The sequence below is a fragment of the Carcharhinus amblyrhynchos genome, chromosome 11 (genome assembly GCF_965287045.1).
Source record: "Carcharhinus amblyrhynchos chromosome 11, sCarAmb.v2.hapA, whole genome shotgun sequence".
Taxonomy (NCBI): domain Eukaryota; kingdom Metazoa; phylum Chordata; class Chondrichthyes; order Carcharhiniformes; family Carcharhinidae; genus Carcharhinus; species Carcharhinus amblyrhynchos.
The window spans coordinates 35,515,908-35,660,086 of NC_137334.1; the positions used below are offsets into that span (position 1 = coordinate 35,515,908).

At 42.0% G+C, this 144,179-nt stretch overlaps 1 protein-coding gene across 1 annotated transcript; it reads left to right on the forward strand.

Moving 5' to 3' along the window:
* Window positions 1–78,430: 78,430 nt before the first annotated feature.
* zswim2 (zinc finger, SWIM-type containing 2) lies at window positions 78,431–120,544 on the forward strand. The gene is made up of 10 exons (XM_080198849.1): window positions 78,431–78,520; window positions 82,287–82,470; window positions 84,980–85,056; window positions 87,082–87,122; window positions 90,700–90,919; window positions 95,484–95,732; window positions 100,671–100,755; window positions 102,010–102,137; window positions 102,716–102,875; window positions 118,730–120,544. Exons 2-10 carry the CDS (start codon window positions 82,321–82,323, stop codon window positions 119,546–119,548), a joined length of 1,929 nt encoding a protein of 642 aa, XP_080054975.1. The 5' UTR covers window positions 78,431–78,520; window positions 82,287–82,320; the 3' UTR covers window positions 119,549–120,544.
* Window positions 120,545–144,179: the final 23,635 nt, after the last annotated feature.

Below are 144,179 nucleotides of genomic sequence, written 5' to 3' on the forward strand. Positions count from 1 at the left end.
GATATGCTCTGTTCCCGTTCCAACTGAACCTGCCAATTTGTTGGCAAACTGTACCCTGCAGAGTTTGCTAAAATGTAACACAAAAAGATCTTATGCACAAGTGTGTTTCTTCACAAACATGAATCAAACCTTTTCTTAGGTTAGAAATGCCAGGTTCAAAAATTTCTTTTGGGTGCAAAAATTGGATGTTTTTGTCAAAGGAGTATCAGAGTTTCTGGAGGATAAGCCAGTTATGCCCCTTCTGAAAAGGAGGCCAAATTCTAATTGAACTATTTGTTGGCAGAAGATTCTGCCATCCCAGAGTAATTCATCGATTCATATAACAAAGGGGCAAAAGATGCCGCCCTGGAATGTCATTACAAATTTGCGCCTGAGTTTTCTTGGAAGTGAAGAAGAGAGGAATAGCCTTTCAAATAAGAAGCATTGAGTCCACACTTGACTGTCCACAGATTTTGCTTGAGATGTCAGTTTTGCCTGGGTAATTAGAAAAGTATTTTCATATATACAGGATGCAAAGAAAGCCTGACAAGGAAATCTTTTGCTTTCCGTCTGTATTTTTTGTTAATTATTCATTCATGGGATGTGGGCGTCGCTGGCTGGGAGTTTGTAGGGTCAACCATGTTGTAAGAGTCAACCACATTGCTGTGAGTCTGGAGTCACATATAGGCCAGACCAGGTAAGGACGGCTGATTTCCTTCCCTAGAGGACATTAGTGAACCTGATGGACTTTTACGACAATTGATAGTGATTTCATGGTCATCGGTAGACTTTTAAATTACGGATATTATGGAATTCAGGTTTCACCATCTGCCATGATGGGATTCAAATCCAGGTCTCCCGGAGTATTACCCTGAGTTCCTGGATTACTAGGCCAGTGACAATACCACTATGTCACTACCTCCCCTTAAATGTCACATAGAATCTGACATGGGATTCACCATAAGCATTCTCATTTCTATGTGCTTTTCAGAGATGGACCACGAGCAGAAGGAAGTGATAAGGATCCAGAGGATGAGGAAGGTTATGTCAAAGGGGAATAAGACCAACTGGAAGCTATCTTTCTGCTGAAGAGCACATTGTATCTTCAAGGATTATCAGGACAGATCATCTTAAAGAGGCAACGTTCCCATAAGCAGAGCTGAATCCCTGTTGCAAATAGATGTCCAAACACCCTCACAAATACATTTTTTTTAATGCTTTAAAGTGTATTTATTATTTTCACAAGTAGGCTTACATTCACAATGCAATGAAGTTACTGTGAAAATCCCTACAAACAACAGACATACATGGAGTACTGAAATTGATATTGTAAGGCAGTTTTTTTTTAACTATCGTAACTATCCCTGGTACAACTTTATGATGTTCTTAAACCCATCTGAAAACTAACGATGCACTGAAATGATACCGGAGGGTCAGGTACAACAGAGGGGCTTAACTGCATCACAGGTACTGAAGTAGCCCTCCCAAGGAGACCCTCCAACAGATTACAGGCTTGTAGGCAGCATATATATATATTGCCAACTGTATGATCTTGTATTTGTGGCTGTTAAGGGGAAAAGTCATCTGCTGTCATCAGGAGAAAGGTGTTATAACAGGTATTATGACAGTAGCCAAACCACGTATATTTTATTCTGGTTCTCAGGCTTCGCTGATGAGCTAGGGAATATTTCTATGTTAGACTGCAGATCTAAAGAGATGATACCCTGAACCAGAAGATACTTAGCATTATTTCATTCAAACAGTCTCCCCGAGGCCTGGAGGCTATTGACAAACGCATTCATGTTGGCCTCTTCATTAGAGGAAATGGATATAGAGATGTAAAAGAGGAATATCGCGGAATTAGAGAGGTTACAGTGCACACTTACTTGGATACTGACTAGTATAAGGAAAATGAAATATAAACAAAGCCTTAAAATTGGGACTGTTTTTGTTAGAACATAAAGGATTATGTGGGGTTTTGATAGAAGGATTTAAAATTAGGAGTTTTAAAGCAGAGAACTTAAGAAACATTTTTTACTTAGAGGATTATGACAGAGGATTCGAGAGTAAACAGTTGATTTTTTTTTGGCCATCCATTATACGCCCTGTCCCAATTTCCCTTCTATTGACTGCTAAAAAATGTTAATGTACAAAACAGTCACTTTTTCACCGATAATAAATCAGATCATCATTCAAGTAATGGCAATTATTCATTCTGTTTAAATATAAAGATATATCTATCTTTAGAAATTGTTGACAGGACGTTTACTGGGATGCCAGAAGGATGAGAGAATAGCCTTAACTGTTGCTTCTAGCTCTGGTACTCCTGAGAGGTTGGAATAGGTAACACTATTCTCCTGATAACAGAGAAGGTGATCTGATAAAGGTTTTCAGATGATGAACGCTTTCAATAGAGTAAAAAGAGGAAACTATTTCCTCTGGTGAGTAGATCCGTATCCCGAGATCATAGACTCAAAATCATTGGTAAAATATATGGAACGGGGACGAGAAGAATTTATTTCACTCAGAGTTGTTGGAATCTCAAATGCTTTACCTGAAAAGGTGATGGAAGCTGATGCCATAAATAACTCTAGGAGGGAGTTGGACAGATATTTGAGGATGAGGAAGTTATCAAGCCACAAAAAAAAGCAGGGATGTCTAAATATTATATTCATTCAATGATACAGCACGGTCATGATGACTGAAAGGACTCCCACTGTGTTGTGAGTTTCTGAAATTCTATGATTCTATCTTCAAGTGAGATCCTGCCGAAGATCTAATAATGGGTACTGTATGTATGGATTTTCAGAAGGATCTGATGCAGATGCCAGATGAAATGATATGGAAATGAAGACACCTAGCATTAAAGAAAATGCAGCTACATCATTAGAAGGACAGGGCTAAGAGACAGAGCAAAAATATGTGTAAATGAATATTTTTGAACTGGTATTTGGTAATGCTATGCCCTGGGGAACTGTGCTGTAATATCTCTTTGGCTTTGACTTATTTGAGAAATGTACAGATTATCCCATGAGGAATGATGATACACATTGATGCCAAAATTGGGGGCATTAGGGACTTTGGAAAAGAAAGAAGTAAACTGCAGAAAAAGATCAAGAGAGGTGACTGATGCTGTCTCAGCTAAAAAAATGTGAGATGGAATACTACGGGGATAAAAGCAATAAAGGGACGTGCATCTTAAATCACTGCACTTAGCAGAATGGAGACAAGCTCAAAGGCTGAAGTTTGTAGCAGTTCCATCTTCAAACTATTCAAGCAAGGCACACACAAAGAGGAAGTGTGACAGAGCAGCTCAACATCTCTGATTGATTTTCCAGATGGAATAAATCCCTGCTAGAAGAAACCAGACCCCAACCCGTCATCAGGTGCTGGTAGAAGGCAAGAAATCTAGTTTTCACGGCTTCTAATGTGGAAGAGATACCTCTTATAAATCAAATTGTGGAAGAAAGATGCAGCATAAACACAGCGAACAAACAGGTAACTCTGCAGGTTGGAATTTAGACCAACATACTAGCAACAGACTGTCCTCCTTATGTGAGCGACAGATCCCTGCAAGTGCCTTTGTATCACTGAATGAAAAATCCTCTCCACAGATTTTCCGTTTACTAAAACAAACATTAAGGAAGGTTGCTTGTTGAAAAAAAAATTAAAGTAGTATTGACTGCTTCTTTGTTCCTCATGTGAATTTTTGAATCCAATCTGGTGAGTTCAGTCGTGGAGGCCTCCTCCTTCTGAAGAGACAACGCTATTTAAGCCAATTGTTAATTTGGAAGTCACCTTGCTGATCCTTCCTCCACCATTGCAAGATAGAAACCATAGAAACCACAGAAAATTTACAGCTCAGAAACAGGCCTTTTGGCCCTTCTTGTCTGTGCTGAACCATTTTTTGCCTAGTCCCACTGACCTCAGATGTGTATTGTCTCCAGCCAGGACAGTTAGTGAGATTTTGCAAGCCCAGGCAAGTCGTTATGGGGATTACAGATAGTGCGACATGAACCCAAGATCCCAGTTGAGGCTGTCCTCATGTGTATGAAACTTGGCTATCAGTCTCTACTCAGTGACTCTGTGCTGTCATGTGTCGTGAAGACCGCCTTGGATAACGCTTACCCGATGATCAGAGGCTGAATGCCCGTGACCACTGAAGTGTTCCCCAACAGAAAGAGAACACTCTTGTCTGGTGATTGTCGAGCAGTGTTCATTCATCCGTTGTTGTAGTGGCTGCATGGTCTCCCCATGTACCATGCCTCAGGACATCTTTACTGCAGTGTATCAGGTAGACAACTTTGGCCGAGTTGCAAATGTATGTACCATGTACCTGGTGGATGGTGTTCTCATGTGAGATGATGGCATCTATGTCGACGATCCGGCACATCTTGCAGAGGTTGTGTGGTGTCAAAATGTCTCCTTTACTTTACGATGAAACAGAATATTCTGGAAATGAAGATGATGATATCATTCCAAATATCTTTGCTCAGTGACAGACCCAGGTAATCTGGTTACCATAAGGAAAGAAACTCAAACAGAAGTTTATTGAAATCTCAACTGATAGTTTCCGTTCATTTCCATAGTGCCACAGTAGTGAAACCTAGGGCCCGATTTTACCATTTTGATTCTAAGTACTGAATCTGGGAATGTTCCAAATCTGACTTGTAAATCTGTTCTCCAGTACCCCCATACTCACTCTGCCTGAAAAAAAAGCAGCAAGGCAGTGGGCAGGGCTTATCATGCCTGAAATGCTGCCCAACAGAGATCCATCTGGCCCCACCCTCCTCCAGAGAACGATTGGGCCTCCTTCCTCCTCCCCCCCATACCAGAGATCCATCTGGCCCCACCCTCCTCCCCACCCCCCCTTCCAGAGAACGATCGGGCCTCCTTCCTCCTCCCCCCCATACCAGAGATACATCTGACCTGCCTCCCTCCTCCCCTGCACTCCCCCCACCCCTGCCAAAGAACGATCTGGCCTGCCTCCTTCGTCCCCCACCACCACTGCCCCCAACCGCCCCCCCCCCCCACCTCCACATCACCACCAGAAATCCATCTGGCCCACATCCCTCCTCCTCCCCCCCCAACCAGAGAACGATCAGACCCATCAGTCTGTGTTAGAGAGCCACTGGGAGTTCTGAACTTACCTCTTCAGAAGCTGGAGCACCTAAACGGACTTTTGCCGAGCATGTCTGTTTCACACCAAGTCCGGACAGACGATGGTAAAGGGGGAAATGCCATTAAGTTTGGGTGCCCAGCCCATTAAGTTAAGGCTGCGGTCCCAATCACGTCCAATTTTGGGCCTTGATAAAGGGGGAATCGGCATGGGTGCAGGCACGGATTGCACTATTCACCTCATGCCCAACTTTGCCAAGCTTTTATGTCCAAAAATGGGCACAACGCAACAGTAAAATTGGGTCCATAGAGAGAGATAGAGTTATGTTTAGGCATCAGGAGTCTCACGTGCCACCTGGAGAACTGACAAGAGACCCACACTGCCTCTTTTTGAGCAGGTCTGCCCAACACAAGCCAATCAGGTGGTGAGGTTAACATTGGCCTTCCCCTGGAATCAGGACCCAGGGTTCGACATGCTGCCTACTGAGAAATGCCGGGCAAGTGGAGGCTAACAGGTTTTGTGCTCAGCAATGCCACCAGGGAGGCAGTGCCTGCTGCCAGATAGGCACTGAAGTCCAAGAATTGTGAAGCGACCAAGCTCGCAGATAAGTAACATTGGGGGACTGCTTTCATGGGGTAGGGGTCATAAGGAGAGGAGTGTAGTGCAGTATTGACAACAAAAGGTCTTCACGGCGATCCTGACAAGATGAGAGCTGTTGAAGCAACCAACCAACCAACTGACGTGAAGGTAAAGCAACAATATTCTGGATTCATGAAGCGTATACTAACATTTTTGTCCAATTTGTCATCAGACTATGAACCATTGTGCAAGCTCACTGCCAAGAAAGTGCTGCATTATTGGGGAACAAGCAGAATTCACTAAAATCAAGCAGCAAGTGACAACAAAGCCAGTGCTGAAGTACTATGGCGCCAATGGTGAAATCACCTTGCAGTGTAAAGCCAGCCAGTTAGGTCTTGGAGCAAACGCTATCTGAATGATGCTATGTTCGGGTCGAGAAAGAGTGCCTGACTGTTGTTTTTGCATTTTAGCATTTTCATCAGTATCTTCTTAGGGGAAACAAAGTAACAATGGTGTCAACCACAAGCCGTTTCAAAGCATGCTTCCCAAACTGTTACTACCTGTTCCTAAGGGTCTGTAAAGAATGATACATTGTTTACATCTGTATGTGTGTAAATGCCGGGATGGCATTTTGGAGTCAAACAGCACCAATAAAGGGATGCTACACACTGTCTCTGAAGGCTGGAATTATTATCTCCGTGCGTTTGTTGATCCAGATTAGGTGCACACATTTGATATTCTATCATAAGAACTGACAATAATTTAAATAACAGCACTGTAATGTAAATATTTAAAGAAAAACAGAAGTATTCAGTTTTCTGTATAATCCTTCAACTCAGGCTGTTCAATCAACAGCTGAGAAATAATAGATTTTAGACAAATCTTTACTTGAGATGGTTAATAAGTTGAAATTTATAATGTTACATGTTGTCTCATGGCTCCTGTAATTTATGGCTGCCATAGGGCCAATGAGGAACCAAATTCTAGGCTGTTGTTTTGTTATATATTGGCTTGTATTAAAACCCAGAGACAGATGTTCACTCTGATTTTTCTATTTTTGACCACCCATCCTGAAGATGATAACAGGATATGTAATTATACTTGGCGTTATGTCAGCTCCTTGGGGCCATATGGAATGCTTCAACAGGGGAGGATGTTACAACATTTGCCAAATGGATCACCTGTGGTGAAAAGGAAAGGAACCAATGGGTCATGCTGGTTTTTGAAGAACGTGGCCAAAACAAATGACTGTAAATCTTTCTTTCTTGTATTTCCAGGGATAGTATAACGTGTATGAGGCAAAAAATGCATATGCTCTTGTGATTCAAGGAGTTACCATTGTTCCAGAATCCAGTATTAACCTCCCAATATTATTATGGAAATTGAATAATGCCGTGGACTGACACTTTTTTCTTCTGCTTATGAATCTTGATGTTGGCATGGTGGCATAACATTCTTCTCCCTGATAGTAAGGGCCCAGGTGAGACTAGCTTAGGCAGTCTAAACTTAGATCCAACTGCAAATGACTGCATTGATTAGCAAAAGGATTAATAATCACAAGCAGGCTAGCTGATGTAGAAAGCAGGAATAAAGTAGTTAGTGCCACCCTCCAGTCCTGCCCATTACAGGAATCATAGCGGGTGGCATGGAAACTTTGGCAGACCGTTGAAAGATCCGTTGACCTCAGATGGGAATTTCTGGTCTTGGGGTGAGAGTGATGGGAAAAATCAGAGTTTTGTTCTGAGGCAGGACAGCATAAAACAAAGAAGCATAAATTTTAGTTTAAAATGAAAAAAAAACTATATCAGTCGTTACAACTATCTTAATTAACATTCAGAGCTGCTCCTGCATCATCGTAGTAATTTTCCTGGATGTTCAATAGACACTATACATATTTTTACCAAATATATATCAACCAAGAGGAAACTTTCCAGCCAACAACAATGATGACCTTCTACTTTTTCACTAGGTGGCACAATGGTTAGCAATGCTGCCTCACAGCATCAGGGACCCAGGTTCAATTTTGGCCCTAGTTAACAATCTGTATGGAGCTTGCATATTCTCCCCATGACTGCGTGGGTTCCCCCGGGTGCTCCAGTTTCCTCCCAAAGTCCAAAGATGTACAGGTTAGATTGACTGGTTCTGCTAAATTGCTCTTTAATGTCTAGCACGGTTAATGCATGGGGTTACAGGGATAGGGATTGGGTAAGATTGCTGTTGATGCAGGCTCAATGGGTCGAATGACCTCCTTCTGTATGTAGGGACTTTATGCCTGTCTGTGTGGAGTTTGCACATTCTCCCCGTGTCTGTATGGGTTTCGCCGGTTGCTCTGGTTTCCTCCCACAATCCAAAGATGTGTAGATTAGGTGGATTGGTCATGCTAAATTGCACTTTAATGTCCCAAGATGCATTGATGTGGCGTTGCCGGCGTTATCTTATATAATGTTGTCCTGTAATTGAGTTTGTGTCTATATATGCCCTGGTTGTGAACCAAACTCTTCACTCACCTGATGAGGTGGCAACACTCCAAAATCTCATGCTACTAAATAAACCTGTTGCATTTTAACCTGGTGTTGTGAGACTACTTACTGTGTCAAGATGTGTTGGTCAGAGAGATTAACCATGGTAAAATGTGTGGGGTTACAGGGATAGGGTGGGCGAAAAGTGCCTGGGTAAGATACTCTGTCAGAGATTCGATGCAGACTCAGTGAGCCGAATGGCCTCCTTCTGTACTGTACGGATTCTAATTGCTAATTGTAGACATTGCAGAGGGAATTGATTTGATTTGATTTATCATTGTCACACAATAGTATACAGTGAAAAGTATTGTTCCTTCTGCACTATACAGACAAAGCATACTGTCCGTACATAGAGAAGAAAAGGAGAGAGTGGAGAATGTAGTGTTACAGTCATAGCTAGGGTGTAGAGAAAGATCAACCTAATACAAGGTAGGTCCATTCAAAAATCTGATCTCATCAGGGAAGAAGCTATTTTTGAGCCAGTTGGTACATGATTTCAGATTTTTGTATCTTTTTCCGATGGAGGAAGGTGGAAGAGAGTATGTCCAGGGTGCATGGAGTCCTTGATTACACTGGCCGATTTTCTGAAGTATAGGCAGTCTCAGTAAATGGGAGGCTGGTTTGAATAATGGACTGAGCTTCATTCACGACTCTTTGTAGTTTTTCATGGCCTTGGACAGAACAGGAGCCATACCAAACTGTGATACAACAGAAAGAATGTTTTCTATGGTTCATCTGTAGAAGTTGGTGAATGTTGTAGCAGTCATGCCAAATTTCCTTAACCTCCTGAAGAAGTAGGGGCATTGGTGGGCTTTCTTAACTATAATGTCTGCATGGAGGGATCAGGACAGGTTGTTGCTAATCTGGACATCTAAAAACTTGAAGCTCCCAACCATTTCCACTTCATCCCCATTGACGTAGACAGGGACATGTCCTCCACTATGATTCCTGAAGTCGATGATTATCTCCTTCATTTTGTTAATATTGAGAGATTATTGTCATCACACCAGCTCCTCAGATTCTCTATCGCTTTCCTGTACCATGGTACTGTACTATGGTATATAAGCCACTGGACAAATTTGGATAACTTTGCATGGAGGAAGGATCATGGTTTTTGGGCAAATGTGAGCAAAGAAATCTCCTGTTGCTATGTCATTCCCTCTGCTAATGAGTTCATACTCCTCCATGTTGAACACCACTTGGAAGAGCACTGAGGGTAACAAGAGCACAGAATGGTCACTGAGTGAGGAACATCAACATCAATCGCCAAGAGTGAAGTGGTAGCTGCCCAAATGCTGAAGGACATAGGTGCCAGGCAAGGCTTATGGCAGCTGTTGAGAGAACTGGCATATAGAAATAGCTTGCTTAATCTCATCCTCACTAATCTGTAAGTGACAGATCCATCTGTCTTAACCAAGCCACTGCAGTTCTCCACCTCACCCTCCTGCTTTAGAATCCTTCTTAACATACACTTTGATCAATGTTATTGTCACCTCTCCTGACTTGCCTTTTATTTGACCTGGAGGTAATTTCCTTAGTTTTTTTTATGTCAAAGGTATTATACAAATGCATGTTTCTGAGTACTATGGCATGACAAGGTCTGTTCCTCGAACTAATTTAAGCAAGCACATTTGTTGAAAAACCTTTCACTCTTTCCTCCTGCTAAATTAAAGTCATTTCTATTCCATTTGCTTTGGTTGACACTATTGCTAATTTTATCAAGTTTTAAGCACACTTGCCGGTGGGAAATGGACATATAAATCATTAGCTTTCCCATGCGCAAAGCCACCTACATTTATTTCCGGAAATGTGCTCGGAAAGTTTCGCTTCCTTCCCTGTGAAAATCACCTAGCCCAATAGAATCCGTTCACTGTTCCTCACCCTACCAGTTTGTCATCAACACGAGAAAGTGTGAAACAGCCAAGCTAAATAATGTGACTGCCCATGTGAAAGTTATGTTCCCACTGGAGTGTCAGTTTCTAAAAGCTGTTTTCTGGCTTTTCTTTTTAAACATTTATCCTACCTGCTAGTGCGTTTCTGTCTGCACATGTGGAGATTCTGAATGAAAGACCAAGGGGGAAAGATCGCACATGGTTGAAAAAAGGATATAAGGATAGTAATGTGTGATTAACCTATGCATGTTTGTTCTGATGAATACAGCACAGAAGCTTTGTATTTTCTGTTCATTTACATGCTTGTAGTATGCATTAAGTGCTGAGTGCTATTGAATGGCTGCACACCTGAGTAGCAGGTGCAAGATTGTGAGAGGCTAACACAAGTCTACGCTAGTCCATGTGGCTTAAAGCCAGCTTGTAAATCTTATGGAGAAGCTGCATTTTAGCTAGAACTGATGTTAGAATTCATTGAACAAGTGAATTTGACCTCGAAGGCAAAAGAGCAGCACAGCTTGGCAGAGAGTAGGCTCCAAAATTCTCTCCATCATTGGAGGCCTCAGGCCAGCGGACAACTAGAATGGGAAAGATTCTCGATCCACAGGGAGGCTAGGAAATGTTAAAGGCAAACTTTATATGACAACGGAGCTAATAGGCATGAAAATCAATGTCAGTGTTTTGCCCCAAGAACCTGAACCAATTGGTAGAAATAATAGTAGGAGGGATTATTATGTAAAGGGTGAAAAGCTGCAGCATGCTACAGTGCAGAGGGACCTCGGGGTCCTTGTGCACGAATCGCAAAAACCCAGTCTGCAGGTGCAGCAGGTGATCAAGAAGGCGAATGGGATGTTGGCCTTTATCGCGAGGGGGATAGAATATAAAAGCAGGGAGGTCTTGCTGCAGCTGTACAGGGCACTGGTGTGGCCGCAACTGGAATACTGTATGCAGTTATGGTCCCCATATTTGCAAGAGGATATATTGGCCTTGGAGGGAGTACAGAGAAGGTTCACCAGGCTGATACCAGAGATGAGGGGTTAGCTTATGAAGAGAGATTGAATAGACTGGGTCTGTACTCTTTAGAGTTTAGAAGGCTGAGGGGGATCTTATAGAGACATATAAGATAATGAAGGGGATGGATAGGGTAGAGGTAGAGAGATTCTTCCCGCTTAGAAAGGACAGCAGGACTAGAGGGCACAGCCTCAAAAGAAGGGGGGGGGTGCAATTTAGAACAGAGTTGAGGAGGAACTTCTTCACTCAAAGGGTGGTGAATATCTGGAATTCTCTGCCCATTGAAGTGGTGGAGGCTACCTCGTTGAATATATTTAAGTCACGGGTAGATAGATTTCTGATAGACAAGGGAATTAAGGGTTATGGGGACCGAGCGGGAAAGTGGGACTGATTCACTTCAGATCAGCCATGATTTTATTGAATGGCGGGGCAGGCTCGAAGGGCTAGATGGCCTACTCCTGCTCCTATTTCTTATGTTCTTATGTTCTTAAGTGCTGCAAGAAGTTCAATGACATCACACGTGTGGGCAAGGTCGGCGAGTACATCTTCAAATGCACGACCTCCCCTCCAACTGCACCACTAGCCTTACATGCCACTCAATGCATCACACTGCACCCCTCAGTTACCAACAATCTCCATCAAAAACAACTCAAACAACATTCTTGGCATTACATCATCCTCATTTACTTAATACTACTGCAAGCCTCTCACCCACATCTCACAGCTTGCACACAGGGTTCTCTATTTAACCAGGTCAGCCACATCATCCAAACACATTGCATGACAATTACTGGATTACTTCCTCTCTTCCAGAACAGGGTGGCACACCTAAATTGTCCTTTAGTTTCGGGAATTAGCTAGGGTAAATGCATGGGGTTACAGGGATAGGGCCTGGCTGGGATTATGATCAGTGCAAATGCCCTCCTTCTGCACTGTAGGAGTCTATGATTCTATGATTCGAGAACAGAGGAAACAGCATCGAACCAACAGGGACAGGCACGATGCCATGCCTGTGCCCTGAAGGAGGAGATAGTGCTTGCTGTTATGAGAGTAGATATGACTAAGGTTGTGGCCAAAAGATCCGAAGAAGGCAGCATACTTGTACTTAATCTCCCTCTTCGTGTCTCATCTGCTGAAGTTATGTTTGCTGGAATTAGCTGGAATGTTGAGAATGAAACTGGCACTCCAACCATGAAATTGGTGTTAAACACTGACTGATGTTACAGATTGCCACCTCTACATGCCAGTGCTAAAATCTTCAAAATGATATCTGACATGCTCTACTCAGAAGTGTGAGTATGGTGCGCAGTACTGATGCACAAAACACAGGCATATAGTGAGGAGAAAAATGGGCACTAAGAGGTCAAGTTTTATGTCCTCATGGTTTAATTGTTACACATGGTTTAATCCCATTTCTATGACCAGTCCTTAAATTAAGACTTGCTGCGGAGAGTGGATTAGCACACTGATCTGTTGTCAAATGCATATATATGAAATGAGTTTAGGCAGTTTAATACAGTTAATATCAAGCTTATTTCCACTATTCTTCAATCATTGTTATGCTAGAAATATCATTCAGAAAACCTGAGGGACAGAAATACAAAATGTCAGATGGCTATGATATAAAATGGTTTACTAAAGTTGGCTCTAATACATGTTGCTTAAAAGAACAGAAAAAGCTTTCCTCTGCATCCAAAGTGTACACGATCAGGGGGTGCCTTGAATGGAGATCTTCCAATTTCTGAAGTCCCTCATCTTACCAGTTGTCCAATTGTTTGGTTTTGTGGATCTTTTCTGTTCTATGTGCTGTTAGCTGGATCTGGATATGGTCACTGAGATAGAGAAACTAAACTGAAGTAAGAAGCTGGTAGATGAAGGCAAAATGCTGTGGATGCCGAAACAAAAACAGAAAATGCTGGAAAATTTCAGTAGGTCTGACAGCATCTGTGTAGAGGGAATAGAGCCAATGTTTCGAGTCTGAATAACCATTCATCAGAGTAAGAAGTAGACAGCTTCTGGTTGCTGCAGACATTTAAACTCCTGTTCAGATACAGAAACGGATGTTATTTCAGTATATCTCTGAGATGTAAAACACAGAAGTGAACACAAAATTCATTGTTCTTTTTATTGTGCGTGTTGATAAGATCAAAAGAAATAATATAGACCACAAGATTTTACTTTGTGCAAAATTAGTTGTTTCCCAAATAATTTTGTTTAAAAGCTTTAAAACAATTCAGCATGTTTTCGCCCAGCCGAATTTTAATTTGGGTGACTATAACGGAAGATCTCAGGAAGCTTTATGGCCTAATGGTCCCAATATTCGTCAGAAACAGGATGAAAGTGTTAAAAGTGAATGGCTCTTTCTCTGAATGCAGTTTTATTGCCTGGCTGATTTCAGTTGTATTTGTAAGACTCTGAGATATATTTAATGACCAACTGACTGCTCACTCTGACTGATAAAATCTGCTTGATTCCCCATGAAGGCCCCAATTGATAAATATATAAACCTTTCCTCGTGGAACCAGGAGAAACATGGAAACAAAAAAGGTAGGAGCAGTAGGAGGCCATTTGGCTCTTCGAGCCTGGTCTGCCATTCATTACGATCATGGCTGATTACCCAACTCAATAGCCTAATCCTGCTTTTTCCCCATAACCTTTGATCCCATTCGCCCCAATGCTATATCTAGCTGCCTCTTGAATACATTAAACATTACTTCCCCTTCCTCTTTGAGTGTCACTGGAATTCATTAACTCCTCTCCTAATCTGGGCAGCATGGTAGCCCAATGAATAGCATTTCTTCTGGGTGCTCTGGTTTCCTCCTGCAGTCCAAAGATGCATGGGTTTTCTTTGTTCTTTCTTGTAATTTTCTTTATTCTTTCTTTTCCCCGGAAGTGTAGGGGCTTTATTTCAGCCAGGCAGCATGGTCAGTGCAGGCTTGGAGGGCCAAAGGACCTGTTCCTCTGCTGTAATTTTCTTTGTTCTTTGGATTAAGTCGATTGGCCATGCTAAATTTCCCTTTAGTGTCCCAAGATGTGTCGGTTAGATGGATTAGCCATGGTAAATATGTGGAGTTATAGGGGTAGGGTGGGGGAGAGGGTTTGGGTAAGATACTCTGTCAGACTCAAAAGGCTGAATGGCTTCCTCTGCATTCCCCAAATTTCCTGAGGGCTGGTGAGTTGTCTTCAGGCTATCTGATCTTTGCCAATTGACCAATTCCCTTTCTATACCTATTTTGAATGAGTGCATGACTTTGGCCACTAAAATCATTTGGGCCTGCTATGTGGAGACTCCCAGGCCTTCCAACTGGTGGTTCAGATCCCCATAATAAATTCAAAGACTCAATGGAAAATAGAGATTTCGATTATACCACTAGGTTATACTTATTCTGATATTAAATTGCTGGGATCAACCAATTCGACTAAACTGATACTGCATTGTCATTTGGCCTACTAAATTAAAAATGAAATACATGTATTTGGAGAAAGCTTCTGTTGCTATGGTTCCTGTTGCTGAACCCAGTGTTATCTGTCATGATGATGGGAAACTAATGATATTGTAATGGTGACACACAAGCCGAGTTCTCTTAGTTCCTTAGTTACAGAGCTACATTCAGTGCAACTTGTCTGTGCCTCCTCCGAGTTTTCTTTATCTAACCCTATTATCATTATCTTTCTAATCTCCTCATTCTCATGTACTTGACTAGCTTCTTCCTGAATACAGCTATACCATTTGCCTTAACTATTCCTTCTTATCGTGCATTCTACATTCTTATCGGTATTAGTTACTCCAGAATCCCCTATTGGGTTCATCAGTGGCTATTTCATATTTATGTCTTCAAATTTTGGACACTTCCAACATGTGGTATAACTTTCTTTGACTCAGCCCTATCTTAAACACCTCTATCCAAACACTCTCTAAGCCTCCTCTTTTCCAAAGAAGAGCCCTGGTCTAGTCAGTCTTTCCTGACAGGTATACTCTCTCAGCCCTGATGTCATCTTTGTTGATCTTTTTTGCCCCCAGTGCCTTCATATCCTTTTGCAAGTATCATAGACTCCCTCTATGTCAGGCTTCCAGATCTGATTCACTTTCTGTCTGTCTCCCAGCAGCTGCTCCAACTACAATGAACCACTTGTTTTATCAGTACTAGAGATTTAAAGTCTTGCACAGAGACTACAATATTGGGGCTCAGCAATTGAACAGCATGGCTGGCACTGGGCTGCAAAGAGAAGTTACACTGGTTAGCAGGCAGCATGAAGTCAATGTGTGCGTGCATTTGAAACCATGGATGTGCCTGTTTTGGGGGGGCTATCCAATTTAGTTCATTATGTCTTTACTCATTTAATCGATTTTCCCATATTGTTCTTTTCCTATTTCCTTTCCACTGTTAACTGGTTCTGTGGAGCACCACAATTAACATGATCAATCCCTCGTTATCCTGTATCTCACTTTATATTGTTTCTTTTTCTACCTTAAAATTAGTTATTTGCCTTGTTTCAACAGCCATTTCTAACTTGTTCAGCTGCCCTAGTCTTCCTTCCCTACCCCTTCTAAAGGTATTTCATCCTGCAGTGCTTAACTCTTCATTAAGCCATATTTCAGATTTCCCTATTGTACACAGCCCCTCACAGTTGTTGTCCCCACAGCTGGTAATGAGGCCTGCACTAGCACAGGCTCCCTACTTCAGATGATCCAGGTGTTTCCTGACAATTTTGCACGACACTTAGACCTTATAAGACACGGGTCCTGTTTTCTTCAGTTATGATCCCAGGGACCCAACTGAGACTATCCCTGAAGTTCCTCTTGTGGACTGAGTCACCAGTTTTGAAAGCTCTGTCTGTCCTCACAGAACCAAAGCTCTTCTGGGTCTTTTGGAGACTCCACGCTCCCTGCCAGGTTTGGGGACAGAAAGCTTAATCTTGTACGAAGCCTCCATCCCATTAATAATTCTGCTGGGGCAATTCCTGTTGTGTGAGGAGTAATCCTGTCGTTGAATAAAAATTGCATAAGTTTGGTCTCTATGGACACTGCATGTTCCTTCTGCATACTGAGCTTAAACATCTGCACGGCTCATTCTGCCAACCCATTGGTAGACGGTGTATACAGTCTTGGTTAGAGAATATGAGCCATGGCAAGGGAGTCAAAAACTGCCCTCCTCCACTCCCCAGCCTCCCTACATCCATGGGAATGGCCTGGTAGGCCCAGCATGCAAATGCATGTAGAATTGATGGGCCCTTTTTGGGGTCCATGTTCCTGATTATGGCCAAGATGCATTCAAAACGGTTGGAGTTACAATAGAGGTTGGATTGAGGGACATCGTCCCCAGCTGTTGGTGAAGCCAAATTTCCGGACAAAGATAGATTACTCCTCAGTGCATCGGCGTTAGCTATCCCAGTCCTGGGGGGTTATTCATAAGCCGCAAATAACAAGGTCCAACCCTGGATCCAGGTGGAGACAATATGGGATATTGCCTCGCCTTCTTTAAAAAGTCCCAGCAATGGTTCCTGATCAGTCACTATGAAAAAGATATATTGATGGAATTTTTAAACACCGAAACCAACTGCCAATTCCTCTTTCTTGACCTGGGAATACCTCCGCTTAGCATGAGAGTGTCCTAGATGCGTATGCAATAGGCTTCTCTGTCCCATCTCTCCAGCAACATGTCAGTACTGCCCCAATCCCATAAGGGGAGGCATCGGATGTCAAAATAAGGTCCTTTTTGGGATGAAAATTAGTCAATAAATTAGAGGATAAAAGTTGCTATTTAACTCTGTTGAAAGCCTCCAGTTGTGATGCCCCTCTCCCCAAGACGTCCTTTGATATTTTCATAGCAGGGCATGCTAAATTAGGAATAAACTTCAATAATTCACTAACTCCAGAAAGGATTTCAATTCCATGGGACTTTTTGGAGTTGGAGCCTCCTTAATAGCCCTCACATTGTCTTCCACTATTTTGTGGAAGTAGACAAGTAGGGTGATGCGGCGGCGCGGGCTCGTTGGGCCGAAGGGCCTGTTTCCCGTGCTGGGTTGTTCTTTGTTCTTTGTTTTTATAAAGGCCCTTGCCATCCACATGATAGCCCAAATGGGTCACAGTATTTGCTTGGAAGACACATTTATTCTTCCCTTTTCAGGTGTATCTCGACATTTGGAAAGTGCCATAAGACCTCTTGTAGGTTCGCTAGCTGTTCGCATTCCAAAGTTTCTATGACCAAGATATCACCTAGGTACACTACCACCTAAGGTAACCCTCAGAGTTTGCTCTTCATGACCTGTTGAAAAATGGCACATGCCGATGAGACCCCAAAGGGCAGGTGAGTGTACACGTATAGGTCTTTGAGGGTATTAATTGTTATGTTCTTTTGGCAAGGCTCGTCCAATTCAAGTTGGAGATATGCATAGCTCATGTTCAATTTTGAAAATATTTAGCCCCCAGTTAACCATGTTTTCAATCTGGAACATAGGGTATTGTCAAGCTTAGAAACCCTATTGACCATAAGCTTATAGTCTCTACAATGTAGGACCAACTTACCTGGCTTGAGGACAGGAACAACAGGTACGGCCCACTCTGCGAGCTGTATGGGTGTTACTATGCCCAGCTTTTCCAGCCATTCTAGTTCTGACTCTACCTTTTCCAGTAGGGAGTATGGAACTGGTTTCACTTCAAAATACTTTGGTGCAGCTTCAGGGCCAATGTAAATCATAGCTTTGGCTCCCCTTATTTTTCCAAGTCCTTCATGGAAGACTTCAGGGTACTTATTGACTACTTCATACAGTCCCCCCGCACCTAGCCTAAAGATCTCCAACAAGTTCAGTCTGATGCATTGGATCCAATCTCCCCCCGTACAATGATGGGTGAAAATCGAGCTGACTGCTGCCTGTAAGTCACTAGGGTCACTGTGGTGTTCTTTATTGCAATGATTCCCCTGTGTAGGTGGCCAGCCTGGCCTTTGTGCTTTCTAAAGTTGGTAGCTGAATAGCAGCCCAGAGGCAATTATGAGTCTGCTGCCCAATAACAGAGAACACAATTTTGTATCCATTTCCATTTTTAATGGGTATCAATTTACTAACAACCCCACCATTATGGGGGCAAACTTTATTGTGGAGATGCAATTTAATTGCATAGGCCCTGGTTCTGGGCCTATCTGTTAGGTACAATCCAGTACTGACCTTGGCCTTTTCTCGAGATAACAAACATTTTGACTGTCCCTATTACTAAGCCTCGATTGTGGTCTTCTGAACATTTGCAATAGTCCACTTTCTGGCATCTACAACCTTCTAAAATAGGCTTCCTGGGAGTCTAAGGTTGTCCCTGACTTCCCTTGACTGCCTGATGATGGGACTGAGGTTCCACCACTGCCAGGAATGCTGGGATATTTTACTGATATCATTGTTCTCCATTGAGATGTTGCATGAGAGCATTCCCCTTAATTGGAGGACAGTGCTATCTGATGTGCCTGAGCACCTTTCTCTGCATTCTCTAATGATAGAGCTATCTGAATTGCCTTCTTCAGATCCAAACTGGGTCCTGCCAATAATTATTTTTGGACTGTCACCTTGCTAATTCCACAGATCAACCTATCTCACAACATGTCATTTAAGAGTGGCCCGGATTCACAGTGCTTTGCCAATTTTTGCAGTCTGGTCAGAAATTCAGTGACAGATTCCCGACGAGGGGTTCACCTTGCTCTGTTAAACCAGTATTGCTGGAGTATTATGGAAGGCTGTGGGTCATAATAGTTTTTTAGCCAAGTCTACCAATTCATTAAAGGTTTTGGAGTCAGGGACATCTGGAGATGTCAGGCTTTTGATTACCTTAAAGGCTGGAACCCTGCATGCCATCAACAGGATCACTTTCTGCTTCTCATCCCCCTCAATACTGCTGGCCTGAAGAAAGTAACACTTGCATATTGGGCCCAGTCTTCAATGCTTGCATCGTAGGCTTCAAGTTTCCTGAAAAGAGATAGGTTTCTTACTGGAGGATTACTTAGCTCAATAGTAAAAGTGGTCCAGAGGAAGGTAAAAAACTCGCTTCATTCCCTGTCGCCAATGTAATAATCTTACCAAGACCAGTCTTCCATTGCCAATCACCTTTTTATTGATCGTGATAGCTGAATACCTTTCAGCAGCTAGAGTGCAGATCAGTCCAAGTTTATTGATTGCCGTCCTAAGTGGAATTAACTGATTTTAAACCACCCGCACTGCTCCTTCTTAATTGGGCAAGCTTCCACTCGCCTCTTTGGGAACTCATATTCAACAAGACTAGAACATAGAACATAGAACACTACAGCACAAACAGGCCCTTCGGCCCACAAGTTGCACCGATCACATCAATACCTACCAATCCGTAGACCTATCTATAACCCCCAATCCCATTAAATCCCATATACTCATCCAGAAGTCTTTTAAAAGACCCCAGCGAGTTCGCCTCCACCACCACTAATGGCAGCCGATTCCATTCACTCACCACCCTCTGAGTGAAAAACTTACCCCTAACATCACCTCTGTACTTGCCTCCCCGCACCTTAAATCTGTGTCCTCTCGTAGCGCCCATTTCAACCCGGGGAAATAGCCTCTGAGAATCCACCCTACCTATTCCTCTCAACATTTTATAAACCTCTATCAGGTCGCCTCTCAACCTACGCCTCTCCAGGGAGAAGACTCCCAGCTCCCTCAACCTATCTCTCCAGGGAGAAGAGTCCCAGCTCCCTCAACCTAAGACTAACAGGGAGATCTATTGATGATCCTCATGTGGCTATCATAATAACTCAGTAAGACTCAGCTGCAGGCAGCCTTTATTAAACTACTGTTATTTATACAGGCAGGGCAGCAAAGATGTATGTATAACAAAATGCTCAGATGTTGCAATATATGACATCTGACTTTTGATCTCATTTCTTATTTCTTGTATCTTCAGGCTTATATTATTTTAACATGATCCCTCCACACCCGATCTTATTAGTTTAGAGTCCTAGCCACAATCCTATTGATTCTTTCCATAAGGACATTGGTCCCTTCCAGTTCTAGTGGACACTGTCCAAATACTGAAGTCCCCAATACTGTGTATACACAGCATAAATTTTTTAATAAGTCTCATGAAAATGTGTTTTCTCACTTGCTCCCACAATGTGCTCCTTCATTCATCAGATGAGTGAAGGAGCAGCTCTCCGAAAGTTCATGATTTCAAATAAACCTGTTGGACTTTAACCTGGTGTTGTGAGACATCTTATTGTGCCCACCTAGTCTAATACTGGCATCTCCACATCATGACTGACAATGGCAAGGCTACACTTATTATCCATTCTTAGTTATGCACGGAACAAAATGCTGGGCCTACTCCTGGATTCCTTGATGTGCTGTTAGCTAAGTAAAGAATTCCATGCACAATGCAGGACAGGAAATGTATGTCCAAGTCAGGATGGTGTCTGATTTCGGAAGGAACTGGGAGGAAATGGTGTTTGCATTTGTCCTCCTTGATGGCAGAGGTTGAGGAGTTGAGAGGTGCTGTCATTGTAACCTTGGTGAGTTGCTCTGGTGCATCCTGTGGAATCAGAGAATATTGGCAGAGGAAGGATGGGTTGAGTCTAGTTTCAGGGCATTAATCAAGCAAACTGCTCTGTCCTGGTGTTGATCTTTATGAGTAGTGGCTGAACCTCTCTAAGTAACTGGTAAATGCTGTAGATGATAGAGAGCCTTTGAGATAAGCAGCCATTTGCAGAGTACCTAGTCCCTTTGCTGCTTTTGTAGCCACAGTTATGATAAAACAATACAGGTTAAGAATCTGGTCAGTGGTGATTTCCCCAAAGTATGACTGGATTGCAATGGTGATGCTGTTGAAGATCAGGCAGAGGACTGGGATTTCTCTTCTTCAAGATGGTTACTATTTGGCACTATATGGCATGAATACTATCCAACCCTGGATGTTATTCAAGTCCTGTCCTAAACTGCTGTGAGCTACTTCAGAGAATAATTGTAAATGGAACTGAATACAATTATCAGCAAGCAGCCTTAATTCTCACCCCTTAATGAAGGGAATGTTGTGCCTGCCACACAGTCTGTTTTAATCCTTGTACGGTGGACAAATAACTGTGAGTAGACGTCTTGTTAGTACAACCAATAATTATTTAAGACACACAATCAATAATCATCTGCCCAACCAACAATAAGTTATCTTTACAGAAAATACTAGAGTTCAATTCCAATACAAGATCATGACTTAACTTTGCGTGACTGGCAAGTACCCAAGCAGATATTGGCCTTTATCTGTGCATTAGTCTCAGTTTCCTCTACGTAGTTTGGTCCTTTGGTCAGGTCTGGCACTCTGGATCTGGTCGTCTCTCCTTCTCGGGTGGCTCTTCTCGCGCTGGTCGTCGCTGGCGATGGTCACCGTTGTTGTAGCTCATTCGTAGGGTCAGAGAGAGGGAGAGATTTTCGGTGTGCAGCACCCTTTATACTCATTGGGTTTCGTGCCCCTTTTGGGCCTTTCCAATCAATCAATCAGGACTTGATCACCCTGATCGATAAAGTCCAATGGGGTGCTGCTATACCAATCTATGGGTGTATCCTTAACGGCCATGTCTGCAGGTGCTGGGGGCACACAGGATACACAGCTCCCTCCCAAATAAGGAGTTATGGTGCCCCTATGTCTGGTAAACAGCCCAGTTTGACCAGAAAGTTTATTTTGTCCTGGAAATGACCCTCATCCTATGTATTCACTCATCTGGGTTGCAGCCTGTCGTTTTAGTTCCTGCCCAATTCTCCCAGAATGCTTTACAAATTGCCATTTTAGATGGCCCTTTTGGCCACAGGAAGGTAATCTGTTGAACAGCGGAAGATAGTTGAGTTGCAGATCCTTCTCAGAATTGAGTCAAATTAAAGTATTGGTAAATGAATCAAAAGTATGTCAAGTTAGGCCAATTTGGGTTATCAGTCAAGTCCATAATTCAATGTTCTAAAATTTAACAGAATAAAAAAGAAAAACTTCACCTCACAACACCAGCCACACTGTGTGCTACATCTTGGAAGCACTGCAGCAACTCTGAAAGGCACAGTCTTAGTCACTGAGAGATTAAGTGTAGAGGTGACAGGAGTACTTTCACCTTCAAGTTCCCCTCAGGGCACACATTCTGACTTTCTGACAATGTTGTTTCTTCATTGTAACTAGGTCAAAATCCTGGATATCCCTCTTTCACAGCATTTTGGGAGCACCTTTACCTCATGGACTGCAGCTGTTCAAGAAGAACACCCACCACCAATTTATCAGGGCAACTAATGATGGGCAATAAAATGTTGGCTATACTAGTGATGTCCATACGCTAAGAATGAATGAAAATAATAATCAAATACCTGGGTGAATACAACTTAGTATTTCATTTAAAAATTAGTGATTTATTTTCTATTTATTCATTCACTGGATAAGAGTATCACCGGCAAGACCAGCATATATTTTCCAACTCTAATTGTTCTTAAGAAGCTGGTGATGAACCATTCCATTGTTTTGTTCTTGATAAAACAAAGCAGCCTGTTAGGCTATTTCAGAGGCTTAACCGCAAGTCCCTGAATGTATCTAATGTATTGACCAGACTAGGTTAGGAGAGCAGGTTTCATTCTCTAAAGGATATTAGTCATCCAGCTTGTTTCATGGTCATGATTACAGATGTTAGCTTTTCATTTCAGATGCACGTAATGAACTGAATTTAAATTCTGCAACAATTGTAGTGGAGATTTGAATGCTACGTAATGGGTGGGATTTTACAACCTCGCTCGGGCAAAATTGTAAAATCCTGTCCGACGCCAATGGAGATTTCTGCAGCAAAATTCCAGCCATGTCTAAACCTCTGCAAGACTAGTCAGCAAAGTAACCACTATTTACCTTACCCATATAGTATTCTTGTACAATTTGTAGGGTCAAGAGTTCTTCAGTTATGAGAAGGTAATTGTAGGACCAAAAGATTTGAAAATAAAATTATGATGATTGCTACCTTCAGATTGCACTTGATCCAAATTTAGACTGACAGTAATTCTTGAATATAGTTAAATCGGGTTCAGCAAGATTTTGGAAACTTTAATGGGAAAAAGATGCATAGAGTTTGCTACAAACAATTCATTTCAGATTCTGCCTTAAATTGTACCCAACTGTTCACATACAATATTTGTTACTCGTCCAATAATATAAATCACCTTAAAATCATTTCTGATTTATTCTCATCAAAGATTGCTGACCCTGGAAAACATTGAGGCACTCAAAAGGGATTACAAAGATTGAAGAAATGTGAAACCCCTCTTTGGGCATCTGATGTGTTGGCAGGAGGTGATCAAGGTGAACACCAAAAGATTCCTCATCCTTAAAAGTATCCAGGATAGAGAACAGACAGGAATGTCCTGTCTTGAGTAAGGCATGCCGATTCAGACCCCCTGCTGCAGTCAGTGAGAGTAGGTGCAAAGGTGAAGAGCCAGAAGACCTTACTCTTTACTGCAGAGGCTTCCAAAATCACCCAATCTAGAGCTCGTTCTGTGGAGCAGGCTGAGACGTGCTCAGATTTCTTCTTCCCAAAGATGTACACACAGAGAGCTCTGTGATCAGCAGCCTGAAGGAAGTGGATGGCTCAGTAGCAACATTGAAGTTTGACATTTCTGAGGATCAACAAATCCTTTAATGTCAGGCTGTCTGATGTGAAGCCTAGAGACAGCATGGGCTCCCAGTCTTACTTGTGCTCTATCATGTTGAACTTAAATGACAATATGTGAGAGAGTTTGGACAAACAGCTAACTCTGGGTGAGCTGACTAAGACCATTAAGTTCTTCAAAAAGATTAAAGTCCTTAAAGTGACAGTTTACCGGCTGAGTTGTATTTAACTCTGTCAGACTTGATCAGCCCAGAGCTGCAGAAGGTATACAAGAGTATGCTTCAGGCCAGCATGCCAGAATCCATGAGAAAAGGCAACAAAACTCTTAGCTATTAGCAGAAAGGGGAGAGAGAGGGAATCAGAAATTGATGACCATTCTCACTGCCGAATATGGATTGCAAAGTTCTGTACAAAGTCATTGCAAGTCAGTTCATGCAACTTTGCCCTGGAGTTGGTGATACACCCTAATCAAGCCTGCCAACAGGAAGATCTCCGAGAGTCTCATTTGTAAGTGTGCAATTTTCTATGAAAGACCTTCTCCTGGTTCAGGCTGATGAAGTGGAAGTGGTCGAGAGCTTCAAGTTTCTAAGTGTCCAGATCACAAAACAACCCCAAACTGCCTTTCTCCCTCTATGCAGACGCTATACTTTCTCAGGAAACTAAAGAAATTTGGTATGTCCGCTAAAAGTGTCAGCAACTTTTACAGATGCACCTTAGAAAACATTCTTTCTGGATGTTTCACAGCTTGATATGGCTCCTGCTCTAACCAAGGCCGCAAGAAACTACAAAAGGTTGTGAACGTAGCCTAGTCCATCACGAAATCCAGCCTCCCATCCATTGACCCTGTCTACATTTCCCATTGCCTCGGAAAAGCAGCCAGCATAATTAAGGACTCCACACACCCCAGAAACATTCCCTTCCGCCTTATTCCATCGGGGAAAAAGATCTGACGTCACGTATCAATTGACTCAAGAACAGCTTCTTCCTTGCTGCCATCACATTTTTGAATGGACCTACCTTATATTAAGTTGATCTTTCTCTATACCCTAGCTATGACTATAACACTACATTCGGCACCCTGTCCTTTCCTTTTCTATGGACAGTATGCTTTGTCTGTATAGCGTGCAAAAAATAATACTTTTTACAGATTACTAATACATGTGACATTAATAAATCAATCAAATCAAATCTAAAACATTACTCAGGATACGACTGCCTATGTGTGGCATGAAGAGGTTGGACATCTGCCTCACCAGCCTGGACTAGGAAAAGGCCTTTTACAAAATATTGCACACTCAAATGATGGAAATCTCTCCAAAATGGGATTTGGGGAGGGAATCCACAGTAGATATAACTTTTCTAAACACATATCATTAGTACAGTTTCAATTAAAGGGTGGCAATCGGAAAGCTTTCCAAACAAATCTGGAGTCAAGTAGGGCTACTATCTTGCCTTTGTCCTAATCGTGTCTGTATCAAACATTTTGCAAGTCAATCAGGAAGGATGTGAGCATAAGAGTGGTGATAATCCCAGGCAGTGGAGGCACATAGGTCACAGCCTCCCTGTGTATGAATGACATCACCATCCTGCATCTGATCCACAGGCTGATGAGTATCCGTGGCCAGTTCAAACAGGCCCTGAAAGCCAAGGTAAACCATGTCGAGAGCTAGGCCAAGTTCTCCCATTACAATAAAATGCTGGGGATATGGGTCAGGGGACAGCAGATAGATGCCCATGTTAAAAAACTGGAAAGTGCGCGTAGCTATGGTAAACATTCACGTGGGAGCAACACTCCCTCTCCAATGCAGGTAAGAACCTGGTCATCAGGTACATGGCATATTTGGTGCTGCCGTACATGGCACAGACAGAATCATAGAGCCATAGAATCCCTACAGTGCAGAAGGAGGATATTTGGCCCATCAAGTCTGCACCAACTCTCTGAAAGAGTAACTTACCCAGCTCCCCCCATAATCCCAAAGCATTTACCATGGCTAATGCTCCTAACCAACACATCTTTGGACACTAAGGGGAAACTAAACAGGCAGCTGCACTGAGAAAACTGGGTGAAAATGAGCTTGAAGCACATAGCAGCATATAGAGAAACAGTTGAAGAGGACCCAGACATAGGTAGGATAAAGATGACAAGGCAGATGATGTGTTGCGACTGTGGAATATGGATATTACTGGACAACAGGATGATCCAGGGCAAATGCATCTGCATTAAGTGTTGCAACTTGAGGAGCTGGGGCTCAGAGTCAGCTGGATGCTGAGCTACAGACACTGGGATGTACTAGGGAGAGGGAAAGTTACTTGGACACTTTGTGTCAGACGGCAGTCACACTCATTGGGATAGGTTCTTCTGACTTGGTCAGTGGTCAGAGACAGAACCATTTTTATATTTGCCTGCTTATCACTTGTCTTGTGCAAGATTCTCCAGCCTCCCAGCTACCTATTTACTGACAGCGGGAGGTGGCACATTGTTTGCTAGCAGTAGGATTCTCTGATCCCGCTGCTATCAATGAGAAAATCCTATTGATGCGCGCTGCCGGCAGGACTGGAGAACCCCACCAGCATGAACGGCTGAAGAATTCTGGCCTTAACCTTTCGAGCCCACCACCTGATCACTTTTTCCGCCCCATTTTTCCTGCTTGTTTAGAACCTGTTTAGCTCCACAGCCTCCAGTCCTGATGAAAGGTCAGCAGCTTGAATCATTTTCTGCAATCTTCTGTTTTTATTGTAGCTTGATAGGGTTTTAAAATCTGCCTCAAGTCATAGGAACAAGAATTAGATTCAAAATCATGTTCCCAACTTAGCCCAACTGAATTATTCCTTAAATTTGTCGAGCAATTTGGAATCTAAACTCTAGAGAGGATGGGGTCACGTCACATAGGAACAAAAACAAATTGTTTCAATCACATAATCACATTGTTATTTGTGCAGCTAGTAATTTAGACAGTTCCTGACTGTTATTCAAATCTAAAACTGTTGACAGAACATTTATGCATGTGCATTGTTCAAATTGTTGAATTGGTTCAAAATTTTCGAAAAGAAATGTCAGATCAGTTCATCTGCACAATGGACAACACAATTTAAAAAAAGAAACATGCACATGAAGTTATCTAATGCAGTCATTTCGGAAATACTTGTGATTTTTCATTGAATAGAAAAAATATTATCTGAAATAAATATCCATCTAATGTCTCATAAGTGTGTTTGATTGAGGAAAAAGATTCAGTGGACTGCAGGATAGATATGGCAACCAAAGATCATTATACTCAAATCCTTTTGTAATATAGGCTAACACACCATTTATTTTCCAGATTGCGTTTTGCATTATAAATCTCCAACAACACTCAAGAAGCTTGGCACTAAATAGAACAAAGCCACTGGCTTAATTAGCACCTAATTCACCATCTTCAAAAGACATCAATTCTCTCCACCACCAACCACACAGTGGCAGCAGTGTAAACATCTACAAGATTCACTGTAGCAACACAACAAGGCACCTTTGACAGCCACCTCCAAATTTGTGACCTCTGCCACCTAGGAGGACAAGGGCAGCGGCTGCACAGAAACACCAGCACTTGCAAGTCCCCCTCAAAGCTACTAACCGCCCTGTATTGGAAATATTTTGTGATCACTTCGATGTCACTGGGTCAACTTCAGGGAACTCCCTTCCTAACACCATTGTGGGTGCACCGCATGAACATGTTTAAGAAGCTGGCTCACCACCACCTTCTGAAGTCAATTAGAGATGGGCAATAAATGCTGATTATAACCAGCGAAGCCCCGTATCTGGAGAATAAATAAAGAAAAAGCTCCATATAAAAGCAAAATTTGTCAAGAATGTAAGTGATAGAATCTAGAGTAGGACGTTTGGTCTTTCTAGCCTTCTCCATCATTCAATGAAATTATGGCTAATCTTCCACTTCAACTCCATCTTCCCACACTAACCCCACATCACTTATTTTCCTTGGAGCCAAAGATTTATCAATCATTGCCTTGAATATATCCTAGAATGTGCATGCACAGTCCTTCAGGATAGAGCATTCCAAAGATTCACAATCCTCAGAGTGAAGAAATTTCTACCCACCTCATTGTGAAAGGCAGTTCCCTTATCCTGAGGTTCTGTTTCCTAACTTTAGACTCCCCAGTCTGGGGCATCGTCTCTCAGTTTCAACGTTATCAAGCCCTTAAAAATTTTACATGTTTTAATGAGATCACTTCCAATTGCTCTGAACTCTGGGGAATATAGGCCTAGTCTACTCAGTCTCTTATAGCAGAAGTCAACTTCTTTAATGAGGGTACATCGTTCCTCAGTTAAGGAGAACAAAAGACTATACACAGTATTCCAATTGTGGTTTCAAGGCCCTAAACAATTGCAGTAAAACTTCTTTCCTCTCATACTCAAATCCTTTTGTAATATAGGCTAACACACCATTTATTTTCCAGATTGCGTTTTGTACCTGTGCTTAAGTCTTCCTGCACAGAGGAGTTATCATTGCCATAATTCTGTACCGCAGTGAGACTTGGATTCTTTATTCATTCATGGAACATTGGGTTCGCTAACTGGCAGCGTTTATTGCCCATTCCTAATTGCCCCTGAATTGAGGGTTTGCTAGGTCATTTCAGAGGGCAATTGAGAGTAAACCATATTGCTGCGGCCCTGGAGTTACATGTAGGCCAGAGGAGTTAAAGATGGCCGATTTTGTTACCTAAAGGACATTAGTGAACCAGATGAGTTCTGTCAACAGTTGACAATGGTTTCATGGTTATCAATCAGTAGAATCTTAATTCCAGATTTTTTTTATTGATTTCAAATTCCACCATCTGCTGTGGCAGGATCTGAACCTGGGCCCCCAGAACATTAACTGAGTTGCTGGATTAATAGTCTCGCGATAATACCACTAGGCCATCACCTTCCCCATCAGCAACACATTTAGAGCAGCTAGAGAATTCGAACAATAATGTCTCCATCGCACTGTCCAGATTGAATGGAAAGGCCTTGAACAAATATTAGTGTCCTTCTTGAAGCCAGCTCCATGAACATTCAGGTAAAACTCCTGCCAAATCAGCTTCAGTGGACTGGACACTGTGTCTGTATAATCAAAAAGCATCTTCCCCGTCAGCTCCTGTTTTCTCAATTTACAAATGGCCAACATTCCAGAGGACAACAAAGAAAGCTCTTCAAAGACACTCTGAAGCCCTCCTTGAAGGACAGCAGTATTGACATTAATGACTCAGAAGTGCTTGCTACTAATTGTTCAAAATAGCGACAACTTGTCTATCAAGTTGTACCATGTTTAACGGTGAGGCAGAGGAACAGCAGTGGACAAAAAATAATGAAGAAAATCCTGCATTCTGGATCCCATCAGCTCAAAGCACATCCTGCCTCATATGACCAAAAATATATGGCTCAAGAATCTGTTGAAGACCCATGGGTAAAACCATCGAATCGAAGGACAAGCAACAATGACCTGGTTATAATTTGTCAACAAGATCACTCAGGCTTCTCTGAACACCAACATTTCCCAGTCTTGACCTTTTCAAATATTTGTTTTTTCTATATTTCCTACCAAAGGGATAACTTCACAATTCTCCATATTATATTCCATTTGTTACACTCCTGCCCACACATTGAACCATCTGCATCCTTCTGCAGCCTCCTCGAGTCCACCTCACAATTTACTTTCCCATCTATACTTCTAACGTCAGCAAACTTGGCTATATTACATACACATCCCTCATTTAAACAATTAGTATTAATTGTAAATAGCTGAGACCCAAGTACCGATCCGTACTCAAGTCTGTACTCTGATAGTTACAGACTGACAAGCCTAAAATGACTCAATAGCCGGAATTTTATTATCCTGCCCGCTATGGGAATTGGAGCAGGCAAGGGGCAGACCATGGGAAGGTCTGTTGACTTCAGGCAGGATTTTACAATATCGGGATGAGGAAGCTGTCAAATACCACCCATTTATTCCCACTCTGTTTCTTTCCCATTACTCTTTCCTCAGTCCGTGCTAATATGTTACACCCACTCCAACAGGCTTTAATTTTATGTAATGATTTCTTGTGTGGCACCTTGCTGAATTGCTTTTCAAAGCTCCAAAACATGGCATCCTCCTTATCTACCTTGCTACTTGCAGCTTCAAAGGCATCTAACAGATTTGTTAAATACAATTTCTATTTTACAGATCCATATTGGCTCTATCCAGTCACAAAACCAATTTATTCGCTATCTCTGTAGTGGCCTCTTTTAAAACCCGACAGTGTGGGCCATCGGTTCCATGAAATTTATTAAATTTCAGCCCTTTTTTCAGCAGAGAGAAAGGATCTTAGAAAATCAAGGGGTAGAATCAGGTTGGCTGAAGTGAAGAAACAAAAAGGTTAAGAAAACATTGGTGGTAGTAGTTTATTGACACTAAACAGTAGTTGCAGTGTTGGGCAGAGCATAAAGCAGAAAATTAGAAAGGTATGCAACAAGGTAATAATGTAATCATTTGGGAGCTTTATCTTCAAATACACTGGACAAACCAAATTTGTTGTAAGTAGTTGTTTGATAAGTATTGCTGAAAAGGGAGACATAGGGTGGAATTTTCCCATTCCGCCCGCCAGGGAATCGTAGCAGGCAGGAAGGACATGAACCATGCAAAGGTCCATTGACCTCGGACAGGATTTTCTGGTCTTGGGGTGAGCATAGCTGGAAAATCCCACCCAAACTGTTGACGTTTTCTGTTTTGCACTCATCAGGACATATTCACAAAATTAATAATTGCAAACTAAACAAAAGCTTGGGGGACAGCCATTCCCTTGGCAATATCTTAACCAATCAGAGTAGACCTGCCTGGTTTGAATGTAGACAGAAGCTTGACAGTTAACTGTTCCCTGGTACATTAATAACTTAACGTAGTCAAGGAGTCTTTATGGAAGAGTGATCATAAGTCTAAAACCAGGGATTGAAAGGTAAACTATCTATGAATGAGAGGCTAAGGTGGATTGAAAGCTAGTTTAAAAGATCTAAATAGGTCAACAATGGCAAACATTTGAAGAATATTTTTCATAATTCCCAACAATTATACCTTTCCATGGGAAACATGACTCAACTGTGTTAACAAAAGAGGCTAAATTAGATTAAAGGAAGAAGGTTATGCTGTTGCCAATAATAGTGGACCTGAGTATTGCAAAAATTTTCAAACTTAGCAAAGGATCACCAAGTGTTGTGGGGAAATTTCAAAAGGTGGCCAACTGTGTCTTAAACTAAGACATTCAAAACTCACAATGCAAATATCTCTGTGCAAAGATGTAACAGAATTTATTTAACAAACAAGATAGAATAAACACACAAATGTACAAGCTAAGTGGAGACTTCCAAAGGGATAAATAGTTCTGGGAATAGAGCGACAGAACCTCTCTGAAAAATCTTAAGTACAGAATCAAATACAGATCAATTTTTCTTCTTTCTAATCAATAATCCCATAATTCATTATCTTAAAATCAATTTCATTTAACAGTCATGCATCTGTATAAATCTCTGTCAAGTACCTCAGCCAACCATAGGATACTTAATAGCATGGTGCTATCTCATTCATCCAACTAAGTCTAGACGTTGCCTCCCTTCTTGGCTCTGACTATTTTTCCATTGCCTGGAAATGGCAAATGCTACCATCAAGTCAAAGTGGACATTCCCACTGGCTCACTGCAAGTTGAATAGACATGTGTTTCTGCATCCAGAGGCATATCCAGCCTTGTGTCTGGGCTGTGAATACATCCATTAATTAATGTTACAACATACGTTCCCTCATAGGAATCCTCCTGATAAGACTACTGCTGGCTAACCAGTTCCCAGACCTTTGATTTTAAACTATTGACATTTACCACCATGTTTTTTGTTAACTTTGCTTTTCTAAAGTGAAAATTACTTTTAAAATACCATAGAATATCAGTATAAATGTTTTGAAATCATAACTACTTGTTTTGATTGTCTTACTGCATTCACACGTGTGTAAACTATTTGTGTTTTCTGGTCTTATGAATCATTTAACTCCTTACAGATCTCATGTCCTCTGAAAGACTACATTCTGCCTATGAATCTTATTAGCTGGCAAGGAATCCCCTTCCACACCAAGAAATTGATTAAGAAATGAACAATGGGAGAGCGATCAAAGCTTGAGTCAAAACTTAGGGAAGGAGGCCCCAATCTTGGTGCTGCTTAATGAGGCAGGGTGAGGGAAAGGTTAAGAAGTTAGTTGCTGAGGTAGGTGATGGAACCAAGAGCAATTTTTCAATGTGGCTGCATCCTCTAGTTTCAAGAATGTGAATTTGAGAGGTTAGTTGGTGAGCAATTGAGCAGACTTTGAGAACGAATGCTGCCGGGCAAGATGAATGACATGCAGCTTGGGTGGGAACCAGAGAGGTTGGGGAATTCACTGGTTGCATTTCTCAAGGTCAGTCACAGGATGATATAGTAGGGTTGGCTAATTTGGTTGCCAGTAGTGAGAGTTTCTATGGGAAAAAGACATCAACAGGGCGAGATGAGAGGAAATTCAATAATGCTGTGAAAGGGCTAATATTTTTACAAAAAATATTAAATTTCCTTATAAACTTAAACACATACTTCCTATACTTGGGTCATGCCAAGAAAGGTGGGAGCTAGAAAGAACAATATAACCTGCTACATAGCAACACTCAGTGGCCAGAACCTGAATATGCACGCAACCAGTTTTGCTCTGAGCTTTCGTTGTAGTTGCTTCAACACCTGATATTATGGAATGCTGAATTTTGAAAACACTATCACAGCACCATCTAGCAGAATATTAGTTAGTGCAATTGGACGATGATATTTTTACATTGTATTTTGCCATAGATGAAGTCTGATGTCGGAGGTTTGAAATGGGTTTTGAGACCCTTTTGAAAGTTTTAATATAAAGTTTTAAAGTTTATTCATTAGTGTCAAGTAGTTTCAGACCGTGGGAGGAAACCGGAGCACCCAGAGGGGAGCCATGCAGACACAGGAAGAACATGCAGACTCTGCACAAACAATAACTCAAGCCAGGAATCAAACCCGGGTTGCTGACACCGTGAGGCAGCAGTGCTAACCACTATACTACTGTACCACCCATTTGCAATATGGAATGGATAACACCATTTCCACAGGTTCTAAAGGAATAATTACTATATATTCTTTACAAATACCTTCATGGGATATTTCCATAAATTAAGGAGTATGTTACTCATATGCCCCTGCTGATATCAGCTCTGTGAGTGCAAATCATAGCTAACAATTATAATCTTCTCTTCCTCTTTTAACATAATATGGATGATGTGAAAGTATATTTTGCAATCAAAATATTCTTTGGCAAATCAATATTTTTTCAAGGGCTACCTGCAATAAATCAGTGTCCTGGGTTTAGATCACATGCTGGGTGGGATCTTACCCAAGGTTACGTCTGTTGCACTGCCTTAAGTCTGCTGTAAGTGTGACATAAAAGAGGATTTCAGCCATATCTCCAATAAAGTCACAACACAGAACGGGAGCAGCTCCATAGAAATTACAGCCTAACAAATTGGAGCTGGCCAGACTCAGATATGTTTGATTTTTGTTTGTGGGGGGTATGTGCTGGGAGCACGTAAACTCTGACTATTTCTCACATCGCATGCTTATTGATAAACCATAAACATAAACAAGACAGCTGGTTTTGTATTTTTCTTATTCATTCGTGGGACATGGGTATTTCTGGCTGGCCAGCATTTATTGCCCATTACTAGTTGCCCTTGAGATGGTGCTGGTGAGCTGCCTTCTTAAATCACTGCAGTCCATGTGTTGTGGGTTGACCCACAATGCCATTAGGGAGGGAATTCCAGGATTTTGGGCCAGTGGCTGCGAAGGAACGGCAATATATTTCCAAATCAGGATGGTGAGTGGTCAATACCATCCGACTCAAGAAGAGCTTCTTCCCTGCTGCTGTCAGACTTTTGAATGGTCTTACTTTGCATTAAGTTGATCTTTTTCTGCATCCTAACTATGACAGTTGCATTACATTCTGCAGTCTCTCGTTTCCTTCTCTATGAACGGTATGCTTTGTGCAAGAAACAATACTTTCCGTTGTACACTAATACATGTGACGATAATAAACCAAATCAAATCAAACTGAAACTAGCTGACTGGGATTCACCCAAAATTAAACTAAGTGCCCAACACGTAGGAAAACAGGAGTATTTCCCACCATTTTTGGGGTGTATTTACCAGAATGAATCTCCAACACTCTATGCATTGCAGACTGCCATATAGTTGTTCCCTCTGGTAAGTAGAAGGGAAGACCTATTCCTGCCCAAGATAGCGCTGAGCGGGCCACCCTGCATGCCAATTGTTGGCTTCCTATCACCCTTACCACCTCCCTGCCCCTGGCTAGCCCCAATGTCCCCCCGAACCAGCCCCCCACCCCCATGGCCAGCCCTGATTGTCTCCACCCTCCTCCTCCCACCAATCCTGATTGCAGAGTGGCAGTGTGTCCTCCCCAACTGATCCCTCCCAAATGGGCCCCGCTCCCAGTATGCCCCAACTCCCTCTGACCGCACCTCTTGGCACCGTCCAGTGCCCAGTGGACCTTGCCAAGGTGCCTAGTGGGCAGAGTCAATTTGTTCCTTGGGCAGTGCCAGGATGGCACCCCCTTCTTTGCTTCCAACCGTCCTGAGGTGCCTCCATGACCTCAATCTCCACCAGCAAGGGGCAGGGGGCGTGCAATGGGGCATAGGGAATGCTAGTGGGCCAAGATAATACCATCCCATTCAAATTTCCATACAATAATCAGCTCCTCGCCTATTTCCAGCATGGAACTGATTGCACTAAAATTAAGAACTTGGGAGACTCGCAACTGGCTGAACACCGGTCACAAACCTTGCCAAAGGTTCCCCTGCTGGTATTTCTTGGCCCATTGCACTACTCAAGTGCCACAGTGCCTCAGGAGAATCCTGGCCATTATCTCATCTTTGACTAGATGAAAATGGTTCATTCACCTGATGGAAGGCAGTACAGATGATTCTGTACACACAGCTCCAGCTTTCCCCCATGGCATCCATTTTATCTCATATTTAATTTTGGTCTGATTCACAAATTGGACCCTTTAACAGAGGATGCCGCACTGCAGATACGTGAGGATTTCTCAATCAAACTTATAATTTGCATGAGCCAAAACAGAAAATGCTGGAAAATCTCAGCAGTTCTGACAGCATCTGTGGGGAGAGAATAGAGTCAACATTTCAAGTCTGGATGACCCTCTGAAGGAATGAGATTTTCCAGCATTTCCTGTTCTTTGTTTCACATCTGCAATGTTTTGCTTTTAGCTTGAATGAGCCAGTGCATTCAGTAAACAGATCAGAGTAATAGCTTACAAAATAGATCACAAGAGGAGCGCTATGAACAGTTCAAGTCTCTATATTCTATTAAGAACATATAGACACTGGTGATAGGCAAAATAGGTTGATAAGAATGACCACAGAACCTGTCATCAAGTGTTGAATAGACTAGGGCTGTTCTGAGGAAGAGTCGCCTGATATGGAAGTTTGATTGGGCAGATGTAAAGAAGATGTTTCAATTTGTAGGTCAGATCAAAACTAAGAGTCATAAATGTAAGATAGTACTAATAAATCCCACTGGGCATTCAAAAGTACCTTCTTGACCCAGAACGTGGTTAGAATGTGGAACTTACTGTGACAGGGAGTAGTTGAGATGAATAGAATAAATACATTTAAGGAAAGGTTTGAAAATTTACACAGGTTATACAGATAGGATTATATAAAGTAGTGTGGAATATGAATCAGTTGGGTTGAATGGTTTCTGTGTTGTACATTTTATGTATTTCTGTGTAGCCATTACAGAGTTGTCTAATTCAACAGATGCTGAAGATACCTAAGGGTTTTTCCTCAGTCAATTTCTTTTTTTGAAAGTCCAAAGCCTCTGAAAAGACTTGCAGAAATTGAACCCATCACTTTTTGTTTTGTAGATGAGAGTATGAATCAAGGCTGACAGCGAAATCAGCTGAGAATTATTTTTTTGATAATCTATCTTGAAACTGACAGAGGTCAATAAACGGCACCAGAATTTACTCTCGCCTGCCCTAATACCAGTAAATGGTGGTTTAAAAAAAACCTCGAGAGCTTTTGAATATGTATTCATCCTCTGATGAGGGCTGCAATTTTTAAGTACAATCTAGAACATGAGATTGATACCTTCACTATGTTTTATCAGCTGGGGTCCAGCTGTATCTACCAGCTGGGATCTGTCTATAATATAAAGGAAGAATAATGAAGAGAAGAGAACTATTTGAGATTTGCTCTGTTCTCAGTTGCCTAATGCCTTTTTAAATATTTATGTAAGCTACTTTTACTTCAGTAATATTATTGAAATATTTGAGTCATTACTGCTTCTCCCTGATAGAGTGCAGGCAACAAATTTGTAGCACAACAGGAGACAGAGAGTATTAAATTCAGTCTGAACCTGTGGGTGTCACTGGCAAAGCTGGCATTTCTTACCAATATCTAGCTGCCCTGAGTAGCAGTTGGCCTTTTTCTTAATATGATACAACTGAGTGACGCGTTTGACAATTCAAGAGGTGAATGAAAATCAGGAAGTGCTGGAGACTGGGCAGGGTTTACAAATTTCATTGAGTTTTTTCATAGATGTTAATTCGACTATTCATGGAATCATAGAATCCTTACAGCGCAATAGGAGGCCATTCAGCCCATTGAGTCTGCACCGACCACAATCCCACCCTGGCCCTATTCCCGTAATCGCTCATACTTATCCTGCTAACCTCCTGACCCTAGGCTTAATTTAGCATGGCCAATAAACTTAACCGCACATCTTTGGACTGGGAAGGAAACCAGGGCACCAGGAGGGAACCCACGTAGACACGGAGAGAGCATGCAAACTCCACACAGATAGTTACCTAAGGCTAGAATTGAACCCAGGTCCCTGGCACTGTGAGGCAGCAGTGCAAACCACTGTGCCACCCTACAATGATAACTCTATTACCATTTTTTTATTGATGTCAACTGTTTTTATTTGCAGGTTATTTTTTCAACTGAATTCTGATTCTCAAACAGTTATAGTGGAATTTGAATCATGTGTTCCCCAAAGTATTGATCCAGCTCTTTGGATTATTAGTCTAAGGATACAGAGGGAGATTTTAACCCCCAAAATTGAATGGCGAGAAATATAAAGGGCAGAATATTCCGGCTGCACTAACCCCAAAGCTGGAAAATCCCACCCGAGGTCAACAGACCTTTGCATGATCCACATTCTGTTTGCTATAATTCCCATGGTAAGCAGGATGGGACAATTCTGCCAAAAGTGTTTCAAAATCTCAAACATGAATTTAACCTGCCTCAAACCCACCCACTTCTGCTTTTAACCAAGGCAGGAAAGGGATGGTTGATTGACCGGTTCCTGGGGGACAAGTTGTTAATTTAAATATTTTAATAAGACTATTCTAATAAGGCTATTCTAGCCAACTGAGATTCCTGGGTCTCAGGAAAGCAGGCAGCTAAAGAGAGGCATTGACTGCTGTATGGAAGAGGCAAGTACTTTTCCAGCATTGCTCATGGGTTGGAAGCTCTCAAGCTGACCTGCTTCCCTCCCTGTGATTGGAAACCCTATCATATGGGTACTCCCTGCCTTGCAATGATTAGGCCCCACACCTCAACTCCCAAACCTGCCCCACCCCCACTTTTCCTGCCCCTTAACTGTCTCCAAACCACCACAATCAATATCAGTGCTGCAAGCCATTCTCTACTCACACCATGAGATCTCCAGCCCTGCAGTACGATCTGACCTACTCCTGTGCTGCAGTGTTCTGCACTTGGCAAGGAGCCAAGTGTGACAATTGGATTCACTTCCAGATGGAAATCTCACTTGCAAAAAACATGCATGCGTGAAGTCAAAATTTAGTGGAAATCTTGGACCAGAACTCCACCCTACATCCTTTCCCAGTCGAATCCTCCAGCTTGGAAATCCTACCCAGTGAATATTGGGACCATAGCTCCTTAAAAGAGAAGAAAATTGAAACAATTGAACGGTGGTATTGTCAATTGCCTTTCCTTGCCAATTAGTGCATACTTATAACTATTGACAATGGGAGAAGAAATTGAAGGTAATCCATATATTAGTTTATAGCTTAATGTGAATGTTCTTCAGCTAAGAATAATTCATTATTAGTGATAATCTCTGAATTGCAGCAATGCACAATATGCATTTAATAAACTTATAAACCAGCTCTGATCAAGATTTACAACTTTCTATACAAATGGAATTTTACTACAAATGTCCTCAAATCAGTTGACTTCTCCACAAAGTGTTTAAAACCATTTGATTTCATTCAGCCATTTTGCAGATTCTGCTGCTTCTGGTGTCTGGATTAATGCTGGGTGATCCATCCAGTTTTATTTAAGAGTAACAACATTGCTGTGGGTCTGGAGTCACATGTAGACCAAACCAGGTAAGAATGGCAAGTTTCCTTTCCTCAGTGAGCATTAGTGAATGAAATGGGTTTTTATGATAATCGACAATAGTTTTACGGTCATCATTAGACTTTTAATTTCAAGTGCCTTTACTGAATTCCACTATCTGTCACGATGGCATTTGAACATAGAACATAGAACACTACAGCACAAACAGGCCCTTCGGCCCACGAGTTGCACCGATCACATCAACACCTATCCATAACCCCCAATCCCATAAAACCCCATATACTCATCCAGAAGTCTTTTAAAAGACCCCAGCGAGTTCGCCTCCACCACCACTGACGGCAGCCGATTCCATTCACTCACCACCCTCTGAGTGAAAAACTTACCCCTAACATCACTTCTGTACTTTCCTCCCCGCACCTTAAACCTGTGTCCTCTCGTAACGACCATTTCAACCCGGGGAAATAGCCTCTGAGAATCCACCCTATCTATTCCTCTCAACATTTTATAAACCTCTATCAGGTCGCCTCTCAACCTACGTCTCTCCAGGGAAAAGAGACCCAGTTCCCTCAACCTAACTTCATAAGGCATGCCTCCCAGTCCAGGCAACATCCTTGTAAATCTCATCTGTACCCTTTCAATAGCTTCTACGTCTTTCCTATAGTGAGGCGACCAGAACTGCGCACAGTACTCCAAATGAGGCCTGACAAGGGTCTTATAAGGTTGCAGCATTACCTCCCGACTCCTAAACTCAATCCCTCGATTTATGAAGGCCAGTACACCATACGCCTTCTTGACCACCTCTTCCACCTGCGAGGCCGATTTAAGAGTCCTGTGGACCCGGACCCCAAGATCCTTCTGCTCCTCAACACTACCAAGACTCCTGCCCTTGATAGTGTACTCGTTCATCCCGTTGGTTCTGCCAAAATGGACGACTACGCATTTATCCGCGTTGAAGTCCATCTGCCACTTCTCCGCCCAGTCCTGCATCCTATTTATGTCCTGCTGCAACCTGAAGCTGGGTCCCCAGAGCATTCTACTGGGTCTCTGGATCATAATACCACCAAGTTGTTTTTTGATAATTAGCAAAAAACCAAATGTTGAGATTTTCCAGAATTCTTACATATTTAGATCCAAAATTAGGCCAAAGAGCAAAAGAAGGGAAGTTGTTCCTGATGTTACTATAAATGGAATAGGTGGAGTTTCCTAAAGGTAAGAAGCAAAACAACTACCATTCTACATCTTGCTGGTGAGTCCCTAAGCTTGACATATTACGCTGTCATATATTATGCAGGTATGCTCCATAACCACTCTGGAAAAATGAAACATGTTTATCTGAGTTTAGTTTGGTGCAGTCTCCTTTCATGCAACCTCAATAGACAAAGAGTTAAAAAAAAAAGCAGCTTTATTCATATAAATCATACCTCAGCGAAACTCAATGCAGCATTTTGATGACAAGTCAGTTGTCTCCAGGAAGGGGCCAAGGCATTCATTTCAAACAGAAATGCACTCTGTGATTTAATCAGCTACAAATCTCATTTTGAAGTCAGAAGACAGTTATTTATATTCAGTGAAGTCACGGTAATCATCTTGATACATTTATTAGCTTACGTTTTTCAAACCAGTGTGATTTGGAGCCTGCAAGACTTTCCTGGATTTTCTGAAGAAAATGAGTTAAGGCACATGAATCTGGTAGATTCAAAAAAAGGAAAAAAAGAGTCATTCTATAAGAAAATTGATTTGAAAATATTAGCACAGATTTTCAAACTGTCAAGTTCGACTGCACAGAAAATTAGCAAAGACTGACATCAGCGTCAGTGACCCTGCTACAATTCCTGCCTGTGTCACTGTCTGTGTGGAGTCTGCACATTCCCCCCATTTCTTGCCCCTTGATGTCAGGGGGATGAGCTAGGGTAAATACATGGGGTTTGGGGAAAGGACCAGGGTGGGATTGCGGTCAGTGCAGACTCGATGGGTCTGATGGCCTCCTTCTGAATTGTCAGATTCTATCATTCTATGATGTCAGTGTCACAACTGAGCAGGGCTGGGTATCCAATGCAGTGTTCATGGAGATGTGGCAGAGAGGTTGTACACACTGGCATGGACAGTGGGGAGTCCATTCAGGCCATGAGCACTGCAATCACCTGCTCAACAGGACACATCACTTCCTCCATTGAGAGAATGATGGCTGTCACTGAAAGTCAAAGCCTGCAACTCACTCAGTATGCATGCACTCCATCGCTTTGTCTCTGAGCTCTAGTGCCCAGAGTCAGAGCAAGAGAGGCCCGAGGAACCTGGAGTCACATCCAGCTCCTGGTTCCTTTCAGGAAAGCAGAGAGAACCAAATGGACCTCACAACAGTGGATAAGCAGCTGCTGGGGCCATTACTGGACACCTTTCAAAGTACTTCTGATGGGAACAGCCTATCCTCCACCCCTCTGCCACTGGCACAGATATCTCCAAGTGCCTCAGCAACAAATGTGCCTCTAGTCACTGTGCTGGAAACACCCATCTTGCCAGGACTCTCCACCTCAGGGTGACCAAAGGACAACTGCCAAGGTCATTCTAGATAAGAGGGCATGAATCAGCAATCTGTCTCCAGCATAGACGGCAGTGGAGGAGAGCTGGATCAGCATAAGCAGCACCCAGAAAAGAATCAAGAAAACCTCCACTTTAGGTGCAGATGGATGCTTCTCTTATTTGTGACATTTGAAAAGCATTTTCATTTGGTCTGTACATAAATGAGTTTTTTTTCATATGCTCGTCAGGTGCATTTGTTCATTATCTATGTGTGATGGTGATGGTTTTGAATTGGATATATTTGCTGGTGTTACAAGAGTTTGTGTCCATGCTCAACATTATTTGGTGGTTCACATTGCCTTTACATGGTCCTGATATTCATGGAAGGGAGTTAACAAGAGAAGTTGCTATGTTCCAGGAAGGTATTATTAAGCTGGAGGCAATTAGCTATTGAAATGTGCCAAGTATAAGAAAATCATATGTCTGTTAAGGACCAGGTCAGAAACTCCAAGGTATTTTGTGAAGTTAGAATAGACATTAAGTTTTCCATTTGATTTTGGCATTGGTGAATATAAGGGGTTTCACTCCAGGTACGATTCATGTGACCCACTAGGAAGCTTTTATCAGACAGAGTTTATTTAAGAACACAGTTGGAATATAACAAAAAATAATTAGCAAAACATTTACCAGTTGCAAGACTCAAACATGACACAGCTAGCCACCTCTGTTCTTCCAATTTAACCAATCCCCATAGGCATAATTAGAATTAGTTAGCACTAAAACAAACATGCTCATGTGATGCTAGATTTCCAGCTTTTAACACCTATTGATAGAGATTCAAACAGCAGTTTTCAGAGAAAGATACATCCTTAAGATAGCAAAACAGAGAAGTAAAGCTAGTGTCTAGTAGCTTCCAGTCTTCAGACTTTAGAACTAGAAAAGGATGCCTCTCTCTCTCTGTAGCTTCCAAAACAGCAACATTCAGACAACAGAATCCTCGACTCCAGAGAAGGGAAAAAAGAGACACTGTTCTCTCTCAACTCCAAACAGCATCAGAAAACAGCAACTAAGCTGGAATTCTCTGTGAAAGCCTAGCTGTCCCCATTCATATGATCTGACCTGTCAATCATCCCAGTCAAGCTCTATCTGCAATCCCTGAACACTCAAACAACAGAACACTACGTTAACTCAGATTAAAACATACGCTATGTTAATTATACTGCTTCAGTAATAATAGAGGATACCAGTTGTAGACAATGCCAGGAAGTGCCAGAAATGTTCTGCAGAGACACACGATGAAAATACATTTCTTAAGGGCAGAGTATCATCACATGTATCCCAGACATCCAGACTCTCTTAGGGGCTGGATTGCGTTGCTGCTTGGCAGGCTCATTCAATCCTTCATCAGAACACAGGACTATCTCTGCCAGGGTTTCCCCTCTCTGGAGGGGAGGAGGGGACACATTGTGGAAAACACAGTAGACAATGGTAGGCACTCTCGTAGGTGCATCTTGCAGAGTGCCACCTGATCTGTTCAAATATCTGAAGCTAATTTTTAGCAGACCAATTCTGTGTTCAATGGTGCACCTGGTTAATGCATGGCTATCATTATACCATCTTTCAAGGTCTGCCTTTGAATTCCTTACTAGTGTTGTCATCCATTTCTTTAGAGCAGACATATCTGACATGTGGCCTGCCCAGGGTTCCCACCTGGCTCACAAATTACTGTTAAAATTCACATGAATGGACGTGAAAGATTCTGTGAGAAGCTACTCCTCCAACCACAGATCGTTTGTCTCCCACATTGGCTGCTGATTGGCTTACTAATGAGTCTATCAGTAGCAAATGCAGGAGAACAAAGCTTGTGATTGGAGCACAATAAGCAGGGGCAAGTTGAGTGATGGTCAGTTGAGTAATGGTCTCAGTCTGAGACATGAGACATTAGAGCTCATATCTCAGGTGACATTAGGGCTCAGGTGGCACAATGGTTAGCATTGCTGCCTTGCAGTGTCAGGGACCCGAGTTCGACTCCCACTTGGGTTACTGATTGTGTGAAGTTTTCCCCATGTCTGCATAGGTTTCCTCCAGGTCCTCTGGTTTTCTCCCACAGTCCAAAATATGTGCTGGTTAAGTGCATTGCCCATGCTAAATTCTCCCTCCATGTACCCAAACAGGTGCCAGAGTGTAGTGACTAGGAGGTTCTCACGGTAACTTCAGTGCAGTGTTAATGTAACTTACTTGTGATACTAATAAGTAAACTAAACTTGAAGACTGAGTGATAGGGGCAGTAATGGAGAGTCTGGAAGTTGGGGCAGGCCGCTGGGCACAAGAGGCAGTAGGGAGTATCTGCCTGACGAAGAAGAGGAGGGGAGAGACTGTGAGGGAGTGTTTATTTTCTGGGCGGAAGAGGCTGCAGGGCAGTGTTTGGCTGCTGAGGGGAGTTCAGGGGTTTTGAGGAAATGTTTGTCTCCTGAGAAGATGGAGAGGCAGCAAGCGAGTATTTGTCTGCTGGGAGTTAATTGAAGCTGAAATTGTTCTGATGAAACCCAGATTATTCTGTCAATTTCCTGTCATAGAAAAGAGAACTGAATTGAAAATGTCAAGTTTGAGAACAGCAGGACATTCACAGATTTTTATCCAAATTGCGACTGTGTTTCTTTTTTGTTCGTGTTGTATTTGTACAAGAGGTGCACTTTTCTTTGCGGTTGAAAATCTCTGCAGTCCATGCTTGCGAGGTTGGAGCACTGACTCTAGGAGATGCCTTGGATCAACTCCATAGAACCATAGAAGAGTTACAGCACAGAAATAGGCCATTCAGCCCATGTTCATGCCATTCCAAGGACATCCACGCGCCTTTTGTAATTCCACCTGCCTGCACCCGGCTAACGAAGGGTCACCCTGACTCGAAATGTTAGCTCCATTCTCTCTCTACAGATACTGTCTGATCTGTTGAAATTTTCCAGCATTTTCTGCATTAGATCCTAAGGTTCAGGTTTGGTAAACATCCCTGACAACTTGTAGTGCCTGAGACGACATGCACCGTGGCTAATACCCAAGTAACACGTACAAACTATTCTTTGACTCTGATTGCACACGAGCTGGACATTAAAGTGATATCAAAATTGGGCTTTAATTGCAACACGGGTATGCTTCATTGCCCCTTGCAACCTTTGGAAATCCAGCCATGCCTGCGAAGTCTGTGTTTAATGCAGTGATAGGCTGCAGGCTGGGTAATCCGATTAAGATTTCCACATACTGTCTGTAATGACCCAAAGGTGACAAAGTTTAATGCCACAGTGATTTTTAAGATCACAGGCATTGGATAACAACCCACATAACTGGAGGCTATCTCCCTGGAAAACATTCACAAAGGGATGTGACTGTCTCCCATAAACACCATCTTCAGAGACACTGTCATTCTGACATCTGCAGTGGGACATACGGACCTTGTAGACTCGGCTGACCGGGCGTGTCTTTTCCCTGCACTCCCTGGCTCTGCAGCAGGTAGCCCACCCTGCTGTACCACAAGGTGCACCTGTCCTCGGCCAGCTGCCCTCTTCTTTCTCTCTCTCTTCCTCTCCTTCTATTGGCGGAGTTGCCTCCAACGGAATGGACGACTCCCACTGGGTACAGGGATGTGCAGCACAAATGTTGGTGCGCTGATTGTTGATTTGAGCACTTACTTTTTGCCACCTTCTCTGAGGAGACAGTCTAATGGAGGTTGAAGTATTATGAAAAACAAAAATTAGCAACACTAGCAAAGTTTCCCAGTTTCTCCCCAGTTCTAATGCGGAGTAATATTAATCTTGGAATGTTAAGTCTGTCTGGGATTTTCTGGTCCAACCGCACTGATTCCAACCACGGAAAACTCGGAAAGCAGGCAAAAGTCTGTCGACTTTGGTCTCTTCACAGATGCTGCCAGACCTGCTGAGATTTTCCAGCATTTTCTGTTTTTCATTTCAGCAGCAGATTGTTCTGCTGAAGTCATAGTCCCACTTACAGTCTTTATAACTAACTGTCTTTTCAACAGTTCATGACAAAAACCTACCTCCCACTGGTGGCGTTTGCCATGCACCCAGCTTATTATGGTGTAGGCGATGATTGAATGCAGTCAATTGGCTTACAAACACAGCTTAAAAGCATGCTGATGAGGCCTTTAAAAAAGCCTCGGATCAAACCTAAGGTGGGGTGCGATGCCTTTTCTTGTCAGCTTGGATCTTGTTTGTTTCTCTTGTGGGGACCATGAATTGGATTCAATTTCATTTTGAATTTCGTTCTTGAGTAAGCAAGGAATGGATTTGGGTCTGCCTGGTCCACTCTGAGCAAGAGAAAAGGGGCATGTGTGCTGCCAAATTCAGGGCCCTCGAACCTGTCTGCTGTATTACGGCCAACTAGTGTGATAATGTCAGGTTCTCGACCTAATGTCATCATGTTAGATCTTATGCATGCACTGGATGGCAGCAGTCTCAATCTCAGAATGTATAATTCAGCCCTCAATGTATCCTTGGATACTTCGAAAGAATGATACAAAACAACTTTACATCATTCTTTTTAATTTAAACACCCTTTGACTTTTGATAAGACTGCTTTGCAGTCTGTTCCTGTCACAACTGGCTTAAAACAAGTGGGCAGAGGGCAGGGAGCAGTTTAGAACAGAGTTGAGGAGGAACTTAAGGGTTCCTTAGAAGGGAATTAAGGGTTTTGGGGAGCAGGCGGGAAAGTGGAACTGATCCACTTCAGATCAGCCATGATCTTATTGAATGGCGGGGCAGGCTCGAAGGGCTAGATGGCCTACTCCTGCTCCTATTTCTTATGTTCTTATGTTCTTATTAAGAATACCCAAGGATAGGTAAATCTTATGAATTAGATGGACCACTTAAAAGCCACAATAGTCACTCTCATGAGCACTTACAGTCTCCGAGCTCAGAAGACCTTCAGTGCAACAGATGGAGAAGAGGTGAATGCTATTCAGGAGTCTGAATAAGTTGTGTTCTCATTGTAAATCTTGCTAACATTGCATGACAGCAGCAATGTGGGGCATGCTTGCTGGATTTGTTGTTAATAAGAAAATATTTGTTGTTTAATTAGCAACATTTTAGCTTGTTGGAACTGTTTGCACTTGTCCTGCTGTTAATTCAGTACTACAATAAATCCATTCTCTAATTCGAGATGGAAATAATATATTATTCAATAAAATCAACAGGGAATCATTTGCATTGAGTTAACCAAATACTGAAAGCCTGTGGGGAATCTGAATTAATTAGCCTTTTCATAAATGTTTAAATTAGTAGCAATACTATGTGAACAGTCCTTGAAACAATTTTTTCATACATCAACGATAGACAAAAGTTCTGTAGTGAATGAGGAAGCTGTGGTGGCGTGGCCCCTTTAAGGGGCATTCGTTCGCTGGCCACTTGGTCTGATTAGAGCCTATTACACGGAAGTATGCGAACATTGGCCAGTGGGGGAAAAGTGCACGTGGCCAGGGGAGTGGGGGACCCTCAGTTTAAACCCAGGTGTCAAGGGGTGGAAATGTGTATTGTAGTTGCTCTGCCTATATATTGTTTTACTCTGTGTCTGTTAATTCAATGACCTTAGTGATTTAGGCAGGCTCCTTGTTGATACCTTGTGCTGTTACATTGGCGATGAGAGTAAATTGCACTTCAGTTGTGAGCTTTAGATTTTGACGGGGAAGGGCGTGCCGTTGAAGATCTCCAGAGAAAGAAAAAGAAGAGTCCTCGGTCATAACATTAAGTGAAAAAGAATAGGAAATCTTGATCTTTTTGACCAGGGGGGTTGAAGACTGCAGCCAGTATATTGAGAAGCTTTGGTAATTTTTCACTGCTAATGAAGTTACTGGGGAAGACAAACAAAAAGTCACCTTGTTTATGGTACGTGGTTCCGCCAGACTTATAATCTCATTAGAAGCTTAACCTCTCCAGAGGCTTTGGATACCAAGTCATTTGAAAAAGCATATACCTTATACTGCAATGCCACTTATACCGGGGAAAGATATTAGACAGCGAGCTGCACTGGTTTCATATCAACATCAATCTGCTCAATTACCCATGATTGGTGTGAAAGGTCAGAGGCCAAGCTTCATGGGGTGGGATTGGTTATGATATATAAAGCTAAATTGGCTGGAAAATTTTAAAATAACAGATGGTCCCTTTCAAGATATTTTTTCAAAATAAGTTGGGTCAGTTGGTTACAAGGGGTCAAAGCCAAAATCTATGTGAACCCTAAGTCCATATTTACATTTTTTAGAGTTCAGCCAGTTCTATATGCTCTACGCCAGATAGCTGAGGCTCAAATAAATGTTTGGAGGAATTAGGAGTTATAAGGCCATCACAGTTCTCTCAATGGGTGGCACAGCGCTTACCATTGCTGCCTCACAGCATCAGGGATTGGGTTCAATTCCCGGCTTGAGTCATTGTCTGTGCACATTCTCCCCATGTCTGCAAGAGTTTCCTCCAGGTGTTCCAGTTTCCTCCCACATTCCAAAGACAGGCTGGTTAGGTGGATTGGCCATGCTAAATTCTCCCTCAGTGTACCCGAACAGGTGCCTGAGTGTGGCGACTAGATGCCACTAATAATTAAAAGCCATCATTTCCATTGTGAAACCAAATTACACCATCAGGGTTTGCGGTAATTACAAACTCACCATAAACTAAGCAACCCAACTTGACAGGCAACCAAGAGTTAAGATATCAGATCTTTACATAAAGTTGGCAGGGAGGGTGCTCATACATACAAAGCTCAATTTGAACCACATTTACATATACTTAAACTAGATGAAGACCCCAGAAAATATGCAACAATTAACACACACACAAGGGACTTTTCAGTTTTCATTTTTGTATATTGTCTGCGCATGCAATTTTCCAATGAACAATGGAAAATTTACCACAAGGAATCCCAAAAGTCATGGTGTACTTGGACAACACCCTGGTGACAGAAATTTCACAGGAAAGTCAACCTGGAGGAAGCCATTAAGAGATTTAGAGAAGCTGGTGTAAGACCGAAAAGGGACAAATGCATCTTTCAGGCCAGTGAAGTCACATACTTGGGGTTAAAAGTTGATGTCAAAGGCCTATGCCCTTTAGAAGATAAGGTGAAAGCAATCAGAGATGTTCCTACACCAATAAACGTGGCAGAATTAAAATCATTTCTGAGTATGGTCAACAATTACAGCTGATTTATGCCAAACCTAGCAACAATATTAGCATCTCTGCACTAGCTACTAAAAAAAAATCAGCACTGGAACTGGAAAGACCTGCAAAAACAAGTCTTTGAAAAGTTTAAGCTGGCTTGACAATCATCTAATTTACCAGCTTGTTTATCTCAGATAAACAAGAAGGCCTGGAAGTAGTGTACAGAGTAAAAAGCTTCATCAATATGTTTATTGTGGCCATTTTACCATCATTACTGATCACAAGCCATTATTGGGATTGCTCTGTAAGGGTAAACTGATTCCAGTCTTTGCTCCGTCTGGAGTATGGAAGTGGGCTCTGCTTTTGTCTGCCTAAGTTATTTTTTTCAACATCATTCGGGGAACTCAATTTCCAATATTGATGCTCTGAGTCAATTCCCTCTCCGTTGGAATGTGGCTCCGCCCTGACTGAAAATGGCGCCAGAGTGATGACTTCTTGCAAACTTGCCCAGCATACCTTCTAATTCTAGCTTTTACTCTTGTCCATTTCATTCTGCACTCTCTCCTTTCCTTCTCTTTGAATGGTATGCTTAATCTGTATTGCATGCAAGAAACAATTCATTTCACTGTATACCAATACAAATGACAATAATAAATCCAATCAAATCAAGTCAAAAAGAGGTTGTCCTAGCTTTAAATTTCTTAGATACCTTGCCCGTATCATTGAATCACATTAAGAATTGGATTCAGAGGGACACTGTCTGGTCCAAAGTTAAGTGGATGGTTTTATCTGGCAGGCAATATGATAAATTGGAGCAGTTCTGACCACACTCACTAAAGGAAAGACAAACTCAGTTGCAAAGTTGGGGTCTTACTTTGGGGGTCTCAGATGATGGTATCACCCTCAGAAAGAGAGCCACTGCTACAGGAACTATATTGTGCACATCTTGGACAAACCAAAATGAAGTTGTTGTCCAGGAACTGCTGGCTTTGTATAGACAAAGACATTGAAAATTTGGTTTGCCATTGTGGCTCTTGCCAATCACAACAACCCTCATGCCTGTGGCTCAACTATATTCCTGAGAATGACCAGGGCAGCCTTAGACAAGATTGCATATAGACTTTGCCATTCCTTCCTTTGAGACAAAGTTCTTAGTGGCGGTAGGCCCCCAGACCCCCATTCTAAGCGGTTAGATGTCTAAGAAATGATTTTGGCAGCCACCATTGAAAAATTTACACAGATTTTTATGACACACAACCTCCCAGAGATTATAGTTTCAGAGAACAACACTATCTTTAGGGAGGAATTCCAGCATTTTGTACAGACCAGTGGCATCCTGCATATCCACACAGCCCCCTATCCCCCAATCATAACAACTCCACTTGACAGATCTTTCAAAACAGCCAACCTAGTTTTGGTCAGGAATTTCAGGGTTGGATCAGCATGGTTACCTGGGAGAATCACACACAGCAAGGTGTGAGCTCGTATCTTATTTGGTGAACCTGCAAGGGAGAGAGTATGGAGCATGTGGACCACACAAGAAGGAGAGAGCCTGCATCCCTGACTGACAAACAAGAGGAGCCAGTGATTCAGAGAACTTGGATTCCAGCTTCTGCAGTATTTTGCTTTTATCTTAAGAGGAGCCAGTGGTTCTAATATTTTTCCATCAGAGCCAGAAATGAGGGAAGCGATTGTTTCAGAAGAGACCCTTCTCACTACCTCGAAGGAAACTGGAGAGACTGTAGTACTAACGCACCTTCTGAGACTTCTAAGCAACCATCTGTTGTTAATGACACAACTACCCCATTAGTGGAAGAACCAATCGAAGAACTGAGGCGTTCTGCCAGAAGTCACCTGATAGATTTACTTTATAAGAGACTGTACCATACTACCACCCAACCCCACCCCCACCCCCATCCCATTGCAAATTGTTGCTATTGTTATTCTCTTATTATATATAGAGTCTTGAATGAATTGAGGGGGGAGAGATGCGGTAGCTTGGCTCCTTTAAAGGACGATCATTTGCAGGTCACTTGGTCCACCTGGGCCAACCTGCATAGCAACACATGAACTTTGGCCAATGTGGAGAAAATGTATGAGGCCAGGGGAGTGGGGGAACCTCAGTGTGGGCCCAAGAGTCAAGGAATGAAGACTTGTGTTGTAGTTGTTGTGTCTATAAATAGTTTTACTCTGTGTCTGTTAAATAAAACACCTTCTTGGTTCAAGCAACCTCCTCAATGATACGTCATGCTATCACAGAAGTATATTTCCATCCTCTTGCTGTTCATTGCAAAGGTGCTCTTAGTGATTGGATTAATGATATTTTATTTATCTACAGAACATCATATAACCAATTGAACTTGTATTTATATTTCTTCCACATCTGTAAGTGGTAAGCAAATCCTAGATGTCCTCTGTCCTCACAGGTAACAAATCAGTAACTAGAAAAATATTTAAAGCATGCATCCAAAATGTGCAGTTTAAGTGGACTGGCCATGTTAAATTGCCCCTTAGTGTCCAAAGATATGTAGATATGTAGATTGGTCATGGTGGATACATGGGGTTACAGGGATGGGGAGGAGGGAGTGGGTCTGGATGGGATGCTCTTTTGGGAAAGTCAGAACGGACTTGATGGGCTGAAATGCCTTCTTCTGCACTGTAGGGATTCTATGTAATCTGTGTTTTATAGGTATTTCTGCCATTAACACTTACTCTGGATCAATGCTTTGTCTCTGTGCTACAACCATTAATACTCGTTTGGTCTTTTGTTGGTTAGTTCTTTATTATTTAATCTCTCCTGCCTCTACTCTGTCAGGACCTTTCCTTTTGGTCTTCCTCACTTTCAACAGATAAAACCTTTCACATTTCTACTTCTCTTCAGTTCCAAAGGAAAATTATATGCAACCCAAAACATTCATTCTGTTTCTGGTCCCTCAGATACTGCTCGACATGCTGGATTCTTCCAGCACTCACTTTTTATTTCACATTTCCAGCATCTGCAGTATTTTGCTTTTATTTGACACTTAAAGTGTGCCAGTATTGACGCACGCAGGGTTATGAAATCAGGACAAGTTGATGGAGTTAAGATATAGGTTTTGCTTTTATTTATTTTTCACAGGATTCAGGTGTCACTGGCTAAGCCAAAATTTATTACTCATGCCTAATTGCCCTTGAGAAGGTTTCTGATTAACTGCCTCCTTGAACCACTGCAGTCCATGTGGTGTCAGTAAGCCCACAGTGCTGTTAGGAAGGGAATTGCAGGATTTTGACCTTGTACGAGTAAAAGAATAGCAATATGGTTCCAAATCAGGATGATGTGAGGCTTAGAGGGGAATGTGCAAGTGGTGGTGTTCCCATGCATCCACTGCCTTGTCCTTTGAGATGTTAGTGGTCAAGGGTTTGGAAGGTGTTACCAAAGGAGCATTGGTGAGTTGTTGCAGTGCGTCATGCGTTTGGTATACAGTGTTGCTAGTGTACGTCAGTGGAGGGAGTGAATATTGAAGGTGCTAGATGGAGTGCTACTCAAGCAGGCCGCTTTGTCCTGGATGGTGTCAAGATTCTTTAGTGTTGGAGGAGTGGCACTCACAGGCACATGGAGAGTATTCCATCACATTCCTGACTTGTATCCTGTAGATGATGAACTGGTTTGAAGAATTAGAAGATAAGTTACTTACCACAGAATTCCCAACCTCTGACCTGCTCTTGTAGCCATAGTATCTATGTGGTTCGTCCAGTTCAGGTTTTGGTCAATCGTATCATGCAGTTTGTTGATAGATCATCCATGATCCATCTAATTGAATGGTGGAAAAGATTCGAGGAGTTGAATAGTCCACTTCCTTTCTGCGTTCCTATAATGATTATTCCTCCAAAACTATGCCTGCGCTGTCATCACTTTGCACTGAGATATTACCAGAGTGTATTTTTTAATCAATAGCAAACTGTCTAACAAAACCATTCAAATGAATATGTGTGTAGGAGGTAGCCTAGTTTGCATTATATAAACCCCTACAAGATCAAGACCATCCCAGGAATGTTAATCTTGTAAAAGACGTTGCAAGTATTATGATGAGCATGAAGGTCATGGGGGAATCATCAATAGATCTATCTGTGGGCTTTGTGGAGTACAAGCTGCCTTATTGGGTGAGCAGAGCCCCACCCAGACTGGAGTTGTAGGTTCTGAAGTGAAGACTGCCTTCACTTTTCTTTTGGTGCAAAATAAAGTGTGTTGGTGACAGGAAACTGGTGTTTCCTTATTACTATTTGGGGGACTTTACTTACCCAAATACTTATCGGTACAATGTTAGAATAAAGTGAAAGTAGGGGGAGGAATTTCTGAAGTGTGTTCAGGAGATGTTCCTTGAGCAGGATGCTTTCATTCCATAAAGAAATGAGGCATTGCTGAATCCGAGGCTGGGAATGAGATGGGTCAAGTAGGCTAAGTGTCTGCAGGGCAACAATTGGATAAGAGCAATTGTTGTATCAAAAGGTTCAGATCAATAAAGTAGAAGAACAATGGACAATCTAAAGCAGAACTTCAAAATTGGAAGTAGGCTAGTGCTTGTGAGCTAACAGGGGTTATATAATCAACGTAACATGGAACCAAGAATTGACAGAAAAAGCTGTAACTGAACATGGATGAGCGTTAAGACAATCTTTTAGGTACTGGTTGGATACGCTTCAACAGGGGAAAAGATAGGGGAATGAAAGCCAGGACTCCTTGGATGCCAAGGGAGATAAATAAAACAAAAATGAGGGTGCAGGAGGTGAATTCTTCAAGTGAAAAACAGCTTATAGAATTATCGTGATCATGGAATGCCTACGGTGCAGAAGGAGGCCAGTCAGCCCATTGAGTCTGCACTGACCACAATCTCACCAGGCCCTCTTCCCATAACCCTTCATATTTATCCTGCTAATCCCCCCAACACTGAGTTAGTTTAGCATGGCCAATCAACCTAACCTGCACATCTTTGGACTGTGGGAGGAAACTGGAGTGCCCGGAGAAAACCCACACAGACACTGGGAGAATGTGCAAACTCCACACAGACAGTGAGTGACCCAAGGCCAGAATTGAACCCAGGTCTCTGGCATTCTGAGGCAGCAGCGCTAACCATTGTGGCACTGTGCACGGGCAGCACAGTCAAATCAAATAAGCTGAGAGAGGAAGTGCAGAGGAAATTAATACTGACAGAGAGACAATGAGATTAGAATACCAATCAACATAAAACAGAACCCAAAAGATTTTCTACCAGATATAATTAAGATGTGAGTAAGAAGGCAGAGGGGTGGATCCTACTGGAGTCAAACTGTGGTTAGCACTGCTGCCTCACGGTGCCAGGGACTTGGGTTCAATTCCAGTCTTAGGTGACTGTGTTCTCCCTGTGTTTGTAACCACTCGACCCTCAACCATTAACACCAGAAAGCATTTGACAACAGTACATCCACCACCGACACTCAGTAGCAGCAGTGTGTACTATTTACAAGATGTACTACAGCAATTCACCAAAGATCCTTAGACAGCACCTACGAAACCCATGACCACTTGCATCTAGAAGGACAAGGGCAGCAGATACATTGGAACACCACCACCTGCAAGCTCCCCTCCAAGCCACTCACCATCCTGACTTGGAAATATATCGTCATCCCTTCACAGTCGCTGAGTCAAAGTCAGTCCTGGAACTCCTTCCTTAGGCACTATGGGTGCGTATCAACATCATTTGGACTGCAATGGTTCAAGAAGGCAGATCACCACCACCTTCTTGAGGGCAATTAGGGATGGGGAAATAAAAATGTTGGTCTAGCCAACAATGCCAATGTGTTATGAAATAATTTTTACAAACAGTAAAATCCTATATTGGCATTTTTGTTCTGTGTGAACCTCCCTCCTCAACCCCCTCACTTCATTGACATGACCTTCAATAAGCTGCACTTACGAAACTGAGTTTCATAAAGAACAAAGAACATTACAGCACAGGAACAGGCCCTTCGGCCCTCCAAGCCTGCACAGACCATGCTGCCTGACAACTAAAACCCCCTACCCTTCTGGGGACCAGATCCCTCTATTCCCATCCTATTCATGTACTTGTCAAGATGCCCTTTAAAAATCACTACCATATCCACTTCCACTACCGCCCCAGGCAACGGGTTCCAGGCATCCACTACTCTCTATGTAAAAAATCTGCCTCATACATCTCCTTTAAACCTATGCTCCTCGTAATTGACTCTTCCACCATGGGAAAAAGCCTCTGACTATCCACCCTGTCCATGCCTCTCATAATCTTGTAAGCTTCTACAAGATTGCCCCTCAACCTCCGTCGCTCCAGTGAGAACAAACCAAGGTTCTCCGATCTCTCCTCATAGCTAGTGCCCTCCATATGAGGCAACATCCTGGGAAATCTTTTCTGTACCTCTCCAAAGCCTCCACATCTGTCTGGTAGTGTGGTGACCAGAACTGAACACTATATTCCAAGTGTGGCCTAACTAAAGTTCTATAAAGCTGCAACATGACTGGCCAATTTTTAAACTCAATGCCCCGACTGATGAAGGCAAGCATGCTGTATGCCTTCTTGACTGCCTTCCCTACCTGCATTGTCACTTTCATGATCTATGTACCTGTACACCCAGATCCCTTTGCCTATCAATACTCTTAAGAGTTCTGCCATTTACTGTATATTTTCTATCTGTATTAGACCTTCCAAAATGCATTACCTCACATTTGTCCGGATTAAATTCCATCTGCCATTTCCCCACCCAAGTCTCCAACTGATCTATATCCTGCTGTATCCTCTGATGTTCCTCATCGCTATCCGCAAATCCACCAACCTTTGTGTCATCCGCAAACGTACTAATCAATACAGTTATGTTTTCCTCTAAATCGTTTATATATTACAAACAGCAAAGATCCCAGCACTGATCCCTGAAGAACGCCACTTGTCGCAGCTCTCCATTCAGAAACACACCCTTCCACTGCTACCCTCTGTCTTCTTTGACTGAGCCAGTTTTGTCACCATCTTGCTAGCTCACCTCTGATCCCACCTGGCTTCACATTCTGCCATGAGGGATCTTGTCAAAAATAACTCAACTAGTTCTTTCATTATGCCTTCCTAGTTCCAGTTCTTGGGAATCTACAACAATGAATTAAAGGGCGGGTAGATAATTGGCCATATTCTACAAAGGACCTTAGCATTCACCTTTAAAGACAATAGCTCGAGGACTCAGCAACTAAATTGGGTGGCACGATGACAGAGTGGTTAACATTGATGCTTAACAGTGCCAGGGATTCGTGTCCAATTCCAGCCTCGGGTCACTGTCTGTCTGTAATTTATACATTCTCCCCATGTATGCTTGGGTTTCATCCCACAGGATGAGTTATATTGATTGGCCATGCTAAATTGATCCTAAATGTCAAGGGCATTAGCAGGCTAAATATGTGGGGTTGCTGAAACAGGGTCTGGGCAGGATTGTGGTTGGTGCAGACTCGATGGGCCGAATGGTTTCCTTCTGCACTGTAGGGATTCTATGATTCTAAAGCACAACTTAGTGCAACACTAGGGAACAAAACCTTCCCCTACTTTTCATTTTCATGATCAATCTTTTCTCCCCCTTTTACCAAAGAGCCCACTTGAAACATTAGCCTGTCTTTAACTTTTAGATTTATTTAACCTGCCACAATCCACACCAATAAAATTAGCTTTTGTGTTTGCTAGAACTTTGAACAATGCTGCCACCCAGTGGCAGTAAGGTGGAGGCTTTCACCTTAAATATATAGCAAAGATGAAATGATTCACTCAATTGTTTCAGAACAAAAATATTTATTGGAATCATTACAGGACAGAATGAGGCCATTCAACCCATCAACTCCATTCCAGCTCTCCCAATCCTCTGCCTGGGGTGCTGAAAATGTATTTTCCTCAAGTGCCTGTCCAATCTCCTTTTGAAATGATTGATTGTTTTTGTTTCCATTACCTAATCAGACAGTGAGGTTCAGGTCGTTGCCATATTGTGCATAGAATGAAAGCTTCTTCCTTACACTCTCCTTGTATCTCTTGCCCAAATCCTGAAATTAGTGTCCCTTTGTCCTTGTATCATCAGTTAACAGGAATAACTTTATCTACTTTATCTAATGTGAGGGAATGTGGGGAGGGTGTAAGAGTGTGGGAGTATATGAGGGGGTTGGGTTGCAAGCAGGGAAAGCTTGTGTTGCAGAGAGGGAGAGTATGTGATGGAGTCGTAGGGGAGGGAGAGTGTGTGAGGATTGGTTGCCTAATGGAGGGAGGAAGGGAGTGTTTGTGATGGGCTGGGGGATCCATGGCGAGGGAATGTTTGTAAGTGGGGAATGAGAAAGGGTCGAACAGAATGAGTGTTGTTCGAAATCCATGATTTGAATTGCAGTTTCATATTTTAAAAAATAAATCCCATTTTTGCAGAGCTACAACCTGATAAAAACATGGGATTGATAGTGCTCTCTCAGACAGCTTATTAGCTGCCTCAAATCAAGATGAGTTTCTTTAGCAAATGAATCAATCTGGAAGTCAAAAACACAGATAATGAATATGAGGCAAAAAGGCAAAGCTAAGCAAAAAGCAGTCTGCCACTTTATTTTAAAAACTATTGAACAGTTCACATTCATCCAAAAGAATGTATAAATGATCTGATGACTTGCCGATTTCCAGAGATACCACATCAAAGGTTAGGCAAGAGGACTCTGAAATGATAAATTGAACTACAAGATATTACTGAATCTGTTGAACTGAGGTAAGAAACCTATCCTGAAGACATTGCCTAATGTCCAAAACATGTTACACTGGATTTGATATATTTCATACTAAGTAAACCTGAAAACATAGATAATATGGAAAATTTGAAAAGACGGTTTGAGGTTGGAGGCCAAAAGCAGGTCTAGAGAAACTAGTTGATTTTTTCGGAAACCTCTGAGGCAGACTACTATTACGTTTGCAAGTTATTCCTGACCTTCATAAAGGGAAACAAACACTCGTTGATGGGTAGTCTAATTGGAGAAATGTTAGAAGAGATGTTATTGATCATGAAACTTCCAAAGTTCATATTAAAGTTGTGAGTGTGTTCGTTCAAAGATGTAAATTAGCTGAATGAATTGATTATGCGTCATCAACTCAGTTTGAAAAGGAGTGTTCTCATTGCAGGAAAGTGCTCAGACACAGACAAACTGCTGTCTTTTTTTGGGCTAACTCTAAGAGGATATGATGGGCAGAATTTTCCGGTCCAGCTCATCCCAAGGTCAGAGAATCCCGCCCATGGTCAATGAACCTTTGCACAGTTCGTGTCCCGCCCGCTGTGATTCCCACAGTGGGCGGAACAGGATAGTTTTGTCCTAGGAGTCATTACAGTCACATCACGAAGGTTATTTTTAAGTCTTCCTTACATATCTTAGTGAATTTGATGAACCTCTCAAAGAGCATTTGAAAAGTTATCAGTATTGTGGCTCCGGGAACATTTAATGCACCAAAGGAATAATGATATCATTGCTATCATGGCAGAGTGGCTCAAAAACAATTCACTGACAAAGTAAAAAGATGCCAAATACTATTCTAAGATATTCAACACCAGATGTGAGTCATGTAGACCATTACCATTAATTTTAAGATATGTGACCAGCCATGGTGAAGCTGTAGAGAGATTTCTTGGTTTTCTCCAGCTGTAATCCCACACTTCTGAATGTCTAGAGACAACTATTTTGGAAATTATTGCAAATTTAGGTTAGAAAAGCAAAAATTGTCCTGGGCAGAGCCTCGATACTGCTGCAAATATAGCAGGAAAATACTTTGATATAAAGAAAACCTTATTAGACATACATGGACGCATCAAATTCAGAAAAGCTACATGTGAAAGCTGAAGCAAAAATCCTTGGTAGGGAAATTTGAAAAGCATGATATTGCTGTTTTTTACTCTTTGTGAAACTATTTACTTGAAAGAGTTGATGCCATCAGAAAATCGCAACAAAATATTGATACAATGTATTGAATGCTGTAGAATTGTTAGCCTCTGTTTAAAGTTTTGTCATGGAAGTTCGAAATGACTGTTGTTGTGAAGTTGAGTTTGTAAAGATGCAAAAAAGATTTATAAAAAATTGTAAAAATGCTAGAGGGAAAGAAAACAGTGCATGGTCCCTTCAAAAGCTGATTGTGACTTCAGTGTTTAGATGCAGAGTACACACAGATTCTGCATTCAACATTTGTTTCAAGACCCATGCATCAGGGTTGCCTTGATAACAGGCTTTTGCATTTTAAAAGCCTATCAGTTTGAAAAAGACAATCAGCTATTAAAAGCCTATCAGATTTGAATTTGCTGTTATTGACAACCTCAGACCAATCATGGTGTAAGGAAATTGTGAGGCCATTGCAAATATAAAGGCCAGAACAACAGCCATCACAGGAGAACATCTCTAGAGCCAAAGCCAGGATCACGTCAACTGAAGCAGTTAAAGGCAGTTAAGGGTAGTTAGATCAGCTGAAACAGTTAGTTCTTAACAATGCCAGCTTCAGATATCTCTGAATAGAACTCACCATTTAACCAGCGAAGAGTACCAAATAAGACAGCACTTACAGGCAGCAGACAACTACAGAACTCCAACATTTTTCCACACCATCAGACCTGGTAGTATGTATTTTTTTTTGAGAGTGATTAAGATTTTACTATTATTGTTTTGGTACTGAATGGTCCTTGTCTTTATTTGAACAGCATTTCAGTCGAACCATACAGTCATTAAAATATTACTGGTTTAGTTAAAGTCCCTGGTTGGTTGAATAAAATAACATGTTAATTATTCGCTTAAAGCGCGTGTCAGGTATTTATATTACTGAATCTCTAAACATTAATGTAGAACAATTAACAACTTCCCAAACACTTTTACCAGATTATGAAGCGAGATAACAGGGATTAACCACTGTGTCATACCACAATAGCTCGATGGAAGCAGAGGAGCTAATATTAACAAAAAACATAGGGTCCTCTGATATATCTGATGAAAAGTGTACAAGATGTAGCAAGTTATTTTTCAATGAAACCAGAGACAATGAAATCAATTTAAAAGAAAAAGAGAAGATCATCATTGAGACTGACAATGTTGTTTGTGACATAGTAGTGATGCAATTGCAGGGTAAAAATGAAGCTCTGAAGAGAACTGTTGATTTATTTTGTGTGATTTTTGACAAAGATATAGATGAAAATGCTGAAAGCCACTGCAGTAAGAAATTAAGTGAATTCTACCAGGAAGACATACACACAAATATTTTTGAAAATGAAGTGAAGCAATTCATTCATTTTATCAATAATGATGAGCTCTGTGCTTTGGGATCAACAGCTGATTTGTACAGACTTGTACGTGATGGTTTGCAAGCAACCTTTCAAATGTGGAAACCATTCTGAAAATATTTTTAGCAACATCTGTCGCAAATGCTTCTGCGGAACTTTCTTTTTCAGTATTGAAAAGAGTTAAAAATTATTTGTGAAATACAATGAGTCAGGAACATTTGACAAGTTCAGCAATATTGACAATTGGAAGTATGTAGATGTAAAGTACAAGATATCACCTTCGATGATATAATTGATAATTTTTGTAAGGAGAAAGTGTGGAAAATAGCCATCTAAATTGCTGTGTCAACAAAGGATGAAGTAAGAAACATTTAAGAATCTGTCTCTCTTCAATATTCTCTGGTTTAAATTCTGTTTTTCAAAATGCAGTATTGCTGCAGCTGGTCACATGCTGGTTATTCTATCCACCATTACTCCCAAGAATGACCTTCAGAAAATCTCTTGAACAAAGAACGGAATCCTGCCAGACAAAGCCACTGACATTGGACTTGGACTCATGTGAATTTATGGCAGCAACATTTTTGATTTTGTGAGAGAAAATTAACTTTTATTTTTGAAACTGAATGAGACTCTGAAATATTCTGAATGGCAGACTGTGTATGTTGCAGAATACAGCACTTGCTCCTGTATTGGCTCATTCTGAAGAAATCCTAATTGTGATGCATGAATCTTTCTAAATAAAGAGTTGCTAGGCAATGTTTTTACTAGTGGTACAAGTCCAGTTACAAAGCAATATTATACAGGTGTAAACACATAAAAGGTGCAATACGAGAAAACTAGCAATTATAACACATTGGAATTAACTACTGGATTAAATTAAAAAGCAAGAAACTAAATAAAAATACTGTTAGTTTGCAAAAAAAGGCCAATTTAATACTGAAACTTTAACTATTAAAGGCTATTTTTCTTTTAATTTATTGGAAAAAGTAAACAAATTGGAAAGACTTTGGCTGGAATTTTGCCATCCCACCCATCAGGGGAATTGGAACTGGTGAGGGATGGAGCATGGAAAGGTTCATTGACCTTGGACAGATATTACAGTTTCAGGACGAGTGAGACCATAAAATCTCGCCCAATGTGCAACAAACTGTTGTTGAACTCAGTCGACAGATAATAGGGCTCTTAATTCCAGAATCGACCCACATTTATTGGTTATCTTTTTTATGAAATATTTTACTCAAAATACCTTTCTTTTTCTTTGCTAATTTTTACCAGTGGTTAAACTCACACTTAAGAGCGTATGACTTTGGATTTCAAGTCTGGATCTCACACAAACCAATTTGTTGCTAGGGGAAGAATATTCCATTTTTGCAATTAGAAGAATCTTGAAGTAGTTGTTCTCTGAATTGTTGCAATATTTTTACATTAACAGAGTTTGTTGTAAAGGAGACAGTTATAAGACAAGAGCTTGCAAAAAAATGCATAATTCAGGAAGCAAAGCTCCACTTAAATCTCATTTAAACAGCCTGACAAACACATTGTCACTGCACATGGACAGGATATGGTTCACCTAGCTTTATGGTACAAATTAACACAGTCTTTGTAATGACTCAGGAAGCTGGACTGAAAAAGGACATTATTTATTAGAAAATGCAAAGTAAAACCATTACCATGGTGTATACACACCAATGCCTGTCTGGGCCTACAGTGCAGTAGGCCCAGTCCTGGGCTTGCCTTATGGCTAAGGTAATGAATTCCAGTTGGCCAGGCCACTGCCTGTTTCCAAGGGAACTCATTCTCAATTGGCCCCACAGGGAGATCAATCAGTGATTTTTCCATAGACCATGTGGGGGTTATCATACCCCTTTGCCCCCAGAGTCTGTTCATTGACCTTGGACAGATTTTACGGTTTTGGGACAAGCAAGGCCATGATTTCGGGCAGCAAACTCTTGTTAAACTCAGTTGGTAGATAATGGGTCTCTTAATTTCAGAATCGACCCACATTTGTTGATTACCATTTTTGTGAAATATTTTATTCAAAGTAACTACCGGGGGCTCATCCTTGGTGGCAACTTTTGACTGGGTGCCCATTGCTTCTGTCTCCATGTTTAAGCCAGAATCTTCATCGTCCAGATGGCTGGCTCTTGAGTTTTTAGAAGTTGGAGTTTCCCATTCACAGGCCAGTGTGAAGACTCTGATGGTGATGTGATGGTAGAAACGTTGTACCTTTCTTTTTCTTTACTAATTTTTACCAGTGATTAAACTCACACTTAAGACCATATAGCTTTGGATTCCAAACCTGGATCTCACACAAACTAATTTTGGGTGAAGATATTCCATTTTTGTAATGAGAAGAATTTTGAAATAGTTGTTCTCTGAATCGTTGCAATTGTCGGTAGCATTTGTGGAAAGCTCCCTGTGGCAGAGGTCATCTATGTGTTTCTTTACGATTTTCTCCCTGGTTTTTACTGTGTAAGCCGGTCCTGTTTCCTTGAGAACAACTCCATAAATCCACAGAGAGCCGTCACCAAGATTCCTCACATGGATCATAATCACTGGTTTGAAGTCCCTATCTAGTCTCTGGCCATCATGGCCCCTTTTCTGGGCTTCTTGTTTTACCTCAACCAAATTTGGGAATGTCAGGCTAAGACTAGTGCAAAGCCATTAGTCCACCAAAGCTCCAGTGAGGCTATTCCTGTCATCATATGCAGCATAGTCCTACTGTTAAAAAAGAAGCATGTGAGCTTTGCTTCTAGAGAACCTGTGGTTTGTTTCTTCATGCCATTTTAAATGTCTGGACTACCTGCTTTGCCAGGCTGTTTGAGGACAGGTGGTAGGGTGCAATGCAGGTGTGCCTTACTCTATTCCTATTCATGAAGCTCTGAAACTCTCCGCTGGTAAATGAGGTCCTGTTGCCCATCACGAGAACATCGTGTATACATGTTTGCTAACAGACTGATGGAATTTCTCTATAATATTGTCAGAGGTAGTAGAGGTCATCCAGTGCATGTTGGTGCATTTTGAATGGACATTGATGGGGATTAAATACATGGAGCCCATAAATGGCCCTGCAAAGTCTGCATGTACTCATGCCCAGGGTCACCCTGACCATTTCCAAAGGTGCAATGAGGCTGCTGGCGGGGCATTCTGGTTTTCCTGACAAGTTTTGGTCTGCTTAACCAGGTTTTCCATATCACTGTATCTGCCAGGCCACCAGACATAGCTCCTTGCGAACATTAGAAATTCCACATGGCCATTGTGCAATTCTTGAAGTATAAATCACTGTCCTGGATGCAGGAGACCATATGGGCTCTCCATAAGACGAAGCTGTCTCTTATACTCAACTCCTGATATTTAGAGAGATAAGGTTTTAAATCCTCCATAGGACGCTCTTGTGGTCCACCACTTAGGACAGAGTTTCATCAATGTAGGGTACTTTTGGGTCCATGCCTGGCAGATAGAGGCAGAGTATCAATGAAGTTCAGAATCATGACGACTTCATCCACCTTTGGAGGAGAACGTAGGCTGATGGGTAGCAATAGGCAGCTCAAGGTATCCATGTTGGCTAAATGTCACCTTGGACGATGTTCTAAGGTATATTCATAGACACCCAATAGCAGTGCCCTGGGCTGGATTTGGCTGATGAAATGAGAGGAATCACCTTGTCTTTTTTGACCACTGGCGTGGTCCATTCAGCAAATTGTGCAGAGCATACAATGCTTGTATTCAGCCTCTACTTTGGCATATAAGTTTACATTTAAGTTTATTTATTATTGTCACAAGTATCTGAAATGAGGTTATTGTGAAAATTCCCTTGTTGCCACACTCCGGCGCCTATTCGGGTACACTGAGGGAGAATTTAGCATGGCCAATGCACCTAACCAGCACGTCTTTTGGACTGTGGGAGGAAATCGGAGCACCTGGAGGAAACCTATGCAGACATGGAGGGAACGTGCAAACTCCACACAGACAGTGACCCAAGCCGGGAATCGAACCCAGGTCCCTGGCACTGTGAAGCAGCAGTGCTGACCACTGTGCCACCGTGCAGCATAAGGGACTGATCATGCCTTGAAGTATTTAGGTCAGGCCTCTGGGTCCACATAGATCTTGGCCCTAGCACCTTGAATCTTCCTGCGGCCTTCTTGAAACATTTTGAGATACCTCCCAATGACTTTGTATAATTTGCCAGTATCTGTTTTAAAGATTTGTTGTCGATGCAGGTGGATTTTCCATAATCAGTCCCTTCCCAAAAAGCTGGGCCTTGGTCCTTGCACTAATAGTAGGGGCAGTCACACTGTCTGTTGTCCATGTGTAACTGGGGTTACAGTAGTCCCAACAATATATAAGGATTCCCCAGTATATGTGATCAATCTAGCCTTGGTGTCCCATAGGCTTAAAGGCAAAAGACCACAGTGGCCTCAAGTTTTTCTCCCCAATATTAGATACAGTGATTCTTGTGTCTATCTCCATGTCTGGGGGTAGCCATTTACATGGAGTTCAATCTTGATTGGAGACACTTTGTGTGCAGTGATGCAAGTAGCTGCAACAATTCCTCCTGGTTTATTCATAAAGCCATGTCCTGAGGTGGCTTCATCCTTCAGCCTGTGTTTTTGTTAAAGTGAATAAATATTTGATAGATTGAGGAATAGAGCACTATGGGGAAATGGTGCAGAAAAGAAGTTTAGACTGGCATAGATTAGCCATGATCATATTGAATGGCAGTGTAGGATTGAAGGGCCTGGAGGCCGATTTCTGCTTCTAATTCTTGTCTTGTGTTTTCAAGTTGTGTTTGGCCTGGGTGGGACACAGAATCATAGAAAGAATCATAGAACAGTGCCCATTGAGTTTGCACCAACAACAATCCCACCCCAGAACTCCAGGCATTTACCCTGCTAATCCTTCTAACACATCCCAGGACACTAAGGGGCAATTTTGCACAGCCAATGAATCGAACATGCTTTGTCTGTTTTGGTAACTTTATCTGGAGCAGACCCTATGATTACAAGTGCAACACGGATGTGCTCCCTCCTCACTGCATTGTGGAGACAATTCTCATGGTTCTGGAATCTCGCAGCCTCCAACTCCAAGCCACCTTTCTTGGCAGGAAGTGGGAAATGCAAGTGTTCGCCATTGGGGGCTTGGCTCTGTGGCATGGGTGTGTCACCTAAGCTGAGGACGGCACTGTGTTTGGATCCCTGAAACTCCCAGGCCCCTTTTCCCACATTTTCACAGGAAAAGGCCAGTCCTGTGGTTTTCTTGAGGTCCAGAGCTGGTTCATTTAGTAGCTTCCTTTTGTCACAATATTTTTAATTCCACACGCTAAGCAATCCCTTCATATTTCCAGAAGTGCTGACCCGTACTCAGTGTTCTGCCAATTACTGCAGTCTCGTCAAGAATTCAGTCTTTGGTTCCCCAGGGTGTCTAGTTGCAATGTTAAACCTGTAGCATTGCAACATGACGGACAGCTTAGGGTCATAGTGGTCCAATACCATATCTACCAATTCATCAAACAATTTTGAATCTGAAGCTGCTGAATAAGTTAAACTTATGATGCTGAAATTTGGAGCCCCATAAGCGGTCAGGAGGATAACTTTTTGTCAGTCATCCTTTTCTAAACTGTTATTTGCAAAGAAATACCTCATTCTTTTGATATACTGGAGCCAATCCTCCACACTTGCAGTTTCCAGTTTCCCAAACACCAGCATTTTCAACATCTCCCCATCACTGTCTTACTAGCTTTGTTGAAAGGCAAGGCTGTCTGAAACTTTTCTTGCTCCTTGTTGCCAGTGTAATAACTCAGAAAGCCCAACTGGAGAGGACCATAGTTTATAGTCCTGAGCTTGCATTATAAAAGGCTGTGGTAATGGTTTCAGATGGGCAGGCCATTAACTGTTACCGGGGGACTCATACTCAACAAGCCCCACAGGGAGATCAATATGTGATTCCCTGTGGACCTCGTGGGGGCTATCATATCTTTTTCCTTCCCTATCTTCTTGATTGCTTTGTCTGAAGTTTTGCAAAGATGGAAAGGCTCCAGGCCTTAGCCAAAATGGCCACAGAACCATAATTCCTGAAGTACTGCCACCAAAACCCAAACTCACCATTTTTGTTTGTGTGGGAGGGGAGAAGGAGACAGGATGTAGTTCACATATTGCAATTCGTGGAGGCAATAGCACATCTAAAAATCCAGCTGCCTGCAAACAGGAGCACTTTTCTTCATTGATATTTCTGAAACATAATTCATGAGACTTCCAAACCTGAGGGACGATCTAAACCTTCTGGAGTTCTTTGAAGAGGTCATTTGCCCTTTCGGAGAGGTTAGATACCCCTTGGGACTGCTCCATTTTTGGAATTTTTGGAAGATCACGACCAATATTTTTACTATCCCAGCAGCCACCTATTTTAGAACTATAGATGAAAGACATCAGATCCAGGGGATTTATCAGCTTTTGGTCCCATTAGCTTCTCCACTGCTCGTTTTTTTCCTGTTTCTATGCCATGTAATGTTCTTGATCACATAGCTGCCTGATGAACAGACCATATTCACCTCAGCAGAATAAGTCTTTTTGGAAAAGTTTAAACAGATAGAAAGAGAGATAGTTATTTTTATAGTATTTAATTACTTTCTGAAGATTTAATAAGGGCATCAGATGACTATTGCACACCTCCACACACCAACCCACGAAGGTTTTCTGATGCTTGTTATTCTTTATCTCCCAACTATACTGATCCTATTTCATGCTATTCTGAGCCAAGGTCCCTCCTCACCATTTAAGGCCATCATTTATTATCAGGGCTATCCCTAACCATTCCTTTTCCTCTTGATCTATCTTTTAGTACTTTTAGTACTATAACAGTATAGCTGTTACACAACCACATTTCTCTGTCTCTACTATGCCAAATACATTTTTCTCTACCCATGCATTAGTCTGTCTACCTTTTTATTAATGATTTGTGCATTCTGATAAGTTGTCTTCAACATTTTACTGTGTTTCCTTCATTTGACTTTATTCACTAATACATTATTACAATAAACTTTCTGTGACATCCTATCACACGCTGGTAATCTTTACCAAAATAGCTATACTGCTCTGTTACCTTGATTTTTCTCTTGAGATTGATAAATTTCCCTTCACTTAAACACTTTAGTTATCTACAGGTCTAGTTATACAATTTGTCATGACACTGCAGGGTGCCAGCTCTGTTTAAGTGAACCCCATCCCAAGGAAACAATTCTCTCTTTCCCCAGTACTGTGGAGAAGTACTATTATGTACATAGAAGTAGTATTATGTACTATGTAGAAGTAGTATTATGGAGCCAGTACTCCATAAATTGAAACCCATTTCTCCCACACCATTCTTTGAGCCACATTTCAACTCTCTGAACTGTTTGACCCTGTATCGATTTGTATACGTCTATGGAAGTGATTTGTTTCTTTCAGGTTCTGTTTACTTAGTTAGACCTTAGCTCCTCAGCAGAATCTCATTCCTTGTTCTATCTTCATCTTTGGTTCAAATGTTGACCATGATAACTGGAGCCTCCCCCTCCAAGATCTTTTGTAGTTGTGAGGAGGTTACTTTTGGCCAGGCAACAATGTTCAGAACTCTAGATCACTGCTGCAAATAACAGTATCAACTCCCTTGACTGTGCTGGCTCCTACTCCCTACCACAATTCCTTTTTTACTTTCCCCACTTCAGTATCTTCCTATACCCATGAAATTGTGGTCAGTTTGCTTATCTAAGCACCCACTGTACATTTGGTTCTGAGACATAGAGGGAATACATTGCATTCATGGTATCGTGTATGACAGCTGTGATATATTAAATGAGGATCTTTCCATTTGACAACACACCAGTCTATTGATCCTGGTGGAGGTGGCCAAATAAAACTAACATAATCCATTGTGATTTGAGCTACATACTTGCAGGTGCTTTTATATATTTTCAATAACAACCACTTTCCCTTTAGGCTGCCAAGGTTGAGATCAATAAAAATCTAACTGAGACTTGAAACATTCACACATTTTATATCCTCTAAATCAGATAAAATACACATGTAAAGTCTTTATAATAGCCATCAGATTTTTAATTAATTTCAATAAACAGACTGAATCATGAGAATAAATTGGCAAACATTTAAATATTTTTGGAACAAACAGAATTCAGTCTGCATACAATGAAGCCTTACAGCATGCACACAATTATTGGACCTAATCCATGAGTTCAGTTTATCAAATGCAACATTTGATGACAAAGATTAACTTTGTTCGATATAATTGCTTTGTGTCAGATACAAAATCATTATGACTGCAATAAGCTGACCAGAACCAATGGGCCAATTATTTTGTTTCTGTCAGAATCACATTACTATTCTGGTCTGTTCCTTGCCAGGAAATAAAGTAAAAAGCTCACCGTAATGCAGCTTCAGTATGATGTGTGATGATGATTACAAAGTTTATCGGCATGTATTGGTACCTGATAAAAGTAAGCAAAAAAAAGGTTTTTTGTGGTAGACATTATTGTAGAGGTGGCCTCCAAACCTCTAAATTGTGTAAAGAAACCAAACCCAACATCAGTGAGCCTTTTCTATTAAATGGTTACACCGGCTGCACATAATCAGATTTACTTCCAAATTACAGAAGGACCAGGAAACATGAATAATGTAAAGGAATAGAAGCATGCTCTGGGAAGTTCCATTATTTAGGTTCGAGTGGAGCTTCTAATGGAAAGTCCTGAATATTAATGAATGGCAAACATTGTTCCATCAACAAGGCACTGGCTTCCCTGCTTTTCCCCCCATTGTCTCCTTCCACCTACACTGGAGAACCCCTGCGCCATTGTGGGAAGCATGGAATTAGCACATTAGGTTCATGTTTAGGACTGAGACATCAGGCAGCTGAAGGTTAAATTTTGACTGTGTCTCCATTAGGGTTATCTCCTGCTCAACATTTAGGCCACAAAATCCAGCTCCAAAGTGCCAGTACTCTCTGCAGCTTGATGGCTAACTGATAACAGCAAGAGTGGTGGCAGTGTGGCATTGGTAGGGTCAAGAATGTTGTCATCCTGTCATAAGACAGAGCTTAAATCCTGGAGTGAATGCCAAACCTTCTGACCGATGAAAGTACTACCAGCTGAGCTACGGTTAAGACATGCTCTCAGAAGACATTTGCCAGTCTTCCCCATGCTTCTTGACATAGAGGAGACTGGCATGTCAAATCATATCAGTCTTGACACTTTCTGGCAGGCCAACCAAGAATTTCTGTGTCTATGTCTGACAGCCTCTCCTATACCCCACTCCACCAAAATTCTTACCTGAATCCACAATTGCAGAGCTTTTGTGCAACCACACCCTCCAGGAGGCTAGTCACTATGTTAACTTTCCCTTCTGCCCATTCATGCCTAGTGACTCACCTTAGGCAGATCCCACTTTATGCTATCCTCTAAATCATCAGCATCTGAGCTGGTGTCTGTGAGTGGCACAGTGGTTAGCACTGCTGCCTCACAGCGCCAGGGACCCAGGTTCAATTCTGGCCTCAGGTGACTGTCTGTGTGGAGTTTGCACGTTCTCCCCGTGTCTGTGTGGGTTTCCACCGGGTGCTCCGGTTTCTTCCCACAGTCCAAAGATGTGCGAGTTAGGTGGATTAGCCCTGCTAAATTGCCCCTTAGTGTCAGGGGGACTAGCAGGAGAAGTACATGACGTTATGAGGATAGGGTGGGAATGTTGTCATGCAGACTCCGTGGATCTCTTTCTGCCCATGTATGGATTCTATGAGTGTCAGGTTAATGTTCCTCTCAGCTTTCAGTCTCCTACAACACTGTCTGACCAGATGGCTGTTCTTGGATATCTAAAAGCATATAGGCACAACAGCAGAGTTGGAGTTAAGTGGTGATGTGGCTATCGGGGAGAGGGATAGGTGCACAGTAATACCATCAGTGGTTTGTCAAGCATAGCAGAGTGTGGGATAACAGTGCAGTGGGATATGAAGGGGTAGATTAGGCAAAAACATATGGCTATCCTTGATGTTTTCAGTCGCATCACGTAATCAGTTGGCTGCTGCTGCTTCCTGTTATGGGCCACCTTATTCCTGGAGAGAGAAAGGAGTTTGCTAGTGATTGTGCTACAACATTTCTAGATGAAGGCCTGTCTGATTGAATAACTATGATGTGGAGATGCCAGCGTTGGAATGGGATAAACGCAGTAAGAAGTCTCATAACACCAGGTTAAAGTCCAATAGGTTTATTTGGTGGCAAAACATAAGAACATAAGAAATAGGAGCAGGAATAGGCCATCTAGCCCTTCGAGCCTACCCCTCCCTTCAACAAGATCATGGCTGATCGGAAGTGGATCAGTTCCACTTTCCCGCTTTCTCCCCATAACCCTTAATTCCCTTGTCTATCAGAAACCTATCTGCCCTTGACTTAAATATATGCAGCGAGGTAGACTCCACTGCTTCAATGGGCAGAGAATTCCAGAGACTCACCACCCTTTGAGTGAAAAAGTTCCTCCTCAACTCCGATCTGAACTGCCCACCCCTTATTTTGAGGCTGTGCCCTCTAGTTCTGCTTCCTAAGTGGGAAGAATCTCTCTACCTCTTTCGGAGCGCTGCCTCTTCATCAGGTGAGTGGGAGTTCGATTCACAAACAGGACACGTAAAGACACAAACTCAACTTTCAAAATAATAATTGGAATGCGAATCTTTACAGATAATCAAATCTTAAAGGTACAGACAATGTGAGTGGAGAGAACGTTAAGCACAGGTTAAAGAGATGTGTATTGAATCCAGACAGGACAGTTAGTGAGATTTTGCAAGTCCAGGCAAGTTGTGGGGGTTACAGATAGTGTGACATGAATCTTAAGTGAGAAGTGGAAAATGTGTTTAGTTTTGGTGGCTTGTTGTCGGCTAAATCAAAAGTGAGGAAATGGCACATAGCATTGCTAAAGAGGTTGTGGGGGTCGCAGATGCTTCCCAAATTTGCCAAGAAAGTTTAGAATGACAGAAAAACACAACACTTGTAGAAGTGGAAAAAAGGCTAAAATTGGGTTTAACCAAGGCTAATAGGAAAGCTGAAATTGCAAGCCAAGATAACCAAGCATTTAAGTATAGCAAAGGAACAGTCAAGTGCAGTGGAGTTAGAAATAAATTAAACTGCAAATGAGACAATTGGAGTTAGAACGTGAACTTAAAAGGCTGGCGTTAGAAAAAGGGAGAGAATAAAGATAGAGGGAAAAAGATAGAGAGAGGAAAGAGAGAGGAAGGCCCTAGCAGAAGAAAGAGGAAGGGGAAGATTATTTGAGTTGGAAAAGGTGAAATTGGAATTTAAAGCAAAAAGACTTCAAATGACAGAAGTAAAAGTACAAGATGGAAGTGATGATGGGCAAGCTCATCGTAGCCAAGTGCCTGGTAGGAATATTTACAAATATGTCCCAACATTATCAAAATCTGATGAAAAAGATGCAGAAGCCTTCTTCATTTCCTTTGAAAAATTGGCTGCACAGATGAAATGGCCAGAGGAGGTGTGGGTAATGTTAATTCAGATCATTGAACCATAGAAAATTACAGATCAAACAGGCCTTTTGGCCCTTCTTGTCTGTGCCGAACCATTTTTTGCCTAGTCCCACTGACCTGCACTTGGACCATATCAAGTTGGTAGGCAAGGCTGCTGAGGTGTTTGCAGTGCTGTCAGAGGTGGTGTTAGGAAAATATGAAAAAGTGAAAAGGGCTATTTTGAATGCCTACAAATTTGTACCAGAAGCATATAGACAACGGTTCAAAAATGCAAGAAAGGAACTGGGTGAGACTTGTATCAAGTTTGAAAGAATTATACAGAGCAACTTCAATAGATGGATGAGAGCATTAAAGATAAAAAGAAAGGGGTTCTTAGAGATATTATTTTGCTGGAGGAGTTTAAAATCTTACTTCCAGAAGTGATAAGAATTCATTTTGTGGAACAGAAAGTTAAAACTGGCAAATGAATATAGTGCATAAATTGAAGTCTAGCTTCCAACAGTAATTTCATTCTGTGAAGGATAGAAATTGGGAGAGAGGGAGATCATTCAATGAAAATCAAGAAGTAGATCACACTGGGAATAGTTTACTACCTGTGAAAAAAGACACACAAGAGGATGGAAAAGTGGCAAAAGACCTCAAGCGCTTTCACTGTAATAAAGTGGGACAAAGTCACAGTTTGGTGGTTTAAGAGAGGCACAAGGAAAAAGAATGCGGTAAAAGAGGCTCCACCAGTGGGATTAGTTAAGGCAGTGAAGGAAATTCTGAGTGAAGCTGAGGAGCCAAAGGAGAGTGTACCGTTTAGACATGGGCTGGATGGTAAGATAGCTCGCAATCTTTTCAAAGACTCTCAAAGACTATGTGGGTAAGGTTTACTCAAGTAGAACGGGGGGCTAGGTAAAGAAGTTAAAATATTGAAAGATACAGGGGCTAGTCTATCTCTTTTAGGAAGAGATGAAAATATTTGCACTCCGAGAGAGCGGTAATGTGTGGAATAACTGGAGAGAGGAATAGTGAATAAACGCAAATTACTGCGAATGCTGGAATCTGAAACCAAAAGAGAAAATGCTGGAAAATCTCAGCAAGTTTGGCAGCATCTGTAAGGAGAGAGGAGTAGTGTTCTCCCGTTGAAAAAAGGCTAAGAAAGCGCAATCATGTTTGGGTAAGTGATGGAAAACTTGGCTATTCCAGGAATACAGTTTATCCTTGGTAATGATATAACTGGATCACAGATGGGAGTGATGGCCGTTATAGTGGAAAAGCCAAAAGAAAACCAGGGAATTGAGGAGTTACAAGAAAAATACCCTGGAATTTTTCCAGACTGTGTGGTCAAAAGATCCCACAGCCATAAGTTAAGACAGGAAGGGACAACAAAAGAGAAAGATGAAGGAGATGTGTTCCAGTTAGCTGACACTCTATTTGATGAGATGGTAAAGAAAAAACCTAAACAGGTGGAGGAGGATCAGGCAGAGGTGCTTAGTTCTGAAAGATTAATGAGGTACAACAGAAAGATAAGACAATAAAGGATTTATATCATGAAGCCTATGCAGAAAAGGAAACAATGTATTCCAGAAAGCAATTACCTTAAGAATAAAATCTTAAGGTGGAAATGGAGACCTTGGAAGGTTAGTGCAGATGAGAAATGGGCGGAGGTTCACCTGATTGTGTTGCTGGTAGAATATAGATAGGAAGTATTTCAGGTAGCACACAATTTATCTGCAGGAGGTCATCTAAGAGTAAGGAAAACTCAGGCTAAGATAAAGAAGCATTTTATCTACCTGGATTACATAAAGATGTGGTTGAATTTTGCCGCACCTGTCATACATTGGAAGGTAAGAAAGCCACAGGCAATGATAAAGCCAGCGCCTTTGATGCCAATTCCCGCATTTAAAGAATCTTTCACATGGGTTATAATTGATTGTGTCGGTCCCCTCCCTAAAACCAAAAGTGGGAACCAGTATTTGCTGATTGACGTGTCTACCAGGTTTCCAGAGGAATGTCAAGGCACAAAAAGAGTGTTGCTTTCTTTACCCATTATAGATTACCCAGGGAGATTCAGTCAGACCAAGGGTCCAATTTTACTGCTAAATATTTAAGGTCATGGATAATTTAGGCATCAGACATTTCACATCAAGTGTGTAACTTCTGAATCCCAGGGAGCATTGGAAAGGAGGCATCAGACCCTAAAGACCACATTGAGGCCTTATAGGCCTTATAGGAAGGATAGGGTTGTTGTAGTGGGAGATTTTAATCTCCCTGGGGTGGATTGGGGAAGGTGCCTAGAGCTGGGGGTTCGGACGGGGAGGAATTCATAAGATGTGTATTAGAAGGATCCTTGCAGCAGTATGTAGATAGCCCGACTAGAGAGGGGGCTATACTGGATTTAGTTCTGGGCAATGAGCCGGGTCAGGTGGTTGAGGTTGCAGTAGGTGACCATGTGGCTAATAATGACCACAACTCTGTCTACTTTAGGATACGAATGGAAAAAGATGCGTGCTGTCCTAAGGGGAGGGTGCTAAATTGGGGGAAGGCTAGATACAGCTGGATTAGGCAGGAGCTTAGGGATACTGACTGGGATAGGCTGTTGGAGGGCAAGTCCACGTTGGGCATGTGGGTGTCTTTCAAGGGAATACTGCAATGGGTGCAGGAAAGGCATGTGCCGGTTAGGAGGAAGGATGGGAAAGGTAGGATTAGAGTGCCGTGGATTACTAGAGATATAGAAGACCTGGTTAGGAAGAAACGAGAGGCATATGTCAGGTCTAAGCAGATGGGAACGGAGAGAGCGTTGGAGGAGTATAGAGAGAGTAGGAGGGATCTCAAAAGGGGAGTTAGGAGGGCAAAAAGGGGGCATGAGATGGCTTTGGCAGGTAGGATTAAGGAAAATCCAAAGGCGTTTTACTCCTATGTTAGGAGCAAAAGGGTGACTAGGGGTAAAATCGGTCCTCTCGGGGACAGACGAGGGGAATTGTGCTTGGAGTCTGAGGGAATGAGGGAGATCCTGAATGAATACTTTGCATCGGTATTCACGAAGGAGAGGGGCTTGATGTCTGGTACGGTCATCGAGGGAGCAGTAGACCAATTGAAGGATCTATCGATTACGAGGGAAGAAGTGCTAGGGCTTTTAGGTAGCATTAAAACTGATAAATTTCCAGGGCCCGATGGCATTTATCCTATGCTGCTTAGGGAGGCGAGGGATGAGATTGCTGGGCCTCTAACGCAAATATTTGTCTCTTCTTTGGACACAGGCGAGGTCCCAGAGGACTGGAGGATAGCGAACGTGGTACCGTTGTTTAAAAAGGGTAGGAGGGATAACCCGGGTAACTATAGGCCGGTAAGTTTAACGTCAGTGGTAGGCAAGTTGATGGAAAGGATTCTTAGGGATAGGATGTATGAGCACTTAGAGCGTTGCGATCTGATTAAGCATACACAGCATGGCTTTGTAAAGGGGAAGTCTTGCCTTACGAATCTGGTAGAATTTTTTGAGGAGGTGACAAAAATGGTCGACGAAGGACGAGCCGTTGATGTCGTCTATATGGATTTCAGTAAGGTGTTTGACAAAGTCCCTCATGGTAGGTTGGTAGAAAAGATTAAGGCTCATGGGATACGTGGCCAGGTATCTAGATGGGTTGAGAACTGGCTTGCTAAGAGGAGACAGAGAGTAGTAGTGGAGGGGTCCTTTTCTAGCTGGAGGTCTGTCACTAGTGGTGTGCCGCAGGGCTCAGTACTGGGACCTCTTCTCTTTGTAGTGTATATAAATGACTTGGAAGAGGGAGTAAGTGGTGTGATCAGCAAATTTGCTGATGACACCAAGATGGCTGGATTGGCAGGCAGTGAGGAGCAGTGTCTGGCAATACAACAGGATATTGATAGGCTGGTATATTGGGCAGATACATGGCAAATGGAGTTTAATCCGGATAAATGTGAGGCGATGCATTTTGGCCGGAATAATGTAGGAGGGAGTTATATCATTAAGGGTAAGCCCATAAGGAGTATAGAATCGCAGCGAGACCTGGGGGGTGCAAGTGCACAAGTCTTTGAAGGTGGCAGTACAAGTGGAGAAGGTTGTGAAGAAAGCCTATGGTATGTTAGCCTTTATAGGAAGGGGTATAGAATATAAGAGCTGGAGTCTAATGTTGCAGTTGTATCGAACGTTGGTTAGGCCGTATTTGGAGTACTGCGTCCAGTTCCAGTTGCCTTACTACCGGAAGGACGTGGAGACTCTGGAGAGAGTGCAGAGGAGGTTTACCAGGATGTTGCCTGGTATGGAAGGACTGGGTTATGAGGAAAGATTGAAGAAATTGGGGCTCTTTTCCCTTGAAAGATGGCGACTGAGGGGGGATCTAATAGAGGTATATAAGTTTATGAAGGGTATAGAGTAAACAGAGGTAAGCTATTTCCTATGTTAGAGACACACAGTATGAGGGGCCATGGGCTTAAGGTGAGGGGTGAGAGGTATAACACAGATATTAGAGGGAGGTTTTTCACACAGAGGGTAGTGGGAGTATGGAAAGTGCTGCCAAGTAAGGTGGTGGAGGCAAGCACACTAGAGATGTTTAAGAGTAACTTAGACAGGCACATGAGTGGGTTGGAGATGGGTGGATATAGGAGATTGTTTTAAATAAGGTTCATTAGCATTGGGGTGACACTGGTAAGGTAAATGGATATGGTATGATAATAATGTTTTTTCTCTTTTCAGTCACAGGTTTTAAGTCGGTCCGCCTTGTTGCCCAACGAGGGGCATACACGCGATGGGTTGTACTTGGGCTTCTCTTGGTTGTTCGAGATTGGCCTAGTGCTTCATGTCGTTAGTGTGTGCTTAAACTGGACCAGATGCTGGGCAAAACGACAGCTCAGTGACTATCACTGTTTGCTATGCAGACACATGGATTTGGGCCAGTGTCTGTGGAAGTTTGCACATTCTCCCCGTGCTTGCGTGGGTTTTCTCCGGGTGCTCCGGTTTCCTCCCACACCCCAAAGATGTGCTATTAGGCTGATTGGCAGTAATAAATTGTCCCTAAATTAGTTTCCCTCAATGTGGATGGCCATAAAACAACAGATAAGGGTCATGGGTGGAGGGATGGACTGGTGGTGTTAAAATGGCGGCACGGGCTCGTTGGGCCAAAGGGCCTGTTTCCCGGGCTGTTTTGTTCTTTGTTCTTTATTGCCAGGATTACCCAAATGATTGGGATAAAAGTATTCCATTTATATTATTTGCTATTAGAGATGCTCCAAATGAATCAACTCAGTTTATTCCATTTGAATTGATATTAATTAAGGAAAGGTTGGTGGGTCCGAAGTCAGAGATCTCACAGTTGGACTTTATATCTGAGGTGAAAGGAAAATTCAACAGAGTAGCTGAATTGGCCAGACAACATTTGAAGGTGGCACAGCACCTAATGAAGAAAGAAGCAGATAAGAAATCTAAAATTTGTATGTTTACCCATGAGGATAAAGTATTACTGCTATTACCAGTGATAGGAGATCCCAGCAAAGCAAGGTTTATTGGTCCCTATCAGCTTGAGAAGAAGTTAAATCAGTAAATTATCTGGTAAAGATGCCAGATAGAAAACAAAAATGAATAGGGTATGTCATGTGAACATGCTGAAACAATACTATGACAGGAAAAGGGAACCAGAGAAACACATATTAGTTACTGCTACTCAGAGTGAGAAATCAAATCCAGACGATTTGGATTTTGATGTGTCTCAGAGTAAATTGAATAATGAAGATGTCCTTAGGAATGGGGTAGTGTAGTGAGCTATCTGTCCCAGGGACAGAGAACTGAATTGAAAGGCTTGTTACAGTGCAGTGAGGGCCAATGTAGAAATATAATGAGAAGGACTAATGATATAGTACACGAGGTTGATATAGGGAATGCTGTTCCGATAAAACAACACCGCTATTGGCTTAATCCTCTCAAAGCAGTGCAGGTTCAGAAGGAATTGGAAGCAACGCTACAAGAAGACATCATAAGGTCAAGTCAAAGTGAGTGGAGTTCACCAATCATGATGGTTCCCAAACGATTGTGCTCAATGATTCTGCATAGAATATCAGATGGTCAATGCTGTGACTAAATTTGACTCATTCCCAATTCCGAGACTGGAGGATCGCGTGGAAAAAGTAGGACAAGTTACTTACATCACAAAGTTGGACTTACATTGTGGTTACTGGCAAGTATCTTTGTCAGTGAGAGCAAAATAAGTTTTTGTAATCCCAAATGGACTACATGAATTAAAAGTAATGCCCTTTGGGATGAAAAATGCACCAGCCACTTTTCAAAGGCTTATGAACAGAGTTGTTGCAGGATTGACTATTTGTGCTGTCTACATAGATGGCTTCATGATCTTTAGTCATGCACAGAAAGATCATATGGAGCATTTGGCAGAGCTCTTCAAGAGACTACAGAAGGCAAAATTGGTCATAAACTTGGCAAAAACAGAACTTGTGAAGGTGGAAGTAACATTCTTAGGGCATAACATTGGATACGGACAGATGACACCATGAAACATGAATACAAATGCCATAAAGGAATTTCCAAGACCATCCCCAAAGAAGGAAATGCTATGATTTTTAAGATTGAGCAGATTCCACAGGAAATGTGTACCAAACTTTAGTGGCACAGTGACACTGTTAATGGATTTGCTAAAAAAGAACATGAAATTTTGATGGACAGAACAATGACAGGATGCATTTGAGAATTTAAAAGCAGTGTTAACCACTGCACCCATTTTAGCCGCTCCAAAACTTTTTGAAACCCTTCAAAAGTCAAATTGAAATGTTTTTTGTGAAATTGTCAAATAAGAACAATTGCATCTTATGAAATGATAAATTGTTAAAAGAATCTTTTATAATCCTAGCAGCACAGTTTTCTAAATATATTCCTCAAAATGCCATCTGTCAGTGGCATTTATTTCAGAAAGTTCAGGCTCACTATGAAGTAAATCTGACTTCCTTAGAGAGAATGTGCTCTGAAGTGATAACTTTTTAAGAGTAGAGGATGCAGTCGCAGAATTGTAGAGTTTGCACATTCTCACTGCGTCTGTGTGGGTTTCCTCTGGGTGCTCCGGTTTCCTCCCACAGTCCAAAAACATGTGTGTTAGGTTGATTGGCTATGCATTAAAGTTTATTAGTGTCACAAGTAGGCATGCATTAAACACTGCAATGAAGTTATTGTGAAAATCATGGTCACCACATTCCAGCACCTGTTCGGGTAAAGTGAGAGGGAATTTACTATGTTCAATCCAGCAGCACATCTCTGGATTGTGGGAAGAAACCAGAGCACCTGGAGAAAACCCATACTGATATGGGAAGAATGTGCAAACTCTGCACAGACAATGACCCAAGCCAGCAATCGAACCCAGGTCCCTGGCACTTTGAGGCAGCAGTGCTAACCAATGTACCACTGTGCTGCCATATAATTGGCACTAAATAGGGGTTAAATGGCCCCTTTGTGTTAGGAGACCTAGTATGGTAAATATGTGGAAGGGGACTAGGCCTGGGTGGGATTGTTTTTGGTGCAGGCTTGATGGGCTGAATGGCCTTTTTCTGCACTGTAGTGGTTCTATACTTAACTATCCAAGTGAAAAAGAAACAGATGCAGCAAGTCCTTGGGAACTGAGATCTGCTAATGAGGTGGGGAAGCAGATGTAATGTTCTCAGATTAAAGGTTTCCAAACGTTCGTGGCACTCCAGCCCCAGAGGGCAAACTCGGGGACCTTTCACCCCCCTGACCCGCTGACCTTTAACCAGGCGCGGTGAGCGCTGGGAGTCCGCGCTGGGCGTCCCGTCTCCATGGTGACGGCGCTCAGGGAGCGAGCGGGGTTTCGCTGCTGAGTTCCCCGGGCCGAGGGGCCGCGTCTTCCCCCGTCAGGTGAGCCTCTCCCCTCCGGGGCACTCCACCGACTCTCATCAGGGCAGAAACCCAAACCCTGAGACCGCCCCCCACGGGGGGAACAGAGCAGCAACAACGGCAATCAGCTCGGGGGTGGGGGGGGAGAGAGGAGAGGCGGACGGGGGGTGGAGAGGGGGGAGGGGCGGAGGGAGGGGGGGAGGGGCAGGGGTAGATGGGCATTGCCTAGTCATGTCTATAATGACCCAGGCGCTTCAGTGGCCTCTGAGCCCAGCCATCAAACCTGGTCTCTGTGGAGACCAGTAGTGATTCTTGCCGGGTTCCTGCTGCACATGAGATCAGAGAATCCTGAGAGGAGGAAGACTTCAGCTTGAAATTTACCTGGCATATTTTGATGCTTATGTTAATATGTTAATCTGCACCCCACCCTCACTGGTGGGGGAAACCAGATTACATCTGGGTACAATGGCTGGGAGAATCCCAGTAAAAAGTCTGACAACACCAGGTTTAAGTCCAACTGATTTATTTGATAGTAAACTCACTAACTTTCGAGGTTACCCCCTTCGTCAGGTGAATGGAGAGTTCTGGCCTCAGACAGAGCATATAAAGCACAGACAGTTTACAGATTACTGATTAGAATGCGAATCTTTACACCTAAACTGCTGTTCAAGTCTTAAAGTGGCTAACAATGCGAGTGGAAGGAGCACTGATCACAGTTTAAAGAGATGTGTATTGTCTCCAGACAGTACAGTAAGTGAGGTTTTGCAAACCCAGGCAAGTCAGGGGGGTTACAGATAGTGCGACATGAACCCAAGATCCCTGTTGAGACCGTCCTCATGTGTGCGGAACTTGGCTATCAGTCTCTGCTCAGCGACTCTGCGCTGTCGTGTGTCGTGAAGGCCACCTTGGAGAATGCTTACCTGAAGGTCAGAGGCTGAATGCCCATGACCACTGAAGTGTTCGCCAACAGGAAGGGAACACCTGTTGGGAGAATCCCAACAGGTGTTCATGCCAGCACTAAACACGCAAGACCCCTCCGCCACAATTCTACAACCTCGCTCTGTTCCAATGTGATCTGAGCTGTCGGGCACAATGCAACAGGAAAATTATAGCCGTTGTCTTCTGTGCCCCATCGATGAACTGCAATCCCTATCTTCAAATTCCATCCTTCTCCATGACAACTGTCTGATGCTGAACCAAACTGTTCACAGTTTGACACTGAGATGAGTTGCTGACCACATATCCACTCCATCACTGAAATGGCCTATTCCAACTCTCTAAATCATCTAACTGCAACCATGCCTCAGCTCTTCTGCTGATGAAACCTTCATCCATGTCTTTGTTGTCCTAAGGCTTGACTATCCCAACACACTCCCAACCAGCCTCCCATATTCCAATCTTATAAGCTTAAGATCATCCAAAACTCTGCTGCCTCATGTCTTCTTTACACCAAGTCCCAATCATCTATCATCACTAAATTCATTGAACTGCACTGGCTTCTAATTAAGCAAATCATTGAACTTAAAATTCTCATTCTTGTTTTCAAGTCCTTGCTCATCAATTGTCACAGCAGCAATGAGTATGACTGCTAGCTGAATTCCAAAATCCATGTTTGCTTTGTAGTGAGGGTAAGGAGAAAGAGAGAGAGAGAGATACAGTATAGAATGTTATCCATCTCAGGCCTCTCAATCCCTCCGAGCAACTCATGTCCCTGTGACTCTGAAAGCTGCCAACCAGGCAGTATTGCCAGTGCCATGCCTCACCTTAATGAACTGTCAGCCTCTGCCACATCATCCCCATAGCAGCCACAAGCTCTGCCCAATACCCTCATGGTCAGCAATGGTCTCCCACACGGCTGTACCCTTCCTTCATATTGCGCAGCATGATGCATTCTGCACCTCCAGTGCAGTTGCATGGCGCTGGTTTGCAGTACAAGTCTGTCCCTCCAGCTGGGCAGCTCTAGGTATGGACCCCTAAGACCACAGGCCATCGCTGGCAGCATGTGGCAGACTGGGATCCATGCTCCAACGCTCATGTAGAGCAGAAGCATTAATCTGCATGCACTCACCTGGATGGCTGGCACACTGACTCCTGAGAATGGCATGAAGTTCGGACTTATGGCGGAGAAGCAGCCTCCTGATGTTCATGTGACTTGGGAAGGGGCATTGTAGGGAGCACTGGAGGAGCTGTATTTGGGGTGACAGTTGCCAGACCTGGTGATTGTGATTGGACTGTTGGTGGAGCCTGGGATGGAATGTCCATGATAAACCACAGAGACTGTCCAGCAGACAGCTAGCAAGGTAAACAGTGTGACATTGGTGGGGCTGATATACCGTTTATAACAAAAAAAAAGTGATCAAGTGTAGTTTTGGCATGTCACACTGGCTGAAGTCACGAGGTTACACTGAGGCTTCGTTTGAAGCGATTTTTAAAGTGGCATCTCGGTTAAGATGCAAATGAGATCAAGCCTTGAGAAGGTGCAATGCCTGCTCCAATCAGCTTGGATCATGTAGATGAAGCCGAACACAGGAAGTGAGATACCTGTCTTGTCAGCTTTGATCTGGAATGTCTCACTTGCTGAGACTGTGGATTGGACTATGATTGGATTGAATTGAATATAAACAAAACAATTAGCATTTTTATCAATTGAAATGTTCATATATGACAAGATGCAATTTTTAACTTCTAGTCTATCTAGAATCAATTTAAGCAATATTCTTCATGGACATAAACTCTTCAAATTAGTTAGCAAACAACAGGCTTACTTGCTAGTACATTAACTGCTAGTCTGTCAGCCTCCAGAACATCTCTGGTGAGAGATAATTATTTTAGCAGGTCCCAACTACAGTCTTTAGACAGAGAAAGTAACATTTCTTGCTTCCAGCAGACCCAAGCAGACAACTGCCTGCTTTTTTTCTGTAATCCTTGCTCCTCCCATTAGCATATGATGTGCTCTTGTCAATCAATGTAATTAAATCCTACTCTGAAACCTCAGGGGACAACCCAAAAATAAACAAAATTATATTAAGTCTAATTAAAACAAACACCCCAATAGCTAGGATCAATTATGCTTCTACATTATCAGCATGTGGGCTGCCTGGAGCAGACAAAGCAGCATCGTAAACCAGAGTTGAACCTTAACATTTCCTTCACAAGAAACATGACACAAATACATTCGTTAAACACACAATATCATCACACCGGGAAGATTTCAAACTGTTTGGTGCCAGGTGCGAATTGGCTTTTTTTTAGCTTTGCATGTTATTTTCCCAGTTCACCTCCATTCACGCCAGGTGCGGCAAGGTGATAAAATTCCACCCATATTGTTCAGGTCACTTATTTGAGAAGTGTGGCATATTCTTTACATTGTGCTATTACACAAAAATGTGTACTAATGTGATTTAAGTGATAACTGATGTTCTACATGTTCACCTTATTGCAAAATAAAGCAGCTTATTTTTATTAGGCCTTGTCTTTCACATATTTTCTCAGCCCATTAACTGAGGGAAAAATTACATGAGAACATATCCAAAAAAGACCAATGATTAATGTCAGAAAGGTACTACTGTTACACCCCAACGTTACATTGCTGTGCAAGTAGATATAAGACAGTGTGAAAATAAATCAAGAGTTATTGAGTGACTGATGCCTTGGAACTCCAGGTGGTATCCATAGAAAATCGGTAACACAATACAAGGTACAACTTGATTAACAACATTTAAATAGACTACTCTGAACTTTGCTGTACGTCAAATATGAGCTAGTTTCACCTTTTGCATCTTTTTAGGTACTTGAGATTACCTGAGCCTTACTTTCTCAATATGGCACGAGCAGCTCCATTAAGAAGAAGTGTAACCGATTTAGTTAGCTGGCATCAAGATGAAGCACTCAAAACAACAATATACATTCTGAAAGAGCTAGGTCCAGTTGGATTTCTTCTTAAAGAAGAGGGTGTAGCTAAACATTTTAAAGTAAGTGTACAAAAATTAAGGTGACTTAATTGGAACTTATTCCATTGTTTAATTTTTATTAATGAAAGAGGTTTTCAACATTTCTTTAGCTTTGACATTTAGAGTATCTTATAGTGGTTTCATTACTTATACCAAAAAGCATAAAACTAGCAACAATTTACACTTCCATGTTTACCTGAGAAATCTTTCTCAGAGTTCAATATTATTCCTTGCCATGGTCAAGACCATTTTGGATGTAAATATTTTGGGACACTGGTTAGACTGGTTAATTAATTCAATTTCTATTCTCCAAAATGTCATTCATCCTTTTCAGATGACAGGTGAGATGACTACAACATGAAATAATTTCAAAATGGCTTTGTAGCTACAGTTCCAGAGCGGAGGACCTCTGGAACTTAACTTACATTGAGTTACTGGTAATAAGAGTATAGATATTACACACACATTCAGCAAAAAAATGGGTATGGAATTATTGCATTCTAAGTAGCATAGAAGTCTGATGTCTAACCAAAGGTTTGAATTCCCATAGTACTGTTGTTAGATTGCATGGAGCTGTTTTTTGTTCCAATTTTTTTTCAGAGATAGAATTTCTAAAGTGCAGAAAGAGGCCATTCAGCCTATTCAGCCTGAACTGATACCCAGGCTCTATACCCATACCCCCCCACCCCCATATTTACCCTGCAGGACCCCCTGACACTAAGGGTTAATTTTGCAAGGCCAATAAACCTAACCCGCACATCTTTGGAGTATGGGAGGAAACCGGAGCACCTGGAGGAAACCCACAAAGCCAGAATTGAACCCAGGTCCTGGAGCTGTGATGCAGCTGAACTAATCAAAGTGTTACCATGTGACCCAGATATAGAGAAGTGGTGGGACAGAAATCACAACATTGAACTATCTTCCTTGTTCCTACCATGTCTGTCTTACAACAATTTCTGAGCAGCCCAATCCAGTGTTATAAATGAGTCTATTGTAGGCTGATTTTTGTGCTTAACCTGACTGCACAAAAAACTCGCTCTCTTTCAGTTCCTCTATGGCTTGCAACAAGGGATCACCTTCCTGTCTTCCTCATTTTGAATATCAGCTGTTCAGGAGCTGCCAGATTTGTTATGCTATCAGTGAACTATTTGTCAGTGCTCTTTCAGCATTTGTCTGAATAATTTCAATCAAATTAAGTCAATGGAAAGAAAATTGGACAGTCAGCCCATCCATTCTACCAGGGATTAAAGAAGGATATTTTAGTGTGTTATGTCTCCAAGGTGAATTTCACACTTCGTAATGAAATTCACAAGGGATAATTTTCATGTTCGTTTGGAGTACTTTGGAATATTTGTCCTTTAGGTTTTGATAAATAAGAATGAATTATCTTGAATATGCAAGGACACAAAAATGGCAATAAAGAGATAATTTGGATAGAATGAAATAAGTTATACAGAACAGAAAACACACACATTTATGCTGCACGCAAGTCTTCTCTCACCCCACCAACATACTTTTTAATTGCTTTGTCTCTCACATAATTATCAAACCTCCCCAACTTTATCCTACTTGCCTTAATCACTCCAAGGGATAGTGAAATCCACATTATCACCATACTGGGTTAAACATCATCAAGCCAAAATAATGTTCTGCCTACTACAAAAATGAGTAATGTGGCATATGAATTTCAATGCCAATATGATGCCAAATACATAGGTTGTATGTCCCAGTGACTGGGGAATCATATCAAATAGCACATTCTTTTAGCTGTTTGTAACTGACCATATTCAACCATCCCGTGCTTGCAAAACTCAGAACACAATGTCCACCATTAGATATAATTCTGCAATTGGACAGCACTTAACAATCCCAGGTCTGCTAACAATTACACTAGCAAACAATTTAAGATTATTATTTGGGCAATATGCTGGCTGGCAGGTACATAGATTCATATGTTGGGCTTTGTACATGGAAAGTATTTGTCCAGGTGATGCATATTTTTCAATTCAGCGAAGAATGGGGGACAGCTGTTCCCAAATGTGTTACCTATGGCAGTGCCCGAACCAATCACAGTTCGCCCACCAAACAATCTGCCCCCTTTTCTCAAGCAGTATAAATTGTTGTTCCCTTTGACATTTGGTATTCTTGCATCTGTCCTAATGAGTGCAAGACGAAAAGCCTAACAGTAATTCTGGGTTTTCTTTTAATCGATATTCAGGTGTCAAATCTGGAAACCTAGAATATACTAAAAAATGGTCATGACCCTAAACAGGCAAGTAAACAAATAAATAAGGATAAATAACACATTTAATTAGAGAACACTTTTTTCTTTATTTAAATGAGTTATTCAATTTTCACTCAAATCTTAAAATCATGAAAGACTGAGTCAGGATTCAGAAAGAATGTCATTTCCACCTATGGAAATAAAGAAAATATATATATATATTTGCAAAACTGCAAGAACAGGCATAGTACTAGATGTTTGAATAAATATGGAGTTACACTAATTTCGATCTCTATTCCCTGGAAGGTTAATATAGGAAATCTTCACAACTGTAACTGTTCCACATTTCTCAAAGAAAAGGACCTCTGCAAACACATCTGCTGGTCAGTTCATTTTCTTGCATGTTTTTTGATTCCTGGGGCAAATTTCTGAATTTAAAAAATACCATGGTTTCAGTCTGGAGTCATTTATAGGTAATAGATTAAACTGCCTGTCATAATTTGGTGCATGTTATCAATTTACTGTTAGGAGTACTCTCAATAGTCTTCAGTATGATTGGATGTTGATTTGCTTATGTGCATCTTCAGAAGAACACAGCTCTTACTGACTGGCTCATTGCAACTGGTATTTTGAGGAAAATTGCAATTATGTTTAACCACTGAAAGAAAGGATATAACACTGCAATGGTTGTGCAAATACATTTTGAAAAGCAGAAATTTGTTCAAGTCTATATAAATCAGCACAAAACAATCCCCAACTATTTAATTAAGCATGTCAGTTCAAATTTGAAAGTAAATTTTTCTCATCTTCTCAAAAAAATGTAAAATATGAAATATTTCTCTAGATGATGTTTGCTTTTGTCTTAGCTGAGTATGAATTGGCTAAGATTTTGGCATTGCTTTGGAGTTTTGTTGAATTGCAAGTATTTCTGTTTCAATTCTAATTATTCTACAGCTTTTATTTAAAAGTAGTTAGACACAAACTGTTCAAAATCTCGGCAAATTTAATGTTCTGAGTGACCACAGTCAGTTCTCACTGTAGCTCCAAAAAAAGATATATTTATTTGGAACTATTTCAATGAAGAATTGCATAAATTCCTTATGTCTGCATTATAGTTAAAGGCAAAGAAAAGTCTGTGGAAGAGGGAAGTACTTTTGGTAGAAATTACTTTGTTTTCTCTCACCACCCTGTATCTGGGCCTGTATCTCCTCAGGGATCTGCTCAGCAAATGTCATCTGTATGAGTGACTGATCAGCATCTTTTCCTCTTCCTGGATGTTAATTGAAAAGTGTCTGAGCCAGGAAAATTCAGCACTAATTGAACACTGTTGTGTATTTGGCCAGGACTGAACTTTCCCAGCATAGGCACCTCCCAACCTGCATTTAGGAAAGGAAAGGGTGTCAATCAGAGTCCTTTCCTAAGGAGACACCATTAGTCATAGAGCCGATGTTATCTGAGTCACTATCTCATGGGAGGGCAAATTTGGAATGGGTTTCTATACAACATGCAAGTAGAATATCAAATATCTTAAGTAATTAGATCACAATGACAATTAAATGGAGGGGTTGCACTTTATATTCCGAGCACTCCCTTTCACAAACGTTAGCTGTAAAAATACAATTAGTAGGCTAATGAAAATGTTGTTAAGTATGTGAAAATATAGCTGATCTGTTGTAAGTTTATCTAGTGAAAAATGTAGTCATACAGACTAGCCAACAATGTCTTCACTCAAATAGTCATGAATCTTTGGAATTATCAACCCCAGAGGGTTGTGGATGCTCCACCGTTGGCTATATTTAAGGCTGAGAAGACAGATTTTTGATGTCTTGGGGAATCAAGCGATATGAGGAAGATCAACTATGATTCAGCCATGATCTTGTTGAATGGCGGGGCAGGCTCAAAGGGCTAGATGGCTTACTCCTGCTCCTATTTCTTATGTTCTTATGATCGCATTAAGTGGCGGAGCAGCCTCAAGGGCTGTATGGTCTTCTCCTGCTTCCATTTCTTATACCCAATTGTAGTGTCCATTTTTTTGCTGAGTTGGCTGATCTCAGCTAAAATGTTAGAAAGATAAAGTGATTGTTTTTGGTGCCCTAGGTTAAAGAAAGATAAATTAGTCTTGCTTTTTCTTTCTTATTGCTAATCATGAAACACTACTAGTGCACACGGGTGGAGTGCAAATGAAGACCAATGCACTTAAATACCCTGCCAACACTCACAATGAAGGCTTGCATGTTGATCACCTGGCTGTAATTAATGTACTTGGATGCCATGAGCACTTGGTATTATTTCCCAGCAAAGTTCAGATAAAAGGAGAAAATTGAACTTTAAAATGCTGCCTCTGGTTACTTTGAAAATGACATTTTGGTATTTTTGCAACTATTTTAACTTGTTTTCTTTTCAAACAGGATTTTGTTAAAGAAGTTCAGGCTACCACGTGGTCATGAATGTAAGTTTTTTAGAATTCAGTTCTACAGTTATCGATTTTAGTACATTGCTTGGGTTTAAGTTTAATCCTACTGAATGGAATGTTCTAAAGTGTACTTCCTAAAATAAATAAATAGAGCTCACCAGGTCTGCAAAGAATCAATGTTTCATTTTAGTTACATTCTTAAGATCAACCATTTATAGATTTCATCTATAATATTTGCTGCCAGTGAAGTTCTCATCCAATCCATTCACTGATATCCTAGCATCCAATTGCTACTCAGCAAAAGGCACATTGTTACAACTTACTGGCATTTGAACTGATGGCCATTTGAGGGAGATAATTCAAGAAAAGTGAATCTTCTGCAGACACAATGTACTTGTGACATATTGTAGAAATTAACTTTTACCAACAAAACCAGTTAAGCATACAAGAGAGCTATAAGATTATTTTGCATTTCTGCAAGATGTGTAAATTTATAGGGAAGCTTGGTTTATAATACAGTTTTTCATTTTTGTATTATCAAAAATTATGTTAAGGATTTTCTGCAAGGTTCCATGTGTCTACATTTATAGGGGAGAGTCTGTATGTGTGTGTATCTCAACTGGTGCTGCTGTTGGTGTTGCTTCTGCTGGAGCTGTTGGTAGTGGCATGGCCTCTGCTGTTAATCCTCAGTAGAGATGTAAGATGGAGCTTTGTGAACTGCTTACATGCTATATTGAAGGCTAGCAGCAGGGAAGTGTAACTGAAGGTGAGTGAAGTACTAGACAGGTGAAACAAATTCCAAGCATTTGGCAATCATATATCAAGTACTGAGAATAGTGTTAAGAAGTGTGCTTTGAACGCCAGCATATCATGGCCATGACTGGAGCTCTCCAGTGTAACTGATCAAAGCTTGCAGCATGTCAGTTTCACTGAAGAAGTTCCTCTCACTGTGCAGTTCCTTCAATAACTTGGCTAGAAGCAGACAGTGTGGAAGTCATGTGGTGGAAAATAGGAATTCTTGGTAAAACAACTACAATATTCTTCTTAATCACCTCAGCTGCTTTTCCACCACATGTACTTTCTTTTCTTACCCACCAGATTTGCAAACTTCCACAAGGGAAGACACAAGAGGGCAGGATCCTGTCCTGAAGCTAACCCCCAGCGCTGCCACCTAAACCACCTTCATCTGGCTGGAAAGATTCTGTCTTATGTGTCTGCACTTATTAGCTATACAAGAATATTATAATGTTAAATCTACAATGATTCTTCCTTTACAGCCTCCTGAATTGAATTTCACATTACAATTTGCTTTTGTTTAGTTTATTAAAAATTCAATTCTTATGGAAGTTCCCTTTAGTGTAACTAAAAATACTAATGCAATTGAAAATGAAGTTAAAATATGCTTGCACAGCTCCCCTATTGATTCATTTGGTAGCAGCAGTAAGCAGCTAAGTTAAACAGATCATAAAGTTCAGGTTGTGCAGTCTGCTTATTGAAACTGGTGCAGTTGAGTACTGTGATTCAGATTTAGGAAAAGTAAATTAGGGTTCCTGTTGTTAATCATTGTTCATGACTTCGGCTAGAAAATGTGTTTGAATAGTTATTGGGCAAGGACAGCATAATGCAATATTCAATAACTTGCTAACACACAATGCCAAGCCTCAGACGTGGAAAATTGGCATTTCAGTGAGATATGACGAACCAGCCAGTACCAGTAGAATAGTACTTCCACATAAGTCAATAAGGGAGACAAATTAAAAGGAAAATGAACTGATTTCATATTTGATTGTTTTTATAATTTAATTGTGTGGATTTGTAAGTTATTCTAAACATAAAGGCCAAAATTTTACTGCCTCGCCTGCCCCCAATTCCAGGGTGAGTGAGGCTCACAGAATGGAAATCTCCATTGATCTTCGGTGGGATTTTACAATCTCACCCAAGCGAAGTTGTGAAATCCTGCCCAAAGTGTAGAACAGACAATATAAAATTGGTGCTATAATAGGTAAAATGTTAGAATCCGTCATCAAGGAGGAAATAGCGAGGCATCTTGAGGGGAATTGCTTGATAGAGCAGACACAGCACGGTTTCGTTAAAGGGAAGTCGTGTCTGACAAATTTGCTGGAGTTCTATGAGGATGTGTCTAGGGCGGTGGATAAAGGAGAGCTGGTGGATGTGGTCTTTCTTGATTTTCAGAAGGCGTTTGACAAGGTACCTCACAAGAGGTTATTGCAGAAGGTCAGGGGACATGGAGTTGGGGGTAGGGTGTTAGTGTGGATAGAGGATTGGTTGTCAAATAGGAGGCAGAGAGTGGGGGTCAATGGGTGCTATTCGGACTATTCGGTGACTAGTGGAGTGCCCTAGGGGTCGGTGCTGGGGCCTCAGCTGTTTACCATTTATATAGATGATCTGGAGGAGGGAACCGAGTGTATGGTGTCGAAATTTGCTGATGACACCAAGATTGGTGGAACGGCAAATTGTGCGGAGGGTGTGGAGAGTCTACAGAAGGATCTAGATAGGCTGGGCGAATGGGCCAGGAACTGGCAAATGGAATTTAATGTTGGCAAGTGCGAGGTGGTCCACTTTGGTAGGAAGAATGGTAGGAAGGATTATTACTTACGTGGCGAAAAACTGCAGCAGGCGACAGTGCAGCGGGACCTCGGGGTCCTTGGGCATGAGTCGCAAAAACCCAGCCTGCAGGTGCAGCAGGTGGTCAGGAAGGCAAATGGGATGCTGGCCTTCATAGCGAGGGGGATTGAATATAAAAGTAGGGAGATCTTGCTGCGGCTGTATAGGGCATTGGTGAGGCCACAGCTGGAGTACTGTGTGCAGTTTTGGGCGCTGTACTTACGCAAGGATATTTTGGCCTTGGAGGGAGTGCAGAGGAGGTTTACTAGGCTGATGCCGGTGTTGAGGGGGTTGAGCTATGAGGAGAGGCTGAATAAACTAGGCTTGTACTCGTTAGAGTTTAGAAGAATGAGGGGAGATCTCATTGAGACGTACAAGATGATGAATGGGATGGATAGGATAGAGGTGGAGAGACTCTTCCCGCTCAGAAAGGACAGTAGGACTAGGGGGCACAGCCTCAAGGTAAAGGGGGGGCGGTTTAGAACGGAGTTGAGGAAGAACTTCTTCACTCAAAGGGTGGTGAATCTCTGGAATTCTCTGCCCGTTGAAGTGGTGGAGGCTACCTCGCTAAATATTTTTAAGACGCAGGTTGATGGGTTTTTGATAAGAGAGGGGATTAAGGGTTATGGGGAGAAGGCGGGAATGTGGAACTGAGCAGCGACAGATCAGCCATGATCTTATTGAATGGCGGGGCAGGCTCGAAGGGCTAGATGGCCTACTCCTGCTCCTATTTCTTATGTTCTTATGTTATAATTGCAAAATTATTCTCAAGGGCACTTAGAGATGGGCAATAAATGTTGGCCTAGCCAGCAAAGTTAACATCCCATGAATGAGTATGAAAAGAACAAGGTATAGAAAGATAAAGCAGCATTCTGTGACTTGATATGTAACTAGTCAAATAATGCTGCTTTAAATATGATCATAGATTTAAGATAACTCCATAACTATTTGAGTAAGTGTGTAATTTCTGCATCTCCCCTCCTTTCAGATTCTTTTCAACTTGGCCTTGTGGACAGAGAAATTGAAATATTGCTGAACAGTCTTCATACAGAGCAGACAGTACAGCCAGCCACCCACAAATCTAAGATAAAGGAAAATGATGAAGAAATGGTTGAAAGTGTATGCCAGAAGGAAATTGATCCAGAGGATGTCTGCCCTATTTGTCAGGAAGAGCTATTGAAAAAGAGACAACCCGTAACATATTGCAGGTCAGACAATTAGAAACATTAGATTACATTTTTGAACAAGGAATAAAGTGAGTAAGAAGATAAATTGTTCAGAAATAGCCTGCAAACTATTATTTGATCAACATGAGAAAAATTAAATATTTTGACAAGCTTTTTAAACTCAAACATTTGAGATTGCTGATGTGATGACCCAGAGGACATAAATGTTGAGTACTCTATACTTGTACATTATGTGCAGAAATGCCAACATGTAAAAAAAACTTATGATCAATGAAAGTAAAAATATGATTAAAATATTGTTGCTGTGCCTACCCCCTTCACCACTTGTGGCAGAGCAGAGTTTAAAATAAGCATAAGTAATCATAGTATAAATGTGACTTTATAAATTCTCAATTTGGTTTATTCAAAAACTGTTGTTTAATATTTTAAAATGATTAGAAATCCTCTCTTTTCTGGACATTGCAATTGTTTGGTGAGTGGAACATTTTATTACTTTCTGATACTGCTCCACAAACTTGCTTCATTGGCCTCTAAAATAAATAAGAAACTCTAAGAAAATAATTTACAGGTAGCTTGTGACAAAAACAATTAATTTGTAAGACAAGGAATGTCCTGGGTTTGACTGTTGGTCTGAGGTGAGCTGCCATGCTGATCCAAGGTTGTACAGTAGAAACGCTACAGTTGAGTTTGCCATAATAGTTTTAATCCTTTGGCTGAGAAAACTAATAATAAAGTTAGTCAAGGCTCTCACTCTCTCTTGCTTACTATCCATTTTCCCTCTGCTGGACATTGGGAAAGACTGGAATTGGTCTCAGCTGTGATGCATCCCATACTTTGCGACTTAATGTTCATTGTATGGGCTGATGCATGAAGGAAGGCCATTTGGCTGAGACACAAAAAGTAATATTTGGATAACTATTTTGTTACGTTAATGCCATATCTTCATTTCTAACCACAGTATTTGCTTTTGCTTAATGGTGCCTTTGATATTTAACAACACCTTTTGTTAATTAGCTCAGCAAACATATTTAATTAGCATTGGATGTACAGACAGGTGTTTTGTCGCCTTACCCAACAGAGGTTATTGATTCTATTAATGACACATTAGAAGGTAATTGACCTCTAATTTTCTAATGAAAATGAAATTAGTTGAAATTGGGGCCAACAAGAGCATTGCAATGCTTTCAATGTACCTATAATAGAAAAGCTGGGCATTTAATTACTTTGTCATTGGAGATAAATTTCAGTGTTGAATATTTAAAATACCCAGGACTGACAAATGTTACTATTCCTAATTATGTGTAACATGACAGTTGTGCATACTAAGAGTCATCATGAGATGCTGACATTGCATAAAAGGGATTAATCTCATGCAATTTATGTACAAGGTATAAGGTAATTACTTATTTCAAAGCAAGTGAAAAGCTATCTAAATTCTACCTGTCTACCATTTGAGAACACAGTAAGAAGTCTGACAACACCAGGTTTCAGTCCAACCAATTTATTTGATAGTAAACTCACAAGCTTTCGGGGTTTGCCCTTCGTCCGGTGACATGAACCCCGAAAGCTTGTGAGTTTACTATCAAATAAATTAGTTGGACTGAAACCTGGTGTTGTCAGACTTCTTACTGTGTTTACCCCAGTCCAACGCCGGCATCTCCACATCATACCATTTGAGAAAGCAGAAATCTGAAAGTGTACAGTTGGCTTGCTGCTCTTGACAAACTTCAGTAGCGGCAAAGAGTTAACTGAAAAATCAGCTGTTTGCTACTGTTACACATTTAATATCGGGATGAAACCACAAAAGCTGTTTTAAAGACTTTCAAATCAAAATTTTGAAGAAATATCTGCACACAACATTCAACGTGAAACACTGGTGTAGGTGATCATCTCTTTCACGAGTGTCACTATTGATGCTGTATGTGATGCTGTCACTGCCAGAATGTTGCTCTGCATGTTTAATATAAACACATTGCAGAAGTTGTTTTCTACTGATATCAGAATAAATGGGTATTAGGATATTTATTTAACCTGACGTTTTAAATTTACAGTGTTAGAAATTCTTAGTAAAATGTTATTGATTTATAACCTATTTAAGCTATAACAAATTATACCTAAAATTTTAAGTTCACAAACCACCTGATCTTGCTTGAACCTGGAGAATTGCTGAAACAATAAGCCTGCACACTATTTTTACTGGTAAGAGGTTTAAATCAGCCTTTAAATTAAAAGTTAAAACACATCTTCTTATCCCAGCCATACCTGTGAGAACAGTAACATGTTTCTAAGTATGACTATGTTCTTTTTCTCCTAACTCTACTTGCTGGTCCTCTTGATGTGAATAGCTAGCTTTTTGAGAACCTCCCTGATGATGCCACTCTGCAGTACAAAGTCAAGCACAATTGTGCAGAAGCACAATTAAGATATTAAGGATTGTGTTATGTTCCAAGATGGCTCAGACCAGTCCAAACAATTGAAATTGCATTCCATGATGCAACTGATGATTCTTGTGAAAGAATTGTTTGTTTTATAACTGGTCTCAGCTGCTTACTCTGGAGAGTTCAGAAAATAATATTGAAGAATGTGGCATTTGTTTTAGTTGTATTGATTGACGTAGGGTGCAAGAACCACGAAGTAGGCTTAAATACTGGGGAACTTTTCATTATACTGTCCCAGAGTCAGATTCTAGACTGATTAAATGGGTTCCACACTGGAGAAACTAATCCCCCAGGGACCCACACTCCTAAAGGGGCAACACACTCCTAACCCCAACATACATTTTATATATACATATATATATATATCACAGCATTGATTACCCAGGTGTTACTCTGGCACTTTCCTTTTTGTGTTAAATATTAATGTTATAATACATTGCTTTAAAATTAAACCATCATGATGTCTTCCTGGGCAGCATGATGGCACAGTGGTTAGCACTGTTGCTTCACAGTGGCGGGGTGCTAGGTTCGGTTCCCGGCTTGGGTCACTGTCGGTGCGGTGTCTGTATGTTTTCCCCGTGTCTGCATGGGGTTATTCCGGTTTGCTCCCACAGTCCAAAAGATGTGCTGTTAGGTGCGTTGCCATGCTAAATTCTCCCTCAGTGTACCCAAACAGGCGCCTCCTGTTTTCATAGGACCTTCATTGCAATGTTAATGTAAACCGACTTGTGACACTAATAAATAAACTTAAACTTTAAAAACTGAAAACTTAACAGCAATTTGCATAATGCAATAATGATGGTCACAGATGAGTTACACATGTTAATAAAGTTGAGTAATTTCCAATTTACGTTGGTATTGTTTAAGGGGCAAAGTTAAATTATTTTGCCTCCCATAGTTTTTCCTTTCTCCTAAAACCCAAAAGATTTAAAACCTAAGCACAACTTGATGAGGGAAAAGATACAAAAGTCTGAGGTCAGGTACCAACTGATTCCAAGAACAGCTTCTTCCCTGCTGCCATTAGACTTTTGAATTAAGTTGATTGCATTAAGTTGATCTTTTTCTATACTCTAGTTATGACTATGACACTACATTCTGCTCTCTCTCCTTTCCTTCTCTATGAACGGTGTGCTTTGTCTGTACAGCGTGCAAGAAACAATACTTTTCACTGTATGTTAGTAGATGTGACAATAATAAATCAAATCAAAATCAAAATGATCTATTCATCTCCCCTTTTTGCCCTAATTTTTCTTCATTTCATCCTTGTTGACTTCACTCTGTGTATTCCAATTTTTAAAATCTGATGGAGGAGTTAGATGAAACTATTAATTTAATCTGGAATAAGCATCTAAACAACAGACTGCCACCTAGCAAAGAAACCATGTACTTCTGTTGCTTTATATAAATTCTCAGCACAAGAACTCATAGCCCACCCATCAAGATAATTGGAAAAAATAGAACACTGCAGTGATCAATGATGTCCATAAGATGGCATTATTGTAGTTACAAAGCTCATTGATGCTCTCTAGTGCCAGTAACTGAGCACTACAACATTGTATTTTTGAATATCGTGCAACTTAAAAGTTACAAGATCTTCTAAGCTTGCCTGGTTGATGTTTTATGATTATTTTACTGTCAAATGTTATGTTGATGAATAAGCCAAATATTTGTAAGACGCAAGTTTGATTATTTTAATTTCCCATTTTGGTTCTATTACATTTTTAAAAAATGTTTTATCAAGATGCCTATTGAATTTACTCATGTTTTCTCATAGTATTGCATTGTAAAGGAGCAAGAAAAGCTACAACGCCACAATTTTCTGTTTTGTAGAATGGAGTGACATCATTAGGTGGTGGTTGTCTGTCGGTAATAATTGAACTGCTGTGTTCATCCTTAAACAACGTGCCATTTGTAAACTTAAGACTTGTAACATCATAGACATTAATATCCTGTATTTTAATTGCTGGAAGCGATAGCTCTAGAATTAAGATCATCTGACCAATTAAGTCTAAAAGCCTAATGATTGTATTTAACCATAAAATAGATTTTTGTGGATATCCATGTTCTTATTTATCTTCACAGTGCTAAATCTTAACTTTGATTATACATGCAACTGTTCATGGTGACAATTTGCTTTCTGAATACAGATATAGCTGTGGTAACAGTGTCCATATCAAATGCATGAAGATTTGGGCAGAACACCAGGCAAAGACTGATATTGAAAATACCATCAAGTGTCCTCTCTGTAGAGAGGTGTTTGCACCTCTGAGTCTCCTGCAAGAAGAATATAGAAATGCCAGTAAACTGTTGGCAGCAGAAAGAGAAAGACTTGACAGACACCTTGGCATTCCATGCAATAACTGTCAGGTTTGTCCAATTCAAGGCAAGTGCTACAGGTAAACAAATTCCTGTTTCATACTAACAAATATGGAAAATATGTATGGTGATTGTCTGTTTAAGTACAACACAACAGAAGAGGGTCACCTGGTTTGAGGGACCAATTAGGATGAAAATGAATAATTACCCCATGAGGTGGAATTCTCTCTGAAGCAGAAACCAGTCCTAATATAGAAGACATTAGGAAATGGAGCAGCCAGTGGGCTGAGCGCCAAATTCTCTGTCTTTACTGGCAGTGGTGACAGGGCCTGAATATCTGCAGAATTCCAGCTTGAGTTTCCAGTGATTAACTGATCTTAAATGAGGAAACATAGAAATAAGATAAAAGGCGATTGATTAAGACAGAGGGCAGCAGAAACCTATTTTGCAAAGAGGTTTGTAAAGTTGTGGAATGCACTACACAGTTATTAATTGAAGTATAGACTACCATCATTTAAAGAATGGGGTTGGATGTATGGTTGAATGAGGAGAAAGAAAAGAATGCAAGAAGTGAGTAGGCACGCAGGAGAAGTACCACTAATCTTGTAGACGATAAACATTAATATAAAATGCTTTGACAAATAGCAAGTTTCTGTGTTGTAATTTCTGTGTAATTATCTTTGCATTTCCAACTTATTTTTAAATACCTATGCACGTTGCTATCTCTCCGGCATCCAAATACTATCGGAAATTTTAGCTTTGATGCAGAACTGATATACAGTAAACTATTTCCCAATTTGAAAAATTATGCAGGTCCAATGGACTTTTAAGCATATCTTAATCTTGACAATTTTAAACTTGCCCCTTTGGTTGAAACTCATCAGACAAATGATGTTGCACTGAAGACTCACAGCCAACCTTCCACTCCTTTTCTACTGTCTTCTACTTTAAAGTATATTTCTGAGCGCACAGCATGCATGGCAGCATGAAGCTGATGGAATCCATTTCTAAATATGACATAACCAGGCTCTTCTGCATCAATCTCAAACTGTATTTTAACTCATGTTCTAAGCAGAGTAGCTGACAGCAGGAAGAGAAGCCAGGACCAGGGAGGCCCAAGCAGACATAATGTTTTTGTTTCCACTTTGAAGCTGGGGAGGAGAGGTATTCCTCTAGGTCGCAAAAGGGAAGGTCAGGCAACCCCTATTCAAGACTCCCCCCTCATTTCTGAATGAACACGCACTCCAAATAGCCCTGCGGCTTACATGAGTGATGAATAACATTCTTTCAGAAACAACCAGCTCTCTGCCCATTCAACCTAGACAACAGATACTGGACATTCTACAAGATCCAGAATTCAAAATATCCCAGGTTTTATTTGGTTGCTAATCTTGGTTGCTAGTCCCAAGGAGTCTCATAGCATGGAAATGTGACTCCCATGTGGTAGCACACACAACCCTTCTGCTGTCACCTGCCCTGATCTGTGATGTTGCCAACTGGAGCTCTGAGTAGACTTTGATTTGGTCATGTCACCAATGAACACCCCATCTGCCATTGCGAGGGGGGAGCTGTCTAATGGGTTGAAAACAGTCAGGCGTCAGCAGGGGCCTCAGGAGTTGAGAGGAATGACTGTTGATTTGATGCAGGGTCAGATGTGGGGTGTGAAAGGGAGGGATCTAAAAGAAGACCTGTATGACGCTTAAACAGAGGAATTGGGGACAGAAAGAAAGGATGAATTGGGTCAAAGAGAGAGGTAAGGATTGGGGAATTGGGGCTAAAGATCTGGAAATTGTGAGTCAAGAGAATTGGGATCTGGGCAGAGGTGTAGAAAAAGGCAGATTTGGGTATAAGGTATGGCTTGGGAAGCAGCATCCCCGAGAATGACAAGAGCTCTGTGTCTTTTCATGTTGAGAATGCCCATCAAATTAGGTGTTGGTCAGGCACTTAACTAGGCACAATGGAAACCACCCCCAAACTGCCCCTGCACCCCCTTGAAAGCTGACAGGTAAGTAGAGGCCACAGCTGTGCATCACTTGTCAGTGTCAGTGGCCATTGCCGACAGTGTGCCAACTGAAGGCCAGAGATCGCCAAAGCACTGGACTACAGGTGAGTAATGGTGGGATTGGGGTTGCAGAGGAAGGGTTCTCAAAAATAGATGGTTGGCTCTCAGTAGGGCCCCCACCCCACCACTGCCCAGCTCCCCTTCTTGATATTGGTCCTGTCGCGGTACTGAGCGCCTTTGAATGTAGGACTCCCACTGCTCCACAAATTCCCAGAAACCCACAAACATCCTCACTTGGGCTTTGCTTTCTGGGCTTCTTGCATGATGGCTGGGTGAATTCCAAAAGTGACAGGATGAGGCCCTTAAGTGTGAAATTGAGGGCCTCAATTGGAATGGCCCACGTAAAGATCTCAATTGGCAAGAGAGTGAGAAGACCATCCACAAGCTCTCCCATCTCAGATTTAATCAGGGCAGAGGCAGGAAGATAACGGGGTCCTCGCTTATCTCTCTCTCGCCTGATTAAATGCCTCCCATCACATGGAGGGCTTTAAATTCTGCCCAGAGGCTAGAATATTATTTAAAAGGGAATGGAATAAATATTTAAAAGGAAGAATACAGAATAATTGGAAAGGGAATAAACTCAAAGGAAGGAACAGAGGCGCTGGTGCCAATTAGTCTCGGCCTGTACTACAGTTTCATTATTCTGTTAAAATGCTCTATTGTTAAATCTGAGGTAGTGGTTTAGGAAGGTTGATACTGACCTGAGTTTAGGATAATATCTCCTGTGAGAAATGCTGTGAATACTGAGCCCTTTGTAATTTTAGAGCAGTGGTTCTCAAGCTGAGGAGATACATAAAAGTGTAGACAAAATCTTCTGAGGAGTGGCTATTCCTATCAGATTGCTTTTGTTTGCACTGAGATGGAGCTCCACATTTCCGACTCTGAATTCTGAACCGGTCCTCAATGGAAATGCAGAGCATACCTGTTCTGGGAGTCCTTCTTTGTAGTGCAGGATTGTTAGGTGTTCCCTTTTACTGCACTAACTGCTGTATTCCAGTGTAGAGAGTCTAAAAGTAAAAGCTGGGTATGTGAGGTAGTAAGGGGTGAGTGGGTGAGGGAGTAGAATAGAGGGGGAGTTGGGGTCATCAGGGAACTAGTTGTGGGCTCAGGATGTGCAGTCAAGGCAGAGGTGTAGTCTTGTCGGGGAAGTCAGGTAGACAGGAAGGTGGGAAGAGTTGTAGCCTAGTGGTGGGGGTGGGGAGGAAGCCAGGAGATTAGGAGCATGGTTGGACTAGAGTATAATCAGGGAATTGGAGTCAGGACTGTCAGGAGGGATCCTTAGGGGAGTCAGGAGGATAGGCAGTTCAAGGGTTAATCAGGTGGTGTGGGGATGGAGTCAGCTGGTCAGGATGTGTAGTTGTTAAGGGATGGGAGGATGTCCATTGGGGTGTCATGGGTTCAGTAGTACAGTACAGAAGGAGGCCATTCAGTCCATTGATCCTGCACCGACCACAATCCCACCCAGCGCCTATCCCCATAGTCCCAGATATTTACACCACCAATCCCTCGGAAACTTGGGTCAATTTAGCATGGCCAATCAATCGCACATCTTTGCCTGTGGGAGGAAACTGGAGCACCCAGTGGCAACCCACTCAGACACAGGAAGAATGTGTAAACTCCATACAGATAGTGACTCAAGCCAGAAATCGAATATGGGTCCTTGGCAGTGTGAGGCAGCGATGCAAACCACTGTGCCATTGTACCACCCCGTCAGAAGTCCAAAATTCCCAGACAATTCCGTTTTAGAATCATAGAACCCTACAGTGCAGAAAGAGACCCTTTGGCCCATCAAGTCTGCACTGACCACATTCCCACCCAGGCCCTACCCCCATATCTTTACATATTTTACCCGCTAATCCCTCTAACCTATGCATCTTGGATCACTAACCGGCAATTTTAGCATGGCCAATCAACCTAACCTGCACATCTTTGGACTGTGGGAGGAAACCAGAGCACCCGGAGGAAACCCACGCAGACATGAGGAGAATATGCAAACTCCACACAGACAGTGACCCGAGCCAGAAATCGAACCCAGGCCCCTGGAGCTGTTAAGCAGTAGTGCTAACCACAGTGCAACCATGCCTTAGTGCTAACCACTGTGCTACCTTAATCAGCGAGGCGGGACACTGAGGCATCCTCAGTGCATTTTGGGGGTTATCTCCAGGTACAACCATCCGGAGATCAGAAGTTTTGCGCTGAAGGTCTTGGTTGCTGCAAAGACTATGTGCCCTGACAAAATTCTGGCAACTACTGAAAATTTGTGCTCCAGAACTAATTGTGCCCCTAGCCAAACTGTTGCAGTAACAGCTGCAACACTGACATCTATCCAAGAATGTCGAAAATTGCACATGTACACCCTGACCATTTCCAACTCAAGTCAATTACCATGCCAACTGTACTAGTCTATTCTCCATCCTTAGCTAAGAGGTGGAAAGTATCATTGACAGTGCTATCAAACAACACTTAAACACAGCAATAACCTGCTCACTGACACTTAGGCTGGAATTTTCCAGCCTCACAGTAGTGGATTTTCCTGCATCAGAGGCAGCTTGCCATTGGCCACTAGAAGGTCCTTCCAGTGTCGCCGAAATCTCGGGCAATTTGCATGGCTCGCCCATCCCGCTGCACGACTTCAGCGAGACACGAAGATCCTGCCAGTGGGCAGGGCTGGAAAATCCTATCCTAGGTTTTGGTTCTGTCAGCTCTTGACCTCATTACAGCCATGGTTCAAACATGGACAAAAGAGGTGAGGATACAGGTGAGGTAGAGAACAACCATGAAGCTTTTTACAGAGAAGAGAGAAAAGACTAGTCAGTTGGAGCCAAAAAAATACAAAGTCCCAGGTCTGCTAAAGTCTGTTGAACTGAAATTCAAAGTTAATGTTGGTTTTGTGCATTGCAAGGTTAACAATATTTAATAAGCATTGTTTCTGTTTTCCCTCCACATTCTTCGAAAGATGTTTAAGCTGTCCTGATTTTCACCTTTGTCAGGAGTGTTTTCCATGCCTGAACCATCCACAGCACGAGTTCACTTATCGAGAGGTAATTCTAGTTGTATTATAATATTTTAAATGTTGTACATATGTTTAAAGTTACTGTGAAAATCTCTCAGTCACCACATTCTATTGCCTGATTGGGTACACTGAGGGAAAATTTAGCACAGTCAATTCACCAAACGTGCACATCTTTGGAATATGGAAGGAAACTGGAGCACCCAGAAGAAACCCACACAGTCACAGGGAGAACATGCAAACCCCACGCAAACACAGGGAAAATGTGCAAACTCCACAGAGGCAGTGACCCAAACCAAGAATCGAACCTGGTTCTTTGGCACTGTGAGACAGCAGTGCTAACCACTGTGCCACCATGCCATCTCTAATAGAGTAAAAATGAAGTAATTATGGAAATGCAGCAGTGACAAATACTTAACCAATGATAATCATTGTTATATGAAGGTACCACCTGTACTACACAAATAGGAGTAAGATTAGCAGCAGTAATAATACTGGGAAATCTTCAAAGTTTTCTAGTTCGGCTGCTTCTCAACAATATTTACATATGAAAGGGAAGACTTTCTGCTTGTTGACCAAGGAGTTACTCACTGGTGATCTGGAAGTGCAACTTGATATACTGCCATAGAATGTGATTATTTTTAGAATGTTAAGATCACTTTAAATGAATAGTTAGTAAAAGAGTTATGAAATATCTTCTTAAATGTCTACCACTGCTTCTCTACTATCTTATTTTCCCAGTTCACTTCAGCAATCTCTGTCTTCATAACCTTTTAATTTTCTTTATTTGTCTTAAGACGCTCGCTCTGGACCTACATTTCTCACGCTCAAACTAAATGTGAAATTCTAATCTGTTACGATTGTTCTTGCTAAAAAATCCTTTACAATGAGGTCCTTAATTAATCTTGTCTCATTACACACTGCTAGTTCCAAAATAGCCCATTCCCTGTTAGGTTCCAGAATGTATTGTAAGAAACTGTCCCCAGTCCAATCTATGAACTCATCCTCCTGACTACCTTTGCCGATTTGATTTGCCAAATTGATGTAAAAATTACAGCCACCCACAATCATTGCTGTACCTTTCTTGTAAGCCCCATTATTCCTTAAAGTACACTCTGTTCCACAGTTCAGATTCTATCAGGACCCTATTAACTACCCCCACCAGTAACTTCTTTCCTATATTTCACTTCCAACCAAATACCAGTTTATTAGGTCCATATGATCAAAACATTAATCCTTACTTTTCTAAACACCAGAAAGTGATTTTTTTTCTTTCTTATTTTAGAAGCGGAATCAGCGTTGGAAACCAGTACAACAGGTTTCCGGCCTGCCCCTGCCATTAGCAGTTATCGATGATCTAATGAATAGAGATATAATTTCCAATGATTATGATCTACTTCTGCAACTGGATAGGTAAGTGGTTTTCAGGTTGTCATGATATTGCATGTTTTATTCTCTGAAGGTAAACAAGTTGATGTGCTTTACATCTATTTTATGCGCCAGAATACAATTGACAGAATCTTTTGCTTTTTTTAAATGAAAATCCAAATGAAGAACGTGCTTGTGCAAAAGAAGCAGCAATGCTGAAAATGGGAAGCAGTGATAAGATAACCAAGCAGTTCTGATTGGTGACCAAAGCTTGACTCTAACAGTATTGTACAGAAAGTGCTTCAAGACAATGATGGATCAGTTCCCCCCGAATTCTATAAGAATTCTTCTAAATGACATCAGTAAAACAGCAAAGTTACATCATTCACTGGCTCAGTTTGGAACATCCCATTTTTCCACCCTTGATGCAGGAACAAAATGATTAGGGCTAAAAATTGTCATCTTGTAAATTTGGAATGTCCATTTCCTGATGGTGATCCATTACTTGCAATATACTTAAGTGAATGTAATCTCAAGTTCTTAAAATGAACGGGTCTAGTGTACTGTTCAATAATTTCAAACAACTTAATTGTCTGTATAACATGTTATCTATCTGTTCTAAGAAATAGATCCAGCACTGTACCAGGTCATGTAGTGCTGACTTTACCCTTGTTAATAGTGAAAGAGCGAAGCAAACTACTTGCACCCGGTCAGCAGTGCAGAGTCTGTTTAAAAGCATTCCAATTAAGGCAGCAAGTTCGATGGTTGCCTTGTCATCACAAGGTAAGAACATTTTCTTATGTTATTAGGTAAATTCGATCCTTATACATCAATGATAATATAATTTGGCATGATCCATGCTAGACTTCAGCATTAGAGAACAAATCAGGAGATCAAAAGTCTTTTTCCCAATTCTGTCAGCATAAGGAAGGCAGAGCAAGCACTGGTTATCATCATTCTTTATCCTACCATAGCATCTAGAGTCCATCTGTTTATGTCACTCTGACATGTACACATACCATATCAGTACAACCACTAGAGAAAAACTATATCAAAAGATGTAGCAAAGGTAGCAAAATAGAAATGATCATACCCCCATCCATCCCACAAAACAAAATTTAGGCATCTATCTTTGGCAGTTGTAACTGCCTGAATCCCCAGCCAAAATTGTGAAAGGATGCAAAGCCGATTTTTGCCAGTAAGACAGTGCCAATTCGATCGGGGAGGTGGAAAACCAGGCACAGACCTAAATTTTCGCCCCCTGCTCTATCTTACCATCTTGCTTGTCCTAACATTGGGCAGAACAAGTCATAAGATCGCGCCCTAAGTATTGTAATGGTGAGAATAATGGAGCCAGTCACCTAGGTGCGCTCCATCATCCCACACTCAGACACTGTTTTTGGAGAGTGGTGAATTGTATACTAGACTGGGAATGAGGGGCCTAAGCACACTGGTGAGTTGACTTCAGAGCACTTGGGTGCTGTTTCGCCATGTGCCCTGATGTCACAATATACTGGGAGACCCCTCTCTCCCCCATTCAGCAGCAGCATGTTCTGCCACACCTTCACCTACATGGGTCACCAGTGTTGGAGCCCTCCTGATGGATCCCTGCCTGACCCCCTTCATGCTCCACCCCTGCATTGATAGACACCAGTACCGATTGTCACAGTTCTCGCGCTGTGCGCAAAGTTCAGCAGATCCCAGGAGCTGGATTTTGAACGGGCAATGCATATTTAAGTATACGTGATCTGGTTCACGCCATTAGAAAGGGACTGGGATGATTGCACACTGTTTGGCACTGGGGCAGAACCAATTTTTAGGCCCTCAGACTATTTTCTGGGATCAGCACAATCTGCACCAGTCATGGAAAATCACCCCACTGTTTCATAGAAACATAAAAGATAGGAGTAGGAGGAGGCCATTTGGTCATTTGAGCTTGCTCTGCCATTCATTACGATCATGACTGATCATCCAACTCAATAGCCTAATCCTGCTTTTTTTTCATAAGAACATAAGAAATAGGAGCAGGAGTAGGCCATCTAGCCCTTTGAGCCTGCCCCGCCATTCAATAAGATCATGGCTGATCAGTCGTGGCTCAGTTCGACATTCCCGCCCTCTCCCCATGACCCTTAATCCCCTCGCTTATCAAAAACCCATCAACCCACGTCTTAAAAATATTTAGCGAGGCAGCATCTACCACCTCAACGGGCAGAGAATTCCAGAGATTCACCACCCTTTGAGTGAAGAAGTTCCTCCTCAACTCCGTTCTAAACCGCCCCCCCTTTACCTTGAGGCTGTGCCCCCTAGTCCTACTGCCCTTTCTGAGCGGGAAGAGTCTCTCCACCTCTATCCTATCCATCCCATTCATCATCTTGTACGTCTCAATGAGATCTCCCCTCATTCTTTTAAACTCTAACGAGTACAAGCCTAGTTTATTCAGCCTCTCCTCATAGCTCAACCCCCTCAACTCCGGTATCAGCCTAGTAAACCTCCTCTGCACTCCCTCCAAGGCCAAAATATTCTTGCGTAAGTGCGGCGACCAAAACTGCACACAGTACTCCAGCTGCGGCCCCACCAATGCCCTATACAGCCACAGCAAGACCTCCCTACTTTTATATTCAATCCCCTCGCTATGAAGGCCAGCATCCCATTAGCCTTCCTGACCACCTGCTGCACCTGCAGGCTGGGTTTTTGCAACTCATGCACAAGGACCCCGAGGTCCCTCTGCACCGTCGCCTGCTGCAGTTTTTTGCCCCGTAAGTAATTGTCCTTCCTACCAATATTCCTACCAAAGTGGACCACCTCGCACTTACCAACATTAAATTCCATTTGCCATTTCCTGGCCCATTCGCCCAGCCTCTAGTGCCATATCTAGCTGCCACTTGAATATATTCAATGTTTTGGCGTCAACTACTTCCTGTGGTAATGAATTCCACAGGCTCACCACTCTTTGGGTGAAGAAATGCCTCCTCACCTCCATCTGAAATGGTCTATCCTGAATCCTCAGACTTTAAGCCCTGGTTCTCAACTCCCCCACCATAGGGAATATCCTCCCTGCATCTACCTGTCTTGTCCTGTTAGAATTTTATATATCTCTGAGATCCCCCCTCATTCATCTGAACTCCAGCGTGAGCAATCCTAACCTAGTCAATCTCTGTTATACCAAGTCCCACCATCCCCGGAATCAGCCTGCTAAACCTCCACTGTAGTCCTTGAAACCTCTCACAATAAGGCCAACATGCCATTTGCCTTCTTTACCATCTGCTGCACCTACATGCTTATTTCAGTGACTGGTGCACAAGGACACCCAATTCCCGCTCTCCCTCTCCCAATTTACAGCCATTCGGGTAGTAACCTGCCTTCTTATTTTTGTTTCCAAAGTGAATAACCTCAAATTATACTATATCTGCTATTGATTTGCCCATGCACCCAACCTGTCCAGATCATTCTGAAGGATCTCTGCATCCTTGTCACAGTTCACCCTCCCACCCGACTTGGTGTCATCTGCAAATGAGATGTTCCATTTTGTTCCCTCATCCAAATCATTAATATATATTGTAAATAGCTGCGGTCCCAGCACCAATCCCTATGGCACCCTACTTACTGCCTGCCAATTTGAAAAGCACCCATTAATTCCTACTGTTTCCTCTCTGCCAACCAGTTTTCTATTCATTTCAAAACACTTCCCCCGATCCCATGCACTTTGATCTTGCATGATAATCTCTTATGCGGGACTGTGTCAAATGCTTTCTGAAAGTCCAAATATACCACATCTACTAGTTCCCCTTTATCAACTCTAATAGTTACATTTTCAAAGAATTCCAACAGATTTGTCAAGCATGATTTCCTCTTTATAAATCCATGCTGACTCTGTCTGATCCTGCCATTGCTTTTTAAATGCTCTGCTATAAAGTCCTTGATAATGGATTTGAGAATCTTCCCCTCTACCGATATTAAGTTTATTGGCCTATAATTCCCTGTTGTCTCTCTATCTCCCTTTTTGAGTATTGGTGTGATGTAGCTACCCTCCAACCTGCAAGGACTGTTCCAGAATCTACAGAATCCTGGAAGATGACCACTAAAACATCCACTATTTCTAGAGCCACTTCCTTAAGCCACTTCTCCACTAATATTGATCTCTCTCAGTTCTTCCCTCTCACTAAATTAGCACAGAGGCGGGCGCGGATTGTGCTATTCGCCTCATGCCCAACTTTACCAAATTTCCATGCTCGAAAACAGGTGCAACGCAATGGTAAAATTGGGCGCTTAGTGTCAATCTTTATGTTCCCTGCAAACTTACTTTTGTACTTTATTTTCTCCTTCTTAGTCAATCCCTTGGTCCTTTTTTGCTGAATTCTAAATTTCTCCCAATCTTCAGACCTTTTTTTTTCTTAGCCAATGTGTATGCTTTTCCTTAGATTAGATACTCTCTCTAATTTCCTTTTGTAAGGCTTAGATTGTCCTTCTTACCAGACAGGAATAAACAGTTGCTGCAGTTCCCTCATGTGTTTCTTCAATGTTTGCCTCGCCTATCCATTGTCATCCCTTTAAGTAACTCTCCCCAGTCTATCAAGGCCAAAGATTCAACACGCCAGTCTCCGAATCAACTACTTCACTCTCCATCTTGATAATTCTATCATGTTATGGTCACTCATCACCAAGGGGTCTCGTACAGCTAGATTGTCAATGATCCCCTTCTCATTACACAGGACCCAGTCTAAGATGGCCTGCTCTCTAGTTAATTCCTCCACATATTGATCAAGCAAACCATCCCACACACGTTCCAGGAATTCCTCCTCTATGACATTGTGGCTAATTTGATTTGCCTAATCTACGTGCAGATTAAAATCACCCATGATCACCGATATTCCTTTATCACATGCATCTCTAATTTCATGTTTAATGCCATTCCCAACATCCCCACTGTAGTTTGGAGGTTTATATATGATACCCACTAATGTTTTTTGTCCCTTGGTATTTCTCAACTCTACCCATGTGAAGTTGTACGAATGAAGTAATGGCATGATGGGAAAATTGATCAACTATTTGGTACAAAATAAGGAAAGCTGACCAAAGTATTCCAAAATGCCTGACCCCTGTAATATCTGACAAAGCTGACTCCGTATAACCTAAGACATGAATAAGACCGGAGAAGGTCAAGACCCGATAAGGCTGACTCCACATAACCTAGGGCTGTATGAGTACGACAAGATAAGGTCAGGGATGAAGGAGTCACTGACCTTCTTCTGTTCTATCAAAGGACAAGATAAAGGTATGACTGATGAGACAAAGAGTTCTGGGAGGTCAGCAGGTTGTACCGTGATTTATGACAATGCTTGTGACGCTACTACTGATAGAACTCCTGAATAAGCTCTGGTCACGCAAACTGACAATGATTATGTATAAATACTGAACTGATTCTTTATGTAAGCACGGACTTGAGAAGGAATTAGCAAGTCGTAATGACGGCTCTCCGAACTCAAGTTACTGCCATTACCGCATGCAGTCTCATAAATAAAGACTAATTATTTAGTCGGAACGAATTTTGTTGAGCCTCTATTATAGTCAAGAAGCAGAAAAATTTCCACTTCAACACCCATATAGCCTTCACGTTGTCAGATTTCCTCTTTAACCAGCAGTGCCATTCCACCACCTTTTTCTTTATGTCTCTCCTACCTAAATATTGAATACCTGGTACATTCAATTCCCACCCTTGGTCACCCTGCAGCCATGTCTCTGTAATCTGAATTGTATCGTAACCGTTTACGTCTATCCGCGTGATTAGTTCATACACTTTACTGCAAATGTGCCATGCATTAAGGCATAGAACCTTTAAGTCTGACCTTTTAAGATTGTTTGCCTTGCTCCCAATGTTTTTCTCTATAGCCCTGTTTGAAATTCATCCTTGATTTATCTGCCTATCACTTTTTCTTATTCGCTTTTCTACCTTTTGTTTTCGGTTGTTGTTGTTCTACCTTTTGTTTAAGGTTGTTAAGAAGGCGTACGGTGTCTTGGCGTTTATTGGTAGGGGGATTGAATTTAGGAGTCGCAGCGTCATGTTGCAACTGTACACAACTCTGGTGCGGCCGCACTTGGAGTACTGTGTGCAGTTCTGTTCCCCACATTTCAGGAAGGATGTGGAGGCTTTGGAGAGGGTGCAGAGGAGGTTTACCAGGATGTTGCCTGGTATGCAGGGGAGGTCCTATGAGGAGAGACTGAGGGATTTGGGGTTGTTTTCACTGGAAAGAAGGCGGCTAAGAGGGGATCTTATAGAAACATATAAGATGATTAGAGGTTTAGATAGGGTGGATGGTGATAGCCTGTTTCCTCGGATGGAGAAATCTAGCACGAGGGGGCATGGCTTTAAATTAAGGGGGGGTAGTTATAGGACGGATGTCAGGGGCAGGTTCTTTACCCAGAGGGTGGTGAGGGACTGGAATGCCCTGCCTGCTGCAGTTGTAAATGCGCCTAGTTTGGGGGCGTTTAAGAGATTGGTGGATAGGTTTATGGACGAAAAGGGATTGGTTTAGATTAGTGGGTCAATGTTTTTTTTTAAAAATAAGACTGGTCGGCGCAACATTGTGGGCCGAAGGGCCTGTTCCGCGCTGTAATGTTCTATGTTCTATGTTCTATGTTCCTTGCTCCCTCCTTCTCTGATTCCTTTCATAGGTTCCCATCTCCCTGGCATATTAGTTTAAACCTTCCCAACTGCTCTATCAAACAGTCCCCCTGGGACATCAGTCCCAGTCCTGCCCACGTGTAAGCTGTCCAATTTGTTGAGGTCCCATCTCTCCCAGAACCAGCCCCAATGCCCCCAGGAACCTGAAACCCTCCCTCTGACACCAGCCACGTATTTATCCAAAATATCTTGTCATTTCTACTCTGATTAGCATGTGGCACTAGTAGTAATCCTGAGATCACTATCTTCTTAACTTTCTTCCTAGCTCCCTGTATTCTGCTTTTCGGACTTCATCCCTTTTTTTGCCTATGTCATTTGTACCAATGTGTACCACAACCATTGGCTGTTACCTTCCCCCTCCAGAATGTCCTGTACCTGCTCTGAGACAGCCTTGAGCGTAGCACCAGGGAGGCAACATTGCAGTCTTGTTTGCGTCCACGGAAGCACCTATCTATTCCCCTTACAATAGAATTCCCTTTAACTATTGCATTGGCACACTTTTTACCCCTCAGCTCTGCAGCAGAACCAACCGTGGTGCAATGAGTTTGACTGCTGCTGCTTTCCCTGGAGAGGTCATTCCCCTCAACAATACCCAAAGCAGTACATCTGTTTTGCAGGGGAATGGCCACAGGAGATTGCTGCACTATCTGCCTATCTCTCTTGCTCTGTCTGGTGGATGGGCGGCACAGTAGCACAGTGGTTAACATTGCTGCTTCACAGCTCCAGGGACCTACGTTTGATTCCCGGCTTGGGCCACTGTCTTTGTGAAGTTTGCACATTCTCCTCGTGTCAGCATGGGTTTCCTCATGGCACTCCGGTTTCCTCCCACAGTCCAAAGATGTGCAGGTCAGGTTGATTGGCTATGCTAAATTGACCGTAGATGCATAGGTTAGAGAGGATTAGTGGGTAAAATATGTACGGATTGGGGGTAGGGCCTGGGTAGGATTGTGGTTGGTGCAGACTCGATGGGCCAAAGGGCCTCTTTCTGTACTGTAAGGTTTCTGTGAGGCTGCCTTCTTTTTCATAAAGCTATATCGACTCTGCCTAAAATCATATCTTTCATGTGCTCAGCATTAAAAACATTTGGCAAATTGCCTGTGAGGTCTAGTAAAAATCTTGTAATGCATTTAACACCAACTTGTAACTCTTTGTCAGGTAAGTTAAAAGCCAACTCGTTAAATGTAGAGAACCTGAAATATTTTAGAAAGTGAAGAGCTCATTGGGAATTAGGGTTGAAATCAGTTCTAACCTAAGTTCCATCTTCAGGGAATTCAACAGGCCTACCAGTCATTCTCCCTCAATTCAAGAGGAGTGAAGTCTGTGTACGGACTTCTAAGGATATCCTGGGAATTATTCCATTTATGTCCCTATTAGACTCAACAAAAACCTGAATTGCTTAGTGTTCCGCTGTGCTTAGTAAAGCTGTAACATTGTATTAAGAAGAGGTAATTGATCCCAGAGTGAGTCAATTATTGGTGAAAGAAGTAAGAAAGAACAATACAGCACTCTATTCCTTGCCTATTCATGTGTCTATCCAGCTGCCTCTTGAACGCTGTCGTAGAATCTGCTTCCTCCATCAGTGTGTTCCAGGCATTTGCCATCCTCTGTGTAAAAAAAAGTGCCCATTATATTTCTTTTAAGCTTTCCATCTCACTGTCAACGTATGCTTTTGAATAATTGACTTTTCGACCCTGGGGAAAAGACTCTGACTATCCAGTCTATCCAAGCCTGTCATGATCTTGTAAATCTCTGTCGGGTCCCACTTCATTCTCCAACACACTAATGAAAACAATCCAAGTTTATTCAACCTCTCTTCATAGTTCATATCTTCCAAACCAGGCAATATCCTGGTTAATCTCTTCTGCACCCATTCCAATGTATCAATATTCTTCCGGGTGTGTGGCGACCAGAATTGTACACAACATTCCAAATGCCTGACCAAAGTCTTATGCTGCTGCAACATGAATTTCCAATTGCTATACTCAGTGCCCCGATCAGTGAAGGCCAGTATGCCATATGCCTTCTGACCAACTTGTCCACCTGAGTTGCCACCTTCAGGGAATTGTGGATCTGCCTACCTAGATATCTCTGAATGCTAATATTTCTAAGGGCTCTACCATTTACTGTATACTTTCCTTCTGCAGTAGATCTTCCAAATTACATCACCTTACATTGTCCAGGTTAAATCCCATCTACCATCTTTCGACCCAGGTCTCCAACCAATTTATATCCTGCTGTATGTTCTGACAATCCTCCTCACTATCTGCTACTCCCCCAATTTTTGTATCACCTGCAAATATACTAATCAGACCACCTACATTTTCCTCAAAATCATTTCTATGTATTACAAACCACAAAGGTCTCAACACTGATCCTTGTGGAACACCACTTGTCACAGACCTCCAGTTAGAAAATTATCCTTCCACTGCTGCGCTCTGCTTTCTATGCCAAGCCACTTTTGTATCCATTTTATCAGCTCATGTCAGATCCCATATAATTTCACTTTCTGTATCAGCCTGCTATGAGGAATCTTATTGAAGGCTTTACTGAAGTCCATGTATACAACATCCTCTGCCCTGCCCTAGCCAATTTTTTTTGTCACTTCCTCAAAGAACTCAATCGAGCTTGTGAGACATAACCTCCCTTTCACAAAACCATGCTGCCTATTGGTAATAAGCCTATTCTCTCCCAGATGTGAGTATATCCTGTCCGTAAGAATCTTCTCCAATAGTTTCCCACCACTGATGTAAGGCTCATTGATCTGTAATTTCCTGGATTGTCTTTTCTGCCCTTCTTAAACAGAGGAGCAATGTCAGCTACTCTCCAATTCTCTGGTACCTAGCCTGCAGCTAAAGAGGAAACAAAGATTATTGTCAAAGCCTCAGAAATTTCTTCCCTCACGTCTCTCGGTATTCTGGGATAAACCCTACCTTGCCCTCAGGATTTGTCCACTTTAATGTTTTTCAAAACCTCCAATTCCTCCCTGCTTTTCATCTCAACATGTCCTAGAATGTCAACATCCTCCTTTCTACACTCACCATCCGTGACATCCTTCTCTGTTGTGAATACTGATGCTAAGAACTCATTAAGGTCCTCACCCACCTCATCTGGTTCCACACACAAATTTCCTCCACTGTGCTTGAGTGGATTGACTCTTTCCTTAGCTTTCCTTTTCCTCCTTATGTACGCATAAAAAGTCTTGGAATTCTCCTTAACCCTGCCAATCAAGAACATTTTATGGCCCCTTTTTGCCCTCCTAAGTCCCTGCTTAAGCTCTTTCCTGTTATCTTTGTATTCCTCAAGAGCCTTATCTGTTTTCAATTTCCTGAAATTTATTTATGCCTCCTCCTTTTCCACTAAGCTCACCAATCTCTCTCATCATCACGGTTTCCCGAATTTTGCCTTCATTTTCTTCTTCATTTTACAGGGACATGCTTGTCCTGAATCATTAATTGACTTTTAAAAGACTCCCATATGTTGGATGTGGTTTACCTTCAAACAGCTGCCCTCAGTCTACATTCCCTAAGTCCTGCCTAATACTCTCATAGTTAGCCAACAATACACTGTTTTAGGAGCATTTTTAAGCTTTAATTGATCTTATTTGGCCCTATTAGCCTCAGTGACTGTCACTATGCAGCTATTTTCTAGCCACTGATAGTTAGCTGCTTACAGATGTAGGCCTCTCACCCGAGCTTATGAATTTTCTAAAATTTGGAATAAAGTGCTCAGTAGCATCCAGTGAAGGCAGGGATTCTGCTCTAATCCACTACATTTCACTGGCAGAACATGACTCTCAGAATTTCAGTCCCTTGATGCTTAACAAATGATTGCATCTACATATGGTATATTTGTTCATAACATCATAGAAATTATGATGCACAACAAGGCCATTCAGCCCATCATATTTGTGCTAGCCAAAACAGGCTTAATCCCACTTTGGAGATCCAGGCGTTGGAGGTAATGACTTTGAAGTACATACACATGTATGTTTTAAATGCAATTAACATTTTTGCAGCTGCCATTCTTTTAGGTAGTGAATTCCATAGCCTCACCATCCTCTGGGCAAAAAGAATAATCTAACTCTCTTCTATCCCTTCTACTAATTACTTTACATCCATGAGGCTTTTGGCCTCTCTGCTAAGTGAAATTGGTCCACATTAAGTTCCTCATAATTTTATATATCTCAATTATATTTCTTCTCAGCCTCCTCTGTTCCAAAGAAAACAACTCCAGACAATCTGATTTTTTTATCATAGCTAACATTCTTCAGTTCTGGTAACTATTTCATAAATCTAATTTGTACTACAAACATATTCTTCAAATATGGTAAAGAGAACAGCACACTACTCAAACCGTAGCCTAATTGTGGTTTGTCTCATTTGATTTCCTGTTTTTACATTTACACCTCAGCTAATAAAGAAAAGCATCTTGCATACCTTCTTAACCACCTTGTATGCCTGTTTTGCTAACTTGTGGGCCTATGGGCATGCACTACAAAGTCTGTTTGCTCCTTTACACTTCTCAGTGGTCTACTATTTATTGTGTGTTCTACTATTTTATTCTGTATTCCCTGGTCTTCTTTGTCCTCACCAAATGTATTACCTCAGACTTCTCTGCATTGAAATCCATGAGCAGAATTTTAAAGCCCTATGTCACTTCTTTTTGGAAAAGTTTATTGAATCAAGTGCGAATCAGGCAACCAAAGCCGAGGATCATAAGACCTAGGCTGTATGTGAATGATACATTGAGTGATGGAGGGGCTCCCTGGATTGGGAGATGTGGGGGCCTGATTTTACCATTGCATTGCACCCGTTTTTGGGTGCAAAAACTTGGTAAAGTCGGGTGTGAAACGAATAGCATGACCCGCATTCACGTCCATGCTGATTCTCCCTTAACCAAGGCCTGAAAACGGTCGGGGGAGGGTGGGGGGGGCGGTGTAGGGAGGGAAGGAGGCGGGCCAAGTCATTCTCTGCTGGGGAAGGGGAAGAGGGAAGCCAGATCGTTCTCTGGTGGTGGGGTGAGGGTGTGGAGGGAGACCAGATGGATCTCTGGTAGGGGGGCAGGATTGGGGGGTAAGGGCAGAGGGTTTGCTGTCATTCTACGGGCAATCGATTGAGGGGGAAGGGGAGAGGGAGTCCCGATCGATCTGGGTAGAGGGGGCTGGGTGGATAAGGAGGACAGTCAAGTTGTGGGGGTGGAGCGATGTCTGTGGGGGCCATTGCTCCTGGGCTGCTTTTTGCGGCCTGGGAGCAATGTGGCAGGGGAGTGTTTTTCAAATTTTTTTTTACTGTGCACGTGCAGTTGAAGGCTCCAGTTGGAGCAGCAGCATTTCGGGTGCAATAATCCCCACCCACAGTGCAATTCAGACTCGCAACTTTTTTTTTCAGACTGAGTGTGAATGGGGACACTCTAGAACAGGTTTCCAAATCGGTAAAAATTGATAAGAGAGGTGATTAAGGGTTATGGGGAGAGGGCGGGAAAGTGGAACTGAGCAGCGACAGATCAGCCATGATCTTATTGAATGGCGGGGCAGGCTCGGAGGGCTGGATGGCCTACTCCTGCTCCTATTTCTTATTTCTTATCTGAATTGTGCCCAGATTCAGTTCTTAGAATCAAAATGGTAAAATCGGGCCCATGGGGTGCATGGACAGGGATAGGCTGTTTTGAGATTGGGTCTCTTTGTCTTGGATCTAGGCGTAGACCTTGTTCTTAGATAAATTGTAGACACACTCTGGTACCTGTTTAATATTTGTTTATTTGTACTACTTCTGAACAGGTGACAGAGTAGCTCGTGGACGTTGTTCCAATCTCTCTTTCTCTCTCTCTGTGTCTCTTTCTCTCTCTGGAGAGAGGGGGGAGATTAACAAATGATTGAGTGACGTTGATAGCGAATCATCATCTACATCATGGGTGGAATTCTCTCGTCGCGCTCGTCCAAAAGCCAGAAATTCTTGCCTGACTGTTAATGGGCTTTCACATTGTCCACACCCGCTCGCTAAAATTCCAGTGGCAGGCAGGACGGGAGAATTCCTGCCCATATATTGGCATATCCCATCTGTTAGTCCTTTATACTAATCAGCAGCAAAGGCTATGGGTAGCAAGTGACATGTTCCTAAGCCATGTAAAATCACACTAGAATCAGCCTTTTAATTACAAAAGCAGACGTTGACTATTACTCTTTGCTTCCTGCCACTGAATGAATTTGATATCCTATTTGGCACTTGGTTCCCATGGGCTTTTACATTTCTGCCTAGTCCACTATGTGGGACAAAAGCCCTGCTAAAATCCATGTAGACTACATCAAATGAGCTGCCCTCATCAACCCTCCTTATACCTCCTTTGTTGCACATCATCTTAGCAGATAGCCAATAAGCAGTAATCAGGGAAGTAAAACATCCTTCTACACTCCCATGTCTACCTTTATTACCAGCAAAGGCACAAGAAGATTCAAGTACCCGGGCACATACCATTCACATATGATTAGTGAGATAATGCCCCTAATGATGATATCTATCACTCATTTTTATCTACTAATCCAAAGCTAAATAATGAGGGGGGTGGGGGTGGGGGGTGGGGGAGAAGGGAGGGAGGGTTCAGTTGTATGGTAAATTAGAAAATCAAAGTTAAAGGAGAGGATAGAAGTTCAGATTAATGGAGCTAAGGGCTCAGGAGAGGTTAGTAAAGTTTCCAAACCACATAATAGAGCGTACAGAAGGTGGCAGGAATCTAACCTCAGGCAGAGCAAAAAAGATGACAAGTATGAGAAGGGAGGTGGCTAATGCAGGACTGAGGGTGTTGTACCTAAATGCACGCACTATATAGAACAAGGTAAATGAGCTTGTTGCGCACATTGAAATTGGCCAGTACAATGTTCTGGGCATCACAGAGACGTGGCTGCAAGGGGATCAGGGCTGGGATCTAAATATCTAAGGACATGTGTCCTATCAGAAGGACAGGCAGATGGGCAAAGGGGCCAGGGTTGCATCGTTAGTAAGGAATGAAGTTAAATTGAAAACAAGAAGGATATAGGATCAGAAGGCATAGAATCTCTGTGGGTAGAGTTGAGGAATTGCAAAGGTAAAAATACCCTAATGGGAGTTATGTATAGGCCCCCTAGCAGCAGTCAGGATGTGGGGCAGAAAATAAATCAGGAGATAGAAAAGGCATATAAAAAAGGCAATAGTACAGTAATCATGGGGGACTTCAATATGCAGGTGAACTGGGAAAATCAGGTAGGTAGTAGATCCCAAGGAAAGGAATTTGTGGAATATCTAAGATTTTTTTTGCAGTAGCTTGTGACACAGCCTATTAGGGAACAATTCTGGATTTGGTGATATGTAATGAGGCAGACTTGATTAGGGAACTTAAGGTGAAGGAACCCTTAGGGAGCAGCAACTACAATACGATAGAATTTACTGTGCAGTTTGAGAGGCTGGAATCAGATGTAACAGTAATTAAATAAAGGTAATTACAAAGACATGAAGGAGGAGCTGACCAGAGTTGATTGGAAAAGGAGCCTAGCAGGGAAGACAGTGGAACAGCAATGGCAGGAGTTTTTGAGAGTTATTCAGAAGGCACAATCGAAATTCATCCCAAGGAGGAGGAAACATGCTCAGGGGAAGACGAGGTATCCATAGCTGTCAAGGGAAGTCAAGGACAGCATAAAAGCAAATGAGAGAACATACAAAGCGGCAAGAATTAGTGGGAAGCCAGAGGATTGGGAAGCCTTTAAAAGCGAGAAGAGGACAACCAATAAAGCAATAAGGGGGAGAAGATGAAATATGAGTGTAAGCTAAAAGGTAAGAGAGAGGTAAAAATAGCCTTTGGACCACTGGAAAGTGAGGCTGGAGAAGTAATAATAAGAAACAAATGGCAGAGGAATGGAATAGTTACTTTGCATCAGTCTTCACAATGGAAAACACCAATGGGATGCCAGGGCTCCAGGAGAATCAGGGGGCACAGGTAGGTGTAGTGGCCATCACTAAGGAAAAGGTTCTGGGGAAACTGAAAGGACTGAAGGTAGATAAATCACCTGGACTGAAAGCTTTGTCAAGGGGAGGTATGTCTGACAAATCTGTTAGAGTTCTTTGAAGAGATAACAAGGAAGTTAGATAAAGGAGAGCCAGTGGACGTGATTTATTTGGATTTCCAGAAGGCCTTTGACAAGGTGCTGCATAGGTGACTGTCAAATAAGTTAAGAGCCCATGGTGTTATGGGTAAGATTTTGATGTGGATAAAGGATTGGCTGACTGGCTGAAGGTAGAGATTAAGGATAAAGGGGTCTTTTTCAGGATGGTAGCCAGTGACTAGTGGTGTGCCTCAGAGGTCAGTACTGCGACCACAACTTTTCACAATATACATTAACGCTTTGGAAGAAGGATCTGAAGGCACTGTTGCTAAATTTGCAGATGATACAAAGATATGTAGAGGGATAGGTAGTATCGAGGAAGGATTTGTTCAGGTTAGGAGAGTAGGCAAAGAAGTGGCAGATGGAATACAATGTGGAAAAGTGTGATATTATGCACTTTGGAAGGAGGAATGGAGGCGTAGGCTATTTTCTAAATGGGAAAATGCTTAGGAAATCAGAAACACAAAGGGACTTGGGAGTCATTGTCCAAGATTCTCTTAAGGTTAACGTGCCGGTTCAGTCGGTAGTTAGGAAGGCAAATGCAATGTTAGCATTCATGTCGAGAGGGCTAGAATACAAGAGCAGGAATGTACTTCTGAGGCTGTATAAAGCTCTGGTCAGACCCCATCTGGAGTATTGTGAACAGTTTTGGGCCCCATATCTAAGGAAGAATTCAAAGGAGGTTCACAAGAATGATTCCTGGAATGAAGAGCTTGTCGTGTGAGGAACGGTTGAGGACTCTGGGTCTGTACTCGTTGGAGTTTAGAAGGATGAAGGGCAATTTTATTGAAACTTATACTTGATACTGCAAGGCCTGGTTAGAGTGGATGTGCAGAGGATGTTTCCAGTAGTAGGAAAACCTAGAACCAGAGGGCACAACCTCAGCCTAAAGGGATGATCCTTTAAAACAAAGATGATGAGGAATTTCTTAAGCCAGAGAGTGGTGAATCTGTGGAACTCTTTGCCACAGAAGACTGTGGAGGCTAGGTCATTGAGTGTCTTTAAGACAGAGATAGATAGGTTCTTGCTTAATAAGGGGGAAAAGGCAGAAGAATGGGGATTAGAAAAATATCAGCCATGATTGAATGGCAGATCAGACTTGATGGGCCGAGTGGCCTAATTCTGCTCCTACGGCTTATGTAATTAATCAGAGCTAGCTTCATGTCTTACAGAAGTGTTCCTCAATGTTGTCCAATATTTAAAATCCACACTTGGGAAAATAATCTCTTCATAATGTTGCCCAGTTCTTTACATTATAGATGTTTAAATAAGCGGCATCATACCGGGAATCATAGCAGGCAGGAGGGGTGGACCATGCAAAGGTGCGTTGACCTCAGGCAGGATTTTCCGGTTTGGGGGCGAGCGTGACTAGAAAATCCCACCCACCATTTCTTACTTCCTCCATGCAAAGTTTCCAAACAAAGCTAGCTCTACTGCCGATCAAGGATCATCCTAGATGTCTAAACAAAGCTTTCCCCCATAAAATTACTGGTAAGGTTGCCAGTGCAATCAAACGGGAGGAATAATAAACAAAGAATGTTTTACATTTATTTATATTCATGCTAACTTTTTTTTGTGCTATGATTGGGGGATGGCTATGAGAGTAGAAATGTGATACAGCAATATTTACTTGTCACAGCTCCTTTATTTATCTCTTTACATCATTGGTGTATGTAGCAAAACTACACCAATCCTGGGCAGTTTTTAAAGTAATCAGCCATCTTTTTAACATGCTAATATTTTTGTAATGTTATAGTTACAGCACTGCATTGTCTCATTAATAATGGTAAATATGAATTTTAAACATTTTCATTATCTTGTTTTAACTAGTTTCACAAAGACTGCATTGACCATTGGCTATTACATGAGTCCAATTCTTGTCCAATTGATGGGCAAGCAGTCTATAATTCATTAACCTGGAATGAGGGATCAAGCAGAGGCATGAAGAGAGAGTCATCCACTAATTTTGAGCAGTCCAAACCTAATATTCAGCCAGATCAACCTCAATTTGTTATTCCAGTAATTGGTTACCATTCATCACTGAGAAAAGCAAGCAACATCCAAACCTATTTCCAGCCAAAACCAAGTCAGTTTCACAGAGGATACAGAGATCAAAATCCAATAACTGAGGATTTCACTGTAAATGGATTAAGTTACCTTCGTTTGAATGAAGAAAGAAATGAAACAAATGTAAATCAAGGTCATGATGCTGAACATTCAATACCTGTAGGGATGTTTCAAGAACATTCCCCAAGTCTTTTACCTGATACAGGAAATAAAACTAATTTTGCTGCATCTCTTCAGGCTGAGGTAAAACCAAAGAGCTCGAAAGGTAGTCAAATAAAGAAGAAAGAGATTGGTATTAGCAAGACTCATAATACTGCCTTCAGCAGTGCATTCAGAGTGCAGGCTATGAACAATGGCAAGTCAAATTCAACAGAATTATCATTGCCGCAACGGATTTTAGACCAGGGTATTAATCCACATGGAAGCAATTCCACACAGAGTATCCAAAGCAGTGGGCTTAAAGATGAGATGAAAAAGAAAGTCAGAGTCCTTTCGAGAAAATCCAGGTGTGCTTCCATGAGTGCAGCTGCTGAGAGTGTGTCCCTTGCTATGGAAGGAGTGGCAGTTAACACCAAGTTATAAATCCAATCACTCATTAAAGTGCGGGTTGCTTAGTAATGCTTCTAGAATTATTAGGATACTGTTACTGAAAGAAACATGTTTTACAGATTTCCAGTAACAACTTTACATCAAATTGTGGACTAACTCCTACAAATACAGTTTTGCCAATGCACACTTACTGCAGGAACCTCTAAGAAAGAACAAACTCGTAAGATTACCCCAATAGATCGTTTAAAAAATGGAGCATTTACCTAAATTTTAAAGTCTAATTGACCAATGATGATAGCAATATCAAAATAGCACGTCACTTGAGATAAAAGTGCTTTAATAAATGATTCACGCTCTCTACAAGGTATTTGCAGTCTGTCTCTTTTTTTAGGAATACTATTCCTTACGTTTGAAAATATTTGACTTCATTGGGCTTCCTCGATCACTCACTTTATTTTGAATCAGACAAAAGATCATTCTAAATTTTTCTCTTAAGCAATATTTACTCCAAGACACAAAAATGTAGTTAGTGTAACAGAAATTAAAATCTAAAATCTTTACAAAATCAGCTCTTGCATTTTCCTCAGAAACATCAGCCCAATATGTTAAAGGAAATGAACAACTGTGATGATAGAAATAATACATTTGACATGAGCTAATACAGGATATATCTAGGTGTGTTTGATTGCTTTTACTGAACATAATAGCAGTCTCATGAAATTGTTGATTGTAGTGAACATATGCTCCAAATCAGCAGGTCTTGAAAAATGTTGAATATAAAGTTATTGTTGGAATAAAGAATGCTTCAAGGCAGACTCATTCTCACCTGAATCATGCAATCAAAGGATGCACTAGCATGCATTTAGAAAATGCAACAACTCACCCTCACTCATTCATTTCCTAGAAGCTTGATCAATACTCACATTGGTATAAACCTGGGAATGGTTAATATGTATGCTCTTCCAGCCTTGGAATACTGGGAAAATTTTGTGTTCATTTAAAAATATTATTAAAAAACTGTTTCAATTATATGCTATGACTTTTTATGTTTTATTTAAAACAGTTGATTATGTCTTTTTATTCATTTTAACAATATATAATAAATCTATGAATGCTATGCAACCGCAGACATTTGTTTCAATTAGGGGCAATATTCCGGCTTGTCAGTCTCCAAATCTTTTTCTCTTTCTCTTTCACTTTTCATGCCATTATTTCCTGCAAGCAATTACTCCACCCATTTTGGTTGTTCACTTAGTAGGGCCCCATTTCCATTTATCCACAAAAGCTCCTTATTGATCCTCACGGTGGCTGACATTGTAAATGATTCCCTCTCTTCAGGTAGTGTACCACTTCTGCCAAACCAGCATCATCATCATTCCCTCAAACGAAATCACCCTCAACACCTTTGTCTTTGCGTACTACCACCATATCTCGTATCCTCCCCGCCCCCGCCGCTTTGCTCTTTAAAGACTTTAAATGTGTTGTTGCCTCATAATCCACGCCAATTTTCTCCATATGTCCATAGCCAGAATTTTACGTTGCTCAGGCTGGCGTGCACCTGACATGGAAACACGTGAAATCAAAGATGTCAAGTATGCGTGCCAATGCCGTCATGCACTGGTGCGATGATTCAGTTGACAGGCACATACATTCACGAGTCAGAGGTGCACCCACTGACAAGCAGATGATTTAGTCCATTAAAAGGTTAATTGAAAGCAATTTTATGCGGCCTGTCTGCTGTTACAGTTGGCGGGTGATCTGATTGGTCAGAGGCCTGTTCGTTTTAGCTACAACGCGATCTAGGATGGGATAAAACATCAGGGCTAAAATAAAATTTTAAAAGGTGCCTGTGGCTGAAGTTTGTGTTTGAATGTGCTGTTTAGACATTCCCAGTGTTTTTCCCATCGCAATTTTTCACAGGTCAGCAGCTCCCTGAGGCAACTCCACAGCGGCTGCCCCACTGAGGGAGCACATTTGAAACCCCAGCCCACACCATTCCTTTTCTCAGTGCCCACACTCCCTGACAGTCTTTTCCTCATGTCTGTTTTATGCAGGTTGGTCATTAATTGGCTAGTTGGTGTGAAAATACATTCTGGGCCCAATCGAGGCTGAAAGAACGTCTAGCACCGAACAATCTAAAGGATACATATGTTCAAATGTCTCTAGTCAGTCATCTACCTTACCATACCGCCGAAGTGGCTTTAATGAAAGTCGTACATGGTATTCTCTGGAACTATGGTGCATAATCCCTCTCCAACCTCCTTCTCCAATATGCATTCTTTTGATATAGTTGATCAAAACATCCTCTTCCAATGCTTCTTTCCCCATTGTCCACATGTTTGGGACTGCCAGTTTGGTTCTATTTTTTCCCTTCCAATTGTAATTTGTACAGAACGTTGGTCAGACCGCATTTGGAGTACTGCGTCCAGTTCTGGTCACCTTACTACCAGAAGGACATGGAGACCCTGGAGAGAGTGCAGGGGAGGTTTACCAGGATGCTGCCTGGTACGGAAGGACTGGGTTATGAGGAAAGATTGGGTAAACTGGGGCTCTTTTCCTTTGAAAGACGGAGATTAAGGGGGGTTCTGATAGAGGTGTATAAAATAATGAAGGGTATAGATAGAGTAAACAGTGGCAGGCTTTTTCCTAGATTGGAGACAAATATCACGAGGGGTCACGAGCTAAGGGTGAGGGGAGAGAAGTATAATTTGGATACTAGAGGGAGGTTTTTCACACAGAGGGTCATGGGGGTATGGAATGCACTACCAAGTAAGGTGGTGGAGGCAGGCATGCTGGACTTGTTTAAGGTTTACTTAGATAGGCACATGAGTGAAACAGGGATAGAGGGTTATAGGAGATGGTTTTAAATAAGGGTCAGAGCCTCGGGATGTTACTGGAAATCTAATGCTACATGTGTTGATGTTTTGTCTCTTTTACTCCGCAGGTGTCGGTCCACCTTGTTGTCTAATGAGGGGCATGCACACAGTGGGTCCTGCGTGGGCTGCTCTTGGATGTTTCAAGAGTGGCCTAGTACTTCGTGTCGTGTGTGTGCTTAAAACTGGACCAGCAGATGGGCACCACAACAGCTCAGTGACTATCACTGCTAGCTGTGCAGATACATGGATTTGGGCCAGTGTCTGTGGGGGTTTGCGCATTGTCCCTGTGGTTGCGTGGGTTTCCTCCGGGCGCTCCAGTTTCCTCCCACACCCCAAAGATGTGCTCTTAGGCTGATTGGTGGAACAAATTGTCCCTAAATTATTCTCCCCTGAATCTGGTTTCCAATGGGGGTACCATACACATAGACACGGGTCACGGTAGGTGTAGGAAAATGCTTTGTTAAGATGGCGGCGCGGGCTTGTTGGGCCGAAGGGCCTGTTTCCCGTGCTGTGTTGTTCTTTGTTCTTTGTAATGACCCTAGGGTATTATAATAATCAGGTAAGAAAATTAAAGGTGTTTTATTCATTCCAAAGCTTTCCTTATTCAAAATTGCACTGAAAAATTACAAATGTAATTTCATTTATTAACAAGAATGAGAGAGGAAAAAACCAGGCAACTACAAACCAGTTGGTTTAAAGCTAAGGGAACATAAGAAATAGGAGTAGGAGTAGGCCATATAGTCCTTCAAGCCTGTCCCGCCATTTAATAAGATCATGGCTGATCTGAAGTGGATCAGTTCCACTGTCCCGCTTTCTCCCCATAACCCTTAATTCCCTTAACTATCGGAAACCTAACTACCCGTGTCTTAAATATATTCAGCAAGGTAGCCTCCACCACTTCAACGGGGAGAGAATTCCAGAGATTCACCACCCTTTGAGTGAAGAAGTTCCTCCTCAACTCCATTCTAAACTGCACCCCCCACCCCCTTATTTTGAGGCTGTGCCCTCTAGTTCTGCTATCCTTTATAAGCGGGAAGAATCTCTCTACCTCTACCTTATCTAGCCCTTTCATTATCTTGTAAGTCTCTATAAGATCCCCCCTCAGCCTTCTCAACTCTAACGAGTACAGACCCAGTCTATTCAATCTCTCTTCATAAGCTAACCCCCTCATCTCCGGTATCAGCCTGGTGAACCTTCTCTGTACTCCCTCCAAGGCCAATATATCCTTTCTCAAATGCGGGGACCAAAACTGCACACAGCACTCCAGCTGCGGCCTCACCAGTGCCCTGTACAGTTACAGCAAGACCTCCCTGCTTTTATTTTCTATTCCCTCGCTATAAAGGCCAACATTCCATTTGCCAGTATTGTCAGATAAAGCAGTGTCCATGGATTTAATCTAAGTAGACCTCTGGCGAGCAGTGGATAATGTTCCACGTAAGAGTCTTGGGGAGTCTGTGCACCCTCCCTGTGTCTGCGTGGGTTTCCTCCGGGTGCCCCGGTTTCCTTTCAGTCTGAAAGATGTGCTGGTTAGATGCATTTGCAATGCTAAATTCTCCCTCGGTGTACCTAGACAAGCGCCGGAGTGTGGTGACTAGCAGATTTTCACAGTAACTTCATTGCGGTGTTAATTTAAGCCTACTTGTGATACTAATGAATAAATACAAGATTATTAGCAAAAATGAACCACATAGAATTGGATGCAGTCTTGCAACAATCTTGTGACATGAACTAAAAATTGGTTGGAAGGTAGGAGGAAAGTAAAGATAATGGGTCCATATGCAGGTAAGATATCACAAGTGGTATTTCTCAAAGATCACTATATTTATCAACGAATTTAGTGAAAAAATAGCAAGTGCATATACAATTTTGTAGATGACCCAAGTTAGGTGGCAGGGTAAATATGGGAGCAGGAAGTGACAAAGGAACATAGATAAATTAAGTGAAATGGTAAAAAAAATGAAACTGTTGAGGATCAAAGAGACTTGTGTGTCCATTAACACAAATCTTTAAAAATATGTGGACAGGTACAAGAAGCATAAAGGCTAATGGAATTTTGTCTTTATCTCAAGGGAGCTGCGAGAGGAAGCCATTCTCCCGATCAGATTCACCTGAAGTATGATACTCTGCCTGGGTACCACATCTCAGGAAGAATATACTGATCTTGGAGAAGGTGGAGTACAGATTCATCACAATTATATTAGAGATAATTGGTTAAATTATGAGGACAGGTTACATAAACTTGTCTGTTTCTGCTCCAGAGTGGAAGATTTAGGGGTGATCCAACCAAGATATTCAAATGATGGAAGAATTTAATTGTTGGTAAAGAGAAACCATTTCTGGTGGGGAAGAATAAGAGGCATAATCATAAAATTAGAGATATAAATGAAATCAGAAAGTACTTTTTATACCATGGATAGTGAAAATTTGGAATTAACTCTACCCAAAGGCTGTGGATGCTGAGCTAACTGAAACTCTGAAGACTGAGATTGATATGTTTTTGTTAAGTAAGGGACATGAAACAAAAAGAGGTTAAAGGCTGAATTAAAGATCCACCATGACATAATTGAATAGCACAAAATCTAATCATGTTCCTTTGACATTACCCTTATCTCTCCGGCATATATCCCAAATTCATCCCGCTGCTTCATTTTCTCAGACAATTCGCCTGAGATCTAGAGTGGAATTTTACAGCCTCGCTCAAACAAGACCAGAAATTCCTACCTAAGGTCATTGGACATTTCTGTTGTCTGCCCCTCATGCGCTCCGATTCCACAGCGGGCGAGGCAGTAGAATTCCGACATTTGTCTTGGATAAGCTGCAACTTCCTCCATTTCAACATTGGAAACATCAAAACAAGCATCTTTGATCCCCACCACAATAATGTACCATTGCCCCGATTCATTTTCCCTCAGTGGCACTACTTCACATTCAATGAGACTGCTCACAACCTTGGTGTGCTGCTACACTACCACCACCCCCACACAGCCTTCACTTGCTGCTGATCACACCACCCCTCCCCCAGAAGAGGTGCTCCCTGAAGAGCTTCTCCCCAAGCAACGCACCTTCCCTTTGGGTCTCGCCCTTTGCCTCCCCTACAGCAGAGCCACCCCACCCCCCCCACCCCACCCCACCCCTTGGCTAACCCCACCAGGCTCCATCCCCACTCAGGCCCCACCCCCTTGGCACTGCCCCTGGCACAGGTAGGGTGCCCGGTGGGCTCGACCGGGCTGGCACTGCCCCATCGACACTTCCTGGCCACGCTCCTGACTGCCTGGGTGTTTCAATGGCCACCAATTCCCCTTTTAAAACGATCATGCCCGGTCTCCGCTGGTGGAAACCAATGAGAGGACTGACCAGCGTGGAGGTAAATGCAACTGAGGCCGGACGTTGCCAGCCAGGAATCATTATTGGCATGTAAGGCATGTCATTAATATTTAAATCAGCTTAGGGCACAAAGCTGAGTTCACTGGCAAAACAAAACTAGTAAGATTACATGAGGTGAGAAACCGGGCACAAACCTGATATGGAATTTTACGAAAAATATTCTAAGGGGACAATCTTACCAGCTCGTCATGCTGTTTGATCATGTAGCAAGCCAGTGAGATTGATTGAAAGTCATATTCGCATCCTGAAAGAGAGTGAAACTTAATTTAAATGTCATCAGTGAGTCCTAGATGTTATTGTCACTCGCTTTTATCTGCTCACCAGTCAAGATCCTGACAAGCAAGGATCACATATTGTCCCCACCAACAGAGAAAAGACATGATAGCCAGTGGAAACAGAGGCCATTGAAGTCCGCCCGGGTGGTGGGAGGCAGGGCCAGACAGTACCCTTTGGGCAGTGCCAGCCTGTCACTGCCAGCCTAGCACACACTGGGCAGTGCCAAGGGATAGGCCTGAGGGGGCAGGGTCATGAAGTGGGGCAGACAGGAGGGAGCTTCACGGGGGGCAAAGAAAGGGGATCTCTGCAGGCTGGGGAAGGGAGACGTTAATCATATACTGTGAACACTGGGAGATTGAGCCACTTGCACAATGGTGGTGTCCCTAGAGCTTAGCAGTCAGTCTCACCGGCAAGATTAGGCCCTGCACTGAGAGATCTCCTGTCACCCACCTTCCACGCCTCGCTTCAGCTCGCCTCCCCTCCACCTCCCTCCGCCCTCCACAGACATCGGACCCTCTGCTGACCAATTGCTGTGCTGGTCTCCCCCACGCCACCTGACATTGCCGCCCCCACCCTTCTGATCATTGCCCTCCACTGATCACCACCCTGCAGAATTCCTCCAGCCCCTTGATTGCCTCTGCAGAATTCCCCCAACCCCCTGATCATCCCCACCATCGATCAACACCCATCCCTGCAGAGTTCCCTCTCCCTTCCTCCTGTCATGGCTCCAACCCTTCTCAGTAAGAGGGATGTTCAGTGAGCCTTGACGATAATGTCCAGGACTCACTAATGACATGTTAATGATGTTGTAACTTTTGAAATAGTACCCTTTGTGGCATCTCAAGGGTCTCTCAGATGCCACCCGTCTCAAACTATCAGTGGGCCATAACCTGCAGATCTCCAACCCTGCCAAGCCCACCCCCAAGCTCTTGCACCCTTGAAGGTCCCCCAACTCACCCTGCACAAAGTCAGCGGCTGACTTGCCTTTTTGCACTCTGGAGGTTAGCGCAGAGTGGTACTGACCCCCTCGCTTGTCATCACAATCCATGTCACCTAGTCTACATTTTAAGGACTAGTTGTGATTTGCGCCCATGCGACTTCCCACTGAGGCATTGGGAACATTCCTGGAGGCTGATGATTACATTCAAAACTTGCTAATAAGATTGAAATCAAGTCAATCTCATACTAATGAGCCTTGAATCTTTTTGGGCGAGATCCAGTTTGTGCCAACAAAAAGGGACTAGGAAGATTGCAAACCATTTGGCACCAGATGCAAAATCTGTCTTTGTTTCCCTCCAAGCCACACACCATCCTGATCTGAAACTATATTGTCATTGTCCCATTTTCAATGAGTCAACTCTGAAACTCACTTCCAAACAGCACTATTAGTATTCTATACCAGATGCACTGCAGCAGTTCAAGAACATGACTCAGCACCACCTCAAGGGCAGTTATAGATGAGCAACAAATGCTCACTTTGCATGAATGAATTAAAACTAAAGAATCTACTGTTAATATCTATCCTCCATTGCGTGATTGGAATGTGTGAATGGCTGAACAGTGGTACCGATTATTAAGGGATTACCTAAGGAATGTGGGAGCTGTCCTGAAGGAGGGAGTAAAGGGCAGGCTTGGACACAAGCTGGAGAGCAAATTTGGAGAAGTGGAAAAATTGAAGAATAAAAAGTGATAAAAATGGATGAATGATAAAAGGGAGGGAGGGTATGGGGTGAGAGCAGTGGCCCAGGGGACAGGTTGGATGGCACTGAGGGCCCTGTCAACTACAGCAGGTGGAAAACTACGATTGAGGATGAAGGAAGACATAGCGGTGGCGTTATTTTGGAAAGTGGCATCAGCAGAGCTGATGTGGCGGAAGCGAAGGAACTGAGAGAATGGGATGGAGTCCTTACAGGATGTGAAGTGTGAAGAGTTATGGTCAAGGTAGTTGTGGGAGTCAGTAGGCCTGTAATGGATACTTCCTGTTGCTTGCCACTTTAACAGTTCACCCTGCTCTCCAGTCCGCATATCCATCCTTGGTGTTTTGCAATGTTCTAGTGAACCCCAACGCAAACTGGAGGAACAGCACCTTATCTTCCAATTGGGCACTTTATAGCCTTCTACACTGAACATTGAGTTCAACAACTTCAGAGCATGAACTCTCTCCTCCAACTTCACCCCATCATTTATCTTATTTGATTCCTTCTTCTCTCTTATTCACCTACTTATGTCATTTTTTTATTATTCTATTTCTCCACTTCTCCAAATTCACTCTCCAGCTTTCCTCCAACTCCAGTCCCCTCCACCCCACCCTTCAGGACAACTGCCACATTTCTCAGGTAATCCCTTAACAAACTGCATCTCTGTTCGGTCATTCACACATTCTCCCTCCACAGATGCTGTCAGATCTGCTGAGATTTTCCAGCATTTTTTTGTTTTTGTTTCTGATTCTGGCATTGGCAGTATTTTGCGTTTATATTTTTTAAATTCATTTATGAGACACAGTGTCACTGGCTGGCCAGCATTTACTGCCCATCCCTAGTTGCCCTTCAACTGAATGGCTTGCTGGCCCATTTCAGAGGGCAGTTGAGAGTCAACCACATTACTGTGGCTCTGGAGTCACGTGTAGGCCAGACCAGGTAAGAACGGCAGATCTCCTTCCCTAAAGGAAATTAGAGAACCAGGTGGGTTTTTCCAACAATCAACAACGGTTTGGTGGGATTCTTAATTCCAGATTTTTTAAATATTGAATTCAAATTCCACCATCTGCCATAGTGGAATTCAGACCCAGGTCCCCAGAACATTAGCTGAGTTTCTGGACTAATAGTCCAGCGATAATACCACCAAGCCACCGCCTCCCCTGTTAATATCATTTGAACCTCCACATTCTCAATTTTCTTCTCAATGCCACACTACCACACAGCCTCCCAGTAACTATTCGGCCCATACTGGTCACTATTTCATTGCTGTTTGTGAGACCTTGCCCTGAGTAAATTGGGTGCTACATTGCCAATATTACAACAGTGGCTAGAATTCAAATGTAGTTCATTAGCTGGAAAGTCAATGGGATATCTTGAAGTTGTGGAAGGTTAAGACAAACAAAAGTTTTTAGTGGGGAAGTTCTGGTTTTATTGAATGAGATCTTCCATGACGCAATATTGCAACTCGCACAATTTCACAAAGAGATGAACACAGCAACTTTCGGACACAGTTGTGTACTGCAGGAGTTTTCTCATCTTCTCTTCAGGTGTTTTGCAGTTCATGATTTCAGAATACATTTCAGCTGTGAGGCCATATCCCATCACATGATCTGCAAGCTCGTCAACATTTTTTACTTTCTGAACAAGTTTTGCCCAGTTTTGTTGAATAAAGGCTTTCTTGTCTGTTATTGCAGAAGATGGAGACAAAAGAACGTAGGAATTAACAGCATACCTAAACACGAGACTTTCAGAGACAGAATTCAAGAGAAACTCAGTCTAAAATTTAATTTGACAAAGTGTGATTACAATACCATGAAATGTGAGACAGGTAATTATTGACTACAAGTAATTGTTGACAAGTGCTTTTTGCCACTGGAAGGCTGTTTCCTGTGGGGCTCCATAGGGTTTAGCATGAGGTTCTTTGCTGTTTGTGGTACATATTAATGATTTGGACACAAATCTAAGGGACATGGTCACAAAGTTTGCAGCTGAGACAAAAAGTGGCCATATGGTCAATAGTGACAAGGATTGCTGTAGCCTGCTGGTAGATATCAATGGACTGGTCAGGTGGGCAGAACGTGGCAAATAGAATTCAACCCACAGAAGTGTAAGGTGAAAATGTAAGCGTGGCACAGTAGTTAGCACTGCTGCCTCATAGCTCCAGGGATTTGGGTTCAATTCCAGCCTTGGGTGACTGTGTGAAGTTTGCACGTTCTCCCTGCGTCTAAGTGGATCTTCTCTGGGTGCTCCGGCTTCCTCCCACAGTTCAAAAATGTGAGGGTTATATGGATTTCCCATGCTAAATTGCCCCTTAGTGTCTCAGTGTATGTTAGATGGATTAGCCATGGTAAATGTGTGGGGTTACAGGGATAGGGTAGGGGAGAGGGCCTGAGTAAGGTACTCTGTCAGAGAGTCGGTACAGACGCGATGGACCAAATGGCCTCTTCTACACAGTAGGAATTCTACGATTCAATGATACATTCTGGGAGGTCAAGCAAGGCAAAAGTTTATACAATGGGAGAAAACAGAGATGTATAGAGGAAGTGAGAGACTTTGGAATGAATGTCCACAGATCCCTGAAGTTTAGGTCAGATAAGGATAAGAGGACATGTATGGAATTATTATTTTCTTTATTTGGTGAGGCATAGAATATAAGAGCGTGGAGGTTATGCTGGAGCTTATAAATCACAACTTGAGTAGTGTGGGCAGCTTGGTGGCACAGTGGTTAGCACTGCTGCCTCACACTGCCAGGAACCCTAGTTTGATTCCCGGCTTGGGTCACTGTCTGTGCAGAGTGCACGTTCTCCTCATTTCTGCGTAGGTTTTCTCCGAGTGCTCTGGTTTCCTGCCACAGTCCGAAAGACATGCTGGTCAGGTGCATTAGCTATATTCTCCCTCAGTGTACCCGAATAGGTGCCGGAGTGTGATGACTAGGGAATTTCACATTACCTTCATTGCAGTGTTAATGTAAGCTTACTTCTGATGTTAATAAATAAACAAACCTTTTTTTAAGTTAATAAACTTAAAAGCTGTGTGCAATTCTGGGCACCTCAGTATAGAAAGGATGTAATTGCAGTGGAGAGTCTACAGAGGAGATTGATGAAAATTTTCCAGGACTGAGAAATTACAGCTGTGAGGAAAGATTGGACAGGCTGGGCTTGTTCTCCTTGGAACAGATGAAGCTGAGGGGAGATTTGAGGAACCTGGAGAATGTAAATGGGAAAAGACTATTTATTTTAGCAGAGAGGTCAGTAATTTAAAGTGATTGATAAAGTTGATTAGAACGAGCAATCATAGATTTATAAAGAGCAGTTATGCCTTCTGAACCTGATTGAATTTTTTGAAGGGGTGTTTTCAAGATATTAGAGGGAACTGGGAGATAAGATAGAGGAACATTGGGCCAGATTCTCAGACCTCGTCTGCAGCTGAGATTTTCTGATCCTGTTGCAGTGAACGGAGACTTGGCTGAGTGCCACATTCTCCACTCTTGCTGGTAGTGGAGAATTCTGGCCATTATTTCTGCTGCTTGGTGAATCTAGAACAAGGGGACATTGTCTGAAATTTAGATTCAGAACTTTCTGGAATAAACAGTCCCATACAGGAAGGATGGTTTAATTTTGGAACTCTCTTCCACAAACATCAATTGATGTTGGGTTAATTGTTAGCTTTCAAATCTAAGACTGATAAATTTCTTTTAACCAAAGGTGTTAAGGGATATGGAGTAAAGGCAGGTTAATTCAGAGATCAGCCACATTTCACTGAATAATGATTAAATTGTCGAGATTTGTTCCAATTTGTCAGTTAGAGAAAGTAAACTGCAAAGTAACTGCAGTTAAAGACTGGCCAGTGCAGTACTTGGAACATTTTATAAGAACATAAGAAATACGAGTAGGATTGGGCCAGATATTTTCTTTACACATTCTACTATTCAAAAAGGCCATGACTAATCATCTACCTCAACTCTATTTTGCCACCCTATTCTATTCTTTCATGGGATGTAGGTATTGGTGGCAAGGCCAGAACTTGTTGCCCATCTCTAATTGCTGTTGACTCAAATGGTTTGCTAGACCATTTCAGAAGGCACTTAAGAGTCTGTGGGCCTGGATTCACTTGTAGGCCAGACCAGGTAAGGACGACAGATTTTCATCTTTAAAGTTCATCAGTGAACCAGAAAGGTTTTTACAGCAATGGTAATCATTATGAGACTAACTTTTCAATTCCAGATTATTAATTGAATTTAAATTACACTAGCTTCTCTGTGGTGGACTTTTGAACCCTTGTCCCTAGATCATTAGGCTGAGCTTCTGGATTTCAAGTCTAGTGAAATTACCAATATGCCACCATCTTCTCACTTTATTTGATGTGTATGTAAAAACAAAGTTCCAGCTCAAAATAGTTCAGAATGTTATTCGTTTGACTTTCAAGACAGGCAAAAGGCAGGAGGTGTTTTCTGATGAGCAATGTCAGGAATACAATTTGCGCTTATTAGAACTTCATGAACGCCGATTAAAAGGCCAACTCACCAAAATCATGTTCTCCATCCGAATTAAGTGATCTGCCAGCAACTAATTAGAACGTTTTTTTTTACACAACTGTATGTAAGTGAAAGGCAGCTGTCAAGCTTCACCTCACCCATGACTCAGAGGTAGACAATAGTTTCTGCCCATTAATGCTTTCTCTCTCCACTGATGCTGCCAGGTCTGCAGAGTACTTCTAGCAATTTTTAAAACTTATATCAGAAGTAAAGGAGCATTTATTATCAGGGAAAAGTGGGGTTTTAGTGAGCTGTCCCAGGTGTTAGTGTCACTGCTGTTTCTATTTTATTAATATGACCTGAATTGAGAAACTGATTGCAAGGTTGTCAGATTGTGGATATCAAACTAAGAGGAGAAGTGGATTCAGGCAAGTGTATGCAGAAATTACAGAATGTACAATGGACAAACTGCATAAATGGGTCAAATAATAACAAATAACTTTAAATGAAGATGAATATTGTAACATTTTGAAGGAAAACTTAATAACAAATATTCCATGAGTAATGTTGAAATTGCAAATGACAGACTTGAAGGAAACCTTGGACTTTCAGTGGATTGAATATGAAACAAGTCTAACCAATGCAATGCAGAAATGACAGAGCCTAAACTAAGAATGCACGTTCAAAGAAGTAATGATCAATTAGTATTCTGATCAGACCACGGCTTGAGTATAGTGCTGAGTTAAGGTTGCCACAACTGAGGGAAATCATCAGGTACTGGAGGCAGTGCAAAGAGGAATCCTGCAGTGGATCCTTCCAGTCAGAAGTCTGAGAGGCAGATTTTCCCATTCTGCCCACCACAGGAATTGTAGTGGGCGTGAATCAGACCATGGAAAGGTCCATTGATCTTGGATGGGATTTTCCTGTTTAGATGCAAGTGCAGCTGCAAAATTCTGCCCCTTGTCATGAGAAAAGAAGTAAGCGACTTGTATTTTTCAGTCTGTGCAGAAGGCATTGTAGAAATGGCTCAATTGAGATGTTCACAATAATTGAAGGAATGGAAAAGGTAAATTGAATACTTAACTTTACATTAAATTGGAACTGTAGAACAAAGAAACATAGGTTTAAACTAGCTAAAGGTACCTTTAAGACTGCTATTCACATAGACTGATCAATACCTGGAGTAAATTGGCCGATGAACAAATAGTGACAACAATCCTGGAAACATTTCAGAAAAGGCAAGTTGCTGTAAAGGGAGCCTTTAGGGTCTTTGTGAATGGACAAATTGAAATGGACAGAATGACGTTTCGCACTGACAATTATCTTGTGACCTTATTCATAAAAACATATATTGGAAAAATTAAGTACCTTTCACTTTGTTCTCCAGAACTTTAGTATTTATTTTCCTCTTTGGAGCTGCAAACAAAATATTATTAAAGAATGTTACTCCTCTGTGAATTTCAAACATTAGGCAGAATTTTACGATCCCTCCCACCAGTGGAATTTTCCAGTCCTGCCAAAGTCAGTGGACATTTGGCAGTGGACAAAATCATGTTTCCCAGCCCCGCCTCTGCCACATTGGGATGGTTAAATTCCTCCCCTACAAACTGTTTCATTTTTTCAGCAATCAATTCAAACACTGTATTCAGACAATGGACAACATCTTTTTATTTCACGCCTTTCCAGAGCATTAATTTATATTAACCCTAAACTTTTTTTTGATTTTGGTTTTCATGCAGAGGACAAGTTTGGGAGGAGTAGATTAGGTATATCAATTCAGATTTAGAAATAGAAGCTCCACTCTGAAGTAGAACAAGGAAGGACTTGCACCCATTGGTTTTGTGCTGTCTCAACACCATTCCAATCGTCAACTTTCACAGCCTTTCTTCGGCCTTTCACAATGCAGTGTCACAGCGCCAGAGTTCAATTCCCAGCTTGGGTCACTGTCTATGTGGGGTCAGCACATTCCCGCATGTGTTTCCTTCAGGTGCTCTGGTTTCCTCCAAAGTCCAAAAGGCATCCTGGTTAGGTGCATTAGCCATGCTAAATTCTCCCTCAGTGTCCCCAAACAGGCACAGGAGTATGGCGACTAGGGGATATTCACAGTAACTTCATTGCAGTGTTAATGTGAGTCTACTTGTGATGCTAATGAATAAACTTTAACTTTAAACTTCAAACAATGAGAAAAAGAATAAAATACAATAGCCCATTGCTGTATGGGATTTTCCAGCCTCCCCACAGTGTGCTTTCGAGATGCGAGGGGGCTCACCATTAGCAACCAGTGGGATCTTCTGGTCCTGCCAAATTCACAGCATTTTGCATGGCTCAACCATCTCATCGTGGAGGAACCCACCATGAGAAGTCACGTTCGCCACGACACAAAGATCCCACTGACAGGAAGAGCTGATAAATCTGACCCAACATTCCAATCTCAGGAATGAGATCATTTGTGTATAGAGGAAAAGTCTACCTTATTAACAATGCTATTGGATTGTCTGTCCCTTTGGACCCACCTTATGGTGTATTTTGGTCTAACATAAGAGCAGCAAAGCAAATACTGTTCAAACTCCTCACTGCCTGCCACTGTGCAAACAGCAATCAGTCTCCCTTAAGGCAATTCTTTATAAATATATTGTTTGGTGTTATGTACTGAGCAAAACAGGTGGGATTTCTGTGGGAACCCAGCACTGCAACAAAAAGAACATTACGATGAGGAGGATGAACAGAGGAATCCTCCACCTTCCTTGCTCTGAAATTGTGAATGTGGTTTGAAAGAAAGCAAAGCAGGTTCTTCCCCAAAGCCCTGTTATCTATCATCCCACTGTTTTCACATGACACCCAAATAACTCTAGAGTAGCAATGCTGTGACTTATGAAGGGTGGATTTGGAATTAATTAAACAATTGTGGCATGTTTTGGGACAATGGGAAACTCTATGTGTTTCACCTATGTTAGACTAGGGTATCAATGTCATAGAGAAGTTAAGTAAGCCAATAGAAGAGGATTTCAATTTACATTGTACCCACATTTAGTGCATGAAAAGTGATGCAGTGTCTTGGAAAAGTATCAGAGGAGAGCTGCAAGAATGATTCACAGCTTAAAAAAAGCTTTGTTCCACTGCTGGGCTAAAAGAGCTGGGTTCATTTGCATAAGAGCAGCATATCTCAGAGAAGACTTGAAAGATGCACAAATAAAAAGGTTGGATTGAGTACGTAGTGATGGATTATTTCTGCTGAGCCCATCTGAGGAGCAGCATAATGGCAAAGTGATTGGCACTGTTGCCTGACAGCACAAGGGACCCGGGCTGGATTCCTGACTTGGGTCACTGTCTGTGTGGAGTTTGCACATTCTCCCCAGATCTGTGTAGGTTTCCCCCCACAGTCCAAAAGACATGCAGGTTAGGTGCATTCGCCATGTTAAATTCTCTCTCGATGTACCCGAACAGGAACCCGAGTGTGGAAACTAGGAGATTTTCACAATAACTTCACTGTAGTGTGAATGTAAGCCTACTTATGACTAATAAATAAACTTTCTTTTTATTAGGGAGGACCAGGGATCCCACAACTAAACTGCATAAAAGTAAGAACAGGCCATACATTAGGCAGTTTGTCCATGTCCAGAGAGGAGAGAGCTTCTGAAACATGTTACTGGTTTGTGTGGAGTACACTGATGACCTTAAAGGCGGAGCAGGATCTTTTCTTGATTAGAGTAAGATCATATTATATCAAAGGTAAGTAGTTTAACAGTTAGTGTAGACGTGATCAATGTGCTCTCATTGACTCATTACCATAAGCATAGACGAGGGTCAAGGGAGGTGTAGGAAAAATGCTTTGTTAAGATGGTGGTGCGGGCTCGTTGGGCCGAAGGGCCTGTTTCCCGTGCTGTGTTGTTCTTTGTTCTTTGTTCTTAATTGTCCGCGAGAGTCAGAAAGGAAATTTCTAATTTTTTTTCCCAGGCATCCTGAGTTGTCGGGCAGGCTTGATGCACCTGGTCTTTCCCTGCCAGGTAAGGATGGCATTGCTAGTGGCTGTGAACGTGAATGTTTATGCGCCTGGCTTCTCCAGCTGAAGAAAGAGAAAGGAGGCATGGTGGCACAGTGGTTAGTACTCCTGCCTCACAGTGCCAGGGACCTGGGTTTGATTCCAGGCTTGGGTCACTGTGTGGAGTTTGCACATTCTCCCATGTCTGTGTGAGTTTCTTTTCGGTACTCCGGTTTCCTCCCACAATCCAAAGATGTGTGGGTTAGGTTGATTGGCCGTGCTAAATTGCCCCTTAGTGCCAGGGATAAATAGTAGAGTAAGTAGGATTATGGGGATAAGGCCTGGATGGGATTGTGTTCAGTGGAGACTTGATGGACCAAATGGCCTCCTCCTGCACTGTGGGGATTCTTTGACATTGCACCATTCCCCAGTTTACTGCCTCAGGTCATTGAGGTTCTGCATTCCAACAAATATAAATACATTTCATTCTTTTTTTCCAAAGAGAAGAACGGTGAATTGAGAACGCAGTCTCGTTGCCGACTTGCCCCGGTATAGGGTGCCATTGACAGTGCATTGCACATCCCATTGCCAGTATCACATGTCAGTTCTGAGATTTACAACAACCAAAACCAATTCAACTCTCGCAATGTCTAGCTGGTGTGTCATTGCATCATGCCCACTGTACTAGTAACAGTCACAATTCTTTCATCAGCAGTCCAAGATACAATCTGCATTTAAACCATGATGATGAACTAGATGGTGGCTACTAGATGACAACAGCTATCATTTGGTGACATGGCTCTTGAGCACAGTGTGCAACCACCACAAATGTGGGCAATATGCATATAACGAGAGTCATGCTGATGCACAAAATGTGTTTAAGTCAACGACTGGAGTGTCTAACCACCAACTGGGGTCAGTTTATCTCAGTTGGTTGGACAGCTAGTTAGTGAGGCAAGGGTAATGCCAACAATGCAGGTTCAATTCTCTTACCGGCTGAAGTTATTCATGAAGGTCCCACCTCCTCAACCTTGCCCTTTGCCTCAGGTTAAATCACTGCCTGTGGTTATCTGGGACTATTTTGATTTTACCTTTACCTAACCACCACTTGCATTACTTGAAGCCCCTTTCAATGGCGAAGAGTTAATAACTAGAGAACTAGGTAACAGACAAAAGAAGTGATATGAGGGAAAATTGATTACACAATGAGTTGTAATCTGGTGCATACTACCTGAATGAGTGATGCAAACAGATTTAATAATAACTTTCAAAAATGAATTCAGTAAAAATTCAAGAATTTAAAAAAATTACTGTGCTACAGAGAGAACTGGCTAGTCTTTTCAAAGGTTGGCACAGACACAATGAACAGAATTGTCTCCTGTGCTCCTGTAGAATTCTGTAATTCCAGGGAAGGCACACAACCTATTTTTGAGTTAGTTTACTTTAGAGTGATGAATGTTCAGCTCAGAACATTCAGAGACAGATAGTGTGGAGAAATTTAAAGGAGAACTGGTTAATAATTTGAGTTGGTGTTGATGGATTCATTTCCAAACCAGACAAATGTGGACTCTAGCTTTTTTCTGGTTTTGTATTTTATATATGTTCTCATTTAAATATTTGATATAATTATTGACAAAAGCTGAGTAATTTATTGTGGTGCATATCTCATTACATTTGAATATCAAAATAATATATAGTTACCCGAAGGCGGATTCCTGGCTGATCCTGCGCGAGGTGCTGAGTTGTTAGTTATGGGCATGCTGACATTTGCGGAGCTGCATCCTTGAATGTTGGGGCAGAAAACAGTGGAGCCTCCATCAACACTGATATTAGACACTATACTATGTCCTCTTCCACCTGAATGAGCAGTTAGGAGAAAATCAATTAGCCAGTGTTACAGACAAATTGACCACATTGTTTCACACTCATAAATAATTATTTTATTTGGATAAAGTAGTTTCACACCCAAAGTATGATATGAATCATGTCAAGTACCAGCACTAAAACGCAGATTCCGGGTTAAGCAAAACGATTGAGCTAGAGAATGTGAATTATTGACCAGAAATTTACAGGGGTGAGGGTGAGCATAAAATTGCATGGATTGATTTCCTTTGGGATTCCGCTAGCCCCCACCCAGGCATAATTTTAATATAGGGCAGACAGGACTTCGGACACCTATTACTTAAGGCACCTAAGGTCCTTTTTCCCGCCCAGCCTCAATTTTAGGCTGGTGGGCTCTGGCTACGTCAGGGTAAGAATAGAAGTTAGCAATCTCAAACTCAGGTGGGAAGGGGGTAGGGGGTTTGTGCACCTCAATCTGAAGGCCCTTTCAAGTTTGGAGCACTCTGTCCTCAGGGACCTGGGAGCTCTGGTCCTGGCCCTCTCACCCCTGCCCCAGCCTATCCCAACATTAAGATCATCCCACCCCTCCTGAACCCTCTTTCCCCACAGTCCCTCATGGCACCCCCTTCCATTCTGCCCCTGCAACCTGAAGTCTCATCCCAGGACTTAGGCTCAGGCACAGCACTGCAGTACCTGGAGGGACTGGAGAGCTGTTGTCCAATCAGGTAGGCTGACAGCCTTCCAATCTGGGACTTTCATGCAAGGGCAGAAGGAGATCCCGCCTCTTGCCAATCAAAGCTCAACTGAGCGTGAAATGGCAATGCACCTGATGGAGTTGGCAGGATATCCACTCTCAGGATAACAAGAGCCAAGCGCTTGCCATTCTGAATAGTCAGGCCATTGTTTCTAATTTGTGATGCTATCGTGGGGCTCCAAACCTTCCAATCAGTTAGTAAAATATCCTGAATAGTTTGTAAGCACTGTATTATGTCAACCATAACTGACTATATTTTGTGAAACTGTGTTGTTATCTTGAGCAGGGAACGAGCCAGCGCAATTGACTAGTAAGACAAAAAATAAGCCAGCTGCCATTACCTTTGTTCCCTGCCACAAACTCTGTTCTCTAGCCATTGACACTATCCCGTTCCCTGGCCACTGTCTGAACCCGATTGTCCACAATTGTACCATCCTCTTTGATCCTGAACTGAGTAACCCCATATCCCCTTCTTCATCAAGGCAGGCTGCTTCAGTATAGCTCATTATGTGAACACTGGAGAGTGAGGCTAAAATGCCTTCAGCCAGTCAACTGCTTGAAGGCATAGAAGTGGGATATCATCTTGTAAAGAGAGGGAATACTGGTCAGTTTTAGCCAAGTTTCAACCCACAGCTTCTCCTGGCCAATCACAAATATCAAACATGAAGAATTCTGTGGGTCAAGTCCCTGGTCAAGGAAGATGTTGGATTCCGAATGACATGCCAATGAGAAAGACTGAATAAATGTATAAATCAAATCCAAATTTGATTAATGACAGCACATGTAAAAATTATCTTTCTGGTAATTCTACCAGCTATCTTCATAAACACATGCTGTGCAACAAGTTTGAACATTGATGTTTCAGACTAATATTGTTCATGTAGTCTCAAGATTAAGAAAAGATCAAGAAAAGCATTTGCATCCACCTCTGGTATAATATCCAATAAAGAAACATTCAAATATAAATCTGTAAATATGTTTCAGAGATCAAGTCTATTAACTGAATAGCCTATATTTAATGTAACTTTTGTTTTAATAATGTCACAACGAAAAGAAAGATACCTGAATCCATCTTTGGTACTTGGATCTCTTAGCACTGCAGCTTTAATTAAAAAAAAAGGTTATTGTTTTAACGAATATGATAATGTTCTGAAACAAAGTCCATATGGTTTAATCTTTACTCTGCCATAAACCTTTGGACACACCATTTGCCAACCTTTATTCTTGACCATAAAACATTTAGGGCTCTTTTAATATTCAGCCTTTGTGCTGCTTTGTGCCACTGAATAGGAACTTTTATCTCCTCAGTTAGATCCTTGGTTAATTTAAATGTAGTTAGGTCAACGGTCCATTCAACTGAACAGTGAGCTGACCACATTTGTGAAGCAGTGTGGGCACTTCCCCAAACTTCCCCAGTTACAATATAAGCCAAAGTTATTGTTTCTGATCAATTATCCCTGCTGCAAAATGGAAATATGTACATTGGATAAGGGTTTGTTGACTCTGCTTTAATCCCCATTTCCACCCTCAGGTAAATAACCTGGTAACATTCACTTTCTGGATTCACACATAAAAGTCACAGAGAAAAGGCAGCAAAACAACTTGAAGGGAATACGACAGCCCAGAAGTCCTGGTCTATAAAGAGAAAAAAGGCTGGAATTATCCAACTGTTCACACCCTGCCACCACTGCCAGTAAGGTTGGAGAATTTGGCACTTAACCAAATCTCTATTCACTGCACCAGGACCAGATAATCCCATTGGCATGAACAGCTGGAGAATCCCATCCACAATTTAACATCTTTGCTTTTGAGCCATCCGACACCCCAGTGAGAAAGGGCTGCTTTTGAGTGAAGATAGGGCAGGGACAATTGTGGAGGCTCTAAGTCCCCACAGCCTGCCAGCGATCGCTGACTTTCAGCAGAATAGGAAAGTCATAACACAGATGAGTATCCCAAGCTGAGTTAAAAGGGCCATGGTAAATTAACCAAGGATCTAACTGAGGAGATAAAAGTTCCTATTCAGTGGCACAAAGCAGTACAAAGGCTGAATATTAATAGAGCCCTAAATCACAAGAGAAATTAAGCAGATAGGAGGAAAAAAAGTGAAAAAAGCAATGCCATATTAATCACAAAATGCAAGAAATTATGTGCTAATACCATTTATATTGTGTAGTCGTTTATCATCAATTAAGAGGCTAATTAACTTTAAAATAATACATAAAATGAGGTTAAAACCAATCAACTTTCAATAAGTAAACATATAAATTTAATAGGAGAAAATTACTAGACCACGTGTGTGAAGAAACGATTTTAACATGAATGTTAAGAATTTCAGGTTAATTTAGAAAATCATAAAGACCTGACAAAGGATCATCCAGACTCAAAACATTGGCTCTACTTTCTGTCCACAGATGCTGTCAGATCTGCTAAGATGTACATAAATAACATAAGAACTACAAGTAGGAGTAGGCCAGCTGGCACCTTGAGCCTGCTCCGCCATTCAATAAGATCATGGCTGATCTTTTTGTGGACTCAGCTCCACTTACCTGCGCAATCAACATAACCTTTAATTCCTTTACTGTTCAAAAAATTATCTATCCTTACTTTAAGAACATTTAATGAAGTAGCCTCATCTGCTTCACTGGGCAGGGAATTCCACAGATGCACAATTCTTTGTGTGAAGAAGTTCCTCCTCAACTCAGTCTTAAATCTGCTTCCCTTTACTTTGAGGCCATGCCCCCCTAGTTCTGGGTTCACCCACCAGTGGAAACAACTTCCCTGCTTCTATCATATCTATTCCCTTCATAATATTATATGTGTTTCTATAAGATCTCCCCTCATTCTTCTGAATGCCAATGAGTATAGCCCCAGTCTACTCAGTCTCTCCTCATAAGCAAACCCTTTCAACTCCGGAATCAACTTAGTGACTCTTCTCTGCACCCCCTCCAGTGCCAAACTGTACACAGTATCCCAGGTGTGGCCTCACCAGTACCTTATACAGCTACAACACAATCTCGCTGTTTTTAAACACCATCCCTCTAGCACTGAAGGACAAAATTCCATTTGCCTTCTTAATGACCTGTTGCACCTGCAAACCAACTCCTTAAGATTCCTGCACAAGGACACCCAGGTCCCTCTGCACAGCAGCATGCTGCAATTTTTTACCATTTAAATAATAGTCCATTTTGCTGTTATTCCTACCAAAATGAATGACCTCACATTTACCAGCATTGTACTTCATCTGCCAGACCCTCACCCACTCAGTTAGACTTTCCAGTATTTTCTGTTTTTGTTTCAGATTCCAGCATCAGCGGTATTTTGCTTTTAAATCATAAAGCCCGTCTTTTATCCTGTTTTTAGATTAGCAATAACATGCCTCTACTGCATTGCCAAGTAAAATTTTCAAAAACTGATCTTATAATTCCAAATATGCATTGATAAAGACTTTTACTCCACATTCCCAAATGCAAGCAAAAGGCATCGACATAAAGGATACAGTGGGCACAGTCAATCATTCCACTCCACTGTTCAACCAGCAGAAGGAGAATCTAGCCCAGTTTCTTTTATCTGTTTCTCTATCCTCCACATTCACCAATTTGCTACTTTCATACAGCTATTTATATTTTCAAACCTTTTCACGATTCCTTTCCTTGAAATTTCGTTCAACCTTCATCTGCCTCAACCCACAAATAAAATGATGCCTTGAATTCATGCCCTGCACTGTTTGTTCCTTATCTTTATGGTCTTCATAGATAAGAAGGGGCGTGACTCATAAGTTTAGATTATCAAACACTACCATTATATTGACTGCTGTGTGGAAGCTAAAGTGCAGGTGCTACACAACTATATTGAAAAATCAAAACAAACTACAAATCTGAAAAATCTGATTTTTTTTTAAATTGGATATGTGTAGCACATGTACTCATTAATAAACAAACATCGATCAACATCAACTCAGTATCCTTTAGTAGGTAGCTAATACTTTAAGCTACAAAGCAGGTACTTTTCATTGGGTTTTCTGACATCAATAATGCCATGGCAGCATAGTGATTAGCACTGCTGCTTCATAGCAGAAGGGACCTAGGCTCAATTCCAACTTTGGGTAACTGTGTGGAGTTTGCATGCTCTCCTCATGTCTGCATGGATTTCCTCCCACAGTCTAAAGATGTGTGGGTTAGGCTGGTTGCCTGTGGTAAATTGTCCCTTAGTGTCAGGGAGATTAGCAGGGTAAATATGTGGGGTTATAGGGATAAGGCCTGGATAGGATTATTGTAGACTCGAGGGACCAAATGGCCTCTTTCTCAACTATAGGGATTCTATGATATGTTTCACTTTCAGTTGTCTTGTTTTTGAAGTCCCAAATCTCCTCCTGCATTTCAACAGGCTCTCCTTTCTGTTACACTGGGGCAAATCTTTTAGCTCCTTCACTTAATCCTCCTGAGCAAACCCGAATGGCCTTCCAGTATCAAGACACTATCTGGTAACTTTCCATTCTTTTAAATCTCTGCAAGTTTCATCTCTTCAATCAGGGAACCCATTTTCACCAGAATTCTGGATTTTGGAGAGAAATAAACATGTCAAAATTCAAATTAAAATCCTTCTGCAGAACTGAAAACTAAAAGCCCTGGGCCTGATCTTGCTGGTAAAGTAATGAGGTGCAAAATAATGTTAGTTATGTTACATTGACATGCAAATTGACCAGGAAGAGGTGAGCTGTGAACTTTGTAACTTGGGACTGAATTTTGAACCTGAAGATGATGAAGTCCAGTCACTGGGACCACAAGCAAAAGCCAGCAGTGGATAAGGCAGATCTCCCCCCGACACCTTCCCCTGACATTTGCCCATTTTCCTGGTTCCCAGCCAGCTCCCTAAGGACCCTGCAAATCTACTCCTTGCTGTTAGATCCATACCAGTCCGCCAATTGCTTCATACAATGAGCACTTTGCCCTTAGATTCCCCTTTAGCTATAGCAGCTTGCTGAATTTGCACATTAATTGCCCATTTACTTTATCACAGGGAGTTAATTTTGGAATTGAATAGTCAAAATGCCTTTTTAACCCAATTACAATGCAAAAGGCAACCTCTTCAATCCAGAAAGGAACAGTTTAAATGGAAAAATTTCACTGTTTTAATTTGAATTTTTTTGTTACTTTCTTTTCTGACATGCTTTCTCTCCTACTTTGTTTTGCTATTGCTTTTTCTAAACCTTGTTCAACTCTAACTCACCCTCCTTTTCTGCTTTTCTGTTTCCTTCGCAATCCTTAAGTGCTATTAGATATAAATGCTGGAATTCTACTCACCACAGAATTGGAGCAGGCGAGAGGCAGACAATGGAAATGTTTGTTGGTCTCGGGCAGGATTTTCCGGTCTCAGGTCAAGTGA

Bases quoted from the DNA above. Each gene is read 5' to 3' on its own strand.
- zswim2 (XM_080198849.1), top strand. From the start codon at position 82,321: ATGGCACGAGCAGCTCCATTAAGAAGAAGTGTAACCGATTTAGTTAGC. The intron at 90,920-95,483 runs GTCAGACAATTA...TTCTGAATACAG, and splicing joins CAACCCGTAACATATTGCAG to ATATAGCTGTGGTAACAGTG. The intron at 102,876-118,729 runs GTAAGAACATTT...TGTTTTAACTAG, and splicing joins GGTTGCCTTGTCATCACAAG to TTTCACAAAGACTGCATTGA.